The 109964-nt window shown below is 43.6% G+C and overlaps 1 protein-coding gene across 2 annotated transcripts; it reads right to left on the bottom strand.

Moving 5' to 3' along the window:
* Positions 1-29600: 29600 nt before the first annotated feature.
* Positions 29601-109087, bottom strand: KIF25 (kinesin family member 25). 2 transcript variants are annotated; one of them, XM_048487162.1, is made up of 15 exons: positions 108709-109083; positions 106807-106872; positions 99679-99801; positions 97209-97347; positions 92526-92629; positions 87817-87905; positions 81949-81991; positions 74815-74882; positions 68700-68774; positions 66290-66439; positions 63561-63737; positions 59130-59284; positions 43072-43260; positions 34111-34266; positions 29601-29883 (listed from the first exon to the last, which is right to left on the bottom strand). In XM_048487162.1, the coding sequence occupies exons 1-15, from the start codon at positions 108781-108783 to the stop codon at positions 29726-29728; spliced, it is 1767 nt and encodes a 588-aa protein (XP_048343119.1). In that variant the 5' UTR covers positions 108784-109083; the 3' UTR covers positions 29601-29725. The 2 variants fall into 2 exon arrangements, with proteins under 2 accessions (XP_048343119.1, XP_048343127.1); XM_048487170.1 differs by lacking the exon at positions 29601-29883 and adding an exon at positions 31354-33836 and having other exon boundaries at positions 34082-34266; positions 108709-109087.
* Positions 109088-109964: the final 877 nt, after the last annotated feature.

The raw sequence follows: 109964 nt of genomic DNA on the forward strand, positions 1-109964 counted from the left end.
GTCTGGGACTTTTCAGTTTAGCCAAGAGACAACTAAGAGAAAACATCATAGAAGTTTATCAAATTATGCATGGGGTGCAGAGCTGACAAAGATAGCTTTTTCTCCCTCTCTCAAAAGACTAGAACTCGAGGGCTTCCAACTAAGCTTATGGACAGTAGATTCAGGATGGACAAAATGAAATACTTTTTCACACAAGGAAATAAAATGTGGAATTTGCTGCCAGAAGTTGTAGTAATGGCTACAAGCATAGACAGTTTTAGAGAAGATTAGAAAGATTCATGGAGGACAGGTCTGTCAGTGGCTACTAGTCATGGTAACTAAATAGAACTTCAATGTTCAAAGGCAATCAAACGTTGGTTCCCAATGCCAGGAGACATCATCAGGTAAAGGCCTCAACCCCTGTGACCTGTCACTGGCTCTCCAAAGGAACTGGTTGGCCAGTGTGTGAGACAGGATGCTGGACTAGATGGACCCTTAGCAGGTTTGATCCAGCAGGGCTCTTCTCAGGTGTATTCATGTGCTGATGTAACCCCCATGCCCAGAATGGGTTGACCCAGTAAGGGGGTGGAGACTCAGAGCAGCAGAAAGGCTGGAGAAAAAGAAGCTCTTTTGCAGAAAGACAAAAGGGTACCAGACTCGGGGACCTTTGGATTTCTATAAGCCCAACACGCTTGTTAAGGTAATTTGCAATATTGTTGGGGAACTACTGGGAAGGTAGTTAAGCATTTGTTTTGCTATGTTGTAAAATGTGTTGGAGTTTACACATTGTTTCAGGAGGTTTTCTTTTGTGGTTGTAATGGGTGAGAGATTCTTCTGGAGGACCTTCATCATGTTGCAACTCTGTTCATCAAGCCCTTGGAGTCTTCAGGAGCCAGCCAACTTGCAAAGAAGAATTTGGACTTGGCAATATCAGTAGACTGTAAATAGAAGGACTTGAAATGCAACCTGAACAGGACCTTGAATTGTAACGTTAAATGTTGATGTTTTAAAAGTGTTAATTGTAAAGAAAAAGTAAACCATTTTGTTGTTTAAAATTTGGTTCTTTGCAACTCTATTCCAAGTACTGCCCCACAGAAACCCACAAGCTGAGGTTACAAATGGCTTCAACCAGCGTGGGGCTTGGAAGTGCAGATTGGTAAGAAATATAAATTGCTTTGCAATGGAAGTGTGCAGCAAGTTGGGGGTTTGATCCCCATACAATTGTTTCTGTTATGTGATGTAGAAGTTCCAAGAGATGCTGCTGTGTTAATTTGAAACACTGTTTGGAAGTTGCATGAAGGAAGGGATTCCAGTTGCAATCCCCCATCCCTTCTGCAAACCAAGGCTTGGCTGAATTTTGTAACATTTGCTGGAAAAGTTCTTGCAAACTTCCAGTGCAGCTAAGTTTGGAACAGTTGGAAATCCTTGCAAAGGGAAAAGACAATGTTCTGCATTCAAGATGCACCAAAATGTGGTTCTCTCCAATTACACAGGAATCTTCTGTGGAAATCATTATGCAATGATTTCAAGAAGTTGCATTGCAATTACTGTCGGGACGACAGAATTTAGTAGTGGGGAGAATGTAACCCCCATGCCCAGAATGGGTTGGCCCGAAAGAAATGGGTTGGACCCAGTAAGAGGGTGGAGACTCAGAGCAGCAGAAAGGCTGAAAGAGCTCTTTGCAGAAGACAAGGGTACCAGACTCGGACCTTGATTTCTATAAGCCCTTAACACCTTGTTAAGGTAATTGCAATATTGTTGGGAACTACTGGGAAGGTAGTTGTTGTTTTGCTATGTTGTAAATGTTGGAGTTTATTGTTTCAGGGTTTTCTTTTGTGGTTGTAATGGGTGAGAGTTCTCCTGGAGACCATCATCATGTTGCAACCTGTTCATCAAGCCCTTGGAGTCTTCAGGAGCCAGCCAACTTGCAAAGAAGAATTTGGACTTGGCAATATCAGTAGACTGTAAATAGAAGGACTTGAAATGCAACCTGAACAGGACCTTGAATTGTAACGTTAAATGTTGATGTTTTAAAAGTGTTAATTGTAAAGAAAAGTAAACCATTTTGTTGTTTAAATTTGGTTCTTTGCAACTCCTTCCAAGTACTGCCCCACAGAACCCACAAGCTGAGGTTACACTGACAATACAGGATTTATATCTATTTGGGCATTCTTATGCTATTTTATTCCCCCAAAAAACTCCAAACAGCTTACAAAAAGTTCCTTAATTATATAACCACCAATTTAAACAACAACCAATTAACAATTTTAAAAAAGCATAAGGTATTGTGTTGATCAGGATTAGGGACAAGGATGTAGGTAAGGGTGGGTTCTCGGGTCCAACCCCCCCCCCATTCATGTCCGAAGCTCCGCCCCCTGTTTGTGGGTTTTAAAAACATTTTAGTGGGTTTTTTGGTTTTTGGCCTTCAGGGGGCGCATTGTTTAGGCTAGCAGCACCAAACTTTCAGGGATTGTTTGGGGGACTCTTCTGATGATACTAAAGTTATGGACTCCCAAAGGAGGTGCCCCCATCCTCCATTGTTTCCAATGGGAGCTAATAGAAGATGGGGGCTACACCTTTGAGGGTCCAGAACTTTGGACCCCCTGAACCAAACTTCACTAAACCTGGGTGTTATCATTAGGAGAGTGTCCTAAAGATACACTGAAAGTTTGGTGCTTCTAGCTTAACAATTGCACCCTGACAGCAGGCACCCCCCAAATTTCCCCAGATTCTCCTTTTAAATCCACCCCCTTCAGCATGGATTTAAAGGGAGAATCTGAGGTCCTCAGTTTAGAAGAAGAAGAGTTTGGATTTATATCCCTCCTTTCTTTCCTGTAGGAGACTCAAAGGAGCTTACAGTCTCCTTGCCCTTCCCCTGTCACAACAAACACCCTGTGAGGTGGGTGGGGCTGAGAGAGCTCCAAAAAGCTGTGATTAGCCCAAGGTCACCCAGCTGGCATGTGTTGGAGTGCACAGGCTAATCTGAATTCCCCAGATAAGCCTCTACAGCTCAAGTGGCTGAGCGGGGAATCAAACCCGGTTCCTCCAGATTAGAATGCACCTGCTTTTAACCACTACGCCACATTGAAAGTGATGCTGTTTCAGGGTGGGGGATAATCCACCCCAAAACAGCATCACTTTCAATGTTGTTTAACTGGGGACCCCAGATTCTCCCTTTAAGGTGGATTTAAAAGGAGAATTTGGACTCTCTAGTTTAAACACCTTTGAAAGTGATGCTGTTTGAAGGTGGATTCCAGCATCACAGCAGCTGCCTAGGGGCACCCCCGCAAAACTCAGATTTTGCACCAGGCTCCATTTTCCCTCTATGCCTCTGCCCAGAGGGGAGGGCAGAAGGAACTGCCAGCTGCTGGCTGGGAGCCCAACTGGTGGGGGGCAGGGTAGGGTAGGGCAGGGAAGTCTGCTGTCCCCTGCCTCGGAGAGCTGCTTTTATAAGCGCTAGGCCGGGGGCAGGGCTTGGTGAGGGGTGGCCATGCCCTAGGTGGGTGGGGGTGTGGCCCCACCCTCGACCCCCCCCTAAAAAATCTATGCCTACGTCCCTGATCAGGGAGATCCATATTCAAACCCAACTCTGACATGGAAATGCATTGGGTTACCTTTGTCAGACCCCTTTCAGCCTAACCTACATCACTGGGTTGTTGTGAGGATACCATGAAGAAGGTAAACTGCTTTGGGTCTCCAAGGAGAAAAGTGAGGTGTAAATAAAGCAAACAAAAATTAGGCATGTCCTGGTGCAATGAACTGTCAAACACAGGCCTGAATCTTTAATCTACGTGCCGAGATCCTTTGTCAAGGCCAGGCTAATTACCTGCACCACAGAAAGTGTTGGTATTCAGCTGCTCCTAATAACTTAGCAGGTTCTTCTGCACTTCTTCTTTGGCAGAAGTGCCTTTGGCTACAACTGAGGCTAAGTATCTGCATTGATGGAAGTTTCCTGGTACGTGTGTGTGTATAGTTTAGTCAGCATATTTCATGTTTTATTAAGAAAGTTATTCTCACAGTAGTCCTGTGGATAAGTTAGACTGAGAGCTCCAGGTTTGCCAAGGCCACCCACTGAGTTTCAGGGCTAAGCAAGCATTTATGTCTAACCTTTCCATATCTAAATGCATCATTTTTATCTGTTACTCTAATTTATAGTACATAGCATGTATGTACAAAGATCAGATATTATGTGTGCATTCTATCCAAATGTTATTTGTTTTCCTTTTCAGAAGGGCCTTCTGTGTTCAAGTTTTGTTCTGTATGAAGCTGCACTTCATCTTATTTGAGAAGTACAAGAAAAGCAGAGTACAAGAAGTACAAAAGAAGTACAATTTGAGAAGTACAAGAAAAGCAGAGAAAAGCAAAGTGTGGCTCCCAGTACTTAAAAAATGGACTGATAATCCCACCCACAATACAATGCACTCAACCACACCTTTGCATAGCAAGTTCCACCCAAACACTTAATGATTGGTTCCCCACCCTGGGACATGGACAATATACCACACTAAACTTTCCCTTCTCCCCTAGACACAGTGTGAAACAGACTTTTCTCTGTGATACACCTCTGAAGATGCCAGTCACAGATGCAGGCGAAACGTTAGGAACAAAATCCACCAGACCACGGCTACACAGCCCGGAAAACCCACCAGAACCAGTTAAATCTGGCCGTGAAAGCCTTTTGCAATACATTAAAGCAGAGTATGTTGTAAATCTTAAAACACAAAAGTCATGTACTACCTTTCTCAAAGACTAGCCTTAACAACACAGAACAAAGTGCAATCTCTGCTGTAAATCGTGTTGACCAAACATAACCCACTCCAGGCCCCTTTCTAAATTTTAGTTTATTTGCATTTCTAACCCACTCATTGATCTCTATTTCTGCCTGAAAATACTTCTGACCAACCATCTTCATACAGAGTTCTACATCTGGGTAGCATAAATACACAATTTTAAATGGGAGATACACATCTAAGCAGCAGTATGTATGAACCGGATATTGGAATACAGGTGGACTGTAAACTAAATATGAGCAGCCAGTGTGATACAACAGTAAAAAAGGCATATGTGATCTTGAGGAGTATCAACAGAGACATAATATCCAAACTGCAAAATGTCACAGTCCTTCTGTACACTGCATTGGTCAGGTTGCACCTGAAGTACTGGGTGCAGTTCTGGGGTTCTTACTTTGAAAAGAATGTGGACAAAATATAACGGGTACATAGGAGAGCAACAAGGATAATCAGGGACTTGGAGACCCAGACCTATGAGGAAAAACTCAGGGACCTGGGAATGTTCAGTCCAGAGAAGAGGAGGTTATGGTGGGACATGTTTGCTCTCTTTAAGTATTTGAAGGACTGTCACTTAAAGGAGGGCAGTGAGCTGTTCCTGTTGGCAGCAGAGGATAGGATTTGCAATAATGGGTTTATATTTGCTGGCAGGAAAAACATTACAGTAAAAGTTGTTCTGCTGTGGAGTTACCAGTTTAGAGAGGTGGTGAGCTCATCCTCACTGGCAGTCTTCATCAAGCAGCGGTTAAACAAACACTTGTCAGGAATGCTTAAGCTAATTCTGCATTAAGCAGGGGGTTGGACTAAATGGCCTGTATGGCCCCTTCCCACTCTACGATTCTATTAGTACATGGACCCATTTTTTTCTTTCTCAGAGCATGAACACTGTTATTTTTTTTAATGTGAAAACCTTGGTGTGGGGGATGTTAAGAGAAAAGTTACGCTTGGGTACCTGCTTAAATTTCCCTTTCTCAAAGAATCACTATTCTTTGGCACATTCATTTCTTGCTGGCATTTGGGAACCCAAGAGGTTATTGAACTGTGGCATGTTTATTGACATTTCTGGCTCCCTTCAGTGATTGGTTCAAGCTTATAGTATTACCCTTAACTCAAACCAAGAATACCACATGTTTGAATCTTTACTATCAACTGCCCTTGAAAATGTTGTTTCTTGACCACATTACTCCCCCCCACCCCATGTTTAGTTTAATATGAATTTTCTCCAACTAAAAAAATTAAATTACTATTTGTATGAATGCACGCTTTAATTTTACTGATTGGGGTGGGGACTGGGAATTAGCATTCTAACCATTACAGCTTCCACCTATCTGCTATGGTCCTTTGGCTGATGCATATAAATACTTTTCTCTTTTCATAGAAGGAAAAGGTAAAGGTGAGACATTTAAGTTAGCTCCGTGGAAGTAAACACCTAACTGACTTCTAGAGCTGAAATCCTGTAGGGATTAAAGCTGGAACCTAACTACCAGATAATACTATTCCAGGTCTCTGAGTTCAGTTGAAATACATGGTATGAGAATTCTGTGTTTCCCAGGCGTCTGTCTGCCTGATTCAGTTTGGGATCATGGTACATGGGGAATGATGGCTTAGGTTTTTCCTTATTCCCCTAGCCCTCTACATTTCTTACAGCCTTGCAAAACAGAATTCAAGTCCAGTAGAGTCCTGAAAGACCACTCAATTTTTCCAGGATATAGGCTTTTATGAATCAAAGCTCACTTCATCTGACAAAGAGAGATTTGGCTTATGAAAGCTTACACCATGAAATATGTTGTTGGTATTTAAAGTGCTACTGGAATCTAATTTTTATTTATTTATTTATTTATTTATTTATTTATTTAATTTGATAAACCGCCCTACCCCCAGAGTGCTCAGAGGCCCTACCCCCAGAGGGCTCATTTTGTTCCCCCATGGCTGCTCACCTGAAATTTACTGCCTGTAAGAATATCATAGCTCAATCCTATAGGATGGGAGTGAACCGGCTGATGGAGGTGTGAGGGGCACCCCATCAGCAGAGAGGCCAAAGGTGCTGGAGGCCAGGTGCCCATCAGCTGAGCAGTGATGAAACTCGGAAGTGGCTTCCACAGCAGAGGCAGGGCATTTCCTGGGGTGGAGCCTCCACCTGGACTTTCACACTGAGCCTCAGACTTATCCCACCTAACAGTGTGGTGTAAATCCATTTAGCCCTACGGAGGGCTTGCAGGCAGCCAAGGGGGCTGTTTTTTCTGTCTCCCTGTCATGCCTGAAATCCCTCTGGAAACGGCCTGGTGGCATGGCCCTGTCCCCAGGCACTGTGGGTTTTTTGATTGGGCTGTTAGTGTTACTCAATCCTAGCAAGTTGAATTTTATAAAGTGTGTTTTGCTAGTCTGTCATCCTCTTTATTTGTTTAATTTTTATTCAGTTTTTCTTCCAAGAAGCTCCATTCGGCAGACTTTGGGTTTTCCAATTTTATTTTCACAACAGCCCTGTTCTATAGATTAAAGGCAGGTGTTCGACATCCAACCAAGCCAAGCAAGGAATTTCATTCAAGGTCTGATTAGTACACAAACAATACTGACTTTCTGGAAGTAATTTGTTTTTCAAAAAAAATCACACATCACAGCTAAAAGATTTGCAGTTGCCTTGCAATACAGAACTGTGTGTGTGCACTGCATAATGACGGGGTGGGAGCATACACCACTGGAAAATAGGTTGTAATAACTGTATTAAAGGTTTGAAAGGCAAACAACAACTAAAAATACATGCAGACAAAACTCTGCTATAAAATAAAAAGGCTAGTTGTGCAATTTTTCTCCAACAAATATAAACATTATTTAAAATTTACCACTTGCTCTCTAGTTGCAAATATAGAAATATAATTCAATTAGTTATTACTTAAGTCACAGCCCTCTAACAGATCTGAGGGAAATTGGAGCCCTTTCTTCCTTATATGGAAAATATGAGCTCTTTAGCCCTCCCCCCATTGGACCTGGGTTACACTTGTGGGGGTGAAGTCAACAGTGGGCCTTTCCCCACTTACTTTAAGCCCCACACTACTCTCCGACACGACACTCCCCACGACAGGGGCGGCGACAGCGCAGCCACCCCAACCCTGCCACTGCCACGCCCCCTCAGTGCGCGGCATCCCTGGCGCTCTTTTAAATGGCGCCTTGTGATGACCCCGCGCAGAGCGGGGTCATGGGGACGCCCGGGCGCGCACCAGGGATGCCGCACGCTGAGAGCAGTGCGCGGCATAGGAGGGATTAAGGTAAGTGGGGAAAGGCCCAGTGTAAAGTGGGAGCCAGTCAGACTGCTCAGTTCGAGGCTGGGCTCAGCCTGCCAGGATTGAGCTTTAAACTGCAGGCTTCAAGCAGAACACTGGGACTGAATGGTTCTAGCTTTATACTTCTGGCTCTGCCCTCTAGTTCCACCTCCAAAGGTCTGATGGAGCTGGGGGGACCCAGTAGTATAATGCTAGATCTAGTCAGACTCAGCATTCAGTTTGATGCTGGGCACTGCATGGCTGGCTCAAGCTATAAACTGCAGGCTTGAAGCCAATAATTTAAAGCTCAAACCAGCCAAGCCCAGCATGAAGCAGGTACACCCTGTCCCTAAACTCCACATGGAGTTTGGAAGTGGGGTGAACTGTTGTCCTTGCCCTGGGCACTGTTTTAGGCAGCTGTGCCCCTGGCAAACCATTCTTCTGTTGAGGATACAGATGAGGTTTACCATTTTACACATACTTGCTACTGATGTCATATATAAAAACAAAGTCCCATATCTTTTTTTCAAACTGTCTGCTCCTAAAACCCAAAAGATAAGCCTCTGGTTTCATTTGTATATTAGTCTTTAAAATCTTCTGAATTACTGAATGTATTTCTATCCATCTTCATGACATTCACATTTCCAGCACTCATTTGGAACATTTATATATATTTTTGCTAATTTTCTGAGTAACAGATACCAATTACAGGTAACATTTTTTTCAAGTAACGCATACCATTTTATAGACATTCTCTTTGAGACTGGCACTTTATATAAATGTAAAGCCCTTTAACCAAATTTTTTCCACTGATGTATTTTATATTGAATCCAAAATTACTGACCCATTTTATTGTGCCCTCTTTCACTCCTTCTTCTGTTTCAAATTTTAACAGTAACTTACACATCTTGGAAATAACATTATCATCATTCTTACACAGTTCTACTTCAAATGCATTCTTAGAATCTTCAGAGCCATGCATTCTCTTAACTACTTTAAATCTTTTTTTATAATTTTGCATTTAAAAAACAATGTCTGGTATGCCCTGTTACTGCTAAATCATTTCTTGATTTCATTTTGCAATCCTCTTGAGAAAAATCCAATATTTTACAATATGCTAACCACGAAATTTCAACTATCATGTCTCATCTGTATATGCTGCTTCTGTTGAGAGCCATAATGGTGTTTTCAGCAACAGCCTAGATTTATATTTTCCCCATACTCTCAGTATGGCAAGTCTAATATAATGGTTTTTAAGATCTTTGTCTTTGTCATAGATCTTTGACTTTGGCTTTGTCATAATATAAATAAGTGTGTCCTATTAAGTCCTATTAAGACTGACCACATTCTGGAGCTTGGCCTCCATCTACAGAATCATATTTTAATAAATTGATTAATAAAATCCAAAAAAGAGGGGGGAAAGTATATATTATACACCTGTTATTTTTAGTTGTTTTTCCTGATGGACCAAATTATCATTACATTTTATTTGCACAGTAAAGAGATTCCATGAAACATTTTCACCTATAAAATTTTTCTACAGCATTGCATAGATATGAATTCTTCAGAATATCAGACTGCAATGTTCTTCAGTAAGCTCACACTATTTAAAAAAAATACCCAAGTTTCTTAACCTAAAGATGGGAAAGGAATGAATCCTAATTGAGCTGTGTTGCTCCTGTTGGCTTGCATTGTTTGTTTAGGACACAAGAGGGCATTGGTGTAGTACTGTGGAACCCATTTGTCATAAAAGAAAAAAGGATCTGAATTGTATGTGTGTTATGTTGCTTCTTATTTATGGTGACCCTATGAGTTAAAGACCTCCAAAATGTTCTATTATTAATAGCTTTGCTTAAATATTGCAGACTGAGTGGCCGTGGCTTACCCTATTGAATCAATTTGTCTCATGTTGGGTCTCTCACTTCTTCTGTGGCCTTCAACTTTTCCTAGCGTGGTTGTCTTTTCCAATGAATCTTGTCTTCTCATAATGTGACCAAAGTATGAGTTCCTCAATTTAGTCATTTTAGCTTCTAGCTTGATTTGATGTAGAACTCACATATTTGTCTTTGCTCATATTTGTTGGTATGACAAGTTGCCAAGCTAGAATTGTGTGGTATTCATTTTGAGGTATATTCTTCTGATTCTATTTATTATTAGCCATTCCAGATAGACTAATAGATTGTCATAATATGTAGACTTAATATGTAAATTAATTTAAGAACTGCACAAAAAAAGATCTATAAAGCAAAAAAGTACATGCATAAGAAATGGAGCAGAGTCTGCTCAAAACTACCCTGCTACTACTCAAAGAACAAGGATCAATATAGTATAACCAGATATACCACAACCAACCAAATGTAAGTTGATTAACATGCAATTCCTAATTTTTGGTAGGGTACCAGGGTCTTTCGTTAAAATATTGTGGCTGCTACGATGAACAATATATGAGGCCACTAATCTTAGGATCATCACCAGTGTTGTTCTACCCAGTACTGAAATGCACCAGAAAAGTAAATGGTGATCCAGTCCTGGTTCCAGAGGATTCTGAGGCACATTAGCCCTTTTGTACATGATTGTTTCACTTTGTGTCATGAGGTGTAGGTCAAGACGGGTCACACTTTTTTTACATGGGTCAAAACATAATGATGTAAATTGGGATTGCTTATCATTTGGCAGATGTTAAAAGTGCAGAGATGAAAACAAGAGTGCTGTGTCTGAGCTGTGATCAAGAGAAGTTCTCAGTGAGCTGTCAAACAACACTTAAGAGTTTTCACTTTGGCACCAAATGCTATTTGGTTGTTCAGCTGGACTCCTGTGGCCTTTCAGGCACTGTAGGTTTTTTTTTTCAGAGTGTACTTGTTTCTCCATTCACCTGCCATTATATTTTGTTTGGGCTGTGGAAATGGCAATATCCCAGGAGGTATTTCTTATTTTGCAACTCACTTGGTCTCTTGCACTTACTACTAATGAAGCAGCAGGCATTCTTACCCCTGCAACCTGCTATAGCATAGTGGCTGAGATAATGATGGTTTTCACATAGCAGAAATAAAACATCCTGCAGACATTTTAAACAGATCAGTTTTGGCTTTTTTAGTTTGCACACAGCCCACCAAAAGCAGCCAGCTGAAAGCATTGCCAGCCAAAAAGGATCTTTTTTCCCCACCTGCTGTATGGAGCTCTGGTCAGTTTCACAGTTGTGTCTATCATTTTGTCTGCAGAGGATTTCCTCTCCTTAAGTTCATCTGTGCACAATTTCACTGTAAAAAAAAGAGGAATAAAGTTTGTTTTGCCTAGCAATCCCACGCATGTGTCAATTTCCTTTTTTGTTTGTTTGGAGGGGGATGTCTGCGAAGCTAGGACAAAACTAATATGTGCATATTGCAGCTTCTCTAATTGTGTCACCATAGCTTCACATACATCCCCCTCAAAACAAAACAGAAAAAGGAAAAATGACACGTGCATGGGATTACTAGGCAAAATAAACTTTATCAATCTCTCTATATATTTTTACACCAAAATTGTGCACGGATGAGCTGCAAGCAGAGGAAACCTCTGTGGGAAACTTTCATGGAGAATCTCTGTTGTAGCTCACAAAACGGCAGGCACGAGCAGTGAAAATGAAAGTAAGAGGTTTGGGCAGGAGAAATAAAGTGCCACCTGCCCAGCCCCTGAATCCTCGTACCTGGGTACCCCATCACAGCTGCGGTCGAAGTGGCCCCAATGTGAAAGGAGTGCAGCCCGTATGATGACAGCGGCAACCCCAGGGGTGTATCTGCCATGGGGACATAGGGAGTCAAATATCCCCGGGAGCCCCCATTTGGCCATGGGGGGGGGGCATGCAAAATTTTCAGGTTCATTTGTGGTTTTTAAAATTTTTTAAGTTTTTGGCCTACAGATGGTGCAGTTTTTAGGCTAGCAGTGCCAAAATTTCAGGGATTTTTTGGGAGACTCTCCTGATGATACCACCCAGGTTTGGTGAGGTTTTGTTCAGGGGGTCCAAAGTTATGGGCTCACAAAGGGGGAGCCCCATCCCTCATTGTTTCCAATGGGAGCGAATAGGAGATGAGGGGCTACACCTTTGAAGGTATATAACTTTGGACTCCCTAAACCAAACTTCACCAAACCTGGGTGGTATCATCAGGAGAGTCCCCTAAAGATACCCTGATATTTTGGTGCTGCTAGCTTAACAATTGCACCCCTGATAGCAGACACAGTCCAAATTTCCCCAGAATCTCCTTTTAAATCCACCCCCTTCGGCATGGATTTAAAGGGAGAATGTAAGGTCCCCAGTTTAAACATTGAAAGTGATGCTGTTTCAGGGTGGGGGAGAATCCACCCCAAAACAGCATCACTTTCAATGTTGTTTAAACTGAGGACCCTAGATTCTCCCTTTAAGGTTGATTTAAAATGAGAATCTGGGCTCCCTAGTTTAAACACCACTGAAAGTGATGCTGTTTGGGGGTGGATTCCAGCATCACTTTCAATGGTATTTAAACTAGGGGCCCAGATTCTCCCTTTAAGGTGAGTGCCACAGATCAAGAGAGAGCACTGACCCTCCGGAGCCAGAGCCTGTCCAGCATGCCGATTCAACCCCTTCTGGCCTGCCCAGCAGTAGACCTGGACCCCTTCCTACCTGCCCAGCAATAGACCTGGGCACTTCTCCATGAGATTGGAAGATGGCTTGAATTCTCTCCCCCCTCCACTGTATCTAGGGAAAATGGAGCGGGGGGGATTCAGATTATGCCCTAGGCTCCATTTTCCCTAGATATGCCTCTGTTCCACCATCCTGGAGTCCGTGCAGGCAGGCTTCTGCCCTCTCCAGGCCCTGGGGAGAGCAGGAGCCAGCAGCAGGGACATGTAGGGGGCAGGGTTACTCAGTGTGTGGGGGCAGGGCTACGCGAGCCACAATGGGGCACCCCGGGAAGTTTTGTCCCCAAGTGCCACTTTCCCTCCATGCGCCTCTGGCTGCAGGCTGTTGTGTGAGTGAGCTAATATCGCCTACTGGAGATCAGCAGTGTGCTTTTTGGTGTTTGATGTTTACATGCCTGAGCATAATCAACTTTGCTCTCACTTGAAGGAGCAATTGCTTTTCTCTTATAAATTCTCCCAAAGGTTTTGTCCCTGTAATAATAGTTTGTCTTCCAAATGACTTTTCCTACCATGTGATAATTTCTCTAACACCACTACATTCTCAGGGGCTATACATTCTGTATATGTAAACGGCATTAGACATAAATGGTAGTTTATGTCTAATGCTTTGTTTTACCTATATTAAGCCACATGAAAGGCAGCTGAAGGCAGCCAGAAAAGAAAAAAAATCAGTGTTACAAACAAATATGTATTACAGAATGTTTAAATTATGTAACAGCTGTCTAGGCTGTTCTCGCAATCTTCTCTTCAGCTAATGTTTTCAATAGCCTGTTCTTTTCGAATTTAAAAGATCTTTAGAACTCCCCCCCCCCTCTATTTTTTCTTCTTCTAGCTACCCTATTATATGAGGGAGGGACCTTGGGAGTAGATGCATATGTTCTTTCACAAGTCCACCCCAGATTCCTGGGGTAAGACACCTTTGATCTATGCTTGAACAGACATAAATCTGGGCAGTACCACTGGGGAGAGATTGATGGTGGCGGACAGTGAGGCAGATGGTACTTGAGTTTTAATTTTTATCAACCATATAAAAACAACAGGATGGAAAAGGAAATGAAGATAGATGGAAGAGGCCATGCCAAATACCGAATGTAAGGGTTTACTGCGCATTGAGTGACTAGAAGCCATATAAAACCATACGAATATTTGGGGAATAAGCAATTAGAATATCAGTTGATTCCTAATGGAAACCATCCCAGTAATGCTAGATATTCCTCCCTCAGACTAGTCCAAAGTCAGAATTCAATTGGTTGCCAGATCCAGTTTGGGAAATACCTGGAGATTTCGAGGATGGAGCCTGGGGAGGGCAGAGCTTGGGGTGGAGAGGGACCTCAGCAAGATATAATGTTATAGGGCCCATCCTCTAAAGCAGCCATTTTCTTCAGGGGAACTGATCTTGACTGTCAGGAGATCAGTTGCAATGGCAGGGGATCTCCACTTACCACCTGGAGGCCAGCAACCCTAGACTGTTCATTAGGAGCAAACAATATCCCACCCATGAAGCAGAGGGGGGGGGGCAGATAAAAGGGCAAGGGTTGTGGTTTCTCTTTGAATAGAACATAAAGTAGAGGAGAGAAAAATTGTATAACCCACTTTAAGGTCCCATTGGAAAAACAAGTGGAGTACAAATAAAGTAAGGAAGTAAATGAATAACCTTGATACGGGGTGTTTGATTAAAGAAGCAAAATTTCTCACATTGCCTTATTCAGCAGTCTTAATGCAGCTGCAAAGTAACAAAGAATGTGTCTGGGCAGAAACAGGAGTCTCTATCCCATTATTTCAATGGCGGAGGAGCAACCTGGGGAATGAACTGACCACAGACCAGAGGCACGGCTAGGAAAAATGGAGCCTGGGGCAAAATCTGAGTTTTGTGCCCAGTCCCCCATAGGTGACAGCCCTCCCCACTATAACCAAACAATGATTTTTTTTGTCCCAGGTGATTTCAAAGGGGTTGGGAGAAGGCTGGGAGAGCTTGTGATCCATGGGCTGGGGGGACTGGGAGAGCTGGCACTGCCCATGGATCCTGTGATCCACAGGCAGAGCATGCTTGATGGGGCTGGGGCGGGCTGGGAGTGCTGGCACTGCCCATGGATCCTGTGATCCATGGGCAAAGGAGACTGGAGCACCTCCCTCTCTCTCAGAGAGAGGGGCACTCCAGCCTCAGAGTTTGTTTTTTAAGTCAAGAAAGGGTTCCTTTCTCGGCTTAAAAAAACAAAACAATGCTGAGGCTAGGGTGCTTGAGGCATCTGCTGGGGGAGAGAGGGCTCCTGCTGGCCTGGCTGGCTGTTTTGAGTGGGGGGGGGAGGCCCCTGCAGGCCCGACTGGCCTCTTTGGGTGATGGGGGATAAGGCTGCTGCCAGGCCCCTGTCTTTGGGTGGTGGGGGGAGAAGGCTCCTGCTGGCCCCTGCAGGCCTGGCTAGCCTCTTTGGGCGGCAGGGGGGAGAAGGCTCCTGCCAGGCCCAGGCTGCACCCCCAGCCCCACCCTCTACTTACCTTTATGGCACAGAGTAGACAGCCTGCAGGGCTGTCCCAGCCTCGCACCGACAAACGCTGCTTCAGTTAATGCTGCTTCAGACAACTGGAGCAATCTCTTGGGGCGGGGCCAGCTGAGGGGGGAAGAAGGAGGGGTTTGGGGGCGATTTTGCACCCCACACATGATTTAACAGGGGGAGCCCGGGACAATTGTCTCCAGATGTCCCCATTATCTCTCCGCCGCTGCCACAGACCACTAAGCCTTGTTTTACAACCTGATTTGGTAGAAGAGCAGTCTGAGGAGTTGGTTGAATCTAACTGGCTTTACCAGGATTGTCATCTTTATGCTATTATTTCCTGGGCATTTACTATGGAGGCCATAGTTGCACTTTGAGTCCTCTTAATTTTAGAATTTTGATTGTGACTAGGGGAATCGGGGGATATTTTGTGAGTGGAGAGATTCTAAAAACTTTACTTTTATTGGGGAGAATATCAAAATGTGTACTTTGTGTGAAGTGTTGGCAATAAAAAAGTACTAGATGAATAGCGGGAAGGAAAAATAGATCTGTGCAGGGCCAGTCTAATGTTTTTGCACACTGAAATGTATGCACCATTCTAGTTCAGGGTTATTGTTCTATAACCACTGCAACATTTCAATTTACAAATAAATAGAACCTTTTGTATACATCACTATAGACAGAGGAGGGATTCAGCCAGTTTGCACTGGTTCTGCCGCAGATTGGGCAGCACACGTGGCGCTGCCTGCTGGTGCTCCAGCAAGCCTCACCAAAAGGACATGCCCCTGGCCCAGAGGTGCACAGCCTGGTCGCTGGCTGCCCCCCGCAGGCTGCCACCTTCCCTTGCCTCCCCCTGCCCAACATTGGAAAGGGGGGACAGGGGCACAGCAGCCAGGTAAGTGGGTGGCGGGGGGGGGGGCATGGCAGCAAACTGGTGGTTGATCATTTAGAATCCCACCATTGACTTTACAGTTACATGTGCTTGTGTTTCTACCACCTTGAAGTCTCCTTGTCTTTACTGTGTCTCTGGTATTCCAGCCTTCATTAAGGCATCCTAAATGCACACAGCTTCCACTGTACAGGGAGCTCACCCCAGAGAAGCACAGTGGGTTCAAGAAGCAGACACGTCAATAGATACAGACACAAAAAAAGATATTATACTTTACTTTTTCCTTTTTTGTTGCTGCCAAGCCATAGTGAGCTTTTAAAAGAAGTCTGAAATAACTAACAAATAAGTCATATTGGGATGTTTAAAACACTTTAAAAATATGTTATCTTGAAGTTTTAAAATATCAAGGTCTTTAAAAAAACCTTGATATTTGTCTACTTGAGAACATTTTTAAGTTCTTCATTAAAAATAGTTTCACAAATGCCAGTTGAAAGACTTCTTTCTCCTTAAAGTCTCAGTCTTTTGAGATGTCCTGAGAAGAAATAGTCTGCAGCCTTCAGTCTTTGCAATTTCTCAACTGTGATTTTGGTCTGACTTAAGTATTTGTACTTCCTTCAGACAGACATACAGTCTTTTTGGCATCAGTTATTAATACTCACTAGAGAACACAGAGGCAAAAAGAATGTCTTTAAGTTGTTTAATGCTGTCTGTTTCCTGTGCCAATAACTTTCTCTTGTAACTTCTAGCACCCTGCTGCTGACCTCTGAAAGGTCCTCCAATTAACAGTGCTTTATAGTAAGACTGGTGATATAATCCTTTATCTGCTAGTACTTGGGTATAACAATGTCTGCCTTTGCATCTAGTTATGTTACTTGGCTGATTATCCTGCATATAATATACACTGTAGAAGGAATACAGGAATACAAGAGTGCTCAGATTTTCAGTGATGATCTTCAGAGCAGGCAGCTTTATGTTCAATCTAGCAAAGGCCAGTAAACCCATTGAAATAAATTGAAATGAACATGTAATGGAAAGCATAAAGATTCAGGTTTATGTTCATCCAGATGTTTATTCAGAAGTGAGTCATAGGCCATTTGTGCCCTTGTGGTCTCCTTTACATTGAGCAAATATTCCCTTTAGATTGGATTCTCAGTTATGCACACTTTCCCCCTCTTCAAACGCAGTGTGCTGTCTAATTAGAACAATGGTTCCCAACCTTCCTTCACCCGAGTTCCCATTTCCCTAAAATTGTACCCCCATATTAGCAAATGTTTGTAACAAATACAGTTGCTGTTATTTCAAATGTATATGTTGTATCTGCAAACAAAGGGCCCAATAATGGGATTAAAAGCAATGGAATAATAAGATGAACAAACAGTGCATATATATTTACACTCAAAACTCAAAAGATAAAATGAGCTCAAGCTAATACATAGTTAATATAAAACTACCCTGCATGTACATTTATTTTTTTACATTTAATTTATTAACACTTGAAATCTTTAATATGATTTGATATTTATATAAAATTAAGTAAATGTTCAATGCCACCCTGAAGCTTGTTTTGAGGCACTTAGTTTTTTTCAATTAGGTTCAGCTGATGCAAGATGCAATAGTAAATCTGGAACTGCATTAAACTACAGTGCAAATGAATCCAGCACATTTTTTACATTTAATGTATTAATAAGTGAAAATGTTTTGATATTTTATAAAACACACAACAAATATTCAGTGTGATCCTTGAGTTTGTTTTGAGGTACTTAGTTTTTTGAAAGGTTCAACTGATATAAGATACAGTCTTAGATGTGGAACATTCAGCTTATGATGGTATTTATTTTTTATAAAGGTATAAGAGAAAGTCCTCTCCACCAGCTCCGTATTTGTAAATGGCCACAGAAACTTAAGCACTTTGTAAAAAAGGACCCAATACTACCATTCCTGTTAAACTATATCAAACTGCACTAAGCCAATGGAAAATGTATTCCAGATCAAAGCCTTGACCACAATTACCTCACGAACAATGCCAATCCAGTTTGTACAAGACCTCATTTAGCAAGCACTTTGAAAACTTGTCAGTCCCACAGAACAACAAAGGAGGACGTGTGGTCCATCCTTAAGAAATGAATTTGCAAGTTACCAAATTTGTATTAAAGAAGACATCAGTAGTACTCCTACAACAGGTTTCCATATCTCTATTGACAATAAACTGGTTGAGTGGAATTTTTGAAGATGTATGTTGGATGGATTCACTGTCTCTTTATGCACAAGGAGTTCCCTTTGCAATTCTGGTGCCAAATCTTCCATTATCTGTGCACCAATGTTTCCCACTATGTATAAGAAGGGTCCAATTTGTTGTGTCTGGGCCATTTCTCCTCCACTGGCTTGTTTGTTTGTCTACCCTTTCTAATGTGGCTAGAAAACACTTCATTCATTTCGCTCAGGCAGGGAAAAACTTGATGCATGGCCAATTAATTCTTTTTCAGAGTCACAAACCAAAGGGTTTTGCCTTTAGAAGTTCACTGGCACCTTAACATCAACATATTTTTATTCCTTCTCTAAGATCCTCAACTGCATATGCATCTTTTTTTTTTTTTTGAAAAATGGACCATGCAGGCCAGGGAAGCCAAATCAACCAGGCTGGGAGAAAATTGTTGAAACCAATTGACCAACAGACAAACTTGACATTTTCCATGAGCTCCCAAAGAATGTAATGATTAAGAACAGTGGACTTTAATGTGGATGACAGGGTTTGATCCCGCACTCCTCCACATGAAACCTGTTGGATGACCTTGGGCCAGGCACAGTTCTCTCAGAGCTTTCAGCCCACAGAGGCAGGCAATGGCAAACCATCTCTGAATGTCTCTTGCCTTAAAAACCTTACAAAGTTGCCATAAGTTGTGACCTGACAGCTCTTTTCATGACTACCCAAAGGGAACTGGCATGCATACTGAAGATGTGAGTCTCCAGTGGCAATTCTGTGTAAAAACTTCAATTTAGGTTGGGGCCGTTGTGTGGAGGGAGGGGTCCTATCTCCTTCTCCATACACACCATTCTCCTGAGTTTAAATGCCCCAAGGCTGCTTTTTGCCCTGACAGTTGGGCAGCTACAAATGCACTGAATGCTTACACATGCAGCCCTCTGGGAAATGGTGCATTTTGGGACACAGGTGCCCCTCCCCTCACAGACTGTGGTCCCAATCCACACTTCATCCCCACCTACCTCACAGGGTGCTTGTTGTGAGGGGGAAAGGGCAAGGAGATTGTAAGCCCCTTTGAGTCTCCTACAGGAGAGAAAAGGGGGATATAAATCCAAACTCCTCCTCCTCCTCCTCCTCCTCCTCTTCTTCTTCTTCTTCTTCTTCTTCTTCTTCCAAAATCTTGGGAATATTTTAGTTATGAACATACAACTGAAATGTTGGTTCATCTTCCAAATTAGCCATTGCCAGGGGAGAGATTTTTCTTTTTTGGGGTCCCAGGAGAGGTAGCAACCCTATTTGGGACATGTATGGTGAAAAAGGGCTTTGAAGAAGTTAATATATAGAGAATGTCATTCTTCTGCCTTCTCGATCGCCATCTTTTTATTGTCCCCAAATCATATGACTTTAACAGAAGCCTGACATGAAGAGTTAAGTAAATTAAGCTGTTCCTGGGTGGTGTGTATATAGGTACAAAATTTCACCTGCTTAATTTATGTGTACCAGGTTGCTGTTGAAGCCCAGGAGTGGGAACAGTGAAAGAGAAAGCAGATCTATCCTCTCTGTTCACTCATTCCCCCCTCCCCCATTCCTGAATATATAATCTGAGGCTTTGGGAATCAAGCGTTTCTTGCACCAATGCTCTTTTATGCCATGGGCATCTGACAGAGTAGCTCACTCTTTATACTCTGATTAACAGCAAAATTTGATGTGGCTGTAACAGCTGGATCCAATCTCACTCAAAGTCTTTGCATTACAAATAATCTGCAGTACATAAAACAGCTCTTTCTAATTTACTTGAAAGCAAACCACTTCCACAGTGGAAGCTGAGTGTCCAAAAATAAAGGGTTGTTACTAACCCATAACTGAGAGGGCTCTATGTTCATTAGGCACCAATTGCTCTATTTCCTAGGTCAGGGGTAGGGAACCTGCGGCTCTCCAGATGTTCAGGAACTACAATTCCCATCAGCCTCTGTCAGCATGGCCAATTGGCCATGCTGGTAGGGGCTGATGGGAATTGTAGTTCCTGAACATCTGGAGAGCCACAGGTTCCCTACCCCTGTCCTAGGTCTTGGTAACTGAATGCCAAGAAGTAGAGATCTGATTCCCACAACAGAGGTGGCCACAAGACATCATGACAAGTTACCAGTTTATTGTTCCAAAAAGTAAAAGGCTCTAGTTTTCACTGTTCTGAAGAAAATCCTAAAACATAATTTGGTAAGGGTGGAACATGACTCGATAATGCACTTCCAACCAATCAGCATGAAGGACTGGAAGTGAATCCTGTGTGCTGATTGGTTGGCAGTGCATCCCTCACTGCCCGACCGGGCCCCCGTCCACCTCAACTAAGGAACAAGCCGCCCTCACCCACCCTCCAAAGACCAAGTGAGCCTGACAAGCCACCCTCCTGCCTGGCTTGACACAAGTCTCCCTACTCCCTTGCCCACCCTCTCCCACCCCTCAAAGACCAAGTTGCCTTTTCCACCACACCTGGCACAACGTTTTCATTCCTATGCCCACCCTCTCCCATCCCCCAAAGACTAAGCCAGGTCTGGTGGGTCAGTAGCAAAGCCATCCTCCTGCTTGGTCCCACACACCAACCAACTTTCCTCCCACCCTCCCCAAAATCAACAAACCTTGCTCCGAAGGGGCCTTGCAGGCACAGAGGTTGACCTCACCCACCAGCGGTTGTACCATTGGGCTGGGCAACCCAACCCCCCTTCCCTGACCACCAGAAAGGTTTGTTGATTTATATTTGTGAGGAGGTGGGCAGCAGGTAGCAAGTGGGCCAGTGCAGTGAGGGGGCAGGTAAAACAGCAGTAAAGCCCACTGCAGGGGAAAATGCTTGCTCACCCCCCCCCCCAGTTTTATAGAGCCCATTGCATTTCTCCCTGCAATGGGCTTTACTTCTAGTATCATATAATTACTGTTGACATGAAATGTTCTTAGAATTCTAGAAAATAAGTCAAAATGTTGTGAAATGTCATGGCTTATTTAAAATAATTTGTGGGATTTTTTCCCAACCCTTGTTATGTTACATTGATGGATGGTAAAACCTTTGGTCATGGCCAGAGCAAGGGGGGACTGCGCCCAGGGCACACATGTGCCCTGCACCCCTGTCATGCCCCTGCCTGGCTCGGCATGCCCCCAGCACGCCTCAGACCAGCGCGTACCCAGTGCATTGTGAATCCCCCACCCCCTTGGCACTATGCCACTGCCCTTGGTCATCCAACATAAGGCTTATTTTGTCTGAACATACAAACTTCTAAGGCTCAAGCCAAGGTCCATCCAGTTCTAATTTTCCCAAAATGAATGCCACACTGTGTGCTTTACAGTTGTTCCATATATAAATCTTCATTCAGATACAACAAAATCAAGAAGTTTCATGGTTTTGCATTGAACCTTCCCAAATACAACCAGCCTTATATTTAAAGTATATCTGGCTCCCTTTTTTCAAGTCTGTACACCATTTTACCCTGACATGGATAGCCCAGGCTAGCCAGATATCATATCTGGTGAGTATTAGGATGGGAGACCTCCAAGCAATACCAGGGCTGTGGAAGACAATGGCAAACCACCTCCAAACTTGAAAACCCCATGCCCAGAAAATCCTTTAAAAGGATGGTCCAGGAAGAGATTAGGAGGGGCCAGGCCTTTGCACCCACTGGACTGGCACAAGGACTCAGGGTGTAGCTGAGCCCCACCCCCTCCTCTTGCTAAATTGAGGCCCAATCCTTGGACTTGCTCCATGTGAAAAAAAATGTGTAGGTACACCTGAAAGTTATCAAAAAGAATATTATGTACCTTTAAAGGTAAATACTATTCTTTGTTAGGAAAGGATACTTTTGCCTCCCTTGGACTCTCACCCACAGGAGTTGGATCCTGATGAGTGTATATCTATAAAACTCTTTGTTATACAAGTGGTTCACAAACACAGATGAAAATCTTCAGAGTAATTCAGTGTGTATCAAAAACAAGTTGTGTAGCATCCTACATTTAAAACAGTCCTGACTTGTTTTAAATATCCAAGTCCAGTAGCTTAAACTGGACAAGGCGAGCAGGGTAATGTGAGCATGTCACCTGCAATTTTAAATGTTTATGCTCCTGAAAGAGACCACTGTTTTGCCCACTGAAGGTATGTAAGAAGAAAACAAAGATAGTTCAAAATTCCTCGCAGGGAGAAATAACTTTTAACTGCTGGTTCCATTCCATCTTCAAAGCACCTGGCACAGACTCAGTTACCAAGGGCTTTTTGTGGCAATAGTTAATTCAAACAAAGAACAGAAAGAGAACAGAAAGAGAAAAGGAGGATCAACATAGGATGGATAGAAAGTTTAAAGTATTACACCATGAGCCATTGGCAGTAGCTGACAGTAAGATATTAAATTTAAACCTGGAGAACAGGAAAGAAATGCAGCCTGAGGGCAAAGGATAGCAAGCATAATAACACTGGCTACATCTATGTCTTGTACAAAGTATCCAATTGGAAGGCTCAGAGCCCGTTTATTTCAGGTCACCACCAGAGGCTTCAAAAGAATCACAGGGAGCTATATTATGGCTCTTCAAGTCCAACATTGTGTATTTTAGTCACTACCAATTCTCTCAGGCTGAGAACATTCCTAGACTTTTTGCATAGATTTAAAGAAGTAAAGATACTGGATTTTAAACCAGTTTTTGCATGCAATATACCGGTACATGTTATACCACTGAGCTGTGGCTGCTCTCCCCCTTTCCCATTTAGCAAATGTGGTCCCCAGAACCTCTCAACATGGAAGAATGTAGATCTAGAGTCCTAAGAACAATCTCACACCATATCTAAGCCACATTCACCGACCCATCTACCCACCAACCACTCACAGAGCAAAGCACACCAGCTTGCTGCAGGCCTGTGTGAACAAATTAATGAATACTTTTCTTTTTTTAAAAAAAAATATTTTTCTTTGTCTTTTGCATTTTTTACTCTGCTTCCCTCCAAAGGGAGCAAGGAACTATACAGCACCATTAAGCCCTTTCCTTGGGTCACTGATCATTTTATTTATCAACCTCTCCATCCTTGGAGATTCCTTCAGGCATCTCTTGACTATCATGAGGGATAGAAGCCATTTTCCCACTGAGAAATTAAAGCTGGATACAACCAAGTTTAAAAAAAAACAGCATCTTTTCATCGTGGTTTCTCCCTCCCCACTGCAGCATGTGTCTAGTGAAGATCTCGATGTCTATTGTGGATTCAAGCAATGTAACACTCCCAACGAACACGTAATCTGCTCGGCGGGTCTGTTTTTCCCTGTTCTGATTGGCTGTTGTGTTGTGGTGGGATTTTTAAAAAACTTTTTTTTTTCACACAGCTACGTCGTTACATAGATGCAATGGCAGAATTTCTCTGCCTTCTGATTGGCTATTGTGCTGGAGCGGGAACACTATTCCGCCCGATTGAAAATTCATGTTATTCTTCTTCTGATTTTTATGTTCGAACGGAGCCATGCATAAACAATTTATCAAAATCATTGTATTGTAGCTTCCTATTTATGTTCCTTTGTAGCCATGCCCAGCGCGGCACAAAAAAAGGCTGCGCGCGCACTCTGCGCACAACCCACTGCACTCTGATTGGCTGGAGGGTTCAATGGGCGGGAAGAATAAGCCGCGTCTGTTCCCTGTTTCTTCCCACCAATCCAGCTTCAGAGTGTGATTGGGAAAAAAGGTGCACTTCAATGCAGATTCTGACTTGAATGCCAGCCATATGGACTGTCACATCTATGTGCTATTTGCTTCCTTTTGCTCATCATTTGCTGATGCTGGATTCATTTAAGAAAGCACATTATATTCTCACAAGCCCAACATGAACTCTCACTGTCTTCTATGCTGCTGCCCACTACCAATGCTATTCACTGCAGTGAAACCAGAATTACATTCCAGAAATGATTGGTGACTTCCTCTTACCATCATGTCCCCAGGAATGTCTGCCCCAAATCCACAGAACTTTCAAAATGCCACAAAAACAGTATGCCTGCTTTGTGGATTCCCCACCCCCCAGTAGTATGTAAGATTGCTAGAATTCTTTTATCTTTTGTTATCCTGCCATAACCCCTCCTATGTTCCAAGTACATTTTTGTCCCCTAGTATTTTTGACTGCCAAGTTATATGAAAGGTATAGGCAGGACTTAATTAACAGTTGCTGTCCTAAACTATGTCTTCTTGTGCCTCCTTTGAAGTGAGAATGTTAATTGTCAATGGATCTCTCCCATTTACCTGCATTTTGGAGGGAGGGTGAAGGATTCACACCCTTACAACAGGGTGTACTGCATTGTCCATCTGTTTTTAGGCACAATTCAGAGTGCTGGTTCTTACCATAAAGAACCTAAATGACTTGGAGCCATACTGTCCTGACTGCCATCTAAGATCATACTCATAAGCCCCATTCTCTGTGCTGGCAGAGGTGTGGTGAATGACAACCAGAGACAGGGCTTTTTCAGAGGTGGCAACCCACCTGGGAATGCCCTTCCCTTTGAAGCTTGCCTGCATTGTCTTTACAATGCTAAGCATCAAAGTAAGAAGACAGCATGTTTTCAAACAGGAGCACAGTTTAATAACTCCAATTTTTTGTCTGGAGTTGCAGACAGTACAACTTCCTTTCTCCCTGTTCTTGCCCATACCAAGTTCTGGAGTGCACTATAGCAATCCAAAATACTGATTCGGATTAAAGAAACAGAATTATCAAACCCCACACCCTAGTGCCTATCTTACTTTCTTTTAGTCACTGGGACAAAACATTTCTTTTTACCCCAGACTGTCGTGCCCCTGGACAGTTTAATAATGAGACTGTGTTCAGATGGTTTCTTTATTATGAAACAGCATCAGGAACAGGCATTTAGATTTCTATTTAGATTTCTATTATGAAACAGCATCAGGAGCAGGCATTTAGATTTCTATTGCCAGAACTAAGCATTAATAGTAAAGCACCCTCCATTATATTCCATGTCATATTTCACGTCATATAACATCCCCCCTCACTACCCGTTTCCAAGAAGAAATGGCACCCCTCCAGTCCCATGGTCCAGAAATGATGCAGCCTCCCTTGGGGCAAAAAACCCTGCACTCCACACTACTGACAGAACTACAACAGCAGGTGTCTAATGAGCTGATAAGACATTGCTCGAAAAGCACAATGCAAAGAATAAGAAAATACAACCACAAGAATGAAGAGGGAGGGGGAATGAGGAGAGACAGGATCCCACATCCCAGGCAGGAGACATGGCAGGATCAAACATGGACTGATCATGACACAGACTTTTAATTATGGGAGTAGGTTATTTAAAATGCATTTTACAATCTGCTTCTAGCCTGAGAAGTGTTTTAATGAGCTCTATGTTTTAGGTTGTTTATACTCTGTTGTTTGGTTTTTAATGCTGGGGCTTTAATAGTTTATTGTTACAGCTTTTATCTGGTGGTTTATTCTTGTGCTGTACTTATAAACTGGCTCAACAGCAAAAGAGCATAAAAATGGTCTAAGGAAATAAACAATTATGCCCCACAAGGACATCAAGTCAGAATGGATGAACCGATGAAGGGAGCAGGCAAAACGAGAACTTTCATTGTCCCTCTGAAGAAACCTTTTTGACCACAATGCATAGCACAGTGCTAGCAGATGTTATGGAGATCCTACTCTCATTATAATAAGAAGCAAGTGAGGCAGAACTGGTGCTGGAGGTGATAGTCTAATGAGAGAAAGATTAAGGCTTTCAGCACAGGACAAAAATAGGTGCACTGTAGATGTGGTAAAAGGTACTTACTGACATGAAGGGAAAACCATCCACTCACTCACACCTAGCTGGACTGTTTGCACCCAGTCATCAAAGCTGCACAAAGCTAGCTATGACAGTCGTGTGGAACAAAGAGTTGCTGCATCTCTTCAAGCAGCCACAACAAAGTGGTAGTTTCAGCAGCCCTTAGTGTGATTTAGGAATAGAAAAGACAGTGGTAAACCCTACTGGGATTCCAGCCCTTAATGTCATATTTTCAAGCTTTTCTCTGCTGCCATGATGGCTAGACATGTGTGTGTTATTTTGGCAAACAATGGGGGAAGTATCCATACTCACACACCAGTCCTACAGACACATGAAATGAGTCTTTAATATATCCTGAGCGAACTAAAGGAGCCTGGGATTTTCCAGCTTCACTAATGATTTGCTATCATAAACAAACGGAAACGGAAAAACTCACAGAAGTGCTGACCCTTCCCAGTCAAAAAACTTGGCATATCCACCTGCCTGTTAAGTTGGCCTACTCCATACTGATGAATTATTATTATGGAAGGTCTTCACAGAGCTCTATCAAATATAAGCAGATGAGTTTCATGCCTTATAAACTGATTAGCATTTTAGGCAAGGGCAGTGTATGCAGCCATTCCTGACACTGCGGTATACATTCATACCACTGCGTTGTGAACATTCCAAAAGATCAGAGACTATACCCTGCACAATGCAGCAGCTGGTACATGTTGAAGGGTGAAATTCCAATTGGAGCTTGCTATAAAATTTCTGAGTAAATATTTATGTTCAGGAAGGTTAAGAGACTTGGAGACTATAAGCACCAGTCTTTTGGGTAGGCAAGCTGCAATTTAAGCCTTTGCACACTGACCCATCAATGACCTTCATCCCAAGTCTGGAGGCAGTTGTGGTCTACTAGAGGCACAAAACTCCAGAGTGAATCATGGGCTTCCACAGAGTATTAAACAGCATATAAAACAAACAAGAAGTTATTAAAGCCCTATCACACAGAGTCTCTCTTGATCTTTAGTTACGTAGAACTCTGCCTGCTGTCACACTGCTCACATGCCCCTACTCATCATGTGCAGTAAAGATGGCAGAAGGAATGCATGGGGGAAGGGTACACTACTAACTTCTGCTTCATGCACCCTTGTCACAGACTTACTTTATCTGTAAAATAAACTATTTATATCCTTTTTCCTTGGGGCTCAAGATAGCTTAAAGATAAAGATAGCTCTCTGTGCAAGGGGATGATGTCACAATCCCATGGGATGATGTCACAAACCACAGTTTAAAACATACAGAATAAAATACAACCCAAATAACAGGCAAACTGTACTGTAAAATGAAAACTACAAAACAAAATGGAGACACTCTGGAAACCTTACATGAGGGGGCAATAAGTAAGATACATATGGAAAGAGACAGCCCTTTAAATGACTTTGCTTTCATTGTCCTTCACAAAATAAAGAGGCTACCTGACAGGGGAATTTTATGGTTAATTTAATGGAAGAAGTTATACCAATATAGGCCAGAGGAACTGTTCTGGATGGTCGGAAGCCTGCCAGAGGACATGGACTGCTTGGTAGCCTACTGTGATTGTTTTGCTTAGCACTTTGCAGATAAACTCTCACATCCATTTTGACTTGGAGTCTATGTTAGCGTGACAAGGTCAGATGGTGCCAAGTGCCAACCTGTTCAGTTGGTTGGGACTGTGACAGCCCTAAGAAGCAGGCAGAGGCAGAAAAGTTCAAATCTAAAGTGTTAATCCCTCAGAGATCCTGAGTGTGAGAGAGATAGGCTGTGGGTGGAGTTTTAGAAGGAGGGTGGAGTTTTAGAAGGAGACAGAGTTTTGAAAGGATTAGAAGGAGTTCAATTCCGAGTTCCAGATACAGCAGATGTGTTTAGTGTCTGTGAAAGCCTGTGGTATTGTTAGGAAGGGAGTATTGGACAGACGGGTCTCTACTCTAGCCAGGAAGGGAATTTACATCTAAAGGCAAATTCTTAGCCCAGGTTCCAAAGAAAGGGCTAATTCTTCTTCTGGACGAAATTTCTTGTGAGAAAAATAAAAGTAACCATTTTAGGCAACATTTAGGAGGTCTGTGAAGGATCATTCTTTCTCCCTGAATTCAGCGTCTTAGGCACTGCAGATATGGTTACTCGTTGTGGGGACGGGCCAGAATGTCTATAAATTTGTATTTAATCAAGAAACATGGAAGTTGCCTGAACCAAAGATTTGAAGAATCAAAATGGTTTCTGTGTAAAGAGACAGCAGGTTTGCTTGTCTCCAACAGGTCAGAAGCCTACATGTTTTGCAGTAGATCAAAAGGAATGTTACTGGCTTGCTAGTGATTATGCAGGCAAGCAAGATAACATCTTTAGTATCTTGTCACTGAGGGCCAACGTGACATCAGACATACGCATTTTATAACTTTGTTTTGTTAGAATAGCTATAGAATGTGATTAGTTAAAATAGGAAAAAGTGTTTTTCTATATAGTTGAATGAACACAGAAATGATAATGAGAGATTCACATGTATTTGTATTTTACCATAATTCTATTGTGTTAGAATCAATGTATGTAAAATCTTTTAAATGTTTTAACATTTCAAACTGGGGAACAGGGAAGTTTTATGATCCTAAGGAATCCTGCATACCTTAAGGACATATCTCTCTCTGGGAGCAAAACTAAGAAAACAGGTTATTCTTGAAAGCAGAGGCTAGTTTTATTACAGTCCTTTGCATATGGACAGACAGAGAGAGAGCATGCGCTAACAGTTTGAGTAACAGAAGGAATGTAATACGTAGAATAAGAGGCTGTCTTCATGTGACCAGGAGACAGTTCTATCCAATAGGATTTGAACATACATGCTTGTAGCACGTGAAAGAGGTATGGACTATGTACGTAAATCTTATGATGATGATTGTGTGACGTTTGTATTTTTGCGTCTATAAAAATTGGTCCCTTTGTATCAAGGGTGTGCCTCTTACCCTTAAGGGGACACCCTGGTCGGACACTTATGCTGTCCAGTAAACTTATCTTCTGTTTCAAAATTGCTTCTTGGGTGTTTTCTAACTTTAAGTTTTTCTTAAACTAATTCAGCTGTGTAGGACCAGAGACGCGATCCTGGCCCCACATCGTCAATTTGAGATACACTGATTGTGTTCACATGTACTGGGCTGTGTGAAGAAACCCAAGCTCTCAGTCAAAATGTTGTATGAAGAAAAAATGAAGCCTTCAATCTGTACAAATTGTGCAAATAAAATTCTACATATTGGTCTTGTTTGGATAGTTTATCTTACTTTCATTAACCATGCAAAGCACAAAGCACTCTGCAGTACTTTGAAACCTGACTTTCCAAGCACTGCAAATTTTGCGCAAGCTCATCTCAGTCCTCAGCTGATGATAGGACATTTGGAAGACATTGATTTAGAATGTTGCCGTATGTTGGAAGAAACTTGATGGCACTTAACACAAATACACACAAAGATTCGTCCACTGCAACAGACGAGCTCATCCACCTTCCCCATGTGGTAGCATGTTGATAATCCTGCTATTATTGTTGGAATAAAGATATTGCCCAGCAAATTTATTGGTTGCTAATGACATACTGAAGAGTGTTTATTTGAACTGGCAGTTTACATCTTTACAAAAACAAGATAGAGTTCAGTTTGTCGAACTCATTAATAATACTTTGACCCACGGGGCTCTTGCTTTTTATTTGGACTTGCTCAGCCCAGGTTGGTTTCTCTTCCTGGCCTGCCCTCGCTGAACTTGCCTTGCTCGTGTTCCAAATCCCAGGGTCTGCAGAGATTCTGTTATGTATTTTGAGCTGGGGGAGACACACAATACTAGCAGTAATTTTGCATCACCACCTAAGGAAAATAAACAAGAAATATTTTCATTGATAGTTCAATATTTTGCAAAATGGTAACAGGATGAATTGTCCAACAGACAAAAGCAGGACTGTATCAATTTCACAAAACATTTATTGGTGGAAAAGGGAACAGGATAGCCATTATTCAGCATAAACTAAAAGGTAGAGTTACAATTTAACATCTCCCAGCTTAAAGTGTACCATCCTTCTATTTTGTACTGGATTCCTTTAAAACTTACAGTACTATCGAACACTAGTTGCTTCCACACTAGCTGTTCAGCCTAGGATTGCCATCATTCATTTATTGGATAATACAAACAATGTTATTACTCTCAGAAATGCCGAGTTACTTCTAACTAAAACTGTGTTGCATTTGGAGTGGTGATCCCTTCTTTCTGATTTGTAACTTTTTAGAAAAGCATAAAATGCAGTTGCTGAAGCTCCCCTCCGATCCGGATTCTTCACAGCGTTTTTCAAAAGATCTGCTTTCAACCAGATCCCTGATAACTCAGACAAGGAGCACCAGAACTGTGATCGCCAGGAAAGCAGTGAGGACGTTTGCACCAAACCTGGATATTTTCTGTGAGTATCATGCATCTAATCCTCAGTGGGGATTCGACCTTGGAGTTTAGGAGCCCTACCAGAAATTCCCAGACTCCACCTGTCAAATTGTGGGTTCCCAAAACTGGGATGGGAGGGTGGTGAAAGATTTGGTTCCACACTTCTACATTCCTGGGCCAGTCACAGTTCGTTCAGAACTCTCTCAGCCCCACCTACCAAACAAGGTGTCTGTGATGGGGAGAGGAAGGGAAGGAATTTGCAACCCTCTTTGAATCTCCTTACAGAAGAAAAAGGGGGACATGAATCCAAACTTTTCTTCTTCTGTAGAGAGCGCCAGCATGATGTAATGGTTAAAAGTGGTGGGATTCTAATCTGTAAAACCAAGTTTCATTGCCCGCTCCTCCACAGGATGCTTGCTGAGTGACTGTGGACCATTCACAGTTCTCTCAGAACTCTTTCAGCCTACACAGGGGCAGGAAACTGCAAACCACCTCTGAACAGTCTCGTGCCTTGAAAACCATAGAAGATCACCATAAATCAGTTGTGACTTGACAGCATTTTATACACATAGCTGTACATGGATGTATTTGTATAGGTACGCATGGATGTATTTGTATGGGTACTGGTGACAGAGAAGAATTATGAGAAAAGAATAGGTTCTAGAATGAGATTTAAACAATGATGGTACTATAACTGAAAAGGGGCTTTAAAAAGATACTAGATCAAGATCAAAGACAGAAATCTTACTAATTTTTTTTAAAATATGGTTTTTCTGAACAGTGAAAACTGCAGTTTAAGTAGCAAATAAATCCTTAATTCATAGAATCATAGAGTTGGAAGAGACCCCAAGGACCATCAAGTCCAACCCCTTGCAATGCAGAAACACACAATCAAAGCACTCCTGACATATGTTCAATTCTTTATTCCAAGCTTCAGCATTCAGGATTTGCACAAAACATTCCCATGGAAGATACCATAAATGACTTCATAACATAAGTGCCACTAAAGGATAAAATTTTCCAATACAGAGAAACATATATGCCTTCAGAATGATTAAAAACATGCTAGTGTCACAAAGGCTGTTCAGAAAATCAATTTATTTGGCCAAAATGCTAAGAAATAAAGAGCGACAGGCTCCTCAACTTTTTTTTTTTGTGGTGGGGCAAGGCACACTGAACTTCAACAAATGCTGTTTTTCTTGGCAAGAAAATTCAAAGATAGTCAAAATCTTTGCTATTGAACTTCTGTTTATCACAGAAATGTTAAATGTCTCAAGGATGCTGCCAGACATTAAAGCAAAATTTAGTGCATCTTCTAGCAAAAAGAGGAATTTTGAACTTAATAAAAATATTGAACAATGAATGTTCTGAACTGGAGGTAGTGATTAATTTTCATTACTGACAAGATGGAAGCCAGTGTGGTGCAGTGGTTAAGGTATCGGACCAGGACTTTGGGAACCCAGGTTCAAATTCCCATTCATGCCATGCAGTGGTGTATCTGCCCGGGGACATGGGGTAACCCATGTCTCCGGGCACAACTAATCTGGTCACATGGGGGCGCAAAATCAGCCCCCCATGAGACTAGATGCCTTCCCCTCCCTCAGCCTACCCACATTGTCGGAGGGGACAACGTGGGCAAGGGAAATGGTGTGGGCGCTGCTGGAGCTCCAGCTGCAGCCGCCTCCTTTCCTTTCAGTCAGTGGAGGAGCAGCCTTCTCTTCCCCTCACTCACAGCTTCTTTGGCACTGCAGGTGCAGGGACGGGCTTATCTTCCTGTGCCTGCAACCGCAGCACCAGGGAAGCCGCAGGTGCACTGTGCAGAGACGGGGAGAGCAACCTGCTGGCTTCTCTTCCCCTCACCTGCAGCTTCTCTGCCACTGTGGGTGCACCAACAAGCTTCTCTTCTCTTCCAGTCTTTGTACCCGCAGTGCCAGGGATGCTGTGGGTGCACCATGCAGAGATGGGAAGAGAAGCTGGCAGGCTTCTCTCCCTGTCCCTCGCACACTCTGCGGGTGCTGCTGGGCAGGGAAGAGGGGCTGGCCGCTGCACAGTCAGCTTCTCTTTCCTGCCCAAGTAGCAGCCTCAGCGTGAGAAAATCCCCCGCTGGCTCAGGTAAGTGGGGCTTTGGGGGGAATGTGTGGGGAAGGGGCACCACAGCGCAGGTGGGGGGTGCTCGGAGGAGGCTTTGACTCCGGGCGCAATCTGGGCCCCATACGCCTCTGATACCATGGAAGTTTCCTTGGGCCAGTCACACACTCTCATCTTAACTGTGGTTAGGATTTGGCTGGGAGACTTTTGAGAAATACTAGGGTTGTGAGGTTGAGGCAGGCAATAGAAAGCCCCCTCCAAACATTTTTCCCTTGAAAACCCTACAGAGTTGCCATAAGTCAGCTGTGACTTGGCAGCAAAGAAAAAAGAAAAGAAAGACAAGATGGAGGTCCTGTTGGTTAATAACACAAACAGCTAGGGATTAACAGTCAGCCTGTTTCTAAATTAACAGCTGAGAGGCACTATTAGATTCATATCTACAGGTGGAAACACAAATCTCTACTATGGCTCCTAATGCCTTTGCCCAGCTTTGGTAGTTGGTGGGCTGTATCTAGCCACAGGCACGCAGACTTTGATCATAATGAGGCTGCACTATTGCAACACATAGTTGTGTGGAGTTGTTTCTGATGGCTGCTCAAAAGTTTCAAGCAGAACAGAATACAAGCACAAGGTTGCTGGTGGACACCATCTTATTTATTCAGGTTTAAAATAATTTCACTGGTTGCCTGTTGTCTCCAACAACAATTCAAAGCACAGACTATGACCATGGAAATCTTAAGTAACCTAAAATAAGAACAGGAGTAGTGCCAGTGTAGGGCAATGATTAAGAGTGTTGAAGAAGTATCTGAAGACTCAGTTTTGAATGCCTGCTAAGCCATGAAATGTCATTGGGTAACCTTGTCAGGGTTCATTATTTTCTCATCAATGTCATTGGGTAACACACTGTCAGCAAACCCTTTGCTGTCCTGATTGGGGAGAAAGGTGGAATATAAATGACTGGATTGATTAAATAAATTTATGAATTGATTAAATAAGTGAGGACTCTCCTCCTTTCAGAATATACTTCTTTGAATCATTTTAAAAAGTTTTTGATTCATTCATTCTATTTTTAAAATATTTACCAGTCCTTCTGCTGAAATGGCATTCAGGTTTTTGTATACATGAGTGTGTGCAAGTGTTCTTGAATGTACTGACTTGAACAGCATTTTTTTTTCTTGGCTGCTATCTTATTGATATGGTTGCCTATGTACTGCATTTTCAAACAGATTTTTTTGGTCTAGAAATTGCCTTTGAAACATTTGGTTCAGAGGCCAGGTAAAATTTGCTAAACAAATAAAATGATTTGGGTGCTGTGTGGTTTCCGGGCTGTATGGCCGTGTTCTAGCAGCATTCTCTCCTGACGTTTCGCCTGCGTCTGTGGCTGGCATCTTCAGAGGATCATCTTCAGATCCTCTGAAGATGCCAGGCACAGACGCAGGCGAAACGTCAGGAGAGAATGCTGCTAGAACACGGCCATACAGCCCGGAAACCACACAGCACCCAAGTGATTCCGGCCGTGAAAGCCTTCGACAATACAAATAAAATGATGTTATTGTATAGGAAAAGGCTATAATCACCAATGGAGTCCTGGAGTAAATGTGTGAGTTTGCTGTTTCGATAGGGAACGTGAGGGCAATGTTCTGATATTGCTCCAAGTACATCTGCCAGAGCAGACAAGCTGCGATTAATGAAGGAGGTTTCTCTTAGGACTGCCCCAGTCACACCAGACATACCTAGAGAAAAAAAATCAATAAGTTTAGACAAGGCTTCTTTACCATATTCAGACACCTGAATACACATCAGACAAGGAGTAAACAGCTAAGTTTACCTCTAACATGTTCTTTTTATGGTCATCTGTGCAGGCACACTGGTAGACTGTGTATATGCTAAGAGCCTCAATTCAGCATATTCTAGAACTTGGCTTTTCGATGCAAAATCTCTCCACCCCCTTTTCCAAGTCCATGCAACATTGTGTTTGCTCCAGGGGGAGGGGTCATGGCTTCCCACTCAGTTCTACCATAAATAATACTGCAATAGGCTGCTATGGGTTTTCTGAGATGTGGGGCCGTGGCCTGGTAGGGAACCACCAACTGTCCGGAACAACAGAGCCCCAGCTGATTCAACCCAGTCCCGCCCCTAAACGGGGTCGGGGCGGGACAGGAAGGGATGGGACGGGCAGGGAACTACACAGTCAGCCGGAGAAAGCCACCAATGGAGGTGAGGAAGGAGGAAGCCAGCCGTCCCCCTTCGAGAACCGCGAAGGTAGGCTGAGCCACAGCAAAGCGTGGCCGGGTCTGCTAGTAATTAAATAAATTAAGACTCCAGAAAAACTGACTGGACAAGCTGTGCACTGATATAGAGGCCAGCTGGACCAGTGTGTGAGCTGCGTCCAATGGTGGAATGCTCTGGTACTGAAGTATTACCACAATAAAATGCAGAGACGTTGTAAGACTATAGGGTTCAATTCAGTTCATTATTTTCCCATCTATTACATCCAAACATGACAACAGCATGCAGTTACAAAATACAGCCTTTACACTAAGCAAAACGTTTATTAATTAAAAATCTTTTTCTTTATGAAAATGTTAGGAATATTTTTAAAAAAATCTGAGAAATTCGAGAACTAGGGCAGGTTTTCTTTAAGCCTCTACTATTAGAAAATGAGATAATGTTCTTTAAAATGTTAAATATTTAAATTTTGAGCTGACATAAAGACAACAAAGTAACTTGTGTTACTTTCTAAATGACAGGTAGTTTGCCTGCAAGGTAAAATATAATGCAGTTATTCTAGAAGGCTGCCTGCAGAATTATTAAGCTAGAGGAATAACACGTACATCTTAAATAAACCCATTTAAAAGTGCTGCTTATGCAGAGGCCTCATTGCCACAGTATTTTTGATTTTACATATTAAATTGTCTGATGTTACTTCATCTGAATGTACTCACACGTGGAGAAGGTTGGCATTTACCATAGAATAGAATTTCACTGAAAGCTAACATTCACCCTAAGATGGAATAACAAGTTGAGGAGGTAAAAGTATATAGTATCTCTTAGAAACATAATTAGCCAAAATGACATTTTGAAGCCTACAACAAATAAAACATGTATATCGAAAAGTTCTTTTAAAAAAATACAATAAATGCTAACCAAGACCAGGAAAAGAACTTTTGGCAGCAATGTAAAGAGCTCTTTCATGACTTAGCTTCAGTTTTCAAAACATTATTTCTGGAAAGCTACATTTGATTGAATGGCTTTTCTTGCTAAGGCAGCTTGTCTTTTAAGACATAAATAATCAGGTTTCTGAAAGGATTGTGTTTGAAGCAGCAGCAACAGCCCCTTGGGGATGGGAAGCCAAATAAAACAGGAAATGATTACACAATGCATCAACATCCGTACTAGTATAATTTTTCACAAAGGAAATATAGTAGCTATACTGAATAAATGTGCTTTTAACAAGTATTTGATCTGCCACTGACATTTTTAAACTATTATTAAATTGCAGGCATTTGCCGATGGTTTGCAATTGTGAAAGTGAGACTAATCAGCAGTAACTGGGGATCTTCCTGGGACAAGCCTTGTACAAAAGAGATTGGCTTCACTTGATCCCAAAGGGAACAAGGCTGCTGGCCAGTAGCCACTTAATATCTTAAAGGTGGCAAATCAACTTTTAAATTAACTTCTGGGAGAAAATTGACGAGAGCAGAAGAGGTGTGTTAAATTCTTTGGAAAATATTTATGGGAGGAGGCTAAAACATGAGAATAAGAATAACAGTCCAATTCATGTGTGTGTGTGGTAGAGTAGCATGAAAAATGCTGTCTGTGTAGAGCAGTGGTTCTCAACCTTCCTAATCCCGCGACCCTTTAATACAGTTCCTCCTGTTGTGGTGACCCCCAACCCTAACATTTTTCATTTTACAGTTGGAGAATACTGATGCAGAGAGTCTAAGGCGACCCCTGTGAAAAGGTTGTTCGACCTCCAAAGGGGTCCTGATCCCCAGGTTGACAACCACTGGTGTAGAGGACATTCCCAGGCTGAAAATCCACCCCTGGGACACTGGCACAGCCTCCTGTAGCACAGGAGTGACGGCATTGAAGAACACTTCCTGGCTCCTGTGCCATAGCACTTCCCTGCCAGGGTAGGTCTCTCTGCTAGGGTAAGTCTCTCTGCACCGGCGACTGTACCACTTTGTACAACAATGGTTGCACTGGCACCAATGTAACCCTTTCAGCACTTGGATTGAATGGTGAGGAGGTAAAGGAGGACATCTCCCTGATTAAACAGGGGTGTAGCGTGGGTGGGGCAAGCCAGGGTTCTTATTTTAAGGTGAGCAGTTGGGAAAAGACTGGGGATGGGGACAAGGTCGAGGGAGGGGTGCCCCCCTGGCCTTGTCCCTGGTCCCAGTCTCCTCCCAGGCTGTTCGCCAGGAACATAGTTAAACATAATTCAACTTAAAGGAAACTATTTGGGCACTTCTTAGGCAGTGATGGGGAGGGAAAGGAGAAACATGGGTTATTCACCCCTCACCCGCCAAAGAAGTGCCCAAAAAGTTTCCTTTAAATTGAATTATGTTTACATTCCAGGTGAGTGGTCAGGAGGAGACTGGGGGCAGGGACGAGGCCAGGGAAGGAGCACACCCAGTCTCCTCCTGGTTGCTTGCTAGCTATTTTCTCTCACCACCACCACCCTGCTTTAATGTAATGAAAGGCGAGGGACAAGGAGGAGACTGGGACCAGGGACAAGGTCAGGGAGCGCACGCATGTGATCTTTCTTCACCAGTGAAGAGCAACTCTGGGCAGTTGTTGCAGTTCAAACTGCCCATGTACACAGCCCACTCAGTCTTGCTGCTGGGTCTGAGCTCACTGTACTGTGATCTTTCTGGGCTGCTGCTGTCCAGCATGTGTGGTCTGGTGTGTTACAGTATCCAAAATACCTGTACACATCTTGAGAGCAGACAAGTAGATCAAACTGATCTAGTCTGACAGCTGCTCCTCCCAGCACCTTGTCAGAACCAGCTGAAACAAGTCAGCTGTTCTTCATTATGATTGGTTACTTGTTATATAAAAGAAGTGCTTGCTTACCAGCACTAGCTCTTAGGGATTACCTATTGCTGCAGGGCATGCTGCCCGTTTGCTGTTTGAGCTCCTGTATGCACTGTAAATATCTGCACTGTTGATAAAGTTTTTCCTCACAGTTAAACTTCTGTGTGCAGTGGTAATTGCTTTCAGCTATGCTCAGTCAGTGTTTAGCCGAACCTTGCTGGCCTCTGTAACAGACTTTCTCTAGCATAAACTCAACTCTGTTACAGGTTATGGGCCCAGAGTAAGCTGCTACATGAGAGTAAGGCGGTGCTGAAGGCTGTTGTTGAAGGCTGTGACATGGTGTTGATGGCTGGAGTTCTCTACATGGTGATGGAATCGTACAGGAATTGTTGCTGTGGCTGGTAAGTCAAATCAAGAGTCTTTAGCATCTGAACCGGGGGTGGTGGTGGTGGTGGTGGTGGTGAGGCACCACTTGGGTCTGTAGGGGGGAGAAGAAAGAGCACTGGCCTGCTTGCCAAGTTTATGTGCATGATTTATGCTTAATGGTACCAGCACTGCAACCTTGGAGTGTGTGTGTGTGTGTGTGTGTGTGTGTGTGTGTGTAGTGTGAACTGGCTGGCTGCAGGCCTTGGCTAGAGGGCTGGGTCATGGCCCCTGGGGAGAAAGCTCCTTTGAGGCAAAGGCCAGAGCACTGGAGGGGGGGAGGTTTCATTTTGTCTAAGGCTTGTGCATAAGCATACTGTGGATTTTGTTTGAGGTTAGAGTTTCAACTGGCCTTCCTTAGATGGGGAGGGGGTCCTATTTTTGGCTAAGGCTTATGTTGTGTGGATTTTATTTTTGGTTGTTCTAGAGCAGTGGTTCAACCCGTGGGTCGCGACCCCTTTGGAGGTCGAACGACCCTTTCACAGGGGTCGCCTAAGGCTCTGTGCATCAGTGTTCTCCATCTGTAAAATGGATAAATGTTAGGGTTGGGGGTCACCACAACATGAGGAACTGTATTAAAGGGTCGCGGCATTAGGAAGGTTGAGAACCACTGTTCTAGAGGGAGGGTAATTTAAATTCACCAAGGATGGTTCTACCACAATGCATTTCTTCATGCTAAACATGAAAGTCTTAGGAGATCTGTGAAGGTGCCTTGTGGTTAGTGTAAATGCTGTAGTAACTGTAAATATTCAAACCAGCCTCTACATCAGTGTGACAAAAAGATGCTCATTTGAAGCCAAGAATGAGTTCTATGCACCAATGTTTATGATAGAGTCAAGACATCTCTAATGAATTTCTGGATTATATCCCTTTTATCATTACTGATGGTGACATATTCTGAAAACTAATGGTTGGGCATCAAAAACTGCTTTTCTGCAAGATTTGTAGGCACTTTGCACTAGTAATAGCAGACTTAGTGAAGTACAATAGCTCATGAGCCTTCACTGATATATCACTCTTCATGTCTATTGCTTTCTTTGCTAAAAGGCTGCTGGAGTAGCTCTGTGATGGTGACAAAAAAAAGAAACATACTTCATTGTTAATCATTGCTCATTGTTAATCTTCAGCATATTAAGCTGTGTCACTCACTACTGGAAACATCTTAAAGAAGAGACGAATAATTGACTTTTAGGTCTTCCTTTCCCACAACAAAACCATGTCAAGTAAGTGTTAAGCTGTTTTTTAGCAGCGACTGCTTCAGAGGTAACTGTCTTAGGGCCACATCACAAGTCCCTGAGTGAAAACACTTAGCAATGCATAATACCAAACACCTTTTTAAATATTATTTTTGTGGTTTTTCAAAGAGTGGGGGCCTTTCATTACTGTTTGTAGTGTTGATTAGGACAGTGCCCAAGTGGATGTGAATATTATGGGTTTAATTTGTAATTTGTCCAGCAAGGATGTCATCATATAGAGCTCAATCTTGGAAGAAGCAAGAGATTGTCACAGTGGTGCTCATCAAAGAATGAGAAAAACCACCTGACCATGTTTGTGAACTTTGAGAATCACTCACTGAACTTGGTGGCTATGCATACAGCCAAACAAGGTATAATGATGGTCAAATTTTTGGGAACCATTGGTGCTCTCTATGTATTTTTCTCTCTCATTAACACAGAACTGGGAAAACCTCAAAGATGCTGTGCCTGTTATTAAGTCAGAGTCTGAAACCATGTGGAGTGCAAGGACACTAACAATGAGGTCAATCAACAAGTATCTCGAGGAGATCCTTCACGTTCTCCAGGAAATGATAGACAAAGAACATGAGGCCAGTGATACAAGAAGGGATGAGAGGTTGCTATACAACTACGGATTGACTTATGATTTTCTAACTTTGCTAGAGTTTGGGGACAGTGTGCTTATTTGCACTGACCATATTCAGAAGAGGCTACAGATCCTAGCATGAACTTGCACAATGCTGCCGTGGATTTGAAAGCTTTCTGAGATCATTTTGAGGATAAGTTTTGGTCAGTGAGTCATTCAAAAAGGATTTGGGCCATGTCAAGAATGCAATGTTTAAGTTGAAAGATGTCACAGACTAAAGAAATGAATGTTTGATGAGAAATCGAGAAATGCTGGGTTAACAGCTAAGGGGGAAATGGAAAGAGTCGTGAAGAGAACACTCAACCGTCTTCACAGCGAAGTGGACAAAGGTTCACTCATTTGTACAGCATTGACGCCAAGCTTGACTCCTTCTCAACACTGAGGGATTGTGTTATGGTGCTGACACAGCTGCCCTAAAGAAGAAATGTGAGAGTCTGTGTGCCTTCTACAGCTGTGATGTGGATGGGCAGCAGCTACATTAAAATTTTTTGAATTGCAAAATGTTGCTGTCAAGACAGGACAACCTGAAAATATCAAGACCTGAAGAACTTCTCAAATGTATTATTTAGTATGGAGATGAAAGTGTCTTCCCCAGTCTTTGTGTCACCATTCAGATAATGGCAACCACTACAGTTTCCATTGCCAGCTATGAGAGATCATTCAGCAAGTTAAAACTAATACTTTCATATTTGAGAACTTCCATGGGTCAAGGCAGATTCTGTGATCTTGCTCTGATGAGTGTGTAAAGAGAAGGGACAGAAAAACCTGATTTTGATGACATCATCAACAAATTTGCATCAGTAAAGGCAAGAAGTGTGCATCCGCAACAAGGTAAGGGGCTTGATTTGTGTTTTGGAGCTAATATTGCTGTGCAGTTCTCCAAAAACTAATTCAGCAAACTAGGGCTAATACCTTCATATTTGACAGCCACCATGGATCAAGGCAGACCCTACGATCTCACTTTGCTGAGTGTGGAGAGAGAAGGACCTGAATAGATGGAGACTGATCACACCATGGACCAATTTGCATTGGTGTAGGCAGGTGAGGACATTTGTAACAGTGAAGGGCTTAATTTGTGTTTTGGAGCAAATATTGTTGTATAGTTCTCCAAAAACTCATTCAGCAAGCTAACACTAACTCCCTTGACAGCCTAAAAAGATCAAGGCAGACCCTGTGATCTCACTTTGATGAGTATGGAGAGAAAAGGACCTGGAAAGACGAACTCTGATTACATCATGGACCAATTTACATCAGCAAAGGCAAGCAAGGTGCATCTGCAGCAAGGTAAGGGACTTGATTTGTGATTTGGAGCAAATATTGTTGTGCATCTCTCCAAAAGCTCATTCAGCAAGCTAACATTAACATTTTCATATTTGTCAACCTTGCAGTTTGTGCATGACAGCCATCTGTGGACTCCAGCTAAGAACTTCAGGGCGTGGAACCTCAATCTTGTGAGTGGCCCGGTTCCATTGTTTTGTTTCCTGAGTGGAGCTACTGTAACACAGCCTGGCACTCCTGGGAACAGCAGCTAGCATTAGGTTCTGCCAAATACAGTATGCCCCTCATTGCTGTGCTTTGAGCCAGACACTGTGTGCTGTGCACTGGAGCCAGCCTGAACGTGATAACCAATTTGCATCAGTGGAAGCAAGGAAGGTGGCATTTTAAAAAGGAGATTGACTTGCATTTCTGAGTTAATATTATTGTAGTTATTCAAAAGATGGGTGTCAAATGCTTGTGGGGTGGGGAACACAATTTCAGTTCTTGGTTCAGGTGCCATTTTCTGTAGATAAAACCAGGATGCAGACCTGGAGAAGGAGAGTGAAATAAGGGTGATGACGGAAGGGGAGAAAGTTGTAAACCTAGATCACTTCAAGTACCCTCACACTGACTGTACCTTTCAATGTATAAAAAAAGACAGTTAAGGGGACAGAGGTTTCTAAAATTATGGATATGGTTATGAAGGGGATAGAGGGAGCTTTTTATCCCTCTCCTAGAATTCTAGAAATAGTTGCAGGACAGACAAAAGGAAATACTTCTTAAATCAATGAGTAAACTGAGGAATTCACTGGTAGGGGAGGTAGTGATAGCCATGAGCTCAGACAGCTTTAAGAGAGAGGTAGACGAATTCATGGAGGAGAAATCCATCAATGAATACTTGACATGGTGAATGAAGGGAGCTTTCTTATTCAAAGGCAGAAAACCTCTGAATACCAGTGCTGAGAGGCGGCAGCAGGGGGAAGGCCTTTGCCATTGTACCCTGTTTGCCCTCCAGAGCAACTGGTTGGCTGTTGGGTGAAACTGGACACTGGAGTAGATGAATCACTAGTCTGATCCAGCAGATAGCTGGAACTTAAGTTTACCCTTGCATCTATTCATAACTGGGAATTAAGGAAGGTAAGAGTTACGAAACACCACCTTGGTATTCTGTTGCTCCTCACACTCCCCAAAGGTAAGCTCAAGTTAGAAACAAGTCCTATTTATATAAAAAAGCTTTACAAGTTCACTTGGAGCTCTGTAGTTGTACTTTGAAGAACTAAGCAGTTCATGGTATTCATTTGGTAGCAGATGAAGGCCACATACAAGTCAGAGGACAGTTCATGGAATTTCTAACTTTAAAAATGATAACCATCAAACTCATGTGGTTGCTTTGAAGATGAGAGAAAAGTTGCTAGGAGAGGTTGCTTTCCTCCCGTGATTCTTTCATAATTTAAATAATCCTTGTTAAGTTACAATAAGCTCTGTAGAACGAAAAGCATATGTTCCAGACTCATGTCTGTCTTTGTATTTCCATGGAACGAGCTAAAGTTTCAGAGGAGCTATTGAAATCATAGAAAGGATGTAGGAGGAAACTTTTAAACACTTGCCGCACTAACTTCTCTATTCAACCATTTCTGATACAGCCCTTGGACCGAACAAATTCTTATTGTAGCAGGGTGTACTTCATTTAAGCTCGCTGGAAGGTCTTGTGGCTGTCACAGTCTCACATTCTCAATCTAACCCACCTCACAGGTTCGTGAGGATAAAACAGAGGAGTGGAGAATTATATAAGCCACTTTGGGTCTTCATCAGGGAGAAAGCCAGGTAAAAATGAAGTAAACAAATAAACCAACTAAATTAACAAAACACAAATTAGTTCCAAGTTAGATTTTCAACTCCATGAGCATGGAACTGTGTTGCCTCCAAGGCTGACTTACCAACACATTCACTGCCAGCCAAATCTACCAACTGAAGTTTTGTTCTCATTTGCTTGTGCTTCTCTGTAGATTCAGTGAGAAACTCAGCTGGTGAAGAAGATCTGGAAGGATAGGTGCGTTTGTCATCTTTCACATAGTGTGGATAGTTGAAGAAATGCTCTTTATTCTGCTTCTGACTAGAACAATCACCTGTCCAGGGAAGTTATGACAGAGACAAATGAAGATATTTAACCCACAACAATGAAAGAAGACACATTAGGAAGGACAGGTTAGTTAGTTAGTTAGTTAGTTAGTTAGTTTATTTATTTATTTATTTATTTATTTATTTATTTATTTATTTATTTATTTATTTATTTATTATTTAAACTTTTATACCGCCCCATCCCAAGGGGCTCTGGGCGGTGTACAACATGAATCTCAGTACAAATAAATATGGTTAAAACCTTTAAAAAACAGCAGTAGAATAATAAGAGGCGTCCAAATACCCTAATTTTAAATCCTCCCCTAAGAGGGAGGGAGTGGCGAGTCCTATTAGGTAGAAGGACTCAGGTGTTAAGAGCTAAAGGGGGGGGGGGCAATGATGTATAGGTTCAGTGTAATGTATAGGTTAGGGCAATGATGATCATTTAATGTGATAAATTAGATGCACCCGAATAACGGGGGCAGCCATTGCTGCCGGGGTGAGCAACGTAGCAAAATAAGGGGCATGCATGGCTTGGCGGCATGCTGCAGAACCGGGTGCAATGATTGGCTCCCAGCCGTAAAGGCGGGAGGAGCCGGGATATATAAGGACGCCTCTCCCGGTCCGCGCCCTTCCCGGCGGCGAGACCCAGCAAGGCGTGGTAGTGCTGGTTGGTGTCTCGTGTAAGGCCCGGAAGGAGACTGGTTGCGGCCTTTTCTCACTCTCCTTCTCTCTTGCTTCCATTTCTACTCACCTTCCTTCGTTTCCTCTCCATTCTCTTTGCTTTCCTCTGGTCGTTGGCCGGTCTCGCAATTTGGAATGGGGCCAAAGCGGGCCAAGAGCAAGGAGCTCCCCGCGGGGGGGCCGGCACCTTCGGGCAGAGCCCGAGCCCTCCTCAACAGGGTCCGGGCTCAGACCGGCCCAGGGACTTCGAACGAGGGCCCCGTGGTGGGTCGTATCGGAGCGGCCGCGCAGGCGGCCACCGCCGCGGCCATGGGCCTGTCCCCGACCGGGAGGGGCAGGCCAATGGGACTGGGGGAGCAGTCCTCCCTGGCTGGGGAGGCTCTCCCTGCGACTTTCGGCGGCGCCGGATCGGTCCCCCGGCCCGGGCCTGCCAGCGAGCCAGGCCCCGATTCCACCCTGGTCCGGAACCTGACGGACACGCTGCTGCACCTTTCCCAGGCCCTCGGCGGAGTGGCCGGGGAATCTGGAACCCCCTGCGGCGCAGGGGAATCCGAGCCCCCCGCGCCAGCGGCGGCTGGCGCGGTGCGGGCGGACACCGCAAGTGGAACGGTGGAGGACCTCCAGCTCTCCCCACCGGTCAGCACGTCCACGTCGGTGGACGCGTCCGTCGGTCCCTCTGAGCGAGAGGGCTGGAGGAAGAAGCGGTCGTCGAGGCGTTACCGCTCCTCCAGACGGTCTCCCAGCTCTTCATCATCGGGTGAGTCTACTGAGGACGATGACTTGCAGGCTAGCGGGGAGTTCTGGTTCCAGGGGGAAAAGGTGCCCGCTCTCCCCCCTTGGCTCGCAAAACGGAGACGCTGGGGGGGATGGAGGCGCCGTCTCCTGGCCCGGCCCCTGACAACAGCGGCAACCCTCCTGGGTCCCATCTCCCCAGGAAGCTCCGGGAGCGGGCGCTCGACGGGTATTACCTAGATATTTTCAGGTTTCCTCGGCGGGAGGGGGAACATGGCTTGTCTGGCGGGAAGGCTGACAAAAAACGGAGGGACCCAGTAGCGGCCGAGCGGAATTTCAACAACTGGCTGCAGGGTTTCACCGAATACCTAGCCCTCATTGGGGCCACCTACCCCCTGCGGGCTTGGCACTTGGCGGCCCACATGGCCTATGTGCTGCGGGCCCGGGCACTGGCCGGCAAATCCGCGGCCATAGCCTACGACGAGGCGATACGCAAGAACGCTTCCCATAAGAGCCGTTTCCGCTGGGATCTCATCCACGACCAAACATGGATGGTCGTGGTCCAGCCTGCCATGAAAGGGGCCGCGGAGCCCTCCTTTCCGGACAAGTCCACCAGGGCTTACCAAGGGCGGGCAGGGGCCAAGGGGCTCTGTTGGGAATTCAATAGAGGCGCTTGCCAGCGGCCCAAGTGCAGGTATGAGCACGTTTGCTCCAACTGTTCTGGAAATCACAGCAGGGTGGCCTGCCCTAAGCCAGCCGGCCGCCTCCCCTTTCGGCAAGCCCGGTCCCCTGGCGCCGGGCCCTCCCAAATAGAAGCCAGTGGCCAGGGCAGCGCTACCGCCGCCCAGAAGCACTGAACTCCTCGCCCAGCTGCAGCATTTGGCCCCCACACCCGTCCGGGTGGGGGTGCTGCTGGACTGGCTGCAGCATTATCCCGACAGGCGCGCGGCGCGCATGCTGGGTGATGGTTTTTCCACAGGTTTCAGGATTCCCTATCGCGGCCTCATGAAGGCCTACCAGGCGAACAACTTAAAATCTGTTCGCAATCACCCTGGCGTGGTGGCCGATAAGCTTGATAAAGAAATCAGGGCCGGTCGCATCGCTGGCCCCTACAGCCACCCGCCTCTCCCCAACCTCCGGGTCTCCCCCATCGGCGTAGTGCCCAAGAAGGCCCCGGGGGAGTTTTGTTTAATTCAGCACCTCTCCTACCCCCGGGGCGACTCAGTAAACGATTAGATCGACCCTGAGCTTTGCACAGTCCAGTACGCCACCCTGGACGAGGCCGTCAGTCTCATCAGGCAGGCCGGCACAGGTGTCTCCTTGGCAAAATGTGACATCCAGTCGGCCTTCCGGCTCCTGCCCATTTCACCGCTGGATTTCGAGCTCCTGGGCATCCACTTCCAGGGCATGTGGTACGTGGACAAGGCCATGCCCATGGGCTGCTCCTTTGCCTGTGCCGCTTTCGAGGCTTTTAGCACCTTCCTCGAATGGGCCTTCAGGCAGCGGGTGCCCTCCGGGCTGGTGACCCATTACCTAGATGATTTCCTGTTCATTGGCAAGCAGGGCACCAGGGAGTGCGAGGTTGCCCTGCAGGCTTTCCAGACAATGGCTGCCGAACTGGGGGTCCCCCTGGCCCCCAACAAGACGGAGGGCCCCACCCCCGCCCTCAGCTACCTGGGCATCCACCTGGATACGGTCCTAGGCACGTCAACACTCCCTCATGACAAACTCCTGGCCTTAACCAACCTGCTTCAGTCCATTCTCCCCCTGCGCAAATGCAGGGTGCACCTGGTGCAGTCCTTACTGGGCCACCTCAATTTCGCCTGCAGGGTGGTGGCGCCAGGCAGGGCTTTCTGCTCCCGGCTGGCGAGGTCGTTGTCTGGCTGCAAGTCCCCTGACCACCACATCAGGGTCTCCCGGGGCCTAAAAGACGATCTGCAGGTCTGGCTGTCCTTCATCCGAAGCTTCAACGGCATCTCCTTGTGGCAGACACCTCTGGAGCCTGGCCTGGAGTTGCAGGTGCACTCTGACGCCTCCGGGGCTCATGGTTTTGGTGTGTATTTCCAGGGTCAGTGGACACAGGGCGTCTGGCCTCCAGCTTGGCACACACAGGGCATCACCAGGGACCTCACTTTTCTAGAACTGTTCCCCATCTTGGTGGCGGTGCACATTTGGCATGATCTCTGGCTCAATAAAAGGGTGCTTTTCTGGTGCGATAACCAGGTGGTGGTGCGTGTGGTGAACAGGCAGTCGAGCAAATCTGCACGGGTCATGCGTTTGGTTCGCAATCTTGTTCTCACCTGCCTCACCTATAACATTTCTTTTAAAGCTGCTTTCGTTCCAGGTTTGCAAATTGAGATCGCTGATGCTTTATCTCGCCAGCAGGTGGATCGATTCCGGCGCCTGGCCCCCGGGGCGGAGCTGTTCCCAGCGATGCTTTATCTCGCCATCCCTGTGGAACCTTGGCAGCGAACCATCCTCACAGGTGTTTTGAACTCCTCGGGTGCTGTGTGGTTTCCGGGCTGTATGGCCGTGTTCTAGCAGCATTCTCTCCTGACGTTTCGCCTGCATCTGTGGCTGGCATGAGATGCCAGCCACAGATGCAGGCGAAACGTCAGGAGAGAATGCTGCTAGAACACGGCCATACAGCCCGGAAACCACACAGCACCCAAGTGATTCCGGCCGTGAAAGCCTTTGACAATACATTGTTTTGAACTTGTTGGCACCGGCCACGCGCAGGCAGTACGACAGAGCCGTGCGCGACTTCTGGAGCTACGCAGCGTCCAAGGGGCGCCCCGTCTGTGGCGGGGTGGACACAGGCCTCCTACTGGAGTATTTGGTACAACTCCATGGGCGGGGGATGCACCCACGCTCCATGGGGGTGCAACTGGTGGGCATCGCCTTTTACTGCAGGGTGTCGGGCTTCCCAGATGTGACCAAGGCGTTTGTAGTTAGCCGGCTGGCGGCGGGCTGGCGGCGGGTGGGCCCCAGACTGAGGGACCTCCGGCGCCCAGTCACCAGGGAGGTGTTAAGGGCGGTCACCGGGGAGCTGCGGCAGGTGTGCGCTTCACGCTATGAGCGTTTACTTTTCGCAGCCACCTTTCACCTGGCACATCATGGGGCTTTCAGGCCCGGGGAACTAGTTGCCCCCACTAGGAACCGGCTGTCCAGCACCGCAGCTGGCACAAGGGAGCACCTACCGTCCTGTCGAGGGGGGGGACATGGTCTATGCGTGGGCTTGCCCACATTCCAACAACGACCAGGAAGGCCGCTGATGCCTGGGTCACCATGTCACGGTCCTGCTGGGCGACGCTTTCACCTGCCCCTCGCCTCCCTCATCTGCTTGAAAGCCCGGCACAGGCTCTACCCCGGATGGGAAGGCGGCATGCTCCGCTGGTACACGAGGACCGGTTTCCCCTCACCAGGTTCCAGATGCTGGTGGTTTTCGGGCATGCTTGGCAGCGTGGCCGGGCTGCCAGCGCCCGCCCGAATTCGGGCTTACGCACTCGCTTCCGAATAGGGGCCGCCTGGCAACCGCGGCTCAGGAGAGGGCAGGGCCCAGGCAGGACATCCGCACCTTTGGGGGGAGGTGGGCGGTCGGGAGCTTTTCGGGCTTCTTACATGTTGCCCCCCCATCCGGACTTGTTGATTCTCTTCACGAAGTGCCTCCAGGGACGGCGCAGGAACTGTTTTTACGACAGGTGTAGGTCATGAGGGCACAACCTTGTCAACAGAGCGGGGACTACACCTGCTCGGCATCCGAATGGGGCCAGACATCTCGGACTCGAGGGCTCACAGTAAGGAGTTACCTGTGGCTGGGGCAGCAGGGCACATGCTTTTGGCATGAACTTGAGCCCAAGCTCATCGAGTACATTTTCCAGTTGGCCACACCGGATCTCCTAGTTATCCACCTGGGGGAGGAGGATCTCCCGGACAGGTCGGGTCTGGAACTCCGTTGTGCGGTGGCCACCACGCTGCGGAGCCTCGCCAGACATCGGCCCGGCATGACCTTGGTCTGGTCCGAGCTGCTGCAGCGGGTCCACTGGAGGGGAGCTGTGGACCCCACTGCCGTGGACAGGGCTTGCAGAAAAGTCAACAAGGCGGCCGCCAAGGTGGTGCTCTCCCTCGGGGGAGCGGTGGTGGACCATGCTGAGATCACCCGGGACAACAAGGAACTTTTTGAGCCGGATGGCGTCCGCCTGTCCTGCTGGGGCATGGACTTGTGGCTTCAATCGGTCCGGTACATCCTCCTCCGCTGGGTCCGGTCAAGACAGGCTCAGGCTTGAGGAGCTTGGGTGGGGAGCTGCAAGGGGGGCAGCTCGTGGCGGGTTTGCAACGGGTGTCGCACATCTGGGGAGAAAACGAGCCTTCCGGCTGGGTCTCCCAGGCTTGTGCCCTGTGGAAGGGCCAGGGGTGGGGCGGGCAGGCTGGCAGGCCGGCAGGCCGGGCCGCTGCCCGACACCCCAAGGAGTGGGGTTGGGTCGGGCCGATAGGGGGCCGCGGGCTTAGCCGGTGCCCGACACCCCAGCAAGCAAGGAGAGGAGGGCGGGCTGATAGGCGGCCATGGGCTTAGCCGGTGCCCGTCTCCTCAGCAGGGGCGGGAAGGGTGAAGCCGGAGTGTTATCTCTGGGGCTTCCCTTCCCGTCAGTTCCCAATGGAGATTGGGATCTGATGTGCGACCCGTTTGCCGCCCAGCTCTTTTGTACATAGTTCATGTTGATTATGTTATTGAATATTAATAAACTGGGCTGCGGCCCATTCCTTTCCAGCCTGTCGTTGTTGTGTGATTATTGAGCGAAGTAAAGTCTCACCATCTGCAGCAATTATGCAAGTGGTTCTGCTTTCATACATACCTAATCCCTGCCAGATGTACAAAGGGTACCTGGTACTGGAAATTGGTTGGAAGGAGGATTGTGACATCATAACAATAGCCAAAAAGTACTCTTCCCAGCAAATCTTCTAACATAAACTTTTCAAAATAACAATGAAGGCTGTGCAGTTCCAAAGCAGCTAACAGCCTCTGGCCACTGGAACATCTGCTGTGATTTTTCTTTTTAAATTATGTCTATATTCTGCAAGGGGCTGATATTTGCCAATGTAGCTATGAACCTTTCTACTTTTTAAAGTCCATCATTCAAACACATGGCACTGCTAGAAGAATGTAGCTATGTCTTCTCAGTTAAGCTGCTGCTTGTGTAATCTACTAGTGAGGGAAACCTGCACCCACCATAGGTTTAAAAAAGAAGGTGTAAACAGACATGTGGATAAGGGGGGACCAGTGGACATTGTCTACTTGGATATCCAAAAGGCTTTTGACAAAGTTCCTCACCAGAGACTGTTGAGAAAACTCAGCAATGAAGGAATAAGAGGGGAAGTCCTCCTATGGATTAAAAACTGGTTGAGGAACAGGAAACAAAGGGTGGGTATAAATGGGAAGTTCTCACAATGGAGAGATGTAGGGAGTGGTGTCCCCCAAGGATCCGTTTTGGGACCAGTGCTCTTTAACTTATTCATAAATGACCTGGAAGTAGGGGTGGGTAGTGTGGTGGCCAAGTTTGCAGATGATACCAAATTATGTAGGGTGGTGAGAACCACAAAGGATTGCGAAGAGCTCCAAGCGGACCTTGATAAATTAGGTGAGTGGGCTAAGAAATGGCAAATGCAGTTCAATGTAGCAAAATGTAAAGTGATGCACATAGGGGCAAAAAATCCAAACTTCACATACACGCTACAGGGGTCAGTGCTATCAGTCACAGACCAGGAAAGGGATTTGGGCGTCTTAGTTGATAGTTCCATGGGAATGTCAACTCAATGCATGGCAGCTGTGAAAAAGGCAAACTCTATGCTGGGGATAATTAGGAAAGGAATTGAGAATAAGAATGCAAAGATTGTCATGCCCTTATATAAAGCCGTGGTGCGACCGCACTTGGAGTACTGTGTTCAGTTCTGGTCACCACATCTCAAAAAGGATATCGAAGAAATAGAAAAAGTGCAGAGAAGGTGGGCAACTTGAGGATGATTGAAGGATTGGAGCACCTTTCCATGAGGAGAGGCTGCAGCGCTTTTGGGACTCTTTAGTCTGGAGAGAGGAGAGACGCCTGAGGGAGATATGGATTGAAGTCTATAAAATTATGCATGGGGTAGAAAATGTTGACAGAGAGAAATTTTTCTCTCTTTCTCACAATACTAGAACCAGGGGGCATTCATTGAAAATGCCGGGGGGAAGAATTAGGACTAATAAAAGGAAACACTTCTTCACACAACGTGTGATTGGTGTTTGGAATATGCTGCCACAGGAGGTGGTTATGGCCACTAACCTGGATAGCTTTAAAAAGGGCTTGGACAGATTTATGGAGGAGAAGTCGATTTATGGCTACCAATCTTGATCCTCCTTGATCTCAGATTGCAAATGCCTTAGAAGACCAGGTGCTCAGGAGCAGCAGCAGCAGCAGGCCATTGCGTTCACATCCTGCATGTGAGCTCCCAAAGGCACCTGGTGGGCCATTGTGAGAAGCAGAATGCTGGACTAGATGGACTCTGGTCTGATCCAGCAGGCTAGTTCTTATGTTCTTGAGGACAATTTTTATTGTTGTTTCAAACCTTTTTAAGCAATATTTTCTGCATCTTATGTATTGTAACTGTCAGGATATTGAAAATTGCAAGGTGGTCATATGCTGGTCTAGAATGACTGGAATGTAACAGTCAGCAGAATTGTAAAGGTCGGAGCCTCTCTGTCTGGGTCTGCAGTGATTGGCATGTAACAGTCAGCAGAATTGTAAAGGTCGAAGCCTCTCTGTCTGGGTCTGCAGTGATTGGCATGTAACAGTCAGCAGAAGTGAAAAGGTCACAGGCCAGGATGATTAGATCATCTAGCTAATGATTTGCTGGACAAAACTATATAAAGAAGACTGCATACCCAATTCAGTTACACTCTCCTTCACCACCTTCAGGTTCGGGCTCAGAATTGTTGTTGTCAGAGTAGTAGAGGTGGATGAAGTTATTGTTATTTTTTTGTTCCTTTGAGAAACAAGAGATAAAGTATTCCTGTTGGAACTAAATCTACTGTCTGAGTGTTTCTTTTTCTTATACTGCAAGCAGTTACCTCCCCTGTTCTAGCAAGGGTGAGTTTGGCACCTAGTCCTTCCGGCTGTGCACTAGGCCAACAATTTGGTTATGGGCCCAGTATCCTAACCACTGAAGCTAGAGAGATTATTCGAAGGCAGTGTGACACGATTGACATCCACCATGTATTGCAGTTTGCCTTTTGAGCAGGCTGACTGCAGGGAACTACTCAGCATGGAGTGTGAAAAATGCAGAGCTTTCTCATGCGCAGTGATGAAGATTTATGGGCTGTAGTCGAGACCCCACCGGAACCCAGGCACAGCAGCAGAGCAGAGGGCAGATGCCAGAGCCAAGGCGTCCATAATGTTGGCTGTGGAAAACTCCCAGCTCACATCTATCTACGGGCTGCTGAGAGAAGGCTTCCTGACTGCTGGGAAGGTGTTGAAGGACCTGTACCAGGCATGCAGAGACTGCTGGTTCCAAGGTACATCTTGACCAGACGTTTATACAATTTTGAAGCGCTGAAAGGAGGTGAAAATATTGGCCAACCATGTCCAACAGCCGCGCATTACACTATTCGGTAGAGCTGGAAGACAGAGGCATGACTTTCTTCACTGGAACAGCATAGGGCCTATATTGTACTATCTTCCCCTAGATGACCCAGCTGGGACAATTTTGTCTATAGTATGCAGAGCATAAATGGAAGATGATTTTGACTCTAGACTATGTGACTGCACGGCTTCTGGAGCTCCAGAAACAAATACAGTTTTGCTTTTCAGCCACAGCCAAAGAGAAGCCAGCTGTTTCCAGAGGCAAAAGTGTGAAACCCAGCTTTCCCCTTCGAACTGTCCAAGGTCATATGCAGTTCGGCGTTGTTTCCGTTGTGGCTCTACTAATCATCTTCTCCGAGAATGCCCACAGAAGGGGGAGAAGAAGGGGGCCAGCTAAAGGACAACGGGGAAGAGGAAAGAAGGAGAACTACTGGACGGCATTGCTGAGAACCGATGTCCAGAGGAACCAACCCATCTGGCTCTTGGACTCTGCCTGCTCAAACGCATGTCGTAAATGCCCATCATCATCACTCATTGGACTGAGGAGTCCTCGAGGCAGAGATGTGAAGCATGTCAGCTTGGCCGATGGATCCTGCCAGCTGCTGTTACGCTGCAAAGGAACTGCCTACATACCATGCCTAGGTAAAAAGTTACGCAAAATGTGTTGTGTGTCTCCTGGACTGGATTTTTTTTTGTTTGTTGAAGCGTCCCCAGAAAAGTTTAGCTGAAGACAAGGGTACAAGAAAACTATATTTGATAGACGGAGGGTTGTACAGTATGGCAGAATGACATAGAGTGTGCAAAAAGGTACACTCCCATGCGACAAAATGTATAAGCTATTATGACTGATAAAGGAACCAAAATATGAAAATGTGTAATGAATGTTTCAAAGTCTAGCTAATAAGCCTATGCATGATGATTGTGTATTGCACCTATCTTCACAAGAGTCCTAGGACATGCAAGTTTTGCCACCATCAAGCAGTTGGCAAAAGTATGTGATTTGAGGGTGTAAAAGCCTTGCAAAAGCATTCCTAGACTGTTCAGTCTGTAGTGGGGTTACAGGTGAAATCCTATCCAATCCCCAAAAAGAGCTACAGTGAACAAATGGAAAGACCATTTGAGAACTAGTCCATGCAGACTTAGCTGGTCCTTTCCAATCAAGCGAAGGGGTTACGCGATATATATATTTCTGCTGATTGATGATTATAGCAGATATTCTTACTGCTTGCTGTTGAAATCTAAGGATGAAGCCTTTACAAGGTTTAAGGAATGAGTCTCAATGATTGAACGGAGGTTCCCTCACAAGGTGGCTTGCCTGCAATCTGACAGAGGCGGTGAGTTCATGGGGAACAAATTCCAAACATGGCTGACACAGAAAGGTATTAGCCACAGGAGAACAAATCCGTTCAGCCCGGCTGAAAATGGCGTGGCTGAGAGGAGACTAGGCATTCTTCAATAAATGTGGGATTGCATGATAAATGATGCAAAGGTTCCATTCCATTTCTGGGGAGAGGCTGTCTTAGCTGCCACACATGTAATAAACAGGTTGTGGAGTTCAAGTATCAATGAAACACCATTTTTCAGAATGTTTGGCAAAAGGCCTTCCCTGAAACACCTTTAGGAATATTTGGGAGTTTTGCTAACGTCCTCATTCCCAGACAGCAACGGAAAAAAGGACAAAAGAAATGGCAGAGACTGCGTTTTGTAGGATATGCGCAGAATACCAAAGGCTATAGATTTTCATTGGGTCATGGAAGAATTGCTATCTCACGCAGTGCCAACTTTGAAAAGCATACAGGTTGGGAACATGTGCATCAAAACTCTGAAGTGTTCTTACCACCAGTAAGCCATGACACAGTACCTAGTGACAGCACACAACCCCCACTCCCTGTTCAAGGTCACACATCTGCTCCGAGCCTTAAGCAACAACAGAACAGTGATAGTGATCAGGAAGGAAGCCAGGGAGAGGGGGGGCTGAGCAAACTGGAGAAATAGCTATACCACGCAGATCAGAAAGAGCAAATAAAGGCATACCACCAAAAAGGTTTATGGTACAAGAAGTGAGAGTGTGCCAATTAGGGACAGAACCACAAAGGTTTCCATGATATGTTGAAATGTCCACCTGAGGAACAGGAAAAATGGAATCAGGCTATGGACAATGAGTTTGAATCCTTGGTGAACTTAAAAGTGTTTAACATTGTTGATAAACCTACTGATAAGCCGATCATAGGTGCAAGATGGGTATACAGGCGTAAACCTATGCCCGATGGGACTTGCAAATATAAAGCAAGATTAGTCGACAAGGCTTCTCTCAAACAAAGTTTGACAGTTATGATCAGACTTATGCACCCACTGCAAAGGCAGAATCCATGAGATTAGTGATTGCTCTGGCTGAGCAAAGAGACTTTAAAATGAGGCACTTTGATTTTGAAACAGCTTATTTAAATGCAGATTTGCAAGAGACCATATACATGAAGCAAGCACCAGGTTATGAGCATGAACAAGTTGATAAAGTTTATAAGCTCAACAAAAGCTTTGTAATGCCGGGCTGAAACAGTCAGCCAGATGTTGGAACAGGTGCATACACAAAGCATTATGTGAAATGAAATTTGACCAAAGTGTGGCCGATGCCTGTATATATACCAGAGGTACTGGTGATGAATGTATCATTTTGATGATTTATGTTGATGATCTCTGTGTGGTTGCAAAACAGACAACCAAATCAAAACAACTTTACACTGAGTTGAGTAAACACTTTAAGCTGAAAGACTTGGGGTATCTAAAGCAATACCTGGGTATTCAAGTCAGTAAATCTGAAGAAGGGGATGTGTTTCTGACACAAAAACAAAAGATAGAGGGTGTCATACAAAAAGCTGGTCTGCAAGATGCCAAAGTGGCACAAACCCCAATGGTGGCTGTTTTTTGTAAGCAAGATAACAGCAAAGCATTTGAAAGGCAAGACCTATATCGTTCCTTAATTGGCAGCCTGCTGCACATTGCTAACTGGACAAGACCAGACATAGCTTTTGCTGTAGGTTTATTAAGTAGAACAGTTGCAAAACCTACTGAGAAAGACTGGCAGGGGCTAAAAGAGTAATTCGTTACTTGAAGGGAACTGCTAACTATGGTTTACACTTTTCTAACCAAAACAACAAGGACTTAGTGGTGTATGCTTGGGACAGCTCATTTGCAGAGGACTCAGGATGTAAGTCAGTGAGTGGTTATTATATGCAATATGGCAGCCATCCGATTTGTTGGAGATCTCGGAAACAAACAACGGTTGCCACTTCAACTGCTGAGGCAGAGTATGCGGCTCTTAATGAGGCATGCAATGAGCTACAATGGGTTATGCAGTTGCTAAAAGACCTGGGTGAGAAATGTGAACAACCTATAACAGTTTTGAAGACTCACAGACATGTATAGCCATGGCAGAGAGCGAAAAACCTTAAAAGTCGGTACTAAACATGTAGCTGTGAAATTCCAAAATGTGGAAAACCAACTGATACAGTCGAAATATGATTAAGTTGCAAAGTACTGTGAATCCATCTGGCAAAACATAGCTTCTATTGACATCTTAACAAAGCCATTACCAATACAAAAAACATAATGACTTGGTGTTTTGGTTTGGGTTTAGCAGATGTATACAATTTAGCTTATAAGCGACTCTGTACAAAGTGAGTGAAATAAGTAACTCTGTGTACTGACTATGTACTAACTATGTAATGAGTGTAAATAATGTGAAATCGACTTTTTTGTTTGTAATTCATTTTGTTTTGTAAATATTATGTAATGAGGCAACATTCCAACCAGATATGGGAAGGGGTGTCAGGCTATTGAAAATTACTGCGAAGGTGGTCATATGCTGGTCTAGAATGACGCTGGAATGTAACAGTCAGCAGAATCTGTAAAGGTCGGAGCCTCTCTGTCTGGTTCTGCAGTTATTGGCATGTATCAGTCAGCATAATTGTAAAGGTCGGAGCCTCTCTGTCTGGGTCTGCAGTGATTGGCATGTAACAGTCAGCAGAAGTGAAAAGGTCACAGGCCAGGATGATTAGATCATCTAGCTAATGATTTGCTGGACAAAACTATATAAGAAGACTGCATACCCAATTCAGTACCTCTCCTTCACCTTCAGGTTCGGGCTCAGATTGTTGTCAGAGTAGAGAGTGGATAGTTATTGTTATTTTTGTTCCTTTGAGAAACAAGAGATAAAGTATTCCTGTTGGAACTAAATCTACTGTCTGAGTGTTTCTTTTTCTTATACTGCAAGCAGTTACCTCCTGTTCTAGCAAGGGTGAGTTGGCACCTAGTCCTTCCGCTGTGCACTAGGCCAACAGTAACTTGGGCAGTTTTTCTAGCCTGTGCTAAGGCATTCCTGCCAGTGTGCATAAAAACCAGCCAACATCTTTCATCTAAGTTGGGAAGTACTCAGGGAGATCCAGGTTTTATACAAAGTGGGACTGACCCTGGAATGCATACAATAGATATAGTTTCAACAAAGATCCACAATTACTTCATTCCGCAGCACGGTTTGTGGACACAGGACCAAGTGTTCCCTCTCCCTCCCCTTTTTTCTTTTATCCCAAGAGCCTCTGGCATATACCATTTGCAATCCCCCAATACTGTAGACGTAACTGTTCACAAGCAAGAGATCAAACTGGCATTAGATGCCGATAATGGAATTAAACTCCTTGCTTGGCCAGATGGTCTTGTCTGCAAACTTGTCTGCAAACTAACTAATCTGGAAAAATCTCAGTCAGGCACTTTGGGGGGGAAACAGGAATCCTTGAACTCAGGAAAATGCTAGTCTAGATCCAAGCAAACCTTGTCTGGGAATATTATTATCTTTCAATTAAACAGAATCATTTTCATAAGTGCATGATCTGCAGATTTAATGGGATGCAGCAGCAGGCCTGAAAATGCAAGGACCACCTAGGAGCTGTGGTCTCAAAGCTATCAAACAATTTTCTTTTGATCAGAGACTGCAATTTATACCAAACCATCACCACAACTACTCAACTATCATGTGAGGTCCTTGACTAGACAAGTTCCACAGATTAAGTCATAGAATCATAGAGTTGGAAGAGACCCCAAGGTCCATCAAGTCCAGCCCCCAGCAATACAGGAATACACAAAGAACTTCTGTCAGATGGCCATCCAGCCTCTCTTTACAAACCACCAAATGAGACTCCACCACACTCCAAGGTAGTGCATTGCACTGTCAAACAGCCCTCACTGTCAGAAACAGCCCTTACTGTCTTTTGGATCATAATGAGGTTGATGTGTGGCTCCTGAAGGCACAGGAACACATAAGAAATGGGCTTGCCCTGTCATTGTGGGATGGAGAAACTGAGCACTTGCAGAATTTCTCTGTCAACTTACTCCTAAACCATGGCTGTTTCTGCACAGCCATGGTTCATGCCAATGCAAGCCCTGGGGCTATTCGCATGAACGGCCCCGCTGGCTGCGCAGCTGGCAGAACAAGCTCCATACGGCCGCACAGCCCCACAAATGGCTCCTTACCTCCTCCTGGCTTCCGTCGCTCTGTGGAGGCCAGGGGACACGCCCTCATGGCCAAAGCAACAGCTGCAGGGACAGAGGCCAGAAGGCATGTCCCCTGGCCTCCACAGAGCGATGGAAGCCAGGAGGAGATAAGGAGCCATTTGGGGCCAGTGCGGGGAAAACACCACCTTCCACCCGCAGTGGGTGGAAGATGCCACTTTTGATAAACCTCACTCCCCGAGCCAGGTTCAAAAGCAGTGTTTTCGTGGCACTCGGGGGGCACAAGCATGGCGCTGCTGTGATGCAGCAGTGCCTGCTGTGCGAACAGTGCCCCAGGGACAGTGTTTTTACCATCCCTAGAGCGCTGTTATTGGGCTGTGCAGAAACAGCCTAAGTGTGTCTAATGGGAATTCTCATTGGACCAGAAATCTTGCATTTTAAGGACTGCCGTTATTGCCATTTATTCTTTAACACTGGAAAACTGTAGCCCCAACACATACTGAAATCTGGAGAAAAGAATTACTGGATTTAACAATAAAGGGGAAAAACAGCATTTAACCGTCAGGATACAGCAATGAAATTCAGTTACATTTGGGCTGAATTTTTAGAGCTTTGTGAAGCTTATTACAGTATTTATTTGTAATTGTTTGGAAATATTTCACCTTCATTTCCTCCTTGCCCCCTCTTTTTTGCTTTGTTTTATTTACTGGCTTTGTTTTTTCCTTCCCCTTTTTCTTTTGCACCCTTCCTATTCCCTGTTTAAGGCTAGGACAAAAATTAGAGGAGCTCTTTGGGAGTATACTTTTTTGCTTTTAAAAGTCATAAACTTTAAATGCATACCACTGCTGGCAGCATAATTTTAAAAAGATGAATTAAAAATAGCATTTTCTTTTTAAAAGCAGGACAATAATTTAAGAAATCATTTTGAAGCCTGGAAGTAGTATCAATATTGGACTAGTCTAAAAAGAGTAATATCGCATTACATAGTCTAAGTGAAGAATTATACATGATTTTATAATGATTCTGTTTTCCAGATGTGTGCCTATAGAGACAAGCCATATAGATCTTTGAGACAATTGGGTGGGTAGGGTATAAATTTAGGAAGCTTAATCTAATTTGAATCCAGGTTGGACAGCCCCAATTTTTAACCAAGAAAGTCTTTCTGTCCCAGAATTATCCCTAGTGAGTGGTCCTCAGGCATTTTTCTGGCCTCGATTTAAATAAAAGAAGACTGTGAGTTTTAATATGGAATTCACCCTTAACATTAAAATGTTTTAATCAGTTACTTCACTGGGAACTGTGGCTTTCTGATAATCTTAGAGATGTGACACGGTCAAGATATTTACCAAAGTCATCCCCCAAGACATTCCTTGTGGTGATGGTCAACGTTACCACAAGATGAGAACGGGATGAATGAGCATGTACAAGTGTTGGATGTTTGACTCTTAACTGTAGGCCCTTATGAACCAGCTCCAAGAACTCCACTGCATCTTTAACAGACCTAGCAAAAGAAACACAGGAATTAAAAAAATAGCAAATGTGATCACATACATGACAGTTTCCCTCACAGCCTTCCTCCAACTCTATGATCGATATTGCTCCGATTTTTTCTCACTGAACTCGCCTAGAATTACTTTCAGTACCAGGCTTCTAGTTGTATGTAACTATAAAATTAAAAAATATATATTTTAAAAAGAATTACTTTCAGTACAATACTGTGGGCAGTCAGAAATATCTAGCCTATATAGCCTTTGTGATCCAGGGCCAGTACATACTTTAGCTGTTGGTCTAGGGAAACAACTTTTAAAATGCTAAACTTCAACTGAAAATGTAGCAATTTGGACTGACTAAATTTAAGGACATTTAGCACACCACTGATTACCCTGACCAACTCTGGTTGGACTGGAATCTTAAACATGAATAGAGAAAAGAACCATTTTGGTACGAGACAGATGTCAGATAGGTTCTTCAAAGTCAATATGCCAATGAAAGCAGCAGCTTAAAGATGGGGGGGGGGGGGGGGACGACATTCCAAACACTGGTTTCAGAGACACTATGCAAAGGGAAATGTTTGACTGCTTTTTACATTAACATCATCCAAAACATGTACAGTAGTTTCAAATTTTCATCAACAAACCATTTCTATACACAGGTGGGAAAATACAATCACAGTATTTACTCCAATGCAAGACTATGATTTTTTTTTCCAGGTATGCCATCAACAACAACAAAAAAGAAGAAAAGAAAGAATATCACACTACATTTGCATAGAAGTCACAGTTACACACATTTAACATTTTTTCTTGGTGTATAATTTGGGGAGGGGTCACCTTGTATTCAGGGTTGTCTTCCTTTCCAGAGCCCTTCGGGGGAGGGGCGGTATATAAAATTAATAATAATAAATAAATAAATATAGGTAATATGGCAACCAGTGAGTCCAGCCATCCCAAGAACCAGCTCTCAAAGGAAACACAATTTCTGAACACAGCATACTTTTTCAGAACCATCCTAAAGAAGGCAAATTGAACACTGTGCTATACTGATGGGGTAAGAATTTTGAAGACTTTCCAGGCTTTATCTGTGTATAAGCAAATGTGTTATAAATTAAATGCTATTTAAATCCCAGTTGCTTACTTTAGACCTAAAGAGTAGGGGTGGCCTTGCACTATGGTTTGCTTTGTTTTGATTTGTTTTTCCATTACCAATCTTCTCTGTAAAATTATTAATATTATGCTTTTTTGAATATCTTTCTCAGTAATTCTGTTGAAATCAAAATTCAGTCATATACTTTTGGACATCAACACTGGAAAAAGGTTTTCCTTCACAGAGGGTTATTAACTGCATAATAAAAAAGACTTCAATAAAAGCGAAGCTATTGGAACCCCTGGAAGAAAAAAAGATATTTGCCCCTGCCCTGAACAGGCCTGCCTGTTCCCTTCCAGGCTGCAAATGGCCTGGTGGGAACTACATTTCCCAGGAGTTCCCACCAGGTCGTTTACAGCCTGGAAGGAACAGGCAGGCCTCTTCTCCAGGCTGCTCGGTTTGCTAAAGTAAGTGTGTGTGGGGGGGAGGGGTTGCAGCATGGGGGGCCGTCCCCCCCGAAAAAGCCAGAGTGTGCACCGAGTGCACTCTGGCCTAGCTACACCTCTGGGGACAGGCTGAGAAAGAAAATAAATGGAGGCAGTTGTTCAGCTGCTAAGAAGCAAATGCAAGCAATACCTTTTGATACAGCAGTCAAGGAATAAAAATATGCTGATGATCTACAAATTTAATTTCATATAGTGCAAAGAATTCAACAACACTTTGTCTCCTTTTAGCTTAATTATCTCCACAGAAATTAAAGAGCATAGCAGAGCATACATAAAATAACCCAATATCTGGTTTCCATCTTCCCTATCCCAATTGATCACACATATATTGCTCAGAATTTTTTTTATTATTATGTTGAATCCTAAAACATTTTCCTCTTTTAGCTGTAAACATGAAGAACAAAACTCACTGCATGCAGAATTTTAACTGTATCCTATGTGATGACAGGAAAAACGTCAATTAACCAATTGGGGAAAGAACAATTTCACAATTTGTGGTTTCTACTTTACTATGGGTTAATGAATGGATACAAAATATAAAAGTTTGTAAAAACATAAACCCAGACAGAGAGACTTATGTCTGCACAACCCTCCAGTGCATTTCGTATACTGTTAATCAAGATTTTTGTCAACAACAGAAAGCCACAAACAAAGCTGAATTGGTTTGCTCATGTTGGCGCAATTCTCAGACAAAAATACTTCTTAAATTATTTCCATTGTGGGTGCAGAATATTATACCTCATGAAGGAAAGGGAAGAAAAGGTCTGTTGTGCCCAACTTCCAGTTCCCTTGTAAAATAGCATAATAAATGCCTTTTGCTGTTCACTGTGACTGGGAGCAGGAGGGGAAAAATCCTGATTTCTGCTGGGAGTATAAACAAGTTATGATTTTCTTTAGGGTTTCAATATGAGACAACTAGTGCAATGCAGCAGTCTCAGTGCTGGATTAGGACCTGGGATACCCACCTTTTGGTCTACCTTTTGGTCTACTTTTAGACCCCTTTTAGTCTACCATTCTAAACTACATGTTATCCATTGTGGGCCCAAAACCTACTGAAGTGATACAGGGTCAGGCATTCCATACAGCTCTGCGGCAGCCAAACCTGGAAGTGGGCACTGCTGGGGAGCTATACTGGCACTTTATTGGCACTTGAAGAGGTGCAGAGGAAAACACGTTTTTCTGATCCTACTGCAGTTTAGCTAAAATGGTGTCAGCACCCACAGGTTGACCTTGTGGATACTATAACGTGCAGTTTGATCATCAGTCATGAAGATCAGTGCTAGTACAATCCTAAGCAAAATTCCACCCTTCAATGAATTTAGAAGGATGTAACTTCATTTAGGATTGCAGTGTGGGTGACCTTCTGCCAGTCTTGTTCTCGCTGTGAGATTGTGGTGGTAGTGATAAAATTAAGGTGGGAAATATAATGAATGTTCCCTGAGAACCTTGGAGGAATGGCATCCTATTATATACAAGACTAGCCATGGTGGCAACAATTCACTTCCAGCAAATCGCCATGAAAGACTCACTTTCAGCCAATCACCATGCACACAGGGGTTGGGGACGGGGCTTACACAGAACGGATAAAAAACCACACAGATGAAACAGAGGAATGTGGCAGTGACTCACTCTCTTGTGCACTTGCCCTTCTTCCCCACTGCTGAACAATTAGTCACTGTATGGACTGCAGCTGCCTAAGGAGGAGCAGATGCAGGCATTGCGCACTCCCCATGGGAAGTCACTACTACTGGCAACTACAATTATGCTGTTAACTGTTGCATGGCAATACAGGCCTCTGGGGACAGGACCAGGTGTCTGGGAACAGGAGAAGGAGGAGGAGGAGGAGAGAGCTGGTGACATGGGGCCTGGGGTAGGAAAGGCAGGAGGGATCGCCCTCCTTGGTGGACATCATTAACCCTTGTGTGCCAAGGCATCTGGGAAGAGGATGAGAAGGAAGCTGGTGACACGGGGCCAAGGGGGGAGGAAAGGCTGGAGGGACTGCCCTCTTGGTGGGCACCATTAATCCACTAACAGTTTTTAGAGCTTGTTGTATTTGTTTGTATAATGGGCTAATTGCTTATATATGGATAATAGAACAAAAATATATATGCATAAATAGTAGTATGAATAGTGTTTGAAACAAAAAAGCTCCATTCAAACATCTCTTTTCTTCTTCTTCTTCTTCTTCTTCTTCTTCTTCTTCTTCTTCTTCTTCTTCTTCTTCTTCTTCTTCTTCTTCTTCTTCTTCTTCTAATACTAGCCTAGCTATTTATTAACCTATTTATTTAATGGCCTATGCTTCTACAATATTAATAGCCTATTTACCTTCTGTGAAGATTCGATTTCTTGGCAGCATCTACCGGAAAGTCAGAGCTAATGTGTAAACAATTTCAAAACGTAATGTAAACAAAACACCAAAAAAACACCCCCTCCTTCACTCACAGAAGGCAAACAAATTGACATTTGCTAGCTAGACATAGGATGGTGGGAAATTCAGAAGAAATGTTTTCAATGTAAAATTGTGGTTAAAATTACATTGTGGCAATGTTGACAAATCATAAAATGTATATGGGAAAGTGAGCTATGATATGTTGATGTTTAACATTCTTTGTCACTGGCACAGCTGAATGAATGCTCTGTCACTATCTGCTGCTAAAAAAGTGGTCCCACACACACAGGATTACTCACTCATACACAAGAAGCGGGACATCACTCTTCCCTTCCTTATTTGTGACAATGTCCCTTTTGACACCAGTTGTTGTTCCACAGTTGTCTTTGACCAGAAGATCAAACACAGTGTTATTATATACTTCTACAACAGAAACCTCAACCCAATGACTTCCTGGTGGCTTCTCTGAAATAAGCCTGAGGGGGGAAAGAAAAGAAAGAATCAAGAACAAAAAACAAAAATAGCTTAAGAGGCTGAAACAAAATCCTAAGTAAAATAGGCATGTTATCCAGGAGTCGATTACTCCCTGATTGAAGTGCTTATCAAAATTCTAAAAACCCATAAACCAGAGCATACACAATTTCTTTGAGTAACTTGGACTCCTGTAATGCAGATCTGTCCCATCTGTTGTGGCTTGCATATACTGGCACAATTATGTTGACTGTATACTTCAGCTTCACAAACCCCTGAGGATGCCAGGAATACATTCTCTATTCCCAAACAAATATCTTTGTGCAAAGCAGGACTTAAAAAAGAAAACAGGCTTGTTGACATAGGCAACAAGTAGGGATACAAGATACTTATATTTCAGTATTTTTGATTTCTAGATAGTGGGCCACCAGCAAGCTGCTGATGGGTCAACAGAATACTAAAAGCAATAAGAAAAAGGATAGTACACAAAGTTCTCTTTACACTGGCATGCCAAGCATAGTAGAGTCATTCTTGTTCTGAGTAATAGGTGCATTCCATTCTGTAGTAGTTGGCAGGGAATCAAGAATGCAGAAGACCATGCTATAAATTCATGTGGCTTTTAACTGGTCACTACTAGTGGTGTTACTTTAGTTTACAAAGACTGAATCTACCTAGAACAGTGCTCCAGGACACTCCTGGTTTCTGTTGGGACTGAGAGACAAGACTGGAATTCTATTGTGTATTGCCTACCTTACCACACTGCCTAACAGTCTCCCCACCTGAGCTGACAGAGGTTGTTTTGGGGCATGGCATTGAGAACCTCTGGGCTGTTTGTCCTGGGGGACTTCTTTAATGCCCAGGCTGTCAGGATTGTGTCTGTTCCCTTCCGCTGCCATCTTCCACAAGTAGGTGAAGGCTTTTTTTTTGTTTTGTTTGGCATTCCCTCAATGATCCCTCCTTCCTGCCTAATATTTTCATATATCATATTATCATATTTATATACCGCCCTATCCCCTAAGGGCTCTGGGCGGTAAACAACAGGATAATGTTACATAGCAACAATAGCAATAATAAATAGTATATCATTAAATAACATCATCAAACATAAAAACATAAAATCACAGCGTTCTACATAAACTACTTGGCGTCCAACATTAAAACTATCAATAAAACTCTACCAGAGAGGGGGACGGTAAATCTGGATGACATAAGCTCCCAGAATGTTAAAAAGGGAGAGACAAAGGGCGCACACCATCAGCGGCTGGCTTCCCCAAAGGCCCAGTGGAACAACTCGGTCTTACAGGCCCTACGGAACTCTCCAAGATCCCGCAGGGGCCGGACAGTTGGAGGAAGAGTGTTCCACCAGGCTGGGGCCAGGGCAGTAAAAGCCTCTGCCAGTAAATTGGCCTCTGCCAAACGCAGAGGCCGTGTAAGGACATATGGGGTAAGACGGTCCCGGAGGTATGAGGGTCCGAGGCAGCGCAAAGCCTTAAATGTTAATACCCATACCTTGTGGATGATTTGGAATTCCACTGGAAGCCAATGCAGCTGGCGCAGTACAGGCTGAATGTGGTCACGGTAGACACCTCCTGTAAGTAAGCGTGCTGCCACATGCTGGACCAGCTTTAACTTCCGGATCAGGCGCAAGGGCAGGCCGGCATACAGCGAATTACAATAGTCTAGCCTGGAGGTGACCGTTGCATGGATCACAGTGGCTAGGTCAGCTTGGGAGAGGAAGGGGGCCAGCCGTCGGGCCTGGCGAAGATGGAAAAACGCAACCCGGGTTGTATGGGCCACCTGAGTCTCCATTGAAAGAGACGAATCCAGGTGGACCCCCAGGCTGTGGACAGAGGGGGCCGGTGCCAATGAGGCCCCCTCTCACACCGGCAGCTGAAAATTTTAATTGCTGTTTTAATGTTTTTATATGTATTTTAGCTCTGGTTATAACTATTCTAATGATGTGTGTTGTTGGTTTAAGGCAGTGGTGGGATTCAGCAGGTTCATACCACTTTGGCAGAACTGGTTGTTAAAATGGTGCTTGAAAACAACCAGTTGTTAAATTATTTGAATCCCACCACCGGAACCGTTTGTTAAATTATTTGAATCCCACCACTGGTTTAAGGGTTCTTACATTGTGATTTTATTAATGCTTCAATTTGTTAACTGTCTTGTTGACTCTTATGAAGACAGAAAGGCAGGGTCTAAATTTTGTTAAGTAAGATAATATGAAATAGATGCTGTTCTATACTGTATGGCTTATTCATTTTTCCCCCCTACAATTTCCTACCCACATGTGGACAACAGTTGCGGAATACAATTGGATTGACAACACCTATAATATGGGGTAAGTACAATGTGTGGAAAAGGCCAGCAACTGCCAGGTATTTCCAGACTCCCTTTCCTCCTAACTCCCCACCCCCGCCTCCCATCCATTATATTTAGGTTTTATTTTAACAGCAACAATTTCACTGAAAAGATTTAGAAGGACATGAACAGTCAAATATAAATTATTTCTGTGCTGAAGGAAATATAGAGTCATCTATAAAGTCATCAATACCTGAATACTTCTTCAGCAGCCCTAGGAATAATTCCTAATGCTGTTTCATCCTCCAGGTGAAAAGCAAAATTATCTTCAGGTTGTGGTCCTAACATTGTGTATGTTTTTCCACTCCCAGTTTGCCCATAAGCCATAATACACACATTGTACCTAGAAATCAAAACATATGTTGAGTCAATTCCAACAGATACTACAGATCAAAGCCAGAGATCTTGGGAAGAAAAGTCCGTTTCTAATTTTCTAACAACTCCACAGAATGTAATGAAACAGATGTTCCTTATTCCAAGTCACAACTCCAGAACAGCTTTTAACTCTCCCATTCTTTTCTGACAATATTAATAGCAATGGAAACTGTCTGAAGTTCATCCCAGCCTGTCATTGGTGGGGCAAAATCCATTTGCCTGCTCTGTTCTCAGTAATAAAGGAAGAAGTGGAAGTAGAAAGTTCCGTTAAATCACAGCCAACTTATGGCAACTTTGTAAGGTTTTAAAGACAAGAGACATTCAGATGTGGTTTGCCATTGCCTGCCTCTACATAGTGAGCCTGGATTTCCTTGGTGGTCTCCCATCCAAGTGCTAATTAGAGCATCCCCTGCTAAGCTTCTGAGATCTGATGAGATCAGGAGACCTAGTGGACATAGCTATGGAAAATGGAGCCCAGGGCAGACTCCGAATTTCCCACCCCCTCCTTTCAGCCCCCTGCGCACTCCACTTATCTTAGCTGGTGGCCGGGCCTGGCGGGGCAAGGGGGGAAGGAGGAGAGGCGTGGCTGGGTCTGGGCATAACATTTGTTGGCCTGGTGGACTGTGACCGTGCTCTCCAGAGAGACAGAGAGAAGGCCCACCAGGCTGACCGACAGGTGCAGGCCTCATCCCGGGCGGCACACACACATTGTACTTAGGCCTAGCCACACCCCTCCTCCTTCCCAGGCCATGGCTGGGCCTGGGCACGATGTGTGCATGCCACCTAGATTAGCCTTGTCTCGGGCGGCGTGCGGAGGTCATGCCCAGGCCCAGCCACGCCCCTCCTCCTCGGAAGTGTGGGAGGTGATTTTCCGTCCTCCCACATGATGCAACGGGGCCGCCCAGGGCAAATGTCCCCACATGTCTCTGTTGCCGCTACGCTTATGCTAGTGGATAGAAGGTTATAACAACCGAAATGACCTCCCCCTGGCAGGGGATAGCCTCCACAGAGAACTGGAGCAAGGAAAATGTCACCAATGTGAGTAGGACTGGGAAGTATCCAGATTTTCCCATCTATTTTGCAGGTACTCTCTTTTCACTACTTCACCAGCATAGCAAAATATTGTGGTTAAGTAGGTTTTGAAAAGGAGATGGAGAAGATGGAGAATGCACGTACCAAGAAGCTATGTAGAAATAGGGGAAAAAATGTCCTTCTCACCAACTCCATGCCTGGGCCAAACAGAGAAATAGGGTGGTCAATTTTGGGTTGGGAAATTGCTTGAAATTTGGGATGGAACCTGGAGATGAATCTCAGTGGAGAATAATGCCAAAGTTTCCCCTCCCAGGGCCTTTTCTGGTGATAGTACTCATCAATATAGTACTGACACCTTTATCCAGGGTTCTCTCAAGGCCCATAGGATGAAATTAATAGAAATTGGTGCAACTTTACATGAGTATTGGCACTTCAAAAACAAACAAAAAAAGCACTGCCCCCTTCAAAACAGCCATTTTCTCCAAGGGAACTGATCTCTGTCATCAGGAGATCAGCTGTAACTCCTGGAAATCTCCAGGTCCCTACCTAGAGGCTGGCAACCCAATGTGGAAATGACCAAAGACAGAAGGGTTAGGTAAATTTTAAAAATCATGCCTTCCACAAAAGGAAAGCTGATTAAAAGCATCAATGATGCAAGAAGCTCATCTTTTCCAGACGCACAATCTGCTTTAAATTTTGTTTAAATGATGCATCCATCCCCCCCCTTCCCCCCCAAAAAGCATGAAGCACTTTTGTTTCCAGTAAGAGAACATTTCCTGAAGGGCTGTGTTTCAGGACAGATAATTTAAACAGAAGATGCTACTTCAGTCTTTGCACACAAATGGGACTGAAATCAATTGAAAACCTAGTTATTTTGTTGGGAACAATGCAATAAGAATTCTGGGAAAAATACGAACTGCCTACTTCTCATGCAACAAAGGAAAGCATCCAAACAGTCTCATGATGGCCCATTAGGTTTGCTGTGGTGTAGTTCCTTCCTATGATAACTATTGTGATGAAAAACCCACAGAACTTTCAATATGATTATCTTTTGTTCACAACCATCTCAATGTATCATACTATATTTCAAGAAAGAGTCACTACAGTTCTGTTGCAGGTGTAGGACATTTTATGTGATTTTCTTTAAGGTAGTTGTTATCCCACTGAAATTATTGGCTCCCATTTTTTCAACTCACCCATCCAACAGCGATGTTAGCAAAGGTGATACATCTGCAAACACTGTCTCCTGAGTTTCAGCAGCACTGTAGACTCTGCAGAGTGAGAAGAATGGTTGTTATTGAGGGGAAATTGTCTATAAACATGAACAAGGACAATAAAATTAAAAGTAGCATTATACACTGAAATTTTTTAAAAATATATATTTTAACAATACATGCTCTTCAGAAGCACTAAGATCTAAGAAAGGGAATTGCTCATGTTTTTTCTGAAGCTTGCTTTAAACATCAGGAAATGAAACACACACACATACAGAGCTGAGCCACAATTCTATTCCAGTGGCCAGATGAAAGGAATTCAAAGGTTCTAGACACTGCCAAGACTGTAGCTCCTCATCAAAACTGAGCTATTTCTAGAGACATAAACTAGATTAAGATATGTTTTACTGGACACAGCTTGTTGGTAGCAGTGCCAGAACAAAAATAACTTTGTGAGGTTCATGAAGCTTTCTTTTAGTGTGTAATGAAAGTGACAAGGGGGGTGGGAAGGATAAAAATGTCAGGCTGAGTACGGTGCCTCTACAATTTTAAAACTTAATCATTGTTAAGTGTTGGTAGTGAGATACTGCTTAGCTGTGGCCAATGGGAGAAAGGCAAGGGAATTTACCTCCAGAAAAGAATAGCTGAAGCTAAACAGGATTCCTACACTTATGACTATAACAAACCTACTTCAATAAGAAGCTTATGGTCGTTCAGGTTGCTTGCACAAACATTGTGGTCCTATCAAAACCCGTTACTTTACACATATACATCAAACAATAATTTTTTTCAGATGCCTCACAAAGGGGAGCCCTTAATACTGGCGAGGGTCCATGTGCATTCTGATCATTGGTCAACCGAACTGGGGAGGCTTGTGGCTCTCACTGGCCTGTGACCACAAAGTTCTTCCCCAGACACACTTCTATGTAGGTCGCACAGTGAGATAATTTGTAGGAGGAAGAGGAGTTTCATAATGGGACAAAAAGGTCATCTATCTCCATCCCATTATTAGGTTAATTGCCTAAGATGATAACAGAAATGTTCTACAACCATTGGTCTCTTGCCAATAATTTAATGAGCTTCAGTAATCAAATGATACCACCAGTCATCTTCAACTATATATTTATTTTTCAAATGTGGACAGATCTGAGGATTCCTAAATTCGTAGATCAGGCCCACACTAAAAAAAATAGATTTTTCTCCAAACTTGGGTAAATTGCCAGGTTCTCAGAAAAATCTGAAATCAGTCAAAAAAAATCCTGAGGAAGGTTAAATTCCCCTTACTAACAAAAGTGTTGTCTGCAGATGGGCAAACTACACACCTACTCCTCCTCATTCAGTGTGGCTGGCTGCTTCACAACTTGGGGTAGGGAGAGATGGGGTTCTCCTCTCCTGCAAATGTAGCTGGTCTCCTCCACCAAGCTAGAAAGCATCTACCCTCCTTCTGGAAGGTTTGTAGGGATAGCAGTGAGGAGGGGTGAGTGGTGTGCTATGCGTGAGGGTAGGTGCACAGGGTTGTTGTCCTAATAAGAAGGAAGAGAGAAGAATAATATGAGCTGCTGCTGTCTGCACTGGGAAAAAGGCAGGGTATAAATGAAGTAAATGAAAATGTAGCTGAAAATAGGAGACAGATAAAAGGTAGGTTAGTGAATGCCTGAGAAGGAGAGTGTGAAGCAGGGAAAGGGGGAAGATATAGGGGTTGCCAGGAGGAGAGAAAGTGGAAATAATGTGGGGAGGAGGATACGGGGGAAAGTGAAGTGACCCCCTCCTCACAAGTCCTTGAGGATTCCCTTCCATGAAAATGGGACTGGCTCACTTGCCAGCATCTCACAACTGGGCCAGAGTTTTCTTGGGTAGATGAAACCAGGAAAGGGGGGAGGGAGAGAAAACTCAAGACAAGAGGGTCAGATAAAAGTAGGCTGTTGGATGGGAAGGAGATAGGGTTGCCAATTCCAAATTAGGATACTCCAAGAGATTCGAGGGGTGGAGATTGGAGAAGGTGGGATTTGAGGAGAGAAGAGACCAAGGAGGGATACAGTGCCATAGACACCACCCTCCCACGCAGCTTTTTCCCTCAAGGGAGCTAGGGTTGCCAATTTCCAGGTGGGCAAATTAAATGTGAGATTGCACAATGAAAGGCTAGCAGTCATGTAAGACGGAATACCTCCAAAAATAACTAAACAAATGTAATACTATAAACATAAAGATAGCATGCATAGCACATTTATAGTATTATATTTGTTTAGTTATTTTTGAAGTTATTCTATTTTACATGACTGCTAGTCTTTCATTGTGCAATCTCACATTTGTTTTGACTGCAGTTGCACTAACCCCTATTAGTTTGTCAAAATGGTAACTTCCAGGCGGGGACTGGAGATCACCCAGAATTGCCACTGCTCTCCTAATGACAGGGATTCTCCTAGAGACAATGGCTGCTTTGGAGGGTGGACTATAAGGCATTATACCCTGCTGTGGTTGCTTTCCTTCCCAAATCTCACCCTCCCAAGGCTTCATTTCCAAGTCTCTAGAAATTTCCCTACTTGGAGTGGCAACCCTAAGGCAGATCTCCAGGTGAGGCCTGGAGATCTGTTGTGATTCCAAGAGATCTCTAGATTTCACCTAGAATGTCAGAAGAAAGCAGGAATGGCTGAGAAGAAGGGAATGAGGCAAGGAAAGGGGAGGAATATATGAGGGTTGCCAAGAGAAGGAAAAGAGGAAATAAAGTGATGAGAGTGATACAGTGAATAGTGAGGTGCCCTCCACAATTCCTTGAGGGTTTCCTACTTTGCAAATGGGACTTGACCAATGGCCAGTACCACACAACTGGGCCTTAGTTTTCCCAAATAGAGGCTGCTGGGGCAGGGGAGAGGGAGAGCTTACGACACAGGAGCAGATAAATGTAGGTCAGCTGTTGGATGAGAAGGTAGGAAGGAAGCAGGAAAAGGGGAGAGGCTATGGGAGTATTTCAGGAAAAGGAAAGAGGAAATGGTATACAAGTGGGAAAATGAAATGCCTCCCAAAAGTCCTGAGCAAAATTCCTACTCCTTTTTTAAAGACCAGGAATAGCGTTTCCAAGAAGTGATGTTTTGTGATCAAAAGAAATGAAAGAAATGCAAAATCTGTCTGAAGGGTCTTCAGCTGGGTTTTAAATAGGTTTACTATCTTTTATGCCAGTGAGCATTCAAATCTGCTCTTTTATTATCTGTGGCAGCAATCTCAATCTCCTTCTGGCTATCTTATCCCAGCCTTGCAGCCACATGCTTACTAACGCTACCTGAAAATTATAAGCATCCATTTTCACTTTGTTGACGAATATAATAACAAAAAACCTGAAAAAGCACATGCTGAAAAGCTCCCCCGCTCTGAAATGGAACCAAGTATTTTGACATTTATTAGTTCCATAAACGATTGCTACAAAAATAAACATTTGGAGTTCATAAGAACCATATGCTCTGCTGTTTGTAAGAATAAACTGTGCAGGAACACTGAAAAAAACCACTTCTAAGAGTTACATTCTTTGATGAAATTCACCATTTTACACCACCACCCTCCTTTTTTGTGTGGGGGGGGGGTATCTAAACATATAGTGCCACTCTTTCAGAATGTTCTGTAAAGGCTGCTACTGAAATTTTTAACTGGAAATCATTTTCTGTGGGAACTTTGGAAAAATTGTAATCTTCCTTCATATAGGAAGGATAAGAAAAAGGGTTGGGGCTTTTCGATTAGAAATACTGGTTAGCACTGGTGGGATCCAAAAATTTTAGTAACAGGTTCCCATGGTGGTGGGATTCAAACTGTGGCGTAGCGCCAATGGGGCTGGGTGCCTGCATGGGAGACACCCAGAAGGGTGTGGCCGGGACATTCTGGGAAGGGCAGGGAACACTTACAGGTCAGGCAGCTGTGGCAAGGACTCAGCCCAGCTCTGCACTGGGCTTTGGGCGGGAATTACAACAATGCACTTGCAGGCTTAGGAAACAGCATGCACGCAGGCCACGCATGCTGGTGCAGCTCCTGCTAGACTGCTTCAAGTTCGGCATGCTACTACTGAGAGGAGGGACATAACTAAGGCAAAATCACGTGGCAAAATCACCAATTAGTAACCCCCTCTCGGCACACACAAATAATTCGTAACCTACTCTCGGGAACCTGTGAGAACCTGCTGGATCCCACCTCGGCTGGTTAGTCTGCATTGTGAAGCATATTATGCTTTTTCAAAGCAGTGGCTTTCAGACATGGAAAACTTTTCCACAAAAAATAAGATATACAAAACATAAAAGGTGTCATTTGCCTCCACATTAACACTTGCTGTGCGACCTTGGGACACACACACTTTCTCTCACTCTAGTGCACCTCACGGGACTGTGGTGAAGAAAAAATGGGAGAGAACTGTAAGATCCAGTGAAGAAGGGTAGAATAAAAAGCGCTATATAAATAGGCATTATAGGTCATTTATTTATCAGCATAAAAGTGCGTAAGCTTTTGTTCTGTAGAATATATATTCAGCCATTAGAATGGAAGGCTTTCTAAGCTTTGAATTGAGATGATACACAGAGGCGTAGCGCCAACGGGGACATCTGGGGTGGCTTGTCTCAGGCGCTGCAAGAGTCACCGGTGCCGGTCAGGCCGCGGTCGCCATTTCTCCACTCCCCGACGTCTGTGAGAGGCGGCGCCGCCGGGCAGGAAAAAACCCTCTGTCTGACAGAACAGGTGACTGCCTGCTCCATGGGGCAGAGGAGGCATGGCAGCAGCGGCCTGCTCCCTGCCCCGGCTCTCACGCCGCGGGAGCCGGCAGTGGGAAAACCCTTCTGCCCAACGGAACAGGCGGCAATCTGCTCCATGGGACAGAGGGGGGATGGCGGGGGTGGCCTGCTCCCTGCTCTCGTGCTGTGGGAGCCAGCATTGCAGAGCAGGAAAACCCCCCTGCCCCACTCTGTGGAGCAGAGGGGGGGATGGCTCTGCATTTTCTGCCCCCCACGGGTGCCCATGCTGCGGCCACCCCCACGCACCATTAGGATAAGGTAAGTGGGGGTGCGGGGGAGGGCGCACGTGGCGGCCCTTGTGCAGGAAGGGGCGGGGGCAGAAAACGTGGAGGCCGTCCTGGGCACAGCTTTGCTCAGCTCTGCCTCTGGTGATACATCAAAGCAGTTTTTCATTTAGTTTAATGTTCCCACATCATTACCTACTGGTTGCTTCTCTGGGAGTACAGTTCTCCTGAACACATAACTGACAGTCAGTTAACTGATGCAAAATATGACCATGACTCACCATTTGGAGAATACCGTGTTTCACTGAAAATAAGCCCTAGTATGATTTTTCAGTATTGTTGGAAGATGCTTGAAATATAAGCCCTACTCCAAAAATAAGCCCTAGTTACAGAGTCCCAGGAACCACCATTGTAGGGCACATGGGAGGGGGGAACAAAATGGCCCCACTGCAAAGCCACACATCCATGCCAGACTGAGCACAAGTACTTCAGACACCCAGGCTACACACAGGCCTGCTGACTCTGTGTGTTAAAAAAGGTCATATTTTAGCAGACCTTTGGGCTATCTTTCAAGTTAAGGCGAGCATTTTTAAAATTATGATTTTTAACTGTAATATAGGTTTAACATGTTGTTGCCTCCTTGAGCCCTTCTGGCATGGGCAGGATATAAAAATAAAAATGAATTTAATTTTTTTAACACATACCCTTTGCTAAACATGCCTTTGCTAAATATGCAATTTGCATATCAGGGAACTAAACAGCCCATTCAGGAAACTAAACAGCCCATCTTCAACTGACTAAACATTCAAGTGCATCCTGAGTCTTTTTAAAAAATTAGTTTGTAAAGTCATCTTCTTCTGAACACCAGAGGAGCCCACAGATATTTAGAAACTCCAGTCTCTGTGGGTAGGCTGCTTTTGTGCTTGGCACAGACAACCCACTTTACTTATAGCTCTTTACTTATAAATAAGTTTTCCCCTCAGATGAAACATGCCATTCTATTTTATTGTAAAGGAGGGATCTTTGAAATGGTGAGAGTCCAGTTCCAACTCCGGTTACAAAAGTCAGATTAAAAAACAAGAACCAATCACCATGGTTTTTAAGACCACCCACCTTTCAAACTGCAATGTCTTGTTTATCAAAGCATGACCGGGACGGTTGCATTTTACCAATATGGTTTCCTGACAGGGGGAAAAAAGGCTAATTAAAACATGAAAGCCTTCGACAATAACACATGTTATCTTTAAATTCTAAATGTTATAATTAAAAGTGTAAAAGAAAATACATGATTAAAAGTTCAATACATGATTAAAGAGCAGGACTCTTAAGAGTTTCCAAATTGCAAACCTAACTTTGCATTAACCTATCTACTACATGGTTACTCACTGAGGCAGAGAAGTGCTAGTGCAGACACCAAATGTCAGGATGACATTGCTGGGGAGGGGAAAATTGCTGGGGAGTGCTTTAGCATTTGAAGGTGATGCTTTATCTGTTTCCCTGGCCTTGGTGCTCAGCAGCTGGGACGAGCCTTCAGGCTGGACTTTTTCTAACTGTCTTGGTTCACATGTGGGGGTGGGGATTTGCTGCAACATATTATCAACTGCTTTGCCGCTTTTTCGCCAGAACTGTCTTCTCCTGTCTTCAATAAAATCATTGTACCCATCAAGTGAGTTATTGTCTGAATGGGGAAACTGACACCAAATAATTTAGACAGCTGCATATGGACCTGCACCAGGAATATGGATATCAGCTGGAAGGTGGATTAAACAGCACATGAGCATATTCACAACAGCATGGAGTTAGGATTGTCAATCTCCAGGTGGCACTTAAGATCTCCTGGAATGACAATTGATCTCCAAGCAACCATGATCAGTTCCCCTGGAAAAATGGTTGCTTTAGAGGGTGGACTCTATGACATTACACACAGCTGAGTCGCTCCCCTCCCCAAACCCTGCCCTCCCTGGGTGCCACCACCCCTTCCCAAACATCCAGGTATTTCCCAACTCAGAGCTGGCAACCCTAGATGGAGTGGACAGATGAAAGGAACTGGTACAAAAATCTACTCTGTTTTTCCAATATACCTGTTGATAAATATGAAACAGAATTAAAAGATTTTGCTGAAGTAGCATTTCACCAACATCTTGTTTCCATTAGGGTTGCCATGTCCTTGCGGGCCACTGGTGGAGAATTGGGTAGGGCTGCCAGATCCAGACTGGGGAACTCTTGGGAGGTTTGTGGGTGGAACCTCGGGAGAGCAGGGATCTCAACGGTGTACAATGCCATAGGGTCCAGACTCCAAAACAGTCACTGTCTCTAGGGAAACAGATCTCTGCAGTCTGGAGATGAGCTGTGATTCTGGGGGATCTGCAGGTCCTACATGGAGGCTGGAATCCTTAGTTTCCATGAAAACTCTTGTACAGCTGGTGACTGGAATAAGTATATTAGTTCTGACTTGGTACATTCATTTAGAAAGATTTTCAAAGGCTCTGAATTAGTTTGTTGTCATACTTCAAAGCAACTGGTCCTTAATTTAAAACCCTCCCCCTACAGATGGTATTTTGTTGTTGGATGTTAAGTCTCCTCCTTTTGTTTTTTGTTTTAAATAAAGAACATGTAAATTTAAAAAAAACCTGACACACTCTGGGATCAGGACATTTAAGGGACCATTTAATCCTATATAAATCTGCTCAGGATGACCTTGTATGGGTAGCAATCAGAGACAGAGGCCTTTTCTGTCATTGGTGCCTTAGACCAGGGAAGTGAGGAAGGGGAGTGAGTGAGGAACATAGCAATGTGCATGTGACAAGGGATAGTGTCTACAAAAGACTTGAGGGTAAAGCACATAAATCCCAGGTTAAGGACAGAGACAGGGTATACAGGTGTCTCTATGCTAATAGTAGAAGCATTCGACCTAAAATGGGGGAGCTAGAGTACAGAGTTTTGAAGGAGGACTTTGATATAGTGGGCATTGCTAGAGACATGGTGGAATGAGGAGAACCAGTGGGATGCTGGTTATACCAGGCTACAGGCTCTATAGAGGGAAGGATAGGACAGGGCGACATTGGGGGTGGAGTTGCCCCTTTACATCAAAGAGAGCATAGGTATCACATAAAACAGACAATGAAGGGGAAAGCTGGTTCCCTTATTACAGAATCACTGTGGATATCAATACCAGGTGTGAAGGACAGTTTAATATTAGGGAATATATTATCATCCCCTGACCAAAGTGCACAAGAGGATTCTGAGATGGAAAAAAAGAAATTAGAGAGGCAGCCAACAAAACAACAAAAAATGTAGTGGTAAATGGGTGATTTTAACTATCCCCATTATAAACTGGAAAAAAATGCATGTTCAGGTCATAGTAAGGGAGAGAGCATTCCTGGATATGCTAAAATGACTGTGGTGGTTAGAGCAGATGGTTGTGGAAAACCTTAAATCCAGGGGAGAGGTGATCCTAGATCTAATTCTATGTGGGACTCAGGACCTGGTGCGGGAAGTCAGTGTTGTTGAGCCGATAGGGAACAGGCCACCACAATGCTGCTCAGATTCAGTATCTCAGCATGTGAACAAGTGGCAAACTACTAATGTAGTTACATTCCGCCTTCAGAAAGGTAGAAATTCTCTCAAAGATGAGGGGATAGTGCGAGGAAGCTGAAAAAGGAAAAATCAAGAGAGTCAAAACTGTCCAGGATGCTTGGAGGTTATTTAAAAAACACAGTAATAAAAGCTCAGCTGGAATGTGTTCCACAGGTTAGAAAAAGGCAGCACCCAGTCCAAAAAGAAAGCCACCATGGTTAACAAGAGAGGTTGAGGAAATTATCAGAAACAAGAAAAAAAATGTCTTTAGAAAATGGAAGTCCAGTTTGGCTGATGAAGCAATATGAGAGGGGAAATTTCACAAAATGGTGGCAAAAGAGAAGCAAGTTAGCCGTAAGGGAGGCAAAAAAGGATTATGAGGAACGCATGGCTATGAACATCAAGACCAGCAACAAACAGTTCTTCAAGTACATCAAAAGCAGGAAGCCAGCAAGGGAAGCGGTAGGCCTGTTAGATGACAAAGGAACAAAGGGTGTGCCAAAAAAGATGGCAGGGAGATTGCAGAGAAGCTGAATGACCTCTTTGCATCTGTCTTCACCCAAGAGGAGGTGAGGAACATTCCTGCACCTGAACCAAGCTTCTTAGGAGGCTTAATCCGAGGAACTAGCTTAAGATAGTGGCAGATAAGGAAGAAGTTCTGGCAGCCATTGATAAACTAAATGTTACCAAATCCCCTGGCCCAGATCGCATTCTCACCCAAGAGTTCCCTTTAAAGCATTTCAAGCTATCAAATTGCTGGATGTTCCTACCTTTAATATGCAACTTATCCCTGAAATCAGGCTCCATCCCTGAAGACTGGAAGATGGGCTAATGTCAAGCACCAATCTTTAAGAAAGGATCTAGGGGGGACCTGGGAAATTACAGGCCAGTCAGTTTGACATCTGTTCCCTTGGTAAATTAGTAGAATCTATCATTAAAGATAAAATTATAAAACATGTAGAAAAAGCAAGACCTGCTGAGAAAGAGTCAGCATGGCTTTTGCAGAGGCAAGTCCTGTCTTTACAAACTTACTAGAGTTCCTTGAGGGTGTAAACAGGCATGTGGACAGGGGTGAACCGGTGGACATTGTCTACTCTTGATTTCCAAAAGGCTTTTGGATTGGAAGTTCCTCACCAGAGACTGTTGGAGAAAAAACTCAGCAATGAAGGAATAAGAGGGGAAGTCCTCCTATGGATTAAAAACTGGTTGGAGAAACAGGAAACAAAGAGTGGGTGTAAATGGGAAGTTCTCACAATGGAGAGATGTCGGGAGTGGTATGTCCTCCAATGATCCGCTTTGGGACCAGTGCTCTTTAACCTATTCATAACGACCAGGAAGTAGGGGTGGGTAGCGTGGTGGCCAAGTTTGCAGATGATACCAAATTATGTAGGGTGGTGAGAACCACAAAGGATTGCGAAGAGCTCCAAGCGGACCTTGATAAATTAGGTGAGTGGGCTCAGAAATGGCAAAATGCAGTTCCGAAGCTAAATGTAAAAGTGATGCATATAGGGGCAAAAAATCTAAACTTCACATATGGCATCGCTACAGGGGTCAGTGCGCTGCTATCAGTCACAGACCAGGAAAGCGGATTTAGGCATGCCTTTGAAGCTGATAGTTCCATGGGAATGTCAACCCAATGCATGGCAGCTGTGAAAAAAAAAGGCAAACTCTATGCTGGGGATCATTAGAAAAGGAATTCGATAATAAAACTGCAAAGATTGTCATGCCCTTTATATAAAGCAGTGGTACCCCCGCATCTTGGAGTAATTGTGTCCAGTTCTTGGTCGTACGCATCTCAAAAAAGAATATTGAGGAGATAGGAAAAGTGCAAGAGGAGGGCAACAAGGATGATTGAGGGACTGGAGCACCTTCCCTATGAGGAGAGGCTGCAAGCGTTTGCCAGTATTCCTTTAGTTTGGAGAGGAGGCTGCTGGAGGGAGGATAATGATTGAAGTCTACAAAATTATGCATGGGGTAGAAAATGTTGACAGAGAGAAATTTTTCTCTCTTTCTCACAATACTAGAACCAGGGGGCATTCATTGAAAATGCTGGGGGGAAGAATTAGGACTAATAAAAGGAAAAATACTCTTTCAATGCTAGAACGTGGTGATTGGTGTTTGGAATATGCTGCCACAGGAGGTGGTGATGGCCACTAACCTGGATATTTTAAAAGGGGCTTGGACAGATTTATGGAGGAGAAGTCGATTTATGGCTACCAATCTTGATCCTCTTTGATCTGAGATTGCAAATGCCTTAACAGACCAGGTGATCGGGAGCAACAGCCATTGCGTTCACATCCTACATGTGAGCTCCCAAAGGCACCTGGTGGGCCACTGCGAGTAGCAGAGAGCTGGACTAGATGGACTTTGGTCTGATCCAGCTGGCTTGTTCTTATGTTCTTATGTTCTTATGAGGGGTGTTATGCAAGTAAAGTGGAGGTAGGGAGAGGGTGGCATGTGAGGGAGGGGGAGGGGCCCCAGCATCTGGACATGGCCTACCCACCCTAGTAGAGGGAGGGGGAGGGGTGGCATGCAAGGGAGGGGGAGGGAGGGCCCCCAGCATCTGGACATGGCCCACCCACCCTAGCAGAGAGAGAGGGAAGGGAGGGAGGGATGGCATACAAGGGAGGGGAGGGAGGGGGTCCAGCATCTGGACATGGCCCACTCACCCTAGCAGAGAGAGGGGAGAGGGAGGGGTGGCATGCAAGGGAAAGGAGAGGGTGAGGGGTGGCATGCAAGGGAGGGGAATGAGGGAGATCTCCTAGAATGACAATTGCCTCCTCTTTTCCCTCCCTTGCATGCCACCCCTCCTCGTCCCTCCCTTCCCTCTCTGTCTGCTAGGGTGGGTGGGCCATGTCCAGGTGCCGGACCCCCTCCCACCCCTCCCTTGCATGCTACCCCTTCCCCATGCAGGGAAAAACTCTATTGAGTTTTGGCACTAGGTGAAGATGATCTCACTTTTCTGGACCTTTAGTAATACATACATGTTTTAACCTCTCCTCAACTGCTTTATTATTTTACACTTTATGTTGCTATTTTTTAATTATATTGTGTTGTAATAGTTTTTGTGATTTTCTTTAATGCTACCTCAGGAAGTTGAGAGGTTGTACAGAAATAATTCAAGTAGAATAAATACTGTGAACAGGTAGCACAATATGATGGTCTTTTCAAGAAACAACATTCCCTTAGTTAATCATTTACTATAATTGACCTACCTGTGGCATAACTCATTTTGAAATTGAGAGACTATATTTTGCCAAGTATCCGCGAATGACCTGCATAGTTTATACCAAATGTAGGTCATTTTGGATTCCATCTTTACTAAGATCACTGATGCATGAAATGAGGTAGACTTTTTGTCTACCTGTCTCCACAGCTATTCTATGTATGTCCAGTTATTCGGAATACTGCCAAAATCGTGCTCTTTTCAAAACTGTGGGCTTTCTTTGTAATGAGCAATTATCATCACACCATACACTTCAAAGATCATGTAGGTGACAATGCCAATTACATTTTTTGACACTTACTAGTAAACCCAAGCAGATGTTGTGGAAAAAAAACATGAAAGTCATAATTTGCTGTTTCAAACTAATCAAGCCTATTTCTTGTTCAGACTAAATTAGCAAAGCTAGAAGATGTCATGAACATAGTCCTTCTGTCAGACAATCAGTGGCAGTAGCCAAAATCACACATATGAAAACGATTGTAGGGCTTTACAAGGTTGAACAAGCTCAACAATCAAAATGAAACCCTTCTTTATTTGCAATAAAAAAATTAAACACTTTTTTGGAACTGAAATGATGGTTCTGAAGCCAAGATTTACGAGGTTTTCGGGGGCGGGGATCACTTGCCCTTGTAAGCAAATTTAAAGGCAAGAATTCCTAAATAAATTAAGTGGGAACAACTTTTGATGTTATGTACTATCGTCTGTCAACAGCTTTTACCCCTCCAAAAATCCCAGCAGAGGAATTTTATAGGGAACTATTTTCTTTTGCCAGAAAAGCAACCTTAATCCCACCAAAACTTAGAATACAGTGCTCGCCTCCCAAGTAGCACTGACTTGTGGGACCTTGCAAGCTGCCAAGTGTTTATTCCTCCACTTAGTCCAGGCTTTTGACTGGGTCTTTGCCTTCTTTGTTCTTTAGGTCGTATGGGAAAATGGGGGAAGGGTGGGTCTGAAGCTATATGGATTCACTTAAGAATTCCTGAGTCACTATGTCCACTGGATCTCAGCTAGAACCTGTGGTTGTTAATGGACTTGTTCATTTCCACTGGAGATCCTGAGATGCTTGAAGACTTGTTTAGGAGAGGCTGTGATGGAATATTCCTCCTCTAAGTGCATATTCCTCCTCTAAGGAGTTGTCAATCCATGTTGAAACTGATCCAGGAATCAATTATTGAAAACTAATGTTAAAGATCCTTCTCCTCTGAGTCTAGGAGGACATCTTGTGGGGGATTTGCACCATCCAATAGGGGAGGCAGGAAATGATTGTTTTAGCCTTTCTGGTTGCAGTGAGACTGCCCCTTAGTATTCCAAGCAGGGCTGAGCAGACTCCAGAATAAAATCCCCAGGAAAGGAAGGACATCACATCCTGTGTACTCAAACCCATAATGGAGCTGGCCCTAAGTCTGCTCCAAATTGAGAATACATGTATAATTAAGTATACTCACATCATCAGCTGCACACACCACTTTTTCTGATGAACTTCTAGGCCTTCAAAGACAAAACATGCATTCTTTTATTTCATTAAGAAAACAGACATTAAAATACTGCAAAAACATGCAATACAAAAGCACAGAACCCTTACTGATTATACTTGGGACAGTGCATTTCAAGCACATCAATGTTCACCCCTCAGCTCCCCCCCACTATAAATGCACATTAACTTTCTGTCAAGATAGGGGTGCTGTTGTATTCTCCTTGGATTACACTTGTTGCTGCTCAACAATATTTAAAAAAACATGAGGAACAAAAAGAAATGGTCCATTGGTTTCTTACCGAGAAGGAGCCTTCTACTGGAAGGATAGGAGGACATCTTGGTGGGTGTTTTCCAACTTGTTCTCGGGAAGGCAGGAACTTGAAACTTGTCACTTCCTGTGAACTGCTTGGTCAACCATCTTGATCTCTAGTACCCGACTGTCAAAACAGTGAGAATCTTTTGCTCTAACACAGAAACTAGGAAGCAAAAATTTCAGGTTCGTTTGTGTGTTTTTTGTATTTTTTAGTGTTTTTTCATTTTGGCCTGCAGGGTACGCAGCTTTTAGGCTAGCAGCACCAAAATTTCAGAGATTTTTCAGGAGACCCTCCTGATGATACCACCCAAGTTAGGTGAGATTTGGTTAAGGGGGTCCAAAGTTATGGACTCCCAAAAGGGGTGCCCCATCCCCCATTGTTTCCAATGGGAGCTAATAGGAGATGGGGGCTACACTTTTGAGGGTCCATAACTTTGGACTCCCTGAACCAAACTTCACCAAATCTGGGTGGTATCATCAGGAGAGTTTTGGTGCTGCTAGCTTAACAATTGCACCCCTGACAGCAGATAACATCCAAATTTCCCCAGATTCTCCTTTTAAATCCACCCCCTTCGCCATGAACTTAAAGGGAGAATGTGAGGTCCCCAGTTGTGCCTTGCGCCGCGCACCCTTCTCTTGCTGGGCGTTTCTCCAGCAGCCGCGGTTTTTTAGACCGTGTTTTGGAGGTCTCTAGGGGCTGTTTGGCCATCTTGCTGGCCTTTTTCTAGGTGAGGGCCGGCTTGCTGTGGCTGGTACCCTTAGAGGATGCCCTGTATGCCCCAGGGACCTGCAATTGGCTTCAACCAGAGGCAAAAACTTCCCTATCTGAGGAGAAAGAGCGGGTGGCCATTTTGGTGCAGTCTTTTTGGCGGAAGAATTCTCCTGCTGTTCAAGGCTTCTGTCCCCAAGAATCCCTATACAAGGGGGGTAGGACAGACACTGACACAGAGGTAAGGAGGAGTAGGGGGCACAGCAGTAGAAAGGAGCAGAAACAGTAGAAAAGAGTAGAAAATTAAGAAAAAACTTGCAGAGCCTGGTAAGGATGCTGCTTTCCCTGATGAGGCAGGAAAGTAACTCGGGATCAAGATGGGCGACCAAGCAGTTCACAGGAAGTGACACGTTTCAAGTTCCTGTCTCCCTGAGAACGGGTTGGAAAACACCCATCAAGATGTCCTCTGCCTCCAATAGAACAGTAATGCAATCAGGTCTGTATTAACTGCGACTGCTAGGCCAGTTGAAGGCAGACCTGGTTAATATTGCATCTATCTGGCAATATCCTTTTCTAGACAGAGATCCCATTTGGCACCTTACATAGAAATCCTTTAAAATTCCCTGCAGTTATAAATATCTGAGGGTGAGTGGTTAAGAGACAAGAAATGTTATCTGTTTAGATATCTGCACCCCACTTTTCTTCCCACACTAGGGATTGAAGCAGCCATATGGATCATCCTTCCCTCCTACAATTTATCCTCAAAAAAGTCCTGTAAGGTAAGTGAGGTTTACAGAGTAATTGGCCCAAGGTCACCCAACATTTTTTTTAATGATGGGATTTGAACCTGTCTTCCAGATCCCAATCTGACACTGTAACGCTACAACACACTGGCCATATTTCTTACAGCATGGGATTCCTAGGATGTTTCCCACTGATCAGACCCACTTAAGTTTCAGCCAAGTGCTTTCCAGCCCTATCTTACTATCATTAGATTAGTGTAGCTGCTTCAGGATTCCAGAGGATGGGGGTTATTTTCTGGGTAGAAAAGGTGACTGCTATCACATATCAGGTATATGGAACAGCCAAATCCCTAGCGGGTCTTGAAAACTCTGGAATGCACTGTGTTTAGGATTGTAACCTTACCACTATAGGCTTGATTTCAGTGAGACTTACTCCTTGCTACATCTGTGCAGGAATGCTCTCCTACATACCTGTAGTTTGGCTAACATGAAGAACAGAATACTATGATAAACGAGGCAGGAAGGAAGGAAGGATATATGGACGATGGACTTGACTGGGTTAATACAGAGAAAGGAAGCTTGACTGAGAAATCTGTGGTTCATCATTTTATCTGGGCATGGCTGAAACACATTAGGGAAAATGCCAGCTTAAATGTCCTGTGTCCACTGACTGTTCTATTTTATATTGCAGTTTTGTAGATAAATACCTTGCTACTTGGAGGGTCTTGAAAAAGTGTACATTACATTGCTCTCCCCTTAAGTTAGCATTGCTTTTCTAATTACAGGGGTACTGAAGCCCAACCAAGTCTTACCAATTAAAAATAAATACATCCTTCTTATACACAAATCTAAGCAAACATAAAAAGGGACACTTGTGGTTTTCTGGGACTGATTTCTCTTCATCAGAACTGATTATAAAGCAGGGATCTCTGATGGTAGCGTGGCAGTATACAAAGTTCTTACAAAATTCCATCCCTTGTTTTCTTCCCACCATCTAGGCAGTTTCATGCATAAATGAAACATGGTGAGACATAGTATTGAAGTTAAGACTTTGGCAACCGATATAATGAAAAACATACATACAACACAATGAAAGAAGAGATTACTACCTTCAGTTTCAGCTTATACTTTTACAGGCACTGTGATGAAGATTGGCAGTGGACTCAGCCAGGTACATGGCAGATGTCTGCCATGCTGAGATAATGCAGGATGGAGGATTGCTGGGGGCCAAGGTAAAGAGTCAGCACCAGGAGCAGCCAGTGCTACGTGTGACTGTGCACTAGCAGACTGGCCTGCTTTACCTGAGGGAGAGCCATGTGAGGAAGAAGCCCAACATTTGGGAAGAGGGCTCACCTAGAAAAAGGTGGGTGTACAGCCTCCATTCTGAGGGCAACTGGGCAACCTGCATCAGGGCAGAATTTTAGAAGGGCCTCGGTTACACAGTGTAGGATGGTCAATGAAACAGGGAGAATGATGGGACTGCTCCCTGATCCAGAAGTGTGTTACTTTGTATCAGCAAGCAGAAATAAAGGATTCTGTGATGGCATTTCAAGAACTGGGCCCTCGCTGGGTGTTTCTTCATCAACCCCACCAAGTTGTGGTGGCCACCACCCAGCTTCTGATTCTGTTATCAGCATGCTTAGCACACTGGGACCAACTTCAGGAGGTCATAACATATACATGCAGGACCACTGCAAAGTTGTTGCTTCTTTTAAAGGTTGGCTGGCTAGTAGGCATCCTGGAATACTCTTTTGGCCAGTCTCCAAGAACCAGGTAGGATGGAGTTACAATGTGGGAAAACCTTAATTTCCTCTTCCATCATCATATCATCCTGTTGGTATGGATAACAACTGCCTAACTGAGGAAAGGATTATGAAGGTGGTTAGAAGAGTAAGAAAATAGCCTGGATCTATTTCTGCTGGTGCCTCCTCCATCCACTGCAGAGACAATCCTCTGCTGCAGACCATGTTCTTCCAGCACTTGCATGACCAGAAATGCCTAGCAGCAGGGGAACATGCTCCACAGTTCGAAATGGTATTGTGCAAGGGAAAAACAAAGTTTAGGGTCCAAGCCCATATCCAATCTTGACTTGTCTTACACTGCATTAAGAGCTTGGCAGTGATTAGGGGCCTGGAGAAAGTCATGGGATTGATGAGAGCCAATAAACTGAAGCTCTGTCCAGAAAAGACATAGGTGCTGTCGGTCAATGGAGAAGCAGCTGAGAGACTGTGTAACCAGCCTGTCCTAGAGAAGTTGAATTCCATTTGAAGAATCAGGTTTGTATCTTGGGAGTGCTACCAGAGCCTGGCCTATGGTTGAAGGCTCAGATCTCTTCTGTGACATGTAGCACCTTTAATCAGTTCCTGTGCTTTGCCAGTGACAGATGGTCCTTGAAAGCATAATTAAATGCAAGTTAAAGTACTGTAATGTGCTCTACACAGGGCTGCCATTAAAAATGGTCTGCAAACTTCAATCCAAAATGCTGCTGGCAGACTACTGGCAAGAGTAGGTTACAGGAACTGTACCACTTCTGTATTGAAAGATCTACAGTGGTTACTCATCTGTTTCTAGGCAAAATTCAAAGTTCTGGTTCTTACTTTTAAGGCTGTAAATGGTTTGGGCCTAGGATACTTGAAGGAACATCTTCTCCCATACTGTCCAGCCTCCCAATTAAGATCTGTCTCTCAAGCCCTGCTCTCTGTGCCCCTGCTTTGAGAGATGAGGCAGGTGGTGACTAGAAAATAGGGCATTTCCTGTGGTGACACCCAGTGGTGGGATTCAGCAGGTTCACACCACTTCAGCAGAACCGGTTGTTAAAATGGTGCTTGTAAACAATTAGTTGTTAAATTATTTGAATCCCCACCACCGGAACCGGTTGTTAAATTATTTGAATATCACCACTGGTAACACCTCACCTACAAAATGTCCTCTCTCTTGAGGCTTGTATGATACCTACTTTACCATCTTTTAGGCACTAGATCAAAATGTATCTTTTTACTCAGGCTTTTAATTAAAGGGTTTTATCTTATCAGCTTTTGAATGATAAGCTTTTGTTTTATAAATAGTTTTTATGCTGTTTTATGTCCGGCTTGTTTTTAATGACTTGTTTGTTGTGTTTATTTGTTGTGTTTAATATTGTGATGCAGTTTTAATGTAAGCCACCTAAAGTAGGACTCTAAAAAGAGGGCACAAAAATATCTTAAATAAATATAATGTTTGTAACCAGTGGCTCCCAACCTTTTTTTTCCACTTTCATATTGCTTGGCAACCCATTTCCCTAAAATTGTACCCCCATATTAGCAAACCCATTATGTAATTTTTCTGCATATCTTCAAATGCTCTGGTGTGTATCTCTGGGGGTACACATACCCCAGGTTGGGAACCACTGGTTGTAACCATTACCTTGCAGTCCCTGAAATGCTGTCCAAAGGGGGCCCAAAGGAACAGAATAATACAGTACAAAATGGGATCCTACAGTAGGAGAGAGAGAATCACATAGAGTTCACATTATGACATAGCCTAGGGGTCTGCAACCTGTGGCTCTCCAGATGTTCATGGACTACAAATCCCATCAGCCCCTGCCAGCATGGCCAATTGGGGCTGATGAGAATTGTAGTCCATGAACATCTGGAGAGCCGCAGGTTGCAGACCCCTGACATAGCCTTATTCCCTTTATAAAAATGCCCTCCTGAACAGTTCTGTTCTACATATTTTACAAAATGCCAGGAGCATGGGAAACTTTCTGACCTCCTTAGGCCATTTTACAGGTAAAAGCCACTATAGAAAATGCATGATGGGTCGTTGTTGATCTGGCCAATTTGAAGGCACCTGCAGAAGGCCCTGCTCAGATGACCAAAATTGTTATGGGAGGTGGTACTGCAGATATGGGGGTCGAAAGCCATGAAGAGCTTTGTGATAGTCAGTACTTTGAATTGAGATCAGGAACTTATGGGCAGCCAGTGGAGTGACAAGAGCTCCCAACATATAAACGTAATATTTATAAATATTTATATGCTGGAGAACAATAAGAATGTTTAAGTCAGCTAAAATAATTATATTTCTGAAATCAATTACCTGTCTTCAAATTCCAGCTCTCCAGGAACAATATCAAATGGTAATAGTGGACGGATCCGGCAGTGTACTCTGATATTGCCCCTCAGTTCCTGGGATTATAACACAGAGAAAGAGTTCGTATTTTAAAAAGGCAAAAAGACCAGCTGAGAAAGGTTCCAATTTACTTATCCCAAGGAATTAATAAGGCAGGGATCAGATTGTTAAGTCAGACCTCTAAATTATCATTATCAGTCATTAATGGAAACTGCAACATTGACTCCTTTAGATAGTTTACCATTGTGTCATGACATGAAGTAGAGCAGGATATTGATCAGTCCAAGCTGAAGACATGTTCACCCAGGTAAAGATGGAATGGGAATTCAGCAGAGGCCACTGTACAATTCTGGTGATGCTTGGCCCCAGGGACCTGCAATTGGTTTCAACCAGAGCCAGGGCTTTCTCTTCCCGGGCCCTGCAAGGCCTGGTGGAAATCTCTGTCAGTTGACACCAGGGCCCTGCAGGGTCTTAATCAGTTCTACAGGGCCTGTAAGATGTTCTGCCAGGCCTTTGGTTGAGGCCACTCATGCATCCTGATATCATAAGCAGGCCTCCCTACCACAATCAACATATACCGGTAGTTATTCTCTGTTGCCCCTTTTTGACTCAGCCTATGCTCAGATAATTGTTAGGACAGTTTTACCTGAGTTGGTCCAGATAGTTTTCATAGGCTTAAATTTATTTGTTGCCATCTGGTTTAAGTGTGTTTTAATGATAGGTGTAGCACATCTATGTATTAGTAGCATTGTTTTAATTGTTTATACACCACTCTGAACCCAACTGTAGTCAGTTAATAAAAATAAAAATAAATACAACTATTTAATTCCAGAGAAGCCCCTGATTTAAAGAAAGGACTTATCAAAGTTCAAGATTGTCAGCCAGCAAACATTGTCAAATATGACAGTTTGCCATTTAGAAATTCTATCACCTCTCATAGCCATAACAACAGCTGGTTCAAAAACAAAAACATATAACTGTATCTGATGGAGAACCAGGGAGGGTCAAGATGTCCTTCTAGCCATCCATGAGAAAGTAAGTATCCAATGGACCCTTCTCATGGAGGTGGAGGACATCTTGTGTGGGACCTCCCCGAGCAGTGTCCGGAATATGGGTGGGTACTCATCAGTCCCCAATAATGTGTTCAAGAACTTTTCTGCCAAAAACGATCTGGGCAGAAGACAATGAGTGTATCCGGTAGTGCCTAATGAAAGAAAAAATGGAAGACCAGGTGGCAGCCTTACAAATTTCCTCGACAGAAGCGTGATTTCTAAATGCTGCATTTCGTATTGAATATGCAGTTATACCCTCCGGTATTGCGGATGCAGAGGCCTTGTAGGCCTCGATTATGCATGCCTTGAGGAAGGAGCTGATAGAGGCCTTTGTCCACCCAGATTTGGTTGAGTCATATTCACGAAGAGATTGTCAGTTTTTCATATGTGTTCTGTTTTGATGATGAATGCTTTTAGGGAGCGTCTCATAGATTTAAAAATTGTTTTGCCAGTCACATTTATGGAACAAGATTTATGTTGCCCATTTGACTGCTAGACTCCTGAAATAATTATGAACCTTTACTCTGGGAATTAATTACATATTAAACTAGATCATTTGGACTGAGTATCTAACAGAATTTCTGTTGAGAAAAGAGTATGACAGGGTTGTGTATTTGCACTACATTTCCTTAACCTATTTTTGAATGATTTTATGCATATTTGATAGGATATTCCACATATGCACCTTGTCTGGAATGTTGTTCAGTTCCTGTCTTATTATATGCAGATGATCTAGTACTGCTTTTTTTAGGCTGGTTTGAAAAGAGCTATAAAAGCTTTTATAACCTTAGGCTTCTATGACCTAGAGATCAATCATGATACAAAGATCAAAATCAAAGATTTTGTCCTTGCAAAATCTAAAAATTTCCCAATCAAAAGGTAGACAATTGGCATATACATGTTGCAACTGGTTAATGAATTTAGATATTTAGAGATCATCTTTGTAAAAATGGCCTAATCCAATGGCAAAACACTTTAAAAAACCCTCAGGTTTCAATCCATAAACTCCAGTAGCTGCCACCAGCATCTTTGTGTACCCAAACAGCCAGAAGCCAAGGGGCAAGCTTTCAGCCTTCCTCAGATAACAAATAAGAAAGTAACCCCTGCAAGGTAAACTACTTGCAGAGTGAGTTTCAGAAAACTGTTAACCTGATAGGATGTAGCCACAACGGTCTAGGTCTGGATTTAGATTAAAGCCACCTGAAGACCAAATACTGCCAACTATGAATATGATTAAAGAAATTTTATTAAAATCGTTCAAGAATACGATCAAGAGAACAAAAAGCAGTGAAGATTTAAATAATAAACACAAACCAGAAAGGGATAAACTACAGAGCAATATAGCATGTGTTCAAAAGGCAACATACAAATTAGAAAAGCAAGAAGTTACTATTCCAGCTGCAATCAACTTCCAAAAAGCTACTTGATCCACATCAAAAGTCTCAAAATGTAGTGTTTTAAGGCACCAAGAATGCACTAGTCAAGGTACAAATGGTGGATCAAGGACCAAGGTGAACGCACCTGGAAGCACACTTTGCTAGACTGAATATCCTAACTTTCAATGACCAATCAAATCTATGCCTGATGATCTAAGATAATTATTCAACTCAGTAGCTAACCAGGTGACCTACAGTGAGATAGCAAGGTAGAATCTATTCTGCAGTCATAAACTCTCCCTTACGATGACACAGCAATAATTTTATCAACTTATGGTAATTGGAATGTGGCTGTATGGTTGTGTGGCCTCGGCAATCCCGGGAGTCAAGCTTGAAACAAATTTTCATTCTCAGGACATGGTCCCTCATTACAGTTTCCAAAGGTCAGGACTTTGCTACATTGCTAACACATAGCACAGTTAAATTCTACTCTTATTGTTTTTAATGTAGGAATTAAAGCCTGTATCAGTGTTTGAAAGAAACTGCATGGTGTAACTCAGTTTCCTGACAGCCTTCAGGTCAGATTTATCTTGGTCCAAGCATAGGCAGTATTTTAAAACTTAAGATTTTAAAACTTAAAACTTTCTTTTTTTAATCCAAGGCACTCAGTTTTTTACCAGCACTATTGAGAGCATATAGGGAGATACCCATGCTATATGGTGCTTAAATCTTCTTCTCGGGTCTCAGTTGAATAACCTGACAAGCTTTAGATTTCTTTTTTTTTCTGAAATCCTTGCCTTACCTCCATGTATGGCACCTTCAGTTGTGTTTTTGGAACTGTCTTCTCAAATTCTACATTGATTTGAAAAGCCATAATCAATTTTAAATATAGGTTACTTAATGCTGAGAATCTTCCAGCACTTACTCAAGAGCACTGTTGGTCCATGTTCATGATTAAGAAGCTTTTCAAACAAATCTGGAACCTATTAATCCAAGATGTCATCCAGAAATGCTCTCTACTCCATCCAGAAATCACACACACAGCCAAATTTTAATTCCAATCCTATCTTTAAATGCTGTCACCTAAATTATCACAGTCATATGGGACAATTCCAGAACATTTTTGTGATTGCTGCATGTTTTCTTTTATTGTTCCAAACACACTGTTCTCAGGAAGAAATTCCGTGCAAAATGACTAAAAACATTAAGCCACTTCTGACATTGTTTCTGAGTTGCTTTTGTAAAGCATGTATGGTGATTGGCAAATGTTTTCTTTGCTGTTTTTAATTCTTAAATATTTTCTTGGTGTATGGTTAATAGGTTGTTAAACTTAAATAAAGTGGATAAGTGAAAAGTGGATTTACTTGTCCTATGGATTTAATCACACCCTGAAGACCATTTATTCTAAAATTACCCTCAGCAGAGTCAGTGCCAACACTATGAAGTACAATTACTACAACTTGAAACTTAAAAGAGCAACTTAATCATTGTCTTACCACACAAATGCTACCATTCTTGGCAGAGAATGTTGCACAGAACACAAAATATCCCTCCAATGTGAGCCTAGCTGTGTGTAATTCACATTTGTACTACCAAAGTTCAAATCAGACTGAGCACAGAATTCATCATCCCAAAAACCTGCCTTTCAGTTTAGTTCTGGCTCTTAAGACTAAGCAAATAAGGGCAAGTCTCAAACCTGAAATCCCAAATGTGTAATTTCAGTGTCCTGCGCAGGTATTTGCCTCTATCCTTGACTAGAAAAAGTGGAACTTGATAAAGCAAGTTTGCTTATATGCAGTTTATACACTGCACAGAAAGAATGGCTGAGATTTACCTTGGCTGCTGTTGCTGCCTGGGGGTGGGGCAGGGAGAGGGGCAGGCTCAGTGCCAATCTCCTTCCAAGTGTGGGGCTGGACCGCCCAGCTGCTGGCGCAACCCTGGGGAGGCCTTCCAGATGCACTCTGATGTCTCTGGCAGTTTGGGTTTCGGCGTGTTTTTTAAGGGGTGGTGGTGTACACAACAATGGCACAGCAGCTGAGAGGGCTCTGGTTTACTGCAGGACATCACTTTCCTGGAGTTTTTCCCCATCCTGGTATTTGGATGGGAAGATAGCTAGCGGGAAGGCACAGAGGAAGAACAAGCAGGCAGAAGCCACAGTCACATCTTACTTTGCAGGAATGTATCTTGACAACTCACATTTATATAGATCTTTTAAATACATTATTGGTAATTACCAGAAGATACTTACAATTAAACTGTTATGAAGTATTTTTCTCTTTTGTTTTTCTTTCTGGTATCTCTCTGTTACATCAAGCAAGGATTGTTCAAGTTTGAGAGCTTTAATCCGAAATGCTGAAAATATATTTTAACAAATATTCATCAAAAATTATCAAGATTACATATTTTCCTCAAACTTGGGATCATTCCACACATGCAGAATAATGCACTTTCAGTGCTCTTTGAAGCTGTGCAGAATAGCAAAATCCACGTGCAAACAGTTGTGAAAGTGGTTTGAAAACGCATTATTTTTGCCTGTGCAGAAGGGGCCATAGAGTGACAGAAAAACAACTAAAATTATAGGCCAGAATACTATCCTCTGAGACAGCTTCTTTGGGACCAATCACAGTTGTGATATGGTTTTCCATAGTGAAACCATCCCCTCCCAAACACAGCCCTTCTGCAACTAAACAACTCATGTGACAATGAATGGGGCAGGGTTGGATTTAGGCTCTATTAAGTCTACAACTACTGCTGCCCTGCGGGAGTGCCACTCAAACTGCACTGTGATACCACCATACCAAGCAAATTTCAGGCAAAACTAGGAGTAACTGAAGCTTCTGTGCAGTCATATCAGATTTTCTAGGCTTGTGGGAACTCTCATATATAAAGAAAAATAGGGACTTTCTGTAGAAGACCTTCTGCAGTCTCAGACTTAAACATATGAGAAACCAGAGTTGCTCCGTGAACTTCAGCAAGACTGAAGTGAACAGCATGAATGGGAGAATGTATTAGATGGGCGGAAAGAGGGTGGGTTTCTCTGCTTCCTGTTGCTGTTTTAAATGGGGTGGTTTAAGATACAAAGGAAAGTTCTGGTCATCACCCTTCTAGCTGCAACCACCATCGTATCAGAATGTGGGGAAATGGCTCCCTTCTGGCTCAGTTTACCTAGGTAGATCACAAGCCTCTTTTTTTACCTGAGCTTTCTTTTTTATAAGAGAGCAAATGTGGGATGAGAAAGACGACAGGAGAAGACGTTAGGGAGCATTACACCTCTTTAAACAAGGTTAAGCAAGACTTAATATATCTGGAGTTATTACTGCATACAACCATGCTGCTCCCAGGTGACATGGCTTCTGGGGTGGCTGGGAAAAAGAGGAGTGAAGAAAGAATCTCAGGGAGGAAGTAGGCAAAACAGAAACTTGGAATTGTGAGGGTTCCTTCTGCTCTGAGATAGGAAGGGCATCTTGTAGTCTACATGGCTGCTCAGGGAAGCAGGACTAAAATTTCACTTCCTGTCTCCCAGGTGGGAATTTATGGTTCAGTTGAAATACTTTCCAAGCTAGTAAGTAGGACAGGAAGACAAAACAATGAACTTGGGGCAGTAATAGAAACAGGTTAAACAATGTTGTCATTGTTTAGCAAAAAGGATATTAGAGCAGAAGTACTCAAAAATAACAGTTGCTGAGGGAGATGACAGACCCAGATTTTCCCCTTTCCACATTTTCAAATGTGTAAATGCTGATGTCAAGACTTATAGTCCTTATTTTCATTCTGCAACTATTCAGAGTCTTATTCCATCTACCATTTCTTCTTCACACTTCAGGTGGGCAAGATGCCCTCCATGCCTCAGAAGAAAAATAAACCCCCTCTCAGTGTTCCATTCTCACTCTGAGGAGGGCAACATTTAACTAGGAATGTCCAAAACCAGCATCCATCAGTGGGAATTATGTAACACCTACTACATGCTGCAGACCTCAGTGTCTGAAGATCATGTCAGCTGAAGAAAAGGAGTTTTTCTTGTAGTGTCTGACAAAGGTCAATAAGGAAGGTCATGTGGCCACCTTGCATATCTCCTCAACTGAAGCTTGATGATCAAAGGCAGTATTGGTGGCTGCACTTCTTACAGAATGAGCAGGGGGATTATTGGATTTAAAGACATGTGAAATACACTGTCTTGTATTGTAACCAATAGCTGACCTAGACATCTTCTTTCTGCTGTTTGAGGTTGTCAAGGAAATGAATAAAAAATTTGTTTTCCTGATGGATGAACATTGGATGTATATCCTAAAAGACCTTCTCAAATTTAGTGTGTGCCAAGCTTTCTCTTTCACATGCTTTGGTTGCGGACAGCATTTCCTGCCTTCTGTGGAACAGAGAGTTAACCTTGGGCATAAATGTAGGGTCCAGCTGAAGTACCACCTCGACTTTGTGAAAGACACAGAAACTTTTCCTGGATGATACGGCTCCTAACTCTGAGACCATTTGAGATGAAGAATAAGGTCTTTATGAAAAGCCACTTAGGAACAAGGTCTTCATGCAGCCACTTAAAAGGAATAAAACTGAACAACAAATTCCCACCTGGGGGACAGGAAGTGGAAGTTTAGTCAGTGGGAAAGACTCTAGCCACAAGATGCCTTCCTCCTCAGAGTGAAAAACCATCTTCCTCTTGTGTGCACAGATCTTTATTGTGTAGTCCAACCCACTACTCTAACTGCCTTGGAGAAAGGGCAGGATAAATATATACTAGCTAAAGAGACAGGCAGCTCTCTTGACTAGGACAAATCCTCTGATAGTTTACTATAATCTATGCAAATTCCTGTTGAAATCTGCAACATATTTAGTCTGTGTTTCTTAAAGTTTTCTGGTTTCAGTTCTCAATACGCATAATTGAATATCTAGAAGCAGAGTAAATAGTAGGCACATTAATTCTATTTAAAATATTGAAAATGATGTTTTCATATCTATGTACTTGATGAGAAATATAGTATCAGTATTTTATTTATTTTTTATTTATTTTTGCGATTTATAGACCGCCCCATCCCCGGGGAGCTCTGGGCAGTGCACAACATCAATTTAATTCTTACACTGCTATCCTACATTTAAAAAACAAAAAAGAAATAGGTTTTCAAGAAGTTTACATTTTGCCAGTATAAAAAAAAGGTCCTTGGATCACACACAAGGCTTTTGATGCCAGGTTTTCTGCATTTCATATAAATAAATATGAAGTGATGGTGACTGGGAGAGGACCTGTGGTTGAGGATTTTTTAACACACACACACATAACCAAACAATCAAACTTTCTGCTCTCTGTCTGCCACTTCCAGCAAAATGTCAGCCACAGCTCATGTGGGATATACTGCAAGAAGTATGAATTTCCAGCAGTGGCGTAGCGCCAACAGGGCGGGGAAGAGGCGCAACGCCCCGGGCACATGCCTGTCCAGGGTCCTGGGGCACATGCGTGTCTCAGGCGCAGTTCCTCCACATGGCAGCCCTGATTTCCAGACACCTTTGCCTGGCCACTGTTAAGGACACAGGGATAGATCAGATGGAACTGACTGAACAAAGATGTTGTGATGGCCCTGCCAGGCTCAGCTGAGCCCAGGGATCAGGATAGTATCTGCACCCCCAGATTATAACAGTGTAGCTGCAGGAGGAAGCAGCCCCCATGGAGTCACACCTAGTGTCACAACTGGAAACCCGGGACCAGTTCAGAAACGGTTAAGCCTTCCAGCCCAATTTGCGCTCCCTTTGCATTCTTGAGTGGCGCAGAAGGCTGTGTAGCAACTTGCAGGGCAGAAGGCATAGTGCACATTTGGAAGATGTGTGTTTGTAGGAGCAGAGCTGATGTGATAGCCAGGAGCAGCTGCTTGAGCAGCATTCTGCTAAGAGACTGGAAAATGGGAGGCTGTGTGGAAGCAATGAGTCTGCTTGCTGCTGCCCTGCCATGAGTGTGTGTGCACTGTCTTCTTCGTTTTGACCTTGGCCTGGGCTCCTGGATTCATGTTGGTCATGTTACCCCTGTTTGGATTTGACACCCTTAAAGGACTATGCTGACCTTGGACTGGAGTTTGACTACCAAGTACTGTCTGTGTGTGTGCATTACATACGTGTGAATATTCTTATGTAGTACAATCTGACCAAGATAGCCCTACGCTAGCCTGATCTCATCAGATTCAGATGCTAAGCAAGGTTAGCCCAGATTAGTATTTTGATGAGCAACTCCAAGAAACATCAGGGTTGTGATGCAGAAGCAGGCAATGGCAAACCACCTCTAAACAACTCTTCCATTGAAAACCCCATGGGGTAATCATAGGTCAACTGCAACTTAATGGCACAAATAGGTTATAGTCATTTCTGGGGGCCCAGAGTCAGCAGAAATCTCTTTTCTGCTCTTTACTTTTACCTTGACCCTTACAACTCTATTGGGCAAAAGGTCTCATGGCACCATACAGAAGGAAGAAGAAAGGAATCATAAAATTTATTTTCCACTTTTTAGCCTCTCTCTCCTTTTTTTTTGCTGTCAAGTCACAGCTGACTTATGGACACCCCACAGGAATTTAGGCAAGCAGTTCACAGGTGGTTTGCCATTGCTTTCGACTGCATAGCGACCCTAGTATTCCTTGGTGATCTCCCATCCAAACAATGAACAGGGCAGACCCAGCTTAGCTTATAAGACTGGAAGTCATCGGGCTAGCTTGGGCTATCCAGGTCTTTGGGTCTATCCAGGCCTTTGTCTCTGCCATAGCAATATTATGGCATTTCCATCAAGCAGGGTTTGGCAGAGGTAGTACATTCCTAGCACCAGGATAAGGTTGTCAGGATCCTCATACTGGATCTTAGCAGTAAAAGTTTTGCTGAAATAGCTTATGCCTGTCCAGGGTCCTGGGGCACATGCGTGTCTCAGGCCTGATAAGCTCTGTTCATCACTTACTTTGCATAACCTCATTATGAAGCTGTATTCTTTGGACAGCTGCCAAAACCTGGTAAAAAGAGTTCTTGCTTTGATGCTGAAAGTCTTCTAAAAATGTAAGAGCAGAGAAACGGAGATTCTTGATATCTTGCTTCAGACTCTGTGTAAGAAGGGAAAAACCCAAGGTTAGTTTTATTATTGATCAGGAAAACAGCAATGGATAACTTCATATCTGATTCATCCCTCAAATATGTGCAAAGTTGAGCCATATCCACCAGTAGAGATGAAGATAAATTTATTTTTCCGAAAATAAGAAACAATTAGATTATGGAACAGATTTATTTATTACTATGTGAACATAAAATGTTAATGATTATTTTAAAAGACTCCTAAAAAAGTTTTAAATTTAGAGAAGAATAACTGAAATCTCTAGCCATGAGCCTAATGAAGGTAAGAATTCAGTAAAAAATATTCTCTTATATTACTGCAGGCTACATTGCCAATTGGTCCTTTGACATGTTTTATTATCACTTGACAAAAATAACAAAACTGAGTTTTTTAAAAAATGTAGCATTCTCACTAAAGAATTTTCAAGTTAAAAATTCTGGAATTTATTGTTTTTTATAATCAAACATAGGACTGACTATTTTTCATGGTGGCAAGAACTGTTTCATTAAGCACATCATTGTAGCTGAAGGAGTCAGTCAACAGAAATTAAGTAGCCTCAGTAGGTACAGGATTAACATTTTTTAAACCAGCATTTCAAGCATCAAGCTACAGTTGTAACTTTGGACACAGCTTCTGTTGACTACAGCTTAATTTCAGGACATAATCTAGCTGGACTCAGTCATCCTTGAATGGAACCCACTCACAGAACAGAAATCCTCCTCTGCCCACCACAACTGGCTCCTCCCACTGCTGGAGGGAACAAGGTAAATGCGATGTAGGGGATCTACCGTGAGAAGGTAATTGACAAAAATCTGTTCTCTATGCTAGAAGCACACAGGCTACTGGGAAACACCTGGAGGATCCAGCCTAATATATTTTCTTTTTACACATACTGTATATACTCGCGTATAAGCCGAGTTTTTCAGCCATGTTTTAAGGCTGAAAAATGCCCCCTTGGCTTATACACGAGTCACTGCTTACCAGCCGGCTCTTCAGGCCTCTGCCGAGGCTGGGGGCGTGGCCGGGATGACCTCCCTGCGGCTGCACAAGCCACTTGTTGCTGCCCTCCTCAGAGGGCGAAGGGGAACCCTGGCTGGCTGGGCTTCCTCAAACCCGGGGAGGCAGAGGGAGCTCCTTATTTGGGCAGTGACTCCCCCTGATGTCATTGCCCAAATAAGGAGCTCCCTCCACCTCCTGGTTGCCTGGGCTTCCTCAAACCCAGCAGGGAGGTGGAGGGAGCTCCTTATTTGGCAGCAATGACATCAGGGGGAGTCACTGCCCAAATAAGGAGCTCCCTCTGCCTCCCGGCTTCCCACCTTCGGCTTATACGCGAATCAATACATTTTCCCAGGTTTTGGTAGTAAAATTAGGTGCCTCGGCTTATGCACAAGTCGGCTTATATACGAGTATGTACGGTAATCATTTTGAAACAGGATTCCCAAATATTGTGTCAACAGGTCCAGGGGTGTACATACAGAAAATGGCACTGAGAGAAAGAACTGAAATTGTGCCCTCTCCCAAACTCTGCTGCTCCAGCACAGCCTCCACAGGAGTGCTGAGCCATGCTAGATGTTTAACAGGAAGGAAGGAAGGAAGGAAGGAAGGAAGGAAGGAAGGAAGGAAGGAAGGAAGGAAGGAAGGAAGGAAGGAAGGAAGGAAGGAAGGAAGGAAGGAAGGAAGGAAGGAAGGAAGGAAAAAAAGACAGATAAAAGTTGGAAATAAAAACAGAAAGAGGGGCTCCACAGGAAGAGATGGGCAACAGTCATGCACCCTGCAAAGAGCCCTTCCTGCTTCTGGAGGGGGGAAGTCGTCAGCCCCTCTCCACTCCAAGTAGACCCCCCTCACCTGGAAGAGGGGGGAATTCATGAGTGGTACCTCCATGGAGAAGAAAGATGCAGAGGAGAACACACCCACTTGCCTCCCTGGCTGAGCAGGGGAAGTATGCCTCCACTCCATGGGCAACTTGAGGAAGCAGCGAGTGGGGGAGGAGGAGGTGACACAGGCAGCACAAATGCGCCTCCAATTCTTCACTCTGGGGAGGAGGGAGCTTCTGGCCGCTACTTAAAGCTGCTGTGTCTGCCTGGACCCTGGCAGAAGCCTGAGTGGAGGGCAGATGCTGGCAGCGACAGAGGTGGGCAGTCAGCAGTGACCCAAGGAAGTGAGAGGCGGAGGCTGGTAGAGGTGCAGGAGGAGAAGGTGGCAGACAGCATCTGTGCATCATTTTTCATGTCAAATCAAAGAACTAGATTTCCCCTTCTTTCTTCAATATATCCCCTTATATTAAAACACACATGATCTTTTAACTTCTTGAAGGGCTCTTTACCTGTATTGCTCCATAAATCTGGATTACTGTTGACCTGGCACTTTGATGCAAATGGTGCCGCTTACAATTTACATAAATTTTGGGCAATTCTTTTGTCGAGCTTTTCCCAATCATGCTTTGACACTGTTTTAAAAAAAATAAGAGACCCCAATAATTAAACAAAACATATAGTTTTACAATTCAAGATTTCTTTAAAACACAGAAATATAAAATGTGAATTCAGACATATCTTAAAGCCTATAACAGTTCAACTGCATCATTATCTTAACATTGGATCTGGATATTACAAAAAACTGTTCAGAAGAGATCCATTAGTATGATCCAATCACATTTATAATATTTTTCTCCAAATATCCATTAGACATTAGCATCAACAGTCAATCCAAACAGTGGGATCCAGTTACCAGGGAGAACTGTTGAGTGGTACTGAACAAATCACTATTGGTGTGACAATTTATAATTTAGAGACTTGCCTTAAGATTACAACATTAGTTCCAGAACAAGACTTAGAGAACATGTCTTACAAGATGCTTCTTCATATTAAAACTATTTTAACAATTTCTCATTCTGGAAGTGTATAAATGGACCCAAAAACATTACAACTTTTTCCAACTTCCAGTTTTTAACCGATAAATGAAGACAAGCCCAATGTACTGCAAGCTGAAAAGCAGTTTCATTCAAATCTCCTAAAAAAGAATGTGAGATGGTCACATGCCCACCTGTAAGAAAGGTGGAGATAGGTGAAAAGAATACACCTCAGACTAATCTCACCATCATATGCCTCTCATCAATAACCTAATAGCAATTCTTGACCATGCTTGTGAATCCTTATGGCAATAATTATAGGGGTTTCTGTAAGCATCTCCATCCCACAGTTAATGTAGCTCAGGAGCAGCTCTCTTTCTGAAATCCACTGGCTTCTCTGGAATGGAAGAAAACGTGGCAACATATCACATGCCTCATTATAAAAATAAGGCAGCTGTAACAATGGGACTGCATTCCAACGCTATGATAGTTTCTGAAGAATGAAACCCCCAAATAATTCAGAAATCAAAATGTAGCCAGCTCAGCCCTAACAAACTAACATAGGTTGATAACAAACTAAAATTTCAAATTAGGGTTTATAGTAGCTTATTATTTGTAAGATAGTTTGTCAAGAAATCCTAATTTACAAACTATAGTTTTGGTACCTGTACCAGTTCCCCTGCAGACACCCGGTTGTGAAAATGTCAGTAAAGGAAGATGCTGAAAGACTACTGAAAGACTACTGAAAGACAGGATAGAGTGACTGACAAACCAGTTTTTTACTTACATACTATAAGCAGAGTTTGCTGCCCGAAACAACAAAACCAGCATAAAAATGTCCAATAAGCAGCACCCTCACAGCAATCATAGTATCAGACTAGGACCTGGGAAACTGCCATTGCACTCACTTGGGTGAGTTTGGGCCAGCTGATGTCTTTCTCAGCACAAGCTACTCACAGAATTGTTGTGAGGATAAACTACAGAGGTGGAGCCCCAAGTTGGCTCATCTTAACTCCTGAGAGGAAGAGTGGGAAACAAAATACAATAGCATGGAAGGAATAAAAATAGCCAGAGATTTGGATGAAATTTTTTGTACCAGTTTAATTATCAAACATGTCTGAATCTGTTTCGGAACTGTTAATTTACTGAATACTTGAAACCTGTTAATGTGATGGTTGTGAAGAACCATGCAAGGAAGGCCATGAATCAAAGGGCTTGTGCTTTTCACACAGCAACCACCCACAGGGCCTTAAGAACTCTTTGGATCACACAGTTATGATCCAAAAAGGTATTTTGAATGCATTCGATTTGTCTCTCAGTTCACTCAATTGAGAGATGTTCTAGTTGCAGACATACTATGATTAATATTTGGCCTTTTGTATGAAAAAAGTTCTGAAATTTCATTAGTGGGGGGAAACAAAAATCAGCTTTGAGAGCACCAGGGTTCACTTAATCCTGGCAATACTTTCTAGATAGATGCTCAACTTTAAGCTTTGGTGTTATCATGCAAAACAATCTGAAATAAATCAAAGTCTAGCTTATTTGATTCTACTTCATGCTGTTCATTAAAAATATTTCCACTGTACTTGTGTTCTTTTATTTTTATAAAAACAGATGGAAAATTTCCCCCCTTTCTGCACTGCCTAGAAAACAAATTCCAGGATAGAAGAGGCAGTTTCGACATGGGGATTCTTCCTTTCAAGAAAAGCAGGAAGCCCATGGAGAATGTTCACATATTGTCATCCTCATTCTGAACAAGTTATCCCTGGAGAGGCAGAGACCTCAACTACATAAACACTTGACCTGATTGACTAATTGAAGTCCTTGAACACTTAACATTCTTTTTCTCATAGAACACAATTAATGTCTTCAACTGGCCACAAGTCTATTTTGAAAATGTCAGCCATTCCACTAAATTCTTCCACAGAGTACAACCCAGTGGTGTTATATGCTTATTTCCCATTGTTGGGTACTAGGCAACTTAGCAGCCTATCTCAGAAACAGTCCCAGTTCTGCACACCGGAGATTAAAGAATGACCCAAGTTGTCGAAGACTTGCAAAGCACTGAAGACAGTCGTCTGGCAGTATTTTTGTAAGCATTCTCATGAAAACAAACCTCAAGAAACTCCATCTGGTTTTCAGTCAAGCTTTTTTTTTACAGTTGATCCTCATTTATATCCTGAAAGAGTTAACCAAGACTGCACACGGACAAGCAATATTCATGAGGTCACACAGCAATTTAAAGTCTCGGGCGAGATTAGAATCCTTCAGCTGATGGTTACTATTACTACTAATCCCCACAGTCTGTCTTAATGCTGCCCCAAGCTTCAACTGCTCCACATTCTCCAAATCTCTAGCAACTCTGCTTAGATGTCACAAAATACCCTCAATAAGGATGGACTACTATTTCCCCCCATTGCTCCAAAAATTATGGAATTAATTAAGGTACAAAGAAGCAGGAACATCTGGCCATGTTTAAGACTCCTCAACCTCTCATACAGTTGTTAATTTTTTGTTATCAACAAAATGAAATTACTGAGATAACCAACACAGTTAAATGGGCCATTATTACAATCACAACTGAAATGGAGTACTAGCATGGCATCTATTGAGCTTTGTGCACGCTGTGAGAATCTGCTGCTCAGAGCTGCAATTGGCCCAGCTTCCTATAATATGCTTCCATAAGGCATGTATTAATCTCATGGGGGGGGGGGGATGAGCAAATCACTGCCTATGACAGAGCAGATGGTTGTGGAACCAACCAGGGGAGAGGTGATCCTAGATCTAATTCTATGTGGGACCCAGGACCTGGTACGGGAAGTCAGTGTTGCTGAGCCAATAGGGAACAGCAGCCACAATGCTGTCAGTATCTCTGCATGCGAGCAAGTGACAACTACTAATGTTTTCAGAAGGGTTAAATTTCTCAAAGATGAGGGGGATAGTGTGCAGGAAGCTGAAAGGGAAAATCAAGAGAGTCAAAACTGTCCAAGATGCTTGGAGATTATTTAAAAACAAAGTAATAAAAGCTCAGCTGGAATGCGTTCCGCAGATTAGGAAAGGCAGCACCCAGACCAAAAGAAAGCCACCATGGTTAATAAGGGAGGTTGAGGAAACTATCAGAAAAAAAAATGTCTTTTAGAAAATGGAAGTCCAGCTTGACTAATTAAGAATACAAGAAGGAACACAAATGGTGGCTAAAGAAGCAAGTTATATATAAGGGAGGCAAAAAAGGATTATGAGGAACACATGGCTGCGAACATCAAGACCAGCAACAAACAGTTCTTCAAGTACATCAAAAGTAGGAAGCCAGCTAGGGAAGCAGTAGGCCTGTTAGATGACGAAGAAACAAAAGGTGTGCTAAAGGATGACAGGGAGATTGCAGAGAAGCTGAATGAATTCTTTGCAATTGTCTTCACCCAAGAGGAGGTGAGGAAAATTCCAGCACCTGAACCAAGCTTCTTAGGAGGCAAATCCGAGGAACTAGCAAAGATAGTGGTAGACAAGAAAAAAGTTCTGGCAGCCATTGATAAACTAAATGCTACCGGATCCCCTGGCCCACATTGCATTCACCCAAGAGTTCTTAAGGAGCTCAAACATGAAATTACAGATCTTCTCACTTTAATATGCAACTTATCCCTGAAATCAGCCTCCATCCCTGAAGACTGGAAGATGGCCAATGTCACACCAATCTTTAAGAAAGGATCTACCCCCCCCCCCCCCCAGGAAATTACATCTGTCCCTGGTAAATTAGAAGAATCTATCATTAAAGATAAATTATAAAACATGTAGAAAAGCAAGACCTGCTTAGTGTTAGGGTCTGTTACTCTGGTCATCAAACGAGACTCAAGAAGATTTCAAGAGCTTTACTGGAACCGTGTCAGTCCAAGGCTCAGATAGCCAAAACTGAAGTTTGGCTCTATGAACTCTGGAATATACCTGTAAGTTACAATAAGGTTCAACCCAAAATCCCCCCACCCTCTCATTCCCATAATATCAGCATGTGAAAGGATGGTGGGAATAGCGGCATTGTTTAGGACAGACAGTTCACTCCTTCAGGAAGGCAGATAAAGATGAACGGCTAAGCTCTACTGACTAGTTTGGAGAGGAGATGTCTGAGGGGAGATATGATTGAAGTCTATAAAATTATGCATGGGGTAGAAAATGTCGGCAGAATTTTCTCTCTCTCTCATAATATGCCAGAGGGCATATATTGAAAATGCTGGCGGTGGCAGGGGGGGGGGTGTTAGGACTAATGAAAGGAAACATTTCTTCATGCAACGTGTGATTGGTGTTTGGAATATGCTGCCACAGGAGGTGGTGACAGCCACTAACCTGGATAGCTTTAAAAGGGGCTTGGACAGATTTATGGAGGAGAAGTTGATCTATGGCTACCAATCTTGATCCTCCTTGATCTCAGATTGCAAATGCCTTAGCAGACCAGGTGCTCAGAAGCAGCAGCAGCAAAAGGCCATTGCTTTCACATCCTGCATGTGAGCTCCCGAAGGCATCAGGTGGGCCACTGCGAGTAGCAGAGTGCTGGACTAGATGGACTCTGGTCTGATTCAGCAGGCTCTTTCTTATGTTCTTATTGCTGAAGAAGAATCACCATGGCTTCTATAAAGAGAAGTCCTGCCAGAGTTCTTTCTTGACAAGCATGTATGTGTATGACGGAATCTGTCATAGTACACATGCTTGGATTTTCAAAAAATCCTTGAAAAAGTTTATCGCCAAAGGCTCAAGTCACTTGCCAAGTCTTTTTACGCATTGAGGAGAATAAGCTTGTGTGGAAGTCATCGGCTTAAGTGGCAAGTGAGGAAAATAGGCCTTTGTGTCTAGATCTGTTTAAGGAACTTTAGAGAAAGAAGGAGAAACTACCGGAACCAAACAACAGAATAATATATCTACAATTATGCTTATGTATGATACTGAAATTGTTATGCTATTATACTTCAAAATAAACTCCATTTATGCATACAGGAAAACTTTTATTTAAAGGATCCTCTTTTACCTCAGAGCTTCCCCCCACACATTCTGTCATTTTACCAAATATAATTAAGTTGTCCTGTTCTTTGAGTTCAACTAAGAAGTCTGAGGCAAGAGTCTTTTGTGGCAACAAACATAAGTAGGAAACACTAAGGAAAGCAGTACAACACACTAAGGAGGCAGCATAACACACATCGTCTCAGGACACAACAGAGAGGTGCCTTTAGAGGTATTACATATACTGGGTCCTAGACAAAGAACAAAATGTTACAGTAAGTTTCCAGATTTTGGAGTTGAAGTAGCATAGTGTAACCAGTACAAGTCACTGTGCAATAATAACAATAATTAAATTGCTAATAACAATTAAAAAGGGGCAAATTACATGCTAGCAAAAGAAACTGAAAATAAAATCAGTCAGTTAAACAGTGCATCCATACATGACATAACATTTTGTTCTCATCTGTAGGGAACAGACAAGAACAACCGAAATGTTCATGACATAGGACCCCTTTTCCTAAGGGACATTTTAGTTTAGAAAAGCACCACTAAGCTGGGTTCATAATAAAGGTCTGCAGTATTATTGATGGAGTGAAGATAATGAATAGAGGTGTTTTTTTTAATTCTTAAGTCTGAAACCTCAAACATTGGCTGGTAATGAGATTGGAATGGGCAAAAAAAAGGTCTGATTAACACAATAGATACTTAATGTTCTTCTATGTATCAGATTCTGGGTGACAAAGATCAGGAAAAACTTGTCACTATTCTGCTTTGCTTATGAGCTTCCCAGAGGTGTCTGGCTGGGCATGGCTGAAAACAAGATGCTAGGCTAGTTGAACTCCTTGTCAGGATCTAGGAGAGCCCCTCGTATGGCAAGCTGTTTCATGCAGCTGCAACCTATTGCACTTGGCCTGTAAGACATCATGAAAACTGCACTTTTCTCAAACCCTTGATTCAACTTTTTGAACCAGACTCTTTAAAAATATACTCTGAAATATATGAGAAAGAAAACACCCTCAAGGCATTGGAAATTGCTTTATCTCATTCATTTGATTCAGTCTCACCAAAAAATATGAGGATGCCAGTGAAGGGTTCAGGGTGTCTACCTTTAACTTAGATCCATGTCCACACTGTTTGGTAAAAACTAGGAGGAACTTGTTCATTGATCCTTCATTCAGTGAGGGTACACTGAGAAATTACCCCAGATCTGTTCATGTTGAAAGAACTGTTGTATACAAGTAGAAAACACACTAGATAGCATAAGAAATTTACAAGGCAGATGGGAAGGCATCTCCATTCAGACTATGATATACCGACAGACTGTAATCGCCACCTGTTTAGGTACAGTGAACACATGTCCCAAAGAAACATCAGAAGCCACAAGCAAGGTTTATGTTTTTTCCCATTTAAACTCTTTTGGTGAGAGCACAACCAGTGCAGATAAATTCCAGAAAGGGACCATTACAAGTAGATGCAGTCTTTTGGGATCAAGGTGTTCCATCATACAGACTGAGCTCAAGAAAGACTCTAAATTAAAAGCTGGGATGAAAAAAAAAGTGAAATAAAAGAGGTATTGGCAGGGGGTTGCTTTAAAAGATAAAGACACACTGTAGCCATCATTACCTCTGCAAGCTTGAGATGCAGAAGGGCATTTTCTGTTTCTAGCACTACAATTCTTTCTTCTTTTGCCTGGGAAATAAAATGAGAAGGTGAGATAGTTTTGCTGTGGATTTAAACTTCAAATCTTTTAGGATGTTTTGATACAGTGGGTCTAAGAGTTTGTACTTAGGTTCTTGTCTCAATCTGCATTTTTTTCACTGTTCCAGCAAACCTACAGCTTCAGTCTTGAGAAAAATAACTTATGCATCAATGGCTTTATGACCAGAATAACTACCAGAACAGGTAGAACACAGGGTGCAATAATTACTGTTTGGAATGCCTGGAAGTGTCTAACACTATATCATCAGAGAGAACAAGCTAGATGGTTTAAGAAAATCATGTGAGGTTCACATAATAGTGTGTATATAATATAGCCATACCTTCAAACCTCAAATATCTCAAATCTCAGTTGCGGTGAAACGATCTGATCCTTTATGAAAAGGCTGGGAGCGGCGCACTGGCAGATTTGCCTTCCCCAAAGCACTTACCCCAGAGGAGGGTAGCATCCAGCAGTGTGCAGCCTGGGGAAATATATTCGTCCTACTGCAGTAATTTTTAAGATTAGACTATATGTCAGGAGATCCACTCACAGATCTCCACCAAATGTGTGGTTTTGCTGTGAGATGTGCTTTAATCATGTACCCTTTTAAAAATATCAAGAGTGACATTTCTAGTTGATGTTAATGAAAATAATTATTTCTCCCCAAAATAAGAGACTTCCCTATATTGCTACAGCAATGTTATCTTTGGTATTAGCATTAGGAGTTTGATAACCTTACGAACACACTGGAGGAGGTGAAAGAGAACTTCTCTGTGCATCATTTACTCCATTTTCTTAATTGCAGTTCCTCTTCCAAGTTCTGCATAACTCAAGGTTGCAAAATGGACTGAATCAGATTACAACCACATCAGAGTACAATCAGATTCAGATCTATTTAGCTGTACTCTTAAGAGGACTACATTCTGGACCACACTTTTTGAAGAGATCGACATGTTTGTAGCTATATCTTTCTGTATACTTAAAACTACACAGCTTTAAGAACTGAAGGCGGGGGGATGAGTTGCTACCCAACCAATGTTCACTGCAATCACACTAAAATATGCTTCTGGACACCTGATTGAAGAACCAAAAAAAAAACTTTCAGAAGCTGTGTGAACAAAGGTCACGATGGGATACAGAAAATGAATAAGTGCAACACAGTCAATGAAAGCTCTTCAGTATCACCTACAAGACTCCCATAACTTGTACTCAGCCACAGTGTGTGCTTGAATAAAACCCTCAACTCTTTTCTGTGTATTGCTTTAAAAAACACAACATGATCAGCAGCAAGACAGGAGACCAGTTCTTTAGGATATATGAGTTTTTTGTTTTCTTTCACTGTGGCCTCTGAATTATAATTTTTTTTTTTAAAGAGGATAGATAGCTGTTGCTCATTGAGTGTTTACAAGAAACAGCAGAGATTAATTATGCATTTTTCTCTTTAGGTTGCAATTTGTATTATACAAATAGCTCCTTCGGGAAAAAAAGCTTACTGGCAAGTTAGAAAAGTGTTAATAGATAAACGATGTACTCATCCAGCATAGAGATGTCACATGTCAAAAAGAGAACAGGCATGGCCATTTTTAAGGCGATCCAGTTATGCATTTTACAAAAGCGTCATAATCGGGAAAAGATCACTGCTTATCACGACGCAAGACCATGAAAATAAATAAATAGGGCATCCATTACAGCCCAGAGGCTGATCACAACCTCTTTAGCACCTTTAACCCTCGACACAAATCCCGTCCAGATATTTATCATCAAAATGCATCCCTCTGTTTGATGAAAAAGGCCCATATAGGATGTTTTAATTGGACGAAACTCACTCGCAACTTCTGCTCCAGCTGTCGAATCCGCTGCTCGGACACAAAACTTGGGCTGATCCCACCGCGGGGCCGCATCCTGCAGCTTCCAAACTCACCCAGGCAGGCGGGCAGCTGCTTCTTCCACAGATTCAATACCTAGAAAAACCGTTTGAATTACCCAATCATAGGGAAGGGCTAAGCTTCTCCGTGGTTGCTATGGTTACCTATCTCTCTTTTTTTTTTTTCCGGACACGAGGAGAGAACCACCATTGGCAGGATTAAGAAAACATCAGATTAAATTGGAGGTGGCGACAGCGGCTTCTTCCTGGGTGAGAGTTCAACTGCCTTCCCCTCCTCCCTTGTTCAACATGAGGAGATAAATCGTTTGTTTTTCTCCGGTCCCTCTGCCCCATACTAATCTTGCCTCTCCCTTGAGTACAAAGGAACACCGTCACACTCGGTTCCCTCTTTGCAATTTGAGCATCTCGTGGGAGAACGACTAAAAAAAATATTTAGGAATCCATGCACGACGTTTGGGTGCACGTCCAGCAGGTCGCAAGCAATTTATGTTCCCAATAAATGAATGAAGGCATCATTTTATCATGTATTTCCTGGAGAGCTCCTAGGATTACAAGTGATCTCCAGCAACAGAGATCAATTCACTGGAGAAAACAGCCAGTTTGAAAGATGGACTCTGTGGCCATAGTATCTACTGAAGTCTCTTCCAAACCACCAACTTTTCCTGAGGCACCACACCCAAAATTGCCACGCATTTCCAGACCTTGAGCTGGCAATCCTATTAATTATACCCATTGTGCAATCACTTATCAGTTAACTGAATTCGGTTTGAGGTACTGATCTACAAAGCCCTGAAAGGTCTTGGACCTTCACACTGCAGGATGAACTCTCCTATGCTTCTTTTGCTCATCTGATCTGGGCCTCCTGAGGATGCCATCTTGCAAACAGACAAGATCAACAACTGCCTGTTTTGTGCAGTGGCTTCCATCCTATGGAATGGCCTGCCTGAGGAGCTCAGAAAGGCTCCACCACTTCTGGCTTTCTGCAAACTATGTGAAGCATGATTGTTCAGGAGACTATTTTTGTCAAGCGAATAGGAAGAGTTGGTTTTTATACCCCACTTTTCTATAAGGAGTCTAAAAGTAGCTTACAATTACCTTCCCTTCCCCCTTCTCACAACAGACACCTTGTGAGGTAGGTGGGGCTGAGAGCGTTCAGAGACAGCTGTGATTTGCCAGTTCAACATCATCCAGCAAGCT

The sequence above is a fragment of the Sphaerodactylus townsendi genome, linkage group LG01 (assembly GCF_021028975.2).
Source record: "Sphaerodactylus townsendi isolate TG3544 linkage group LG01, MPM_Stown_v2.3, whole genome shotgun sequence".
Classification (NCBI taxonomy): domain Eukaryota; kingdom Metazoa; phylum Chordata; class Lepidosauria; order Squamata; family Sphaerodactylidae; genus Sphaerodactylus; species Sphaerodactylus townsendi.

Bases quoted from the DNA above. Each gene is read 5' to 3' on its own strand.
- KIF25 (XM_048487162.1), bottom strand. From the start codon at position 108,783: ATGCGGCCCCGCGGTGGGATCAGCCCAAGTTTTGTGTCCGAGCAGCGG. The intron at 106,873-108,708 runs GTGAGTTTCGTC...TTTATTTCCCAG, and splicing joins AGCTGGAGCAGAAGTTGCGA to GCAAAAGAAGAAAGAATTGT. The intron at 99,802-106,806 runs GTAATGATGGCT...TTTTTAAAACAG, and splicing joins TGCATCTCAAGCTTGCAGAG to TGTCAAAGCATGATTGGGAA.